This window comes from Zea mays, chromosome 10 (assembly GCF_902167145.1).
Source record: "Zea mays cultivar B73 chromosome 10, Zm-B73-REFERENCE-NAM-5.0, whole genome shotgun sequence".
In the NCBI taxonomy this organism is placed as follows: Eukaryota; Viridiplantae; Streptophyta; class Magnoliopsida; order Poales; family Poaceae; genus Zea; species Zea mays.
The window spans coordinates 131,205,263-131,348,456 of NC_050105.1; the positions used below are offsets into that span (position 1 = coordinate 131,205,263).

General features: G+C 47.9%; 6 protein-coding genes, 1 long non-coding RNA gene and 1 pseudogene across 10 annotated transcripts in view; all 8 read left to right on the plus strand.

The window, feature by feature from the left end:
- Window positions 1-1,085, plus strand: part of LOC100194145 (uncharacterized) — a 2,723-nt gene extending 1,638 nt beyond the window's left edge. The window contains exon 3 of the mRNA NM_001139196.1: window positions 108-1,085. Coding sequence (NP_001132668.1) covers window positions 108-424 — 317 coding nt within the window. The 3' untranslated portion in view covers window positions 425-1,085. The remainder of the gene's footprint in view (window positions 1-107) is intronic.
- Window positions 1,086-2,919: 1,834 nt separating this feature from the next.
- On the plus strand, window positions 2,920-37,325 carry LOC111590306 (trafficking protein particle complex II-specific subunit 120 homolog). Its single transcript, XM_023301233.2, has 9 exons — window positions 2,920-3,450; window positions 19,362-19,562; window positions 19,674-19,856; window positions 33,286-33,395; window positions 33,873-33,932; window positions 34,072-34,363; window positions 34,485-34,781; window positions 34,932-35,804; window positions 36,435-37,325. The coding sequence occupies exons 2-8, from the start codon at window positions 19,392-19,394 to the stop codon at window positions 34,989-34,991; spliced, it is 1,173 nt and encodes a 390-aa protein (XP_023157001.1). The 5' UTR covers window positions 2,920-3,450; window positions 19,362-19,391; the 3' UTR covers window positions 34,992-35,804; window positions 36,435-37,325.
- Window positions 37,326-40,517: 3,192 nt separating this feature from the next.
- On the plus strand, window positions 40,518-56,997 carry LOC103641819 (protein NUCLEAR FUSION DEFECTIVE 4). The gene is made up of 3 exons (XM_020546123.3): window positions 40,518-41,177; window positions 50,948-51,104; window positions 51,469-56,997. Exons 1-3 carry the CDS (start codon window positions 40,830-40,832, stop codon window positions 52,227-52,229), a joined length of 1,266 nt encoding a protein of 421 aa, XP_020401712.1. The 5' UTR covers window positions 40,518-40,829; the 3' UTR covers window positions 52,230-56,997.
- Window positions 56,183-57,436, plus strand: LOC109942928 (zinc finger MYM-type protein 1-like). The gene is made up of 2 exons (XM_035963503.1): window positions 56,183-57,255; window positions 57,348-57,436. Exon 1 carries the CDS (start codon window positions 56,203-56,205, stop codon window positions 57,181-57,183), a length of 981 nt encoding a protein of 326 aa, XP_035819396.1. The 5' UTR covers window positions 56,183-56,202; the 3' UTR covers window positions 57,184-57,255; window positions 57,348-57,436.
- Window positions 57,437-57,465: 29 nt separating this feature from the next.
- Window positions 57,466-58,266, plus strand: LOC118473596 (uncharacterized; annotated as a pseudogene).
- Window positions 58,267-62,450: 4,184 nt separating this feature from the next.
- LOC100274368 (uncharacterized) lies at window positions 62,451-66,856 on the plus strand. Of its 3 annotated transcripts, none has more exons than XR_559691.3 (9): window positions 62,451-62,906; window positions 63,622-63,689; window positions 63,793-64,016; window positions 64,333-64,416; window positions 64,894-65,107; window positions 65,656-65,832; window positions 65,919-66,038; window positions 66,268-66,538; window positions 66,643-66,856. XR_559691.3 is itself a non-coding variant. In NM_001360583.1 (8 exons), exons 1-8 carry the CDS (start codon window positions 62,612-62,614, stop codon window positions 66,478-66,480), a joined length of 1,395 nt encoding a protein of 464 aa, NP_001347512.1. In that variant the 5' UTR covers window positions 62,494-62,611; the 3' UTR covers window positions 66,481-66,842. The 3 variants fall into 3 exon arrangements, 1 of the variants encoding a protein (NP_001347512.1); XR_559690.2 differs by having other exon boundaries at window positions 62,499-62,906; window positions 66,268-66,557; NM_001360583.1 differs by having other exon boundaries at window positions 62,494-62,906; window positions 66,268-66,842.
- Window positions 66,857-68,094: 1,238 nt separating this feature from the next.
- Window positions 68,095-68,790, plus strand: LOC103641820 (uncharacterized). The gene is made up of 2 exons (XR_560512.2): window positions 68,095-68,500; window positions 68,589-68,790. It is a non-coding gene; the product is annotated as an uncharacterized lncRNA (long non-coding RNA).
- Window positions 68,791-126,849: 58,059 nt separating this feature from the next.
- LOC103641821 (calmodulin-binding receptor-like cytoplasmic kinase 3) lies at window positions 126,850-131,811 on the plus strand. 2 transcript variants are annotated; one of them, XM_008665146.3, is made up of 7 exons: window positions 126,850-127,312; window positions 128,263-128,481; window positions 128,657-128,910; window positions 129,357-129,522; window positions 129,601-129,690; window positions 130,213-130,511; window positions 131,218-131,811. In XM_008665146.3, the coding sequence occupies exons 2-7, from the start codon at window positions 128,361-128,363 to the stop codon at window positions 131,437-131,439; spliced, it is 1,152 nt and encodes a 383-aa protein (XP_008663368.1). In that variant the 5' UTR covers window positions 126,850-127,312; window positions 128,263-128,360; the 3' UTR covers window positions 131,440-131,811. The 2 variants fall into 2 exon arrangements, with proteins under 2 accessions (XP_008663368.1, XP_008663370.1); XM_008665148.3 differs by having other exon boundaries at window positions 126,888-127,312; window positions 128,840-128,910.
- The last annotated feature ends 11,383 nt before the right edge of the window (window positions 131,812-143,194 follow it).

Here is a 143,194-nt window from a genome sequence, read left to right on the forward strand (position 1 = left end):
TGTCTACCTTTTTCTTTCAATGCACACTTTCCTGACCTTATTATTGCTATTATCAAAATATTAGGCTAACTGAACTAAAACTTTAAAGTTTGTGTTGAAATATGCAGATTGTGGGAAAAACAACCCTGAGCTTGCCAAAGAGATGGAGAAGCAATTTGTCGATCTTCTTAATGAGGAACTCAAGCTGCAGCAGGTTGTAGCTGAGGAGCATAGTCACCACATGAACGCCACTCTTGTCGAAGCAAAAAGACAAGCTACTCAATACCAGCGAGAAGCCGAAAAGTGTAATGCAGCTACAGAGACCTGCGAGGAAGCTCGGGAGCAGTCTGAAGTAGCAATTTCAAAGGAGAAGAAACTCACAGCAATGTGGGAACAGCGAGCTCGGCAACTGGGTTGGCATGATTCTCGAGCCACGAGCATGTGACAGCTTTAGTTCTGAATTTTCAGGTGAAATTATTTCTGGTAGCTGCATGGGTTATGCCTTGCAGCCAAACCAACCGGCGACGTTTGTCTATGTAATATCAGTTTCCACGACAACATTGTTAATTTTGAGTCTCAACATTATAGTTCCAGCTTCCTTACAAATGTGACTAGCTTGCTGCCGCCTAGATATCTGAATTTTGTCATAGTACTGTTGAAAGCCATTTTATTAAGGACATGTTTGTTTTTCTCCTAGATTATATAACCTGAATTATGACGAAAGAGTAAGAGGGTAAAATATCACTTTGAAAGCACAAATAAGCTGAACTAAACTACTCAATGCCAGCTTATTTATAGTTCTAAAGTGATATTTTTACCCTTCTACCCTTACACCATAATCCAACTTATATAATCTAGAAGGGAAACAACAGATCTAAGTGCTGATTTGGTGACAAAAGAATCACTGGGGATGGAAGAGGGTTAAAGGAGAAATAAACTAATTTTCCTCTCAATCCCATCTAATTCTCCCGTGATCTCTGGTCACTAAAACAGCCCTAAGTGTTGTGGTTGTGGTTTAATGCCGAATTGTTGGAGAAACTTAATTCAAATCTGGATACAGGATGTACAGAGTCTTGATCTATAGCATCAATCTGGCGGTACAGCTTACTTGTTGGGTGACGGAAGTACCTTCGGAATATAATTGTTGTATGTGTTGACATATTGATATATTCTTGTGGGTCGAAGGCCTATTTGTTATTATATAATCCAGCTTAAATAAGTTAAAAGATAAACAAATAACATATATTATTGGATGAAGATACCTAGATTATAATAATCTATGAGCAGATTAATAAGTGCTTATATAATCCATAAGCTAGATTATATAATCTTAAAGAGGAACAAGCCTTATTTGTTTTCCTTTAAAATTATGTAATCTAGATACGTAAATTATGATAATTCATAAATAACAGGGTCTTGTGTCTAGAAAAGAAGGGTCTAGTTAGTCCCAAAATTATTTGAGCATTCTATTTTCATCATTGGTGGTGCCATGGTGGGAGTTGGAACCTGAAGAATTGATCAACACGAAATCTCACAGCAACTTAGGATGGCGTCTTTAGCCAAACTCTAAGACTACGTTCAATGATCCCCGCCAACCTTCCCCTCCCCTTGTTATGGCGGATACAGTTCCACGCGAGCGCGTTCATCGGTCATCCCTACAATTGCTACAGTACTAGCGGTGAGTATAGTACAACGCCAGAAAAAGGGGTAGTGTTGTGCTGCCCCCTTCCTTGATTTCGGTGCACACATGTATTTGATAGTTGAGAAAAAATGGTAATGGATGATGAATAGGTAGGGGAAATAATATTTTATGGATGTGGTGGGGTATAGAGGTTTGATATAGGGGAACCGCTGTAGAGCGTGGAGATATAGGGGGAAAGAGAACGCTGACGTGGCACGTGAGTAGGATATAGGAGGAGAAATTTAGGGGTAACCGCTGAACACAGTCTAAGGCCAACACGGAATTTCGCAGCAACTTAGGATGGCGTCCTTAGTCGAACTCTAACACAATCTTCAATAGATTACACATACTCATATTTAAACTATATTTTACAAACAGTATAATCTGCAGTGCAAAATAATATTTTTGTGACTATGCGGGGGAATGTACAATAGTTCCCCTGAAATGCATGTATGCAAATTCTATACTTAAGTTCCTTTGAATACCGGATAAGCAAATTCTTGATATTAGTGAAGTCACCATAAATGCTTGGTTGTAAATAGAAACACCGCATAACACTAAACTATAACATCATTTAACTCATGAGATATTCGTTTCCACAAAGTTGAGATCAAGAACGAAGGTGCTAGGCTCTGATGGAATTTTAAGTGAAATTGTGGGCTTGATTTGCAGAAATGTGCCGTTTAGGCTCAAGGGGCCCAGTCACGAGTGGGATCGAAGGATCAATTGGTTTGTCGAAAACGATGAAAACAGTTAGATTAGTTTTGTTTTCATATTTTTAATGAAACAAAAATGAAAACAAAAAACCAACGGTCGAAATAAGGGGTCAGAATTGTCGGTTATTCAAAAACAATAAACTCTAGTCGGAAAAACAAATATTTCGTAGTTTCTACAAATACATAATAAAGTGATATGTTGTCTAGTTTTAAGATATTAAAATATATAAACAACTTTTCGTCATCATTTATATTATTTAAAGTAATTATAACTTTTGTTTTTTCTCTTATTCATTTACTTGAACACAACAAAAGTTTATAACTTATATAAATTATATGTTAGATGTATCTTATATTATTTAAAAATCACGACTTGGAAAAAAATACTATTGGAAACAAAAAATACTAAAATGATGGAAAAACTAGCTAAATTCGTACTGTTATCGAATAATTAAAAAACGAACGGGAAAACGGTGTTCGCACTGGACGGTACGAGTCCCTAATTCGAGGTAATAGCAAAAAAACTCTAATTCGAGTTTTTTTGCTGCGCAAAGCGTCTTTCCCGAACTGCGGGGCATCTCCTGTTCCTTCATCAGCGAGCCACTCAGATCTGCCGTTCCTGACCCGGAGCGAACGAGGTGAGCCGAGGCGGGGGGACGCGCCACCGGCCATGGAGCCCGGGCTGAGAATCGAGTCCGGTTCCGCCATCCGCGTCGCGGTGGTCCCCGTGGGCGGCCCGATCCCGCCGCCGCGCCTGCGCGAATACGCGGCGCTGGTGGCGCGCAACGCGCGCGTCGACCTCGCCTCGGTCCGCACCTACTACGCGGAGCACCAGAAGAGCCCATTCCAGCACCAGCCCTGGGAGACCGGATGTCTCCGCCTTAAGTTCGTGCTCGGCGGCTGCGTGCCTTCACCCTGGGAAGACTTCCAGTCCTCGCGCAAGGTGCTTGCCGTGATCGGCATCTGCCACCTGCCGTCCTCGACCGCGTAGCGGCAGACTTCATAGACGCTGCGCGGTCGTACCCGTCAGCGCTCGCCAACCGGTGCTTCGCCTTCTGCCCCACGGACGCTCAGGTACGTTCTTGCTGCTATCGCGGGCATATCTTTCGAAGCGTTAGGAATCGCCGGCTCAGCATCCGTAGGTCTCGCCTCGGCGATCTACGTTGCGTGTGCGAGGATCGTTGCGTTTCGTGAATGCTCATTTTATCTAGTACGTGTTCCAAATGGCGATGCTCATTGACGATAGCTTGGATGCTTGCAAGTATCCTGAATACTTGGATGAGATCTGTGTGAACCCATTTGACCCATGACCTGATAATCTAAACTGCAGTAGTAAAAAATTCTAGCTCGAGGGCTGGATTTTACTATAGGTGACTGGGTGTTGGGCTATCTCAACAGGCCACACAAAAGGCCATGGAAATGCAAAAATTTCTCTCGCACGGCACTGTAGCGCTATGCATGTGTCTCTAACAGGCCACACATTCACAAGAGGCAAAATGCACATGAGGAGAGAGGTTATACAAATTTGCACACCCTGTCTTCTTCAATGCATAAGCATAACTGTGCATGTGAGGGAGGCAATGAGGAATAAGAATCTATACTACTCCTATTAAGTACCTAAAGAAGGCGTCCACATGCCCCCGCCCCCGCCCCCGCGTGCCCTCGCCCGACCCCTCACAGCGCCCCTCGCCTGCGCACGGTCGCACGTTACCCGCTGCTCAACCCTCGCCCCGCGTCCCGAGACCCAAGATCGCGTCGATCCACCATTCCCATGCCCTAAGATCGCGCCGATCCGCCATTCCCGTGCCCTCGCTGCCCCCACACCCCCCACCCCCGCCCCTGCCCCCGTCCTTAGCGCTTCTTCCCCACTGAATCGCAACTGCCGCTTCCCCACTGAATCGCAACTGCCGGCGAGGATCGACGCCACCATGTCGCGGATCCTTCGTCCCCTTCACCAGGGCGAGCCGGCGGCGGTGGCGGAATGGCGTCGAGCGCCCAGCCCACGCACGCCCGCCTCCAAATGCGGATCCGCGACCCCCGACCCTCCACCTTGGTGTGCCGATCACAGCTCCGTGGAGGCAGCTTGCTCGCACCTCCCACGTCGCCGCTGCCGCTGCCTTCAGCACGCCGCCCAGCCCACGCCTGCCCGCCTCCGAATCCGGGTCTGCCGCCCCAGCCCTCCACCTTGGTGTGCTGGTCGCGTCTCCGTGAAGGTGGATTGCTCGATGTGGTGCTAGAATCCAGCTACATCGGGTGAGACGAGGCAAACCCAAGCGAGTCTCTACTGCTCTATATGATCGCAATGAGGGCGTTCACAGCGGCATCACCATGCCCCCGCCACACTCCCCATGCGCGACGCCTCCATCACGCCATCACCGTCCTTCCCCACGCGATTCCCTTCCCCACGCCTGCGCCACCATCCCGCTATCACCGCTCACCCGAGTCATCACGCCATCACCGCCTGTTGGGGACTTGCTCTCAAATGCTATAAGTTAAGAACAAGGCAACACAAAAAATATTAAACGTTAAAGTCCTTCGTCCTTCGGAGCACTATTTCCCTTGGGATATAATGCTTTTCGGACGAAGGTTATGAAAGACAGACCTTCATCAACACACCATATAATAATGAAGAAGGAATTATATAGAATGTAATATACACAATTATGTATAATTAACAATTCATTACTATATTATTATTATGGAGACATAGAAATGATATAGAATTACAAATGTACCTTCGGCTTAAAAGAAGGTAAAAGTACAAGTGTGACGCAAAAGTAAGTGTCAAGTCAGCGTGAACAGTACGGGAGCACTGTTCACCTATTTATAGGCACAGGACACAGCCCATGTAAAATTACATCCATGCCCTTTACATTTGGTAGTAATTCTATAGTAATCCACCGAGGTCTGAATAGCCTTTTCATCTTTAAGTCGGTTTCCTTTTCTGCTATTATGCCGAAGCTTTCCTGCTTACAGCTTCGGTGCTGTGTTGACCTTCGTATTCTTTGGGCTTCTCCCACTGTGGTACCGATTCGAGTCCGAAGATACCTGTTTACACATTATACTCTAGAAACATCGTTAAATCATGTTTTTGAGGACCTTCGGAAGCCGAAGGCCCCCAACAGTAGCCCCTCGCAATATTAATTTGTTAGATTAATAAATTTAAATTGCGACATGGACGAAGGCCTTAAGCCGAAGGTCCGAAAAAACACCTTTCCTTTGCTAGAATAGCAACATTCACTGACAAGCGGGGCTTTCCAATTTTCAATGCACTGGGCGTATAAATAAGAGCATACCACGAGCTCAGTTGGCATGCTTTCTTGCCATCTGCTCTTGCTTACTCAATTTTTAGCTCTTGCGCACCAACACTTGCTTGGCTTTTTAAGTTTTCAAGCTTCGGCTTTGAAAACAGTTTTTTTAGTATTTTCGAAGATGTCTGAAGATAAAAAGGCTGCTATCGAGATGAAGCTGAGTCTCTCTGAAGAGAAAAACCTGGGGTTTCTTGAAGCAATGTCGAAAACCAATACAGAAAAGATCACCAAAGAGATTTTAGAGGTTTTATCTGAAGATACTGATGACAGCGATAGTTATGATGCGGATAGTGGTGGTGAAGACTCCGAAGATCGCCCTTGGCGACCAAGCCATGCGGTTTTCGGCAAATCAAGTATCAAAGAAAATCACCTTGTCAACATGAGAGGAAGATATTTCCGGGACTTGTCCGTTGTGAGGGCCGACGAAGGAGAGAAGACTTGTCCGACCCCTGAGGAAAATGAAGTCGTAGTATTCCGAAGCTTTTTGAAAGCTGGACTACGATTTCCCCTAAGTAGCTTTGTCGTAGAGGTGCTGAAAATATTTGAAATCTATCTTCACCAACTTACCCCCGAAGCAATCATAAGGATGAATATCTTCGTGTGGGCCGTGAGAAGCCAAGGTCTGGAACCTGATGCGAAAAGTTTCTGCAACATACACGAATTGTTATACGAGACAAAACCCTGGGGTAAGGAGCAATATCACAATAATTTCGGCTGCTACAGTTTTGTCTCTCGGTCCGGGTCAAGCTGTCCCGTGCCAACCTTTCGGAAGAGATGGCCCGACGACTGGATGACAGGATGGTTTTATGTGAAGAATGACCTGAAAACACGGGAAGATATTAAAGGTATAATTATGCGCCCTATTTGACAACGCTTCGGCCTGCGGAAGCCGAAGGTTGAAATGAACGAGGCTGCCGAAAAATGCCAAAGAGCCTTCGGGATTATTTGCTCTTTTATTGGAACGAGAGATCTGGTTCAAGAGCATATTGCCTTCAGAGTATGGCCGCTCGCGGAAAAATGGGAAATGCCGCAAGAGACCATAAAGGAGGCTGACGAAGGTGGACTTATCAGGCTGAAGTATACTTTCAAATTTGGAGATAAATTCGTTGAGCCAGATGATGACTGGTTGAAAAGCATTGAAAATTTAAGTGATGAACTACTTGGGGTTTATTCAAAGGCCGAAGATACTGCATTGTCAGCAGCCTTCGGAGGCCGGAAAAAGAAAAGACTGAATCGAGTGTTTGACGCAATTGGGTTCGTGTACCCCGACTACCACTATCCAGCGCGGGGCCAAAAAAGAAAAAACGCAACTTTTGCACAGGAAACTGCTTCAGCCGCTCCCAGCGAGCCAGCGCCGAAGAGACAAAGGGTAAAGGTTTTCACACACCGGCCACGCTACATTGAACCAGCTACAGTGCATGAGTTCGCCGGTGAAACCTCTTCGGCCACTGATATTAAAGAACCAACTTCAGTGCCGAAGATCGAAGAAAAAACTGAAGCACCCTCAGCAAAGAAAGCAGAAAAACCGAGAACTGAAGGAACGAAAATATTGGAAATTTTAAGTCCTTCAGCAAGTGTTGAGACAATAAAAAATCAAAAGGGCCCAGCGGTGACCCCGAAAAGAAAAAGAATGGTCAATGTGCTAGATGTTCTGGAGACAATTAAGTCCTCAAGCACAACTCCGAAGAAGGCTGTTGAAACTTCCGAAGCGGAAACTGAAATTTTTGATACTAAAGCTCCAAAGCAACAAACTGAGGCTGAAGCTGGGCCTTCAGAGCCCACGAAGGTAAAATCCTTGGAAACCGAGGAAGAAGAAAAAATGACGGAGCCAATTCTTGTTGAAGAAATCAGTGCTGTTGCCCCCGAAGCATCCCCCAAAGTCCTTGATTATATTGTTCGACATGCTTCGGGGAAAAAGTTATCAGAAGAAGAAGTTTTTGAAGCTAATCATTATGCCAAAGAATTGAAATATCTGAAGGGGGCACTAGTGTTCAATGGTACAAATGAAGAAGATTTCCTATACTGCCTCCCGGATAACAAGGAATTACTCGTCTGCCGGGAAATGGCCCGAAGCATGGGGTTTCCGAAGCTGGAGGCTGGCCTCTGCGCGATGACAAAGGACGATCTTGTGGACAGCCTTGCATATAATAGCCTGAAGGTGCGAGATCTGCGCATTTGGAAACTTTATGATTTGAAATTTATTCTTTTATTCTTATACTAACTCTTTTACATATAGGGTTTAATTCTAAGCAACGCGCTGAGAGCGCAAAAGAATGCCGAAGACAAGAGCTATGAAATTGCTTTTAACAACCTTCGAACAGAGGTTATCAAACTAAGAAACGAAGCCTTGGAAAAGGACAAAATTCTAGTTACATTGGTGGATAAAATAAAGGAGGACGAAGCTGCCTCTAAAGCACAAGCTGCAGCTCAAAAGCACGAGATTGACGATCTCCGGAAGCAATTAGCTCGAGCTAAAGAAGAACGCATACTTGAAGAAACGAAGCGAGAACTTAGCGACCAATGGGCAAGTCATTTAGAAGGAACTGTTGAAGAGCTTCGTTCGTCCAAGAAAAGATGCTATAACAAATCTATGGAGTGTGTTAAGAAAATGAAAGCTAGCTTCGCCAGCGTTGGCGCATTCTCGAGCGAAGAAAACTTTACAAGAGGCAACCCCGAAGGTCCCATCGAATGGATTAATCACGAAGCTGAGGCCTTTGAAGAAATTTTAAATAGCCGCGGAGACATCTGCGCTTTTTCAGGTGCCAGGGGGATTGCCACCATTTTGGAGAAAAAGGGCTGCGAGCATGTAAAGATTTTAGCGCAATCCGAAGCTACCTTGCCCTTCGAAGATGCAAAAGATCCTTCAGCCGAAGCTAGCATGGTTGGTGGAAAATTTTTTACCGATATCTGGGATAATGGTGGTCGAGAAATGGCCCGAGAAATTATCCAAAAAAGCGAAAAAGGGATCCATGATGCTAGAGAAGTAGCAAAGGCTGCTGAGAAAAGCGCAGAGCCCGAAGGACAAATAGGTATTAACTAATGGTTTTTATTGTGTTGTAATTTTTGATTTTAAACTTCGTTCGCCATTTGTAATAGCAATGTAGCCGTATCCTGTCCTCCCTCAGATCCTACTAAAGCGCCTCCAGGCCCTCAGCCGAAAGATGACGACGAAATTAAAAAGATGGCTGAAGCTATCATGGATCAAGTTGTTAATCAACTCCTGAACGAAGCTGCGGAAGTTGTACTTAGGGAAGACTAAGTGCTATTGTAAAAACTTCTGAAATGTAATATGTGTAATATCTTGTAACCCTGAATGTAATATACTTGTTTTTTATGGTTCAATTCTTTACGATGCATGAAATTTTACATACGTACCGTTTTTGAGTCTTTGACGAAAAAAACACCTTCCCTTCTTTTCATGCTTCGTGAAGAAGAATTTTCATTTATCACAACAATACCCATAGTGCTCTGATGAAGAATATCCAAGCTTCGTGAAAATATTTTCCGAAGCTACATTCCGAAGACTAATATTGTATCTCCTTGTGACTTAGCATGTTTTCCCTTTTTCAAAGCATTCTTCCGAAGATCGATATTGTGTCCCCTTCTTGTGGCATATGCAGCATGATGTATGATGCTTATGCTATGCGAAATGATGTGATGATGTTATGCTATGTAAAATGGTATTTATCCCGAAGATACACGCACATCCCCACAATAAAACACATAATCTTTTAAATCAGCGTTGACTTTTCGCTGTAAGCCTCCCTTAGGAGCTTCTTCGCCTTTTACTTTCGGCGGTATTCGCGTTGACTTTTCGCGCTTCGCCTTTTACTTAGGCGGTATCAGCGTTTATTTTTCGCTGTAAGCTCTGCATTCCCTTTGGAACGACTTTGGAGCAGAAAACTTACACTGCGCTCCCTTTGGAACGGCTTTTTGGTAACTTCAGCAAACTTACTCTGCGTTCCTTAGAACGACTTTTTGTTGCTTCGAAGAATGCACACCGTGCTTTTTAAAATAAATTTTTGATAATTCGAAGGTCCTCCTTGCTATCGCAAATCTTTAAGCTTCAACAACTTAAACCTGTGGAGAAGATATATTTTCCTTGTGGCAAACAGCGAAACTATTACATGAACTTTAAAAAGTGTCCTTTATTACACAGAAATTAAACTGAATGGAAAAGACTGCTATCAAGGTAGGATATTTGTCAATAGATGTGCTTCGACTCTGGCACAGTGCTATTGACTGTGCGAGCTTCGGATTGTTCTCTGAAGTCCCTTTGGTGTTGAGCATATTGGCCCCCTTCTGGCTGCTGGGCTTGTTGCAGCGGTGGTGGAGGCGGAGGCTGTTGCCAGGAGGCTTGAGGTTGACTCGCCGAAGCAACAGAAACTGCAGGGTGGTTGCCTACATATTCTGGGATGTAAGGCGAATGAAACGAAGCAGTGTGCATGATCTGCTTTGGCTGAGCCTGTTGTGCTGCAGCTTTGGCTATCTCCTTTTGCTTCTGGATGGTAACATGGCACATCCTGGTGGTATGGCCCTTGTTTTCACCACAAAACAAGCAAAATATTCTCCTTGGTTGATCTCCAAATCTTCCGCCGAAGCCCCTGGCGCCTCTGCCTCTTGGAGCTGGCGGCCGGAAGGAGCTTTGCTGTTGCCCCGAAGCCTGCGAGGAACACTGTGGCCTTTGCTGCTGACTCCCCTTATCATCATTTTGAGTAGAGTTGTGAATTGACCTGACATGCCTCGGATAAAATCTTCCTCCAAAGCCCCTGGTCATTTCGGAAAACCTGAAAGCCTCCTCCCTTCTTTGACGAAAATCATTGTCGGCCCGAATATACTCGTCCATCTTCTGGAGCAGCTTCTCCAAAGTTTGAGGAGGCTTCCTAGCAAAGTACTGAGCTGAAGGTCCTGGCCGAAGTCCCTTGATCATGGCCTCAATGACAATTTCGTTGGGCACTGTTGGCGCTTGTGCCCTCAAACGCAAGAACCTCCTGATATACGCCTGAAGGTATTCTTCGTGATCCTGGGTGCACTGGAACAAAGCCTGAGCAGTGACCGGCTTCGTCTGAAACCCTTGGAAGCTGGTTAACAACATGTCCTTCAGCTTTTGCCATGAAGTGATCGTTCCTGGTCGAAGGGAGGAATACCAGGTTTGAGCAACACTCCTGACAGCCATAACAAAAGACTTTGCCATGACTACAGTATTGCCACCATACGAAGATACTGTTGCTTCGTAGCTCATCAAAAACTGCTTCGGGTCTGAATGGCCGTCGAATATGGGAAGCTGGGGCGGCTTGTAGGACGGAGGCCAAGGTGTAGCCTGCAGCTCAGCGGACAGAGGAGAAGCATCATCAAAAACAAAATTTCCATGGTGGAAATTCTCATACCAGTCATCTTCGTTGAAGAAATCCTCCTGATGAAGGTCTTTGTGCTGAGGCCTTCGGTTCTGCTCATCCTGAGTAAGATGACGAACTTCTTCAGAAGCTTCGTCTATCTGCCTTTGCAGTTCAGCTAGCCTGGCCATCTTTTCTTTCTTCCTCTGCACCTGTTGATGAAGCATCTCCATGTCTCTGATTTCTTGGTCTAGCTCATCCTCTTGCGGTATCGGGCTGACAGCTTTCCTCTTCTGGCTTCGGGCCTCCCGAAGGGAGAGAGTCTTCTGATTAGGGTCCAGCGGTTGCAGAGCTGCAGCCCCAGTTGCTGAAGCTTTCTTCGGTGCCATAGCGAAGGTTTATGATTGCCGAAGGTGTTCAAAACTCAAAGAGTGGAAGTGAGTTCACCGGAGGTGGGCGCCAATGTTGGGGACTTGCTCTCAAATGCTATAAGTTAAGAACAAGGCAACACAAAAAATATTAAACGTTAAAGTCCTTCGTCCTTCGGAGCACTATTTCCCTTGGGATATAATGCTTTTCGGACGAAGGTTATGAAGGCAGACCTTCATCAACACACCATATAATAATGAAGAAGGAATTATATAGAATGTAATATACACAATTATGTATAATTAACAATTCATTACTATATTATTATTATGGAGACATAGAAATGATATAGAATTACAAATGTACCTTCGGCTTAAAAGAAGGTAAAAGTACAAGTGTGACGCAAAAGTAAGTGCCAAGTCAGCGTGAACAGTACGGGAGCACTGTTCACCTATTTATAGGCACGGGACACAACCCATGTAAAATTACATCCATGCCCTTTACATTTGGTAGTAATTCTATAGTAATCCACCGAGGTCTGAATAGCCTTTTCATCTTTAAGTCGGTTTCCTTTTCTGCTATTACGCCGAAGCTTTCCTGCTTACAGCTTCGGTGCTGTGTTGACCTTCGTATTCTTTGGGCTTCTCCCACTGTGGTACCGATTCGAGTCCGAAGATACCTGTTTACACATTATACTCCAGAAACATCGTTAAATCATGTTTTTGAGGACCTTCGGAAGCCGAAGGCCCCCAACACCGCCCTTCCCCACGCGATCCCCTTCCCACGCACTGTGTCCTGCCATCAACACTGCAATCCCCACCTCTCCCAGCATCGGCGACCCGCCCCCCGGCGCTCCATGGAAGGCTATGGAAGGCGTGATCCAATCTCCAAGAGGGCCACCCCGCCCCAGCTCTCCATGGAAGGAAGGCGTGTCACGCGAGGCTCGTCAAGCGCGTCCCATGATGCTCACCCACGCTACGCATGGAAGGAGCGACGGCGAAGGTCACCCCAGATCTGCCTTGCCCCCGCCTGCACAAATGTAGGCCCCGCTGCCGTGATTGCCGTGCCACTCCTGCCCCCTCCCTCGGCGCGCCCGTCACACAGAGATTTCCTCCTCCCTCGAGACACCCCACCTCGCGTGCCCCCGTCGTCGAGGCACATGCCCAGCCAGCTCCGGCGTCCATGCACATCTCCGTCTCGCCTCAGCGATGTCCTCCCACCGCTCCGCCGCACACGTCCTCAGCGGCGTCCGCCCCAAAGCCGGCCTCGCGCACCGCCTACAGCTCCCTTCCAGGAGTTGCCTCACCGGCATCGGGTGCCGCACGAGGGTGAGAGGCGTCCCACATGCGTACGAGGTACTGGGAGATGGACCAGGCTGGGCAGCGTGGCTCGTGAATCGCGTCGTGGCGTCGTTTGATGAGGTGGGCGTGAGGGCCGAGCTCGCAGCGTGGCCGCGTGGCCCTCGGTTCACGTTCGTGGAGTCGCGTGGGTACGGTGGTGCCGTGACGGGCATCGCTCTCATCGCCCAGATCCGGCAGTCCTGCCACCACCATAGTCTCTTTGTCTGTACAATTGGATTTGTGAATAGAATATTGTTGTTTCTGTTTCTGTGGTTTCTTCACTAATGAAGGAGCAGCTGGAGTATGTGATTCTTCCTCTGTGTTGGGCCCCTGCATTTCCTACCCCACCTACTATTGCTCCTTCAAATTTGGCTCCATCCACTACTGATCTTAATTGCCGCTGTTGGTGGTTGGTTGCGAGCAAGGAGGGGCTGGGAGAGCACGACGCGCAGTGGACCAAAGTCATCTCGTTGGAGCATGCAAAACTGTTAGTGAGCAGTGACTACATGCAAAAAAATTTTGTGTTGTTCTCATCCAATATACAACAGGTAAGTGATTTTGCTTGGTTTTATTGATCTTTGTAGGACCCCAATCTACAAGTAATAGCTCTGCAATATGTGATATTGCTTTCAAAATTGGGTAATTTTTTGCCTCCTAAGTTATACATTCACTGACAGAATTTCCATGAACCACAAGTTATACGCGATGCTGTTGCTCATATAATACTTTGCATGCTCATACCAAGGGAATTCTCACTAGCCTTTTCTCCTTTTTTACATGTTTTACTTGTCAATTCAGGAACACCATATGCAAACGAATCATGGACCTGTATCTATTGCAGTGTATGGTGACCATGACCAGCCTGTCCTTGTTAATTACCCCAATATTGCTTTAAACTGGAAGTACTAAGTTTGTTTAAAGTATATCGGTTCTCCCTGCAATTTTTCCAGGAATTTATAAACACTTATCTCCTTGTTATAACTTGTCAGATTTGTCATGCTTCCAAGGACTATTGTTCTGTCCTGAGGGTACTCGTGGTCATTGTATTGAGTTGTTTTTGTTTGGTGATTCAGGTTACCTAAATATGCTCATTGGTAGTACAAATGTTTTTTTACATATAGATTTGGTTAAATACTTAAATGTAAGGTCTGATTGCAGCTTCACCAAGTTGAAGTAGTAATTTTAGTTGTTTTTTATTATCCGACAATTGAATTATGGAGTGTGTGATTGAATGGTTTTTTTGTGTTGCTTATTTAAATAGGGTGAAAATAGAACAAGAACAGATGCTTATTTAGAACTAATGTTATATGCTTGTACCATATATTTCCTCTCTGGTTGCCATATAATTTATTTGGTTTCTTCCTCTGTTAATACGATGCTTTGTTGTATTTATGGTTGCAGCTATGTTGCTCATAAGAAATACTAAAACATAGTTACTCACATTCGTGAGATATCACTTACCCAATGCTTAAGTCTCCAATGTTTTGTAAAAGAATTATAAGAAGAATTTGCATCTTTTCAGTAACCAAACAAAAGTTTAGTTCAGGTTGTACTAAAAAATAATACTTCCTTCCTTGAAGAAGCCAAGGAATACAAATTTTGGATTGAATATTGCTCAATCTTAAGAAAAGCATGCGATTAGCATTTCAAAGGACTCATTACTTGTGCTCTATCTGAAATCAATGTGGTTAATAGAGCTAGAGAGGCTTCTGACTGAATTTTTTAACCATTAAAAGTCAGAAAGTAGTACTTTTTTGCCATAAACTGCCCTTTGTATAAGTGTCTAGGTTTAGTTGGAAATTGCCGGTTTGGTTCGTATTGTGTAAGAATTTGAGATTTTGAGTTAGATTATAATATGTGGTGGTCATTTTTATATAATTTATTGAAATCGTACATAGCGATATCGACCTTGTACTTCTACCAGAGTGGCTGAAGGCACTCGCGGCCCATGGGCTCCTCGGTTGTTCCTTCGTCGGCGTAGAAGGTGGCCGACGAGTAACCCAGGACACGGTGCGCGAGGAAGATGAGCCATGGCTGTTTCTGCCGATCAACAGATGACAGGAAGTGCTTGATGAACCTGTACTGCTCCGTTGCTGGCCTCCAGTCCAACTTGGTATTGGCTACGCAGAAACGGAACATCCCGTAGTCCGTTGAGTACCTAGAATGATAAGTTGATGTTCGATGAGAGCTTCTTACAGAAAAAAGGTTGGAAAATACTGTAACTTTTTAGATGGACAGATACTGTAACTTTTTAGATGGACAACGATGCACAACTCAGCTCCATCAACAAATAGCTTCAATGTTGTATTTGTTAACTGCCATAAGTATTTGTTTTTGACTTTTTTTGCAGGTGTCATGAGTAGTGAAATTTCAGCCATCTCAGCTTCATCAAACACCATAAAAGGTTGTTAATGCCCTCTTTTGCCTGTCTATTATTTATTTTAGTTGAACCAGAAATATCTTTGTATTTGACCACGTATATAAGCAGTAGCTTCATGTTTTATTTCATACCAGAACTGCTCACAGTTTTCTGCTGGCATATAGAACATATTCTGAGCTGGTACCCCACATTCACCACCTGAGTCAAGATTTCCATAGAAAGATCCTGATCCAGGCCAATCTCTTTTGTGGCTACCACTGCAACCACAAATTAGTAGCATCAGAAACATATAAAAACTGTATCGTTTCATTACTTGATCTGTTGTCGAATTGGAATCCTAGACGAACCTCCCAACCATGTAAGGCACAGTAGAAGCAATGGGCTCAACCTGTGCAGTGAATTGGTCCCATTGTGAAAGATAGCCATTGGCATATGAGCTGGTTTGTTGTGTTAAGTGAACCAGGCTCAAAGTCATTGGACTCATTTGAACCATCAACCTCAGCCTGATAAAAAATGCCAACTTTCGTGTCAAGTAGTTAAAAGAAATACCATCTACTTCTTTGGAGGAAACACTTCCTCCTGTACTAATAAGCAAACAAAATTAAACACAGTAGCAGACCACTGAATCTCCTTTTTTTCTTGCTTGTTAGTTTGACTGTGTTTATTATTGGAGCTACAAACAGGCCTGATATCATTGACCCCGCTCTGCTGAGGCCAGAGCGTCTTGACCAGCTGATCTACATTCCACTTCCTACTGAGCAGTCTAGGCTCCAGATCTTCAAGGCCTGCCTTAGGAAGTCCCCTGTGGCGAAGGATGTGGACTTGAATGCCCTTGCTAAGTACACGCAAGGGTTCAATGGAGCAGATATCACAGAAATTTGCCAGCGTGCGTGCAAATATGCAATCAGAGAGAACATTGAGAAGTTAACTTCCTCCAAACGTCAGTTGGTACTCTACAAATTAATACTCTGAAGTCTTAGCTATCATCATTCCTAATCATGAACTAAACAGACAACTTGTGTAAAAAGGAGCCATAAGTTAATTTTCTCTCCAATCCACCCCATCATGTGGATTTAGGTGGATACTGAGTACATTCTGTAGACTTGAACTCGTTATCAACTTTCAGTAGACCTGCTAAGGAGTGATCTCCGTCCAATTATCAGCAATTATCAGCCAGTGGATTCATGCCCTGGTACTTTTTGATTCCTTTTGTTTTAGTACATTGTTTGTGACTAGCAGCTTTCAGATTGCATGAGATTTTCGATTCAGATATTTTCCACTAAGTTTTTGTACCCACCGATAATGAATTTAGTTGCACTGGTATTCAGGCAATACTGATTTTGAAGGCTGATTTGTTTGCCTGTCTAGAAAAAACATAACATAGTGGATAAGGAAAAACATGGTTAAAATATTAGGATGTTGAATAAGATTATGTTTTCAGGCATTGTAAAGTACGTTCTAATAGGATGCTTATGTTCTATCTTTACCTATGGTTTGTTATTGCAAAAGCATCTAAAAAGCATGCTTGTTCATGATCATCTATTTTTTTTAGTTTTTCATATTTTTCATTTTTAGGGATAATGGCAATGAGGATACTCAAGCTCGTGAACACTCTGATGAGGAAATGGATTCTGACGAGGAACATGAGAGGTAATTTTTTTGAATATCCACACCATTGGAACACAAAATTAAGCATATGGTGATCAATTTAGATTCTACAAGTTATGGCTCACTTCTTGCTAAGCATGGCACGGTCTACTCCTCCGACCTGAGAATGGCTAGGTAGAAATACAAGTCAGACCAAATGTAAAACATAATTATGATGGGATAGATACAAAGCTTTTCATCTTCAAGTTAACTGTTTGCTCTTTTTCTACTATAATTAGTAATATCTGCTTTCAATGTAGTTTTGTCATTCAGAGCAAAAATTATGTGATGAGAACAAAGCAGCTGAAGTTGGAATATATTGAGATGGCTATAATGTGGTGTGGTGTGACCCATGATTGACATAGATTAAGAAGATTTGGTGGGCTTGGCTTGATGACAACATTGTTTTTTTTGTGTCTGTACACGATGGCAGCAGTGCTTTCGCCTTATGTGTGCTGCTCTTCAGGTCTCTATGGATGACACTGCCCCCTCTCTCGCTATTATTAATTTAATTTGTAGCGAGACTGACATGATGATGATAAGATGACAGATCGCCATGTCAACATGGGATGCCCATCATCGAATGATTTTATCTATAATTTGCGATGTGTTTTGTGAGATGAGTCGGGCGATGGAAGTTGGTCAACATGCACCAGAGGTTGAGGTTGCTGAAGCATCAGATGAAGATGTTGAGGCCTACATCGGCAAAGCCACCGGTGGTGTGCTGATTTATCTATTACTTTTCTTAAACAACATATATAGAAATTGTCCCACTCCTGTTTACTACACAAAGATGTTAAGTGTATTGCAACACAATAAATGTTTTTATGACTAAGTTTTTAATCCAAAATATCCCGAGATTAGTTATGTATTGGTTATTATTACTCCAGTCCAATCATGGTTATTACATGTTTATAATATCTGCCAGGATATTTACTCCTTTGGTGAACGCAGAGATGAATTGAGACAATACTGGAATGGTGACCTTCAAGGAATTCCTTTTTGCTTTTACTCAACCGAAGATTAGGCGTTCTGAATCGATCGAGCCAGCCCCTCAGGAGGCCTCCAGCAGCTCCCTCCTGTCGTGCCTCAGAAGTAGTAGCTCATGTTCTATATGTGGCGAGCTGATGGTAGAAATTACCAGGTTTGCATGCCATTGATTTTTTTGCAAGTACAAAGAGTTAGTGTTCTATGTAGTGGTGCACAAACAATTTTATGACCGAGATTCCTTTTTGTTTGTTTGTTGATGTGATTAGGTTCATTCTCTTCTGTGATATGTGAAGCTCGAGTGAAAAGAAAAATTATGTGATGAGAACAAAGCAGTTGAAGTTGGAATATATTGAGATGTCTACAATGTGGTGTGGTGTGACCCATGATTGACAGATTAAGAAGATTTGGTGGGCTTGGCTTGATGACAGGCGACAACATTGTTTTTTTGGGTCTGTATACGATGGATGATATTGCCCCCTCTCCCACTATTATTAATTTAATTTGTAGCGAGACTGACATGATGATGATAAGATGACTGATCGCTATGTCTGCATGGATGCCCAACATCGAATGATTTTATCTATAATTTGCGATGTGTTTTGTCAGATGAGCCGGGCGATGGAAGTTGGTCAGCATGCACCAGAGGTTGAGGCTGCTGAAGCATCAGATGAAGATGTTGAGGCCTACATCGGCAAAGCCACCGGTGTTGTGCTGATTTATCTATTACTTTTCTTAAACAACATATATAGAAATTATCTCACTCCTGTTTACTACACAAAGATGTTTAGTGTATTGCAACACAATCAATGTTTTTATGACTAAGTTTTTAATCCAAAATATCCCGAGTTTAGTTATGCATTGGTTATTAACAAAGAATATATATTGTTCGTTTTTATATAATTATTGTGTACGTGCTTTGTGTGTGGCCACTGCCCGCACGCGCTAGGCTTAACTATGTAATAGAAACTGTGTTAGAATCTTTTTCTCTTTGTTTCTAATGATAAAGAAAGTAGAAGAATGCGCATACACAAGATAAAAGACCATTCTTTATTTTTCTTAATAAATGTCTCGTGTATATCTCAACTAACAAGCACCACCACCCGACCGCTTCCTATAATAAATTTTTGCACAAATGTATATTTGAAACATGGTTGTTGACTTTAATAAATAGGATGCACACATCTTTGTAGTTTACGCTGTATAAATGAAACCGTAGCAAAGCACGGGCACACTACTAGTTGTTTATTGAGATGGTATTGTAGGTGGGAGATGCATTTGCATATGCGTGATCTGGTGAAGAAACAAAATTTTGCATGCCATACACATAAACTGTTCACTATGCAAATAGCTATATGACTCTCCAAAAATGCATTTCCTTGTTGGAGATAGCCTTATGCTATGCTTTGTGCTCACTTCACTTGCGTTGTATTCTGTCAGTATTTTAAGTCATATCTTGTGTTCAATACTTTTTTAGTCATCCCCTTTGCGTGCAATGCGATTGACCTATCTCAAACAGTAACAAATATCGTACCCATGTTGTAGCACATCTAGTTTGTCATGTTTGTTCACCTGATGCTCTAATGCAATCTCTTTTTGTCTGGGTATTTTTTTATAGTTGTCAGGGAAGAAGAGGGACACTATTATTATGTTCCCTCCTTCTGATCAGCAATCACTGGAACTTCATATGCTTACAATGATCCAAGATCTTGCTGCTTCTTTGTTGATGGAGTTTGAGAAGTGGGTCTTGCGTGCAGAATCCACAGGAACTATTTTGAAGACCCCATTGGATTCACAATCCAGTCTTGGCTCAGAGGAGGTTCATACTTTAGGTGTTCCAAGTATTTTTTTAGCAGTGTTATGTTGATGATGCAAATTGCCCAGGATTGTATTACTTATACACGACAACATACTTCTGTATTTTTATTAGGTAATTAAGGCTAAAAAAAGAAGGCTGGGTCGTGCGCAAAAGATAATAGGAGATTATTGCCTCTTGCCTGGATCACCTGTGGACGCCAATGCACATTATACCACTGCTATAGAGCTTGCAAGATTGACTGGTGATGTTTTCTGGCACGCTGGAGCCCTTGAGGGTAGTGTCTGTGCATTAGTGGTAAGCTTTTACATAAAGTCATTCTGGTTGTTAAAGTTCAACTATATTCATCTTGATAAGCCACATTCCACATATCAATACTTCATTTGAAAATGTCTCCATTTATATCTAAATTTCACTTGGCATGATATTCATGGCAACTGTAACACTCAAAATCATTTTTGTGAGGTATAAAAATTTCTCCAAAGGATTTGAGATAAAATGACTTCTATAGATGATTTTCTTCCTTTATAAACATATCTCTTTAATTTAAATAAATAATATTAAGTAGTAAATGTTGGATTGTGGAAGAACCTTTAAATTTTCATTCAAAATGGTATTTCTTGATAATGTGTGTACTTCACATTTGAAATACATTTCTAAATAAGTAGGATAAGTAATTAATATATAAATAAAATATATATGCTGGGATTCCTTGAATGTTGCACTTATATTCGAATTATTCAACTCCAATTTGAAGTCAACGTGAATTCAAAAAAATTGAAATGGAAAATAGAAATCAGAAAATGAGAAAAAAAAATAAAAAAATAAGGAACTGGGAATGGTCACCTCGGGCTGGACCAATTCTTTCCCACCTCAGCCCAATTCCCTCTTCATCACCCGCGCAAAGCGCGGCCCACTCAGCCCACCGCGTGCCTCGGCGCCGACAGGCGGGCCCGCCCCGTCAGTCCCACATATGCACGCTTCTATGCGTCGGATGCCGACTGGGAGACCCCACCCTGTCAGCCAGTCCCGGCATCGCGCGCACACGTTTCGCTGTTCCTGGGACCCCACATGTCACACTCTCTGCCATCGCGCGGACGCGCTACACATTTGGCTGGCCGGTGGGTTTCCACCCTCTCTAATGTTTATCTTCCCCCGTTAACAAATCGCCGCCGCGACATATCCGCCATAGTTCTCGCAACCATCCTGCCAGCTGAGTCGGACTACCCTGTGCGGGGTATATACATGTCACCCCGCCCCTAGACCTTGGTGCATAGCAAACTCATCGACCCACATAGCCGTCGCGGGTGAAAAAGAGCCTGAGATCGCCGCCGCCGTCAATACCCGTGTACGCCATTGCCCAAGCTTTGTCTCGGGTCCGGTGGGGTTCGCGGGCGCTCTAGGATCGTTCGCGCGCCTGCAGGTGAGCACTGGGCGCATTAGAGCCTCCCGAATCGCTCACCGGAGTTGCCGCGCCGCCGCTGTGAATCATCTAGGCCCTTTAGTGATGTTTTGGTAGTTAATGACAACTGTTTGTGGACTAACAGTTCTTGGAGAAATAAGAATGCAGGGTTGGACCACATAAAACAGGAAATCTTGGAGATTGATAAGCAATGGTTGTGGATCAAGTGAAGGCAAAAGTATAACATAAAGTATAACATAGGTTTTGTTTTTTGCCGGTCTTCAGAAGTTTAGAGAAGATACTTGACCGGATTAGTAAGTTAGATAGCCGTACTATTAAGAGGGGTCAATAACTTTAATCTGTGTAAAACTTAGTGCCTCATAGAGCATCTAGGTCAGGACTGCGGACGGTCCGGCCCCAAGGCCCGGACGGTCCACGCATCCCAAGACTTTGCACTTTTCAAACAAGCTTTTGAAAGGATTTTTAACTCATGAAATTTGAAGCGCTGTTAGTCCCGGACGGTCCGCGTATCCCAACACGTTGCACTTTTCAAACAAGCTTTTGAAAGGATTTTTAACTCATGAAATTTGAAGCGTTGTTAGTCCTCATGCAAATGCAACCACTAGATGCTCTATGAGGCACTAAGTTTTACACAGATTAAAGTCATTGACCCCTCTTAATAGTACGGCTATCTAACCTACTAATCCGGTCAAGTATCTTCTCTAAACTCCTGAAGACCGGCAAAAACAAAACCTATGTTATATCTTTGCCTTCACTTGATCCACAACCAATGCTTATGAATCTCCAAGATTTCCTGTTCTATGTGGTCCAACCCTGCATTCTTATTTCTTCAAGAACCGTTAGTCCACAAGCAGTTGTCATTAATTACCAAAACATCACTAAGGGGCCTAGATAATTCACAATCTCCCCCTTTTTGGTAATTGATGACAACACTACATAATATATTCAAGATAAATTTTGTTTTTCCAAATCTCCCTCATACCTTAGGTATAAGAAGGATTTTGGAGATGAGTTTCGTAGGACTTATCTTGATTTGAAGTTTTGTCCGAGAGATAGATAAATCCTAATTAAAACTCAGAATGTAAGAAAAGCTCCCCCTATGTGTGTGCAGGATATTTCAAGCTGAAGATACAACACCCATAATAGATCGGAGTTTTGATGGAGACCTTCCTACAGTCATGGTTATCGAGGCGTACAAGAGATAATATGTAAAGTAAGCGCAACAATTATAATCACTCCTTGATTAACCATTCACAGAGTAATTTGAACTAAACATGGTTCAACCCACAGAATATTACAAATAGTTGTCCACATGCATAAGACATAGAGTTCAAAGTTCAAATAGTAGCCAATACCAAGTGCATAAGACATAAAATAATGCATGCGACATAAAATGGTAAACATGCACATGCACAGTCTCAATGTCCACATAAACAAACTCCCCCTCAATATGACAACTTCTCTTCTCTTTCTTCACTTCTCTCCCCCTTTGGCATCAATTTCCATAAAGGAGAGGCTTCACTGATCACTCGGTGGAGGATGCATGTTATAGTAGTGAGTGCTGAAGGTGTCAAAAAGAGAGGAGAACTGTCCAAAGTCTTGTTGGAGTTGTTGCTGCCTCTGACTGATCTCTTGCATGTTGTCATTGGTAGAGAGGTTGTCAAATTGACTAGACAGAGCTCTCATGTTGTCCTGAAAACTCTGCTGCATGTTGTTGAGTCTGTTCATGATAGGATCAGTGACATTAGTTTGAATGTGACTGCGAAATTCGGAATACTCAGTGTTTAGTGCATCCCAGTTACTATCAAAACTAGATTGCATGTCATCCAGGCGTTGGTCCATATGTGTCATCATTCCCTGGAAGCGGGTATCCATGTGAGTCTGAAGCCCTTGTTGCATGTTTTGAAAATATAGGTCAAAATAGCCTGGACTAGGCTACCAGTATTGCTGAGGTTGAGGAGGAGGTGGAGGAGGAGGCATCTGCTCTGCCTCAACTTCAGGAGCATCTCCTCCATCATAACCAGGATCTTCCTCATCATCTGGGAAGAGAGTGAGTGGCCTGGTGAGGAAGCCAATTTCATTCTTGAATGGTCTAAAGGGTGTATGAACTATCTCACATGGCCCTTTAAATCTTGTCTTTGCTTTGATGAGAACTATAATGTAAGGCGCATAGGCTAAATTCTGGTTTTTGTCCATTTTTAGATCATTTAACTGTCTCATCATGAAAAGCACAATATTCATTACCTCACCATTCATGACATGATGGATAATGTTTTAGAATTTGTCTCGAATTTTGCTCTTGTCCCCACTCTTAGGAAGAATTGTGACTCTTGCAATCTTGTTGATCACAGCAGGATGATGCCTCAGTCCTGCTGTCTCTCCAAACCTCCGAGGTATGCCCAGCCTTGCTGGCTCAAAAAATTGCACAAAATCTTCAAAATTATCTTTAGTGTATAGATCAATTCCAGCTAAAATGGTATCATAATTCAGACTGTTGGCAGCTGCAAATCCAGCAAATGTTGCAGAATACCTCTTGAACCGAGTCATCCAAGTGATGGATTCCTCTTCTATATCAATCTCACCTGTGGCCAGGAATTGCTTGACTGCCATCTCACTGAAATCAGTCCTCTGACCCATAAAATGGTACAGACCACATGTCTCAAACTTTGGAATCAGTTCCTCCATAACTGATTGTCCCAGCATGAAAGTCCAATCAATCACCTGATGTTTGTGAAAGTTGGTATCCATCAATGTGCCCCAAAAAACATCAAATTGGAGCTGAGTGTGGAAGAATTGAACATTTGTGTCTGATGGTAGAGTATATTGATTGACAGTTCTCCTGTAGCAGTATTCTGCCATAGAGAATCTCCTCTTTGGAAATGTCCATCATGTGATGTCAATTGGGTAGTCAGGATGTGTATGAGGAATGTCTTTTGTGTCCATAGATTCACTGCCCCCAGCTGAAGATTGGGCCTCTGAATCAGTGGTTGGAGTGTAGTCAGCATCGTCTGCACGAGGACGCTTTGATTTGAAGCGACCGGCAAGCTTCTTGCGAAGACCACCAGACCACTGCAATAAATGTGAGAAACATCCATACATGAATAGTTGGTAACGCCAAAATCATAGAGAAAGGAAGTGCAATTCTCTGTCAGGGTCCGGACTGTCCGCGCCACAGGTCCGGACGGTCCACGCCCACCAGGCGGACGGTCCGCGACCGTCCAGTGGCGACTCCCTAGAACCCTAGTCGCCTCAATCATTCAAACGTCGATTCCGCAGAAAATATCCATCCAAACTCATTCAAATTTTTGCACAACATTCACAATGAGTAGCACTAATATTCCCACCAATCAGATTTGTAAAAGTATTGTTCAATTCTAGATTAGAGAGAAAATCCGAATAATCCCAAATTTGAAGAAATTTGATGAAATCCATGAGATTATGAAATACCGGGATGAAGATAATCCCATAGAGTACAAAATGAGCACCTTTGGGATACCATAGACATTCACTTCTTAGAGTACAAAATCTCGTTTCATCCAATGACTTTGTAAAAATATCGGCTAATTGATCATCCGTACCAATGGAATATATAGAGATATCTTCCTTTCCAACATGATCTCTTAAGAAGTGATGTCATATATCAATATGCTTAGTTCTTGAGTGTTGGACCGAATTTGTAGCCAATTTTACCGCACTCTCATTATCACACATGAGAGGCACATTCTTGAAAATAATCCCATAATCCAATAGAGTTTGTTTCATCCATAATAGTTGAGCACAACAATTTCTGGCCGATATATATTCTGCCTCGGCGGTAGAGATAGCAACAGAATTTTGCTTTTTAGAAGATCATGAAACGAGAGATCTACCAAGAAATTGACAACAACCGGAGGTGCTTTTTCTATCAATTTTGCACCCCGCATAGCTCGAATCTGAATATCTAATTAATTCTAATTGAGCACCTTTGGGATACCATAGACTAATATTGGGAGTATACTTCAAATATCTTAGAATTCTTTTTGCGGCCTTCAAGTGAATCTCTCTAGGTGAAGCTTAAAATCGAGCACACATGCAAACACTAAACATAACATCGGGCCTAGATGCAGTAATATAAAATAAGCTACCAATTATTGAGCGATAAAGTAAGCTACCAATTATGAATTGGGAAGGTTGACACTACCCTATTCACTAAAATAATTGGCAAAGACTTATTTGTTTGTCAAATTTATGTTGATAATATTATTTTTGGATATACTAATGAATTGTTTTGTGAGAAATTTGGAAAAATAATGTCAAAAGAATTTGAAATGTCTATGATAGGAGAATTGAACTTCTTTCTTGGTCTTCAAATCAAACAATTAAAAGATGAAATTTTTATAAGCAAATCAAAATATTTGAAGGAAATGCTCAAGAAGTTTGGTTTAGAAAATGCAAAGTCTATCAAGACTCTTATGACAACAAATGGTCATCTAGACTTAGATGAGGGAGGTACTATGGTTGATCAAAAACTTTATCGCTCAATAATTGGTAGCTTACTTTATATTACCGCATCTAGGCCCGATGTTATGTTTAGTGTTTGCATGCGTGCTCGATTTTAAAGCTTCACCTAGAGAGATTCACTTGAAGGTCACAAAAAGAATTTTAAGACATTTGAAGTATACTCCCAATATTGGTTTATGATATCCCAAAGGTACTCAATTCGAATTAATTGTATATTCGGATTCGGGCTATGCGGGGTGCAAAGTTGATAAAAAAAGCACCTCCGGTTGTTGTCAATTTTTTGGTAGATCTCTTGTTTCATGGTCTTCTAAAAAGTAAAATTCCATTTCTCTCTCTACCGCCGAGGCGGAATATATATCGGCCGGAAATTGTTGTGCTCAACTATTATGGATGAAACAAACTCTATTGGATTATGAGATTATTTTCAAGAATGTGCCTCTCATGTGTGATAATGAAAGTGCAGTAAAATTGACTACAAATCCGGTCCAACACTTAAGAACTAAGCATATTGATATACGACATCACTTCTTAAGGGGTCATGTTGAAAGGGAGATATCTTTATATATTCCATTGGCACGGATGATCAATTAGCCGATATTTTTACAAAGTCATTGGATGAAACGAGATTTTGTACTCTAAGAAGTGAAATGAATGTGATCGATCTCTCAAATGTAGCTTGAGGTTGAACGCACATGTGTAGTATTGCATTTCGGTTCTAAATATGCTCTCTACGCTATTTATTGGGTATTTTTGATGAATTTTTCATTTTAGATTGATCTAAGTAGTTTGATATGAAAATGTGCATTCCTCAAATACATAATGTGTATATGCATGCATACTAACCCTTGGATTGGTCGAAATGTCCATATATGAGCATCAAATCAGATTTGAAATTCAAAATCAGAAAGTGAACAGAATTTGAAAAATTGAGTATCAGGCCACGGACCGTCCGCCCATGGGCCGCGGACCGTCCGCAGTATCAGGATCTTTACAGTCCGGTCAGAAGTGCAGACAGTCTGAAGTTATCAGGGCGCGGACCGTCCGCCGCCCCTGCGCGGACTGTCCGCGACAGGCAGTAAAAATGGGCAGAGGCAGTCAACTTCTCATTTCTGCTCATTTCCTCTCACGCTCTCCACTCGCCAAAAGGTCACTTTCGTCGATTGTGCGCGGACGGTGAAGAGAAGTTGCGCACGGACAGTCCGAAAGCCTGTGGAAAGTTCAACAAACATGTCTTCATCCCGGTATTTCATAATCTCATGTATTTTATCAATTTTTTTTTTCAAATTTGGGATTATTCGGATTTTCTCTCTGATCTATAATTGAGCAATAGATTCACAAATCTGATTGGTGGGATTATTAGTGCTACTCATTGTGAATGTTGTGCAAAAAATTGAACAAGTTTGGTTAGATATTTTCTGCGGAATCGTCGTTTGAATGATTGAGGCGACTAGGGTTCTAGAGAGTCGCCCCTGAACGGTCGCGGACCGTCTGGACCTGTGGCGCGGACAGTCCGGCCCTCTAGCGCAGACAGTCCGGACCCTGACAGAGAATTGCACTTCCTTGCTCTATGATTGTGGTATTATCAACTATTCACCTATGGATGTTTCTCACATTTATTGCAGTGGTCTGGGTGGTCTTCGAAAGAAGCTTGCCGGTCGCTTCAAATCAAAGCGCCCTCGTGCAGACGATGCTGACTACACTCCAACCACTGACTCAGAGGCCCAATCCTCAGCTGGGGCAGTGAATCTATGGACACAGAAGACATTCCGCATACCCATCCTGACTATCCAATTGACATCACATGATGGACATTTATAAAGAGGAGGTTCTCTATGGCAGAATTTTGCTCCAGGAGAACTCTCAATCAATATACTCTGCCATCAGACACAAATGTTCAATTCTTTCACACTCAGCTCTAATTTGATGTTTTTTGGGGCACATTGATGGATACCAACTTTCACAAACATCAGATGGTTGATTGGACTTTCATGCTGGGACAATCAGTTATGGAGGACCTGATTCCAAAGTTTGAGACATGTGGTCTGTACCATTTTATGGGTCAGAGTACTGATTTCAGTGAGATGACAGTCAAGCAATTCCTGGCCACAACTGAGATTGATATAGAAGAGGAATCCATCACTTGGATGACTGGGTTCAAGAGGTATTCTGCAACATTTGCTGAATTTGCAGCTGCCAACAGTATGAATTATGATACCACTTCAGCTGGAATTGATCTATACAATGAAGATAACTTTGAAGACTTTGTGCAATTTTATGAGCCAGCAAGGCTGGGCATACCTCGGAGGTTTGGAGAGACAGCAGAACTGAGGCATCATCCTGCTGTGATTAACAAAATTGCAAGAGTCACAATCCTTCCCAAGAGTGGGGACAAAAGCAAAATTCGAGATAAATTCTTGAACATTATCCACCATGTCATGAATAGTGAGATAATGAATATTGTGCTTTTCATGATGAGACAGTTAAATGATCTAAAAATGGACAAAAACCAGAATTTAGCCTACGCTTCTTTCATTATGGCTCTCATCAAAGCCAAGACAAGATTTGAAGGGCCCTGTGAGATAGTTCATACACCCTTTAGACCCTTCAAGAATGAAATTGGATTCCTCACCAGACCACTCACTCCCTTCTCAGATGATGAGGAAGATCCTGGTTATGATGCAGGAGATGCTCCTGAAGCTGAGGCAGAGCAGATGCCTCCTCCTCCACCTCCTCCTCAGCCTCAGCAATACTGGCAGCCTGGTCCAGGCTATTTTGACCCATATTTTCAAAACATGCAGCAAGGGCTTCAGACCCACATGGATAGCCGCTTCCAGGGAATAATGACACATATGAACCAGCGCCTAGATGTCATGCAATCTAGTTTTGATAATAACTGGGATGCGCTAAACACTGAGTTTTCTAAATTTCGCAGTTACATTGAAAATGATGTCACTGATCCTATCATGAACAGACTCAACAACATGCAGCAGAGTTTTTAAGACAACATGGAAGCTCTGTCTAGTCAATTTGATAATCTCTCTACCAATGACAGCATGCAAGAGATCAGTCAGAGGCAGCAGCAACTCCAACAAGACTTTGGCCAGTTCTCCTCTCTCTTTGACACATTCAACACTCACTACTATAATATGCATCCTCCGCCAAGTGATCAGTGAAGCCTCTCCTTTGTGGCAATTGATGCCAAAGGGTGAGAGAAAAGAAGAAAAGTTGAAGTTGTCATATTCAGGGGGAGTTTTTTATGTGGACATTGAGACCGTGCATGTGCATGTTTACCATTTTATGTCGCATGCATTATTTTATGTCTTATGCACTTGGTATTGGCTATTGTTTGAACTTTGAACTCTATGTCTTATGCTTGTGGACAACTATTTGTAATATTCTGTGGGTTGAACCATGTTTAGTTCAAATTACTCTGTGAATGGTTAATCGAGGAGTGATTATAATTGCTGCGTTTACTTTACATATTATCTCTTGTACGTCTCGATAACCATGACTGTAGGAAGGTCTCCATCAAAACTCCGATCTATTATGTGTGTTGTATCTTCAGCTTGAAATATCCTGCACACACATAGGGGGAGCTTTTCTTACATTCTGAGTTTTAATTAGGATTTATCTATCTCTCGGACAGAACTTCAAATCAAGATAAGTCCTACGAAACTCATCTCCAAAATCCTTCTTATACCTAAGGTATGAGGGAGATTTGGAAAAACAAAATTTCTCTTGAATATATTATGTAGTGTTGTCATCAATTACCAAAAAGGGGAAGATTGTGAATTATCTAGGCCCCTTAGTGATGTTTTGGTAATTAATGACAATTGCTTGTGGACTAACGGTTCTTGGAGAAATAAGAATGCAGGGTTGGACCACATAGAACAGGAAATCTTGGAGATTCATAAGCATTGGTTGTGGATCAAGTGAAGGCAAAGGTATAACATAGGTTTTGTTTTTGCCAGTCTTCAGGAGTTTAGAGAAGATACTTGACCGGATTAGTAGGTTAGATAGCCGTACTATTAAGAGGGGTCAATGACTTTGATCTGTGTAAAACTTAGTGCCTCATAGAGCATATAGTGGTTGCACTTGCATGAGGACTAACAGCGCTTCAAATTTCATGAGTTAAAAATCTTTTCAAAAGCTTGTTTGAAAAGTGCAAAGTCTTGGGATGCGCGGACCGTCCGGGCCTTGAGGGCGGACCGTCCACGATCCTCCAGTGGGGTCCGAAGTCTGACCACTTCGGACAGGTCCTGTTCATTTGCACTGTGGACCGTCCAGGCCTTGGGGCCGGATCGTCCGCAGTCCTGACCAGTGGAGGCTGCTCTCGGCACAGTCCCTAAATTATAGTGCGGACCGTCCGGGCTTGATGGGCGGACCGTCCGCAGGTGCCAAATTTGGTTTGGGTAGGGACTGTGTGGTTTTTGGAATTTGTACTACGGACTGTCCGGAGGATAAGCCCGGACAGTACTGTCTCCAGGTCTCGGACGGTCCGGCCTTGTAGGCGGACGGTCCGCTTGTGTTAACTGCACTTGGTCAGAGCTCTAGGTGCTCCAAGTTGCCAGGTCGCGGACGGTCCGACCAAGGTGGGCGGACTGTCCGGACCTTACTTTTCTGACAGCTCTGACAGATTTCAAACGGGAAAAATAGTCGTTATGTGTACGGCGGACCGTCCGGCCCTAGGGCGCGGACCGTCCGCGTGTGCGCAGAACTTGTGTCTTTTGCTCATAACGGTTGGATTTGGGTGGGGGACTATAAATAGAAGGGGAGCTCGTGTGTGAGGGTTCTCTTGGCCATTCCTTGCAAAAATTGAGCTCAATTGTGATCATCCAACTCACTCTCTCACACTCTTTGCTTGAGATTGCATTCTAGTGAGAGATTGAGTGTTCCTAGTGCATTTGCATCCATCAGGTGATTCTTGAGGCACTAGGTGGTACACCGAGCAAACGTCATCGGCTTGTTACTCTTGGAGGTTGCCGCCTCCTAGACGGCTCGGGTGATTGTCTCCATCGTGCTCTCCAAGAAGATTGTGGAGAAGCCGCAGTGTTGATTGTGAGGGGTTCGCGCCTACCTCACCGGAGCGGCAAAGGTGACATTAGTGGAATCGAGGTATTGAGTGATTTCTTGTCCACTTGGCTCAAAGATCAAGTCGTGTCTTGATAAAGGAGCAAGTGAGAGCTTGAAGTCCACCTCAACATGGATTAGGGGTGATCGGCAAATCACCGATACCACGGGATAAAATTCGGTGTCTTTACTTTCTTGCATTACTTATTGCCGTGCAAGTGATTAGTATTTTGCACATTGTTCTTCAAGTATTCAATCTCCCTAGTTGATTCTCGTAGATTGTTTACTTGTTATCACTAGAAAATTTATACCTCTTGTTATATTGAATAAATTTTTCCATAGTGTTTTTGATTTTAGTCAAAACTGTCTATTCACCCCCCTCTAGCCGGTGTCCTAGATCCTACAGCCGCGCACTGCGTACCACGCAAACTCCACCTCGGTTCCTGGTAAGGCGCTTTTCCTATCAAATTATCCATTTGTTCCGCACTCCTTTGCGCTGGGTTTTAGGGTTGGGTGGTGCAGATGGGCGCAGCGCCGGTGAGGTCGTCACCGTTGCTGTGGGTGCACCGCCCTGATTGGACACTGGTGGTAGAAGATGATCTCTGGACCGTAGGATCAAAATCCAGCGATCAGGGGCGTACCGAGTCGTGGGGGTATCTGAGTCGTAGATCTAAGTGGCTACGGTTCAGATCAATGAGGGGGAAACATTTCACTATTTTAAATCTAGGCCATCGATTTGAGATCCGATGACGCGAATTAGTGCGTGGTGTGGGTAATATGGGGGCCATAGATCTATGATCCATGGGCCACGGTCGCTCGTTGTCTCATTTAAGCGCTGATGTAATCCAAACCATAGGATCTGATCTGAACGACCCTCATCAGCGGATACCCCTTTGGGTTTGGGTTTTTCACATATGAGCCCCTGGTTCTTGTCGAAATAAACCCTCAGTCCCTTGGAGTTCAATGAACATAGCGCATAGGTCCAGATTTTCACAGAAAAGACCCCGACTTTTTTAATAATAGGAGCCGCAGACCACAATTTATGTTATTTTGCTAAAATAATTTGGAAAATAATTTCCAGTATAAAATCAATTCGATAAACCTTAGAAAATCATAACTTATTCATTCTAACTTCTTTTTGATCCATTCCAGTTGTATTAAATTCATATTAATATTGTTTATCCCCTGGTAACTTTATTTTGTTATGAAACATAAATTAAAATTATGCACTTAATTTGTTCTATATCTAACACCTAAATCTTCAGAAAATCATAACTCTAACCGTAACTCCGAATTTAGTGATTCTTGAACCTACGACCTTGTTGTGGTACGTAGAATATTCTTACGCTGTTTGTTCTCATGTTTGATGTACTGTTATTTTTAAGTACTTCTTGTCTATTTGTATGTATTGCTACGAGTAGCGGCGAGGTTACGAGTCACTTGAAGATCAAGTTGGTACCTGGGAATCACGAGTCTAAGGCAAGTTGTGCCCTTGATCACTCCTTTTTACCTAATAATGTTCGTTGTTAATCACTGTGCCCTAGCATTGTTTATCCCCCACCTTGCAAACAAATGAATTATTGAGTAGATTTGCTATTGTTCTACATGGTTTTGGGAAACTAATGTTTTATTATGATCATGTTCCAATTATGTTGTTTAATTATTGTTTATGATAAGAACATATTGTTAATTGGAACATGAAGAACCACCCGGAAAAACAGTGCTACCACAAGGGTGGAATGGGACGGCCTTGGCCAAGTAATTAGGAAAGCTTGGGAGAGATTACCTTACCCGGAAGGGGAAAGCGGGGAGGCGTTGCTGCTAGAGTATAGGGAGGTCCTTGGGTCGAATTGTCTATAAAGCTTTTCGGACGAGGGATTCCTATGCTTCCTTCTTCCTGAATCCGTAGCGGGTTTTCTCGAACTAGTGAAACTTTGGAAAGGCCTCGTAGTGCTACCCTGCTTCGCTTCCTTGGTAGAGGACTAGAGGTGTATGGGCTCCGTACAACTCGTGGCAAATGGGTAACATGATTTGTGGGTAAAGATGTGCAACCTCTATAGAGTGTAAAACTGGTATATCAGCCGTGCTCAGGGTAATGAGCGGCTCGGACACTCACATGATTAAATTATGGAATTAAATTCAATCTGTCATATGCATTACATCGCGGGTGTTGTTATCAATTTTGATCTATTACTTATTTAGGTTGGTATCTACTTATACCTAGTAACTGCTAATAAAATTTTGACCAACTTTAAAAGCAATGCTCAGCTTTAATCATCCTCTTTGGTAAGCCTTACACTTCACATGGGCTCCCACCTTTTGTGAGTTCATACACATTATTCGCCACAATTTGTTGAGCGATGAACGTATGTGAGCTCACCCTTGCTGTACTCACATCCCCCATGTCAAGAACTGATACCACCGGATGAGGCGTATGATGGATGTTGTGATGAGTTCGTGAGAGGTCTAGCCCGTCGTCTCCTAGTCAACTTTGGTTGCGAGATCGTTGTCTTCGTATGATGTAATTATTTAACTATTTTGTTATTTTGTATAGAACTTCGTTATATATAAATGATATGACATTCGTTTCTGTACTATGAGTCATCATATGTGTGAGACTTGATCCTAACACACTTGGTGAAGTTCGCGCCTGGGTTTTGGACTCCTAAAATCCGGGTGTGACAGCAACCTTTCCAGGACCATTTTAGGTGATTATATTCTGGTTGTGAACAGGTAGATAGGATGGGCGAAAGTGATCCTGTTTTGGAGGATGAAGTCAAATATCGCTATTACACCATTATCCAGCTATATAGAAGAGCCACTTTACAAGATAATGCTCAAAGGTATTGTTTCAGGGGTGTTGTTTTCTTTCTTAATCATCTATGCGTATGTCATTCTGTCCCATATGGCTGTTTCCTTTTTTTAGTTCTGTTACATTCTGCATAAGCTCATTTTGTTTCTTCTGAGGTACACAAAGGATTCAAGTATTTCATCTGTTTCCTTGAGCTGCTGGTATATTGAAGAGATCATACTGATTTCTATAATAGTTCTTTCTTGCATTGTTGCATTCCTGTCTTAAATTTTCTTGGCCATTATTCTCTTTTGTTTTGAAGATAATTTATGAGGGCTTGAATGATGTTACATTCTATCTTGTTCTTTTGTATATTTTGTGTCTTCTTTGCCTGTCCATTTCCCCCTCCCTGCTGTGATAGTTCTTTATTAACAGTGGGAACTGGAATCCTGTATGGCATGCTATAACAGGCTATTTACTTGGAAAATTACTTAACACACTAACATTGTAGCTGTTCTCATTGGTGTAGAGTTTCGCCTGTGAGCTTTGAGCTTGAAGCTGCCTTGAAGCTGGCAAGATACTTGTGCAGGTGAGTCTCCTGCGTGCTTTTCGAGAAAAAAGTCTCCTGTGTGCTTTATTAACAGTTCATCGTGCATTGATATGAGGTTGAGGTCATGTCAAAGTATATTCATTTTATCTTGAAGTCATCCGGTGTCTTCATTTATCAGGCAAGAACTTGCCAAGGAGGTCTCAGATTTGTTAATGGGAGCAGCAGATGGTGCCAAGGCTCTTATTGATGCCAGTGACCGGCTCATACTATATATTGAAATTGCAAGACTTTTTGGTACACTTGGTTATAAGCGCAAGGCGGCCTTTTTTTCAAGACAAGTTGCACAGCTGTACCTTCAGCAAGACAATGCATATGCTGCTATGAGTGCTATGCAGGTTCTAACTATGACTACAAACGCATACCATGTCCAAAGCCGAAAGGCTGTGAAAATGAACCATGATTTGTCCAAGGTGAGATCACAAAGTAGCTGTGCACTTGCAGCATATTGAGAATCAATCATCAATTCATCGTGCATAAATATACTAAGTATTGTTGGATTGATGTTTCATTTGCAATGTTTATGTTCTTAAGGAACCTCGTGCTGTCAATACTGATTCTGTAAAGGTGCACCCTCAGTCTATAGTGTCATTGTTTGAGTCACAGTGGAGTACCCTTCAAATGGTGGTTCTAAGAGACATACTGATGTCATCAATTCGGGCCACGGATCCACTCTCATCCTGGAGTGCTGCAGCTCGTCTTCTTCGATCATTTTACCCACTCATCACACCAGCTGGTCAGAGTGGCCTAGCAAGTTCACTTGCTAACTCTGCCGGCAAGCTTCCAACAGGCACACGCTGTGCTGATCCATGTCTTCCTGGCTTTTATCAGGTATGCTTAAGCTCATCATTATTATCTTATTGTTATATTTGAGATAAAAAGAGAATAAATACGTTGGAACTACTTCTAAAACATAAAGATGCTCATGGTAAATTAGTCCTTACTATCTTCTGTTTTTTTAATCTTATGTTATTTTTCCAGGTTGCATTCTTTCCCGCTTCACCCTTCTCAAAGGGATATAGTAAAGCGGAATCCACATAAAAAGGAGTGGTGGACTGGTGCAGGTCCTTCAGGACCTTTCATTTACACTCCTTTCAGCAAAACAGGAGCTTCTGGGACTTCCAAGCAAGAGGTTAGTTGGATTGTTGGGGAGCCGGTTCAAGTCATGGTTGAGTTAGCAAACCCTTGCAGCTTCGACCTAATTGTGGAGAGCATCTATCTCTGTCCATTCTTGGAATTTTGATGCCTTTCCAGTTAGTGTTAGTCTTCCACCTAACACTTCAAGATTAGTTTTATTATCTGGTATTCCAACAAAAGTCGGACAAATATCAATTCCTGGGTGCATCGTTCATTGCTTTGGTGTTATTACAGAACACCTATTCAAGGAGGTCGATTGTTTGCTCCTTAGAGCTGCACAAGGACTTGTCCTTTCTGATCCTTTCAGATGCTGTGGCTCTAGCAAGTTTAAGTGTGTCAACTTTCCTAGCATTTCTGTTGTTCCTCCTCTGCCATTGTTAGTTGCCAATGTTGTGGGTGGAGATGGTTCTATTCTTCTTTATGAAGGGGAAATTCGTGATGTTCTGATAACACTGACAAATGCCAGAACCGTACCAGTTGAAGAAGCACATGTTGCATTGTCAGGGAAGAATCAGGATTCTGTTATTTCGATTGCCCATAGCACATGGAAATCTGCGCTTCCTATTAAACCGGGTGGAGAAGTGACATTTGCAGTAACTCTAAGAGCCTGGCATCTCAGCTCAGCAGATTTGGAAACAGATGGCAGTAGATCTCCTGCAAATCCAAGGAGAATAGCAAGAGAAGGAATCAATCCATTCTTGGATATTCACTATGCTGGTAGGTCATCTGTTTCACATTCTTTTATACTCTGTCATCCTTCACTATTCAGCTCCTCTCATAATTTATATTTACAGTCAATGCTGAAATCCATAGTTTTGTTAATGTACCTATTACAATTAGACATTTGCAAATTTGTTAGTTCCCCTTGTTGTGAACTAGTGCCTCTATATTTTCACATTTTTATTAGTATATGTGAAGCACAGATAGCAGTAGTTGTTTTGAGTTTAACAGTTGCCTTCTTTCTGTTTGGATATACACATGGTGCTAGTGAGCGGCAATTCTTAATCATCTCTGCTTCATGGGTGTTCCTATCGTTCTCTTGGTCTTGCACTTGACCCCTTTTGTTCTTTCATCCTGGACAAATTAGCTTTCTATTTTTCTAGCCGTAGACACTTTTTGCTTCAGGTGTTCTTTGTTATGATTAGTGCTTTGAAACAGCCATCCTAATTACACCGTAGTTTGTCTTTGGTTACTGCTAGGCAATACTCTTCTGAGTTTTGGACATTATAAATTTGTATATGATCTCTTTTGTACACCTTCCTACACGCACGGATGCACCCCTTATCACATCGGCAAAAATATTGTCATTATGTAGCTTGAAGGCTAAATTTGTATATTGCACTTCAGGTCCTGCTGCGAATCTTGAGAATGGAGATATTTCTCTTCCACCTGGAAGACGCCTGGTTGTTCCCTTGAATATCTGTGTTGTGCAGGGCATGCGTCTTGTAAGAGCACGCCTGTTGTCCATGGAAATACCTGCTCAATTTACTGAAACACACATAAAGCCTGTCAGTGGCAAAGACGTTAACTTATTGAAGGTCGATCCCTATAAAGGAAGCTGGGGGTTCCGCCTTCTGGAACTCGAGCTTTTCAATCCTACTGATGTCGTTTTTTATGTTGATGTTGCTGTACATTTGGATGACGTGGATGTGGGTGAAGAAGTAATTTCAGAGGGCGATGCTGCTTGTCACAAAACTAGAATTGATCGCGACTACTCTGCCAGAGTACTCGTCCCTCTTGAGAACTTCAAATTACCTGTTTTTGATGCTTCCTTCTTTGTAAAGGAAAGTAGTAGTGATGAGCCTCTTGGATCCAGGGCCGCTACCATAGCAGAAAGGAATGCCAAGGCAGAGCTAAATGTGTCTATCGACAACTTGATTTCAAAAATAAAAGTGAAATGGCACTCCGGGAGAAATAGCTCAGGCGAGCTGAATATTAAAGATGCTATCCTGGCAGCAATACAGGCATCTATAATTGACATATTGTTGCCAGATCCCCTGACGTTTAGCTTTAAGCTTGCTAAGAATGGAACTGTTAACAATGTTGATTCTTCAAAGGATTCTGACGATGTCCTGAGGTGCAAAGATCCTATATCTGCTCATGAAATGATCCATATGGAAGTTCAAGTTTGCAACAACACAAAGGAAATTATTCGGATGAACCTTAACATTTCATGTAAAGGAAAGAGAGGGCGCAAAACAAATCGCAAGCAAATGAAGAGTGTGACACGCGGATTTGTTTTACCGAGGTTCGGTTCTCGCAAACCTACTCCCCGTTGAGGAGGCCACAAAGGTCGGGTCTCTTTCAACCCTTACCCTCTCTCAAACGGTCCCTCGGACCGAGTGAGCTTCTCTTCTCAAATCAAAACCGGGAACAAAACTTCCCCGCAAGGGCCACCACACAATTGGTGCTTCTTGCCTTGATTACAATGGAGTTTTGATCACAAGAACAAGTGAGAAAGAAAAAAATCAATCCAAGCGCAAGAGCTCAAAAGAACACGACAAATCTCTCTCGCTAATCACTAAAGCCTTGTGTGGAATTGGAGAAAATTTGATCACTTGAGTGTGTCTAGAATTGAATGCCTAGCTCTTGTAAGTAGTTGAGGAGTGGAAAACTTGGATGACTTGAATGTGGGGTGGTTGGGGGTATTTATAGCCCCAACCACCAAACTAGCCGTTTGGTGGGGCTGTCTGTCGCATGGTGCACCGGACAGTCCGGTGCACACCGGACATGTCCGGTGCGCCAGCCACGTCACCAAAGCCGTTGGGTTCTGACCGTTGGAGCTCTGACTTCTGGTACCGCCTGGATGTCCGGTGGCGCACCGGACATGTACTGTAGCGTGTCCGGTGCGCCACTACGCGCGTGCCTAACTTCTGCGCGCTCTAGTGCGCATTAATTGCTGTTGCAGGTGACCGTTGGCGCGTAGTAGCCGTTGCCCCGTAGTTACACCGGACAGTCCGGTGTACACCGGACATGTCCGGTGATTTATAGCGGAGCAACTATTGCAGTTTCCCGAAGCCGGCGAGTTCCTGAGGCCGCTCTTCCTTGGAGCACCGGACACTGTCCGGTGTACACCGAACAGTCCGGTGAATTATAGTGGAGTTGCCTCTGGATTTTCTCGAAGGTGACGAGTTTGAGTTGGAGTCCTCTGGTGCACCGGACATGTCCGGTGGTGCACCGGACACTGTCCGGTGACATACCGGACAGTCCGGTGCGCCAGACCAGAGGTGCCTTCGGTTGTCCCTTTGCTCTTTTGTTGAACCCAATACTTGGTCTTTTTATTGGCTAAGTGTGAATCTTTGGCACCTGTATAACTTGTACACTAGAGCAAACTAGTTAGTCCAATTATTTGTGTTGGGCAATTCAACCACCAAAATTATTTAGGAACTAGGTGTAAGCCTAATTCCCTTTCACTATTGCACGTCCGCGAGGACGTTTCACAGCATGCGCACACCATCGTTTTTGCTGTCGTCGGACGTCCCGTTCGTCTTCCTGGCCTTTGCCCTGTTCTTCCTCCCCAACCTACTGCCCCCGTCCACGGTCGCAGCCGCGAGCCGACCAACGCTCGTCGACGCAGGTACAGGACGAGTCGGTCTTGATCCTAGCCTTTCTCCATGTGTGTCGCAGAGGAGGACACAGTGGCGCCTGTCACGCTTAGGTTATCTTGGCGATGAGGAGTCTAGGTCTGAGATATTGGATAACCAAGGCCCGTAGCGCGGTAGCAATCAGCATATGCTACGGAGTTGGTGGTGGTGTTGTGTCACCTCGGCGGGTCTAGGGCTTGGAAGGCACTTGCATTCTCTCGCCCTTCTCGGACTGACACCTTGTGCGGGTGCCTCTCGGTTTGGAGTTGCTCCGGCTGGTCTTTTTTCTCTGCTTGCGTGCTCTCTCCCTATATGTATATAGCGGTATACTACCTATGTTGCCTCCAGATGCTCAGGTCTTGTCGTGTCCTTCTGTAACAAACAGGTATGCTCGCCTCTTCCCTTCCCTTCCCGCTCTACGAAACCTTGAAGTGGGGGAGAGGCGAGGGATGGAGATCCCTGATTTGCTGCCTATGATACTCGTTCGATGGTTCGACATCGCCTGTCTACATGGTCTTTCCCTTACCACGGTGTCGACTCGATATGCTTCTACCACTTCTATGTACCTATCACCCATCCTTTTGCCATTGCAAAAATTATTGTGTTATTCTTCTATTGTTTTGGGTGTTAGTTTTTTGTTGTGCTAAGGACTGAACATAATTTGGGTGTGTTAATACTTTATTTATTGTCTGCACATGGTTTGTGTTCTTATGATGATGGCTCATGGATCCTGCAAAATATGTGTTATGATTTAGAGATCCATGCGGGCACTACCACAGGATGCTCGTCCCTTGTGTTCTTGGCTCTTGCATGCATTAGGTCGTTTCTAAGACCACATTGGCGCAATGGACTCCATGGCGTTTGAGGTTGCTGAATTGGATGGAGTAGCAATGATTTATCATGCTAACAGTAAAAAGAAATGTTATTTGTTGGTTTTAAACGTTAGTAATTATATCCAGTTTTTATTGATGCCTAACTTTAGCAACCACTCCATATTTTGATCTATCTTTTTTATAAGTTTGAGTTCATGTGACTTATTTTAGAAACTTGAGCTCACAAACTTCCTCTTATTTGGTCTCTATATGGTGGAATTATACATTCTATAACCTTTGTTTGTTCAGTAAGTCGTTGTGAACTCTTTTCTAATCGCCCTCTTCATTGGACGTGTTGTATCAAGAAATATTGGATGGAGTAAACAACAACATCAATTAGTCAAATAAAAAAAATATTATGCGAAGAGTGGAGACAATCAATAAAAAATCTTGAGATCTTTTTGGTTGATAGTTTACGTGGGTATTGTTGTGAGCCGTCGTAACGCACGAGCAACCAACTAGTTATAATGTATCAGCCTGTTCGGCCCTGTTTGGTGTAGCTGCTGCTTGTTGAAAAAGCAGCTTATCCAAAAAGCCGGTGAAAAGCAGCTTCTTATTGTCTGCTTTTAGTTCATTATGAGAAGCAACTGAACCGATAAGGTGCTGCAGAAGCTTCCTGTTTGGTATAGTTTTTGCTTAAATATGTGAAAAAGCTGAAAATAAGTTGTGCCAAATATGGCCTTAATCCGTACCGGCTTCTACTCCTACAATATTTATTTTGTCTCTGTGGATTGTAGCTGCATTAGTCCGAACAACTGGTTTTAATATAAAGCAAACATGCCATATATTATTTTCTATAAAATTAGCTAAACATGATAACATAATAATAACATATTTAGTGTTAAAATAATTAGAGTGCTAACATGCTATCATTAAATTATATACATTGATTTCACCTTCTACGGCTAAGAGTTACAGGAGCAACCAAAGGTCCTTCACCTTCTCACGGCCAACAGCCCAGCACCGAACGAAAAACACGACCAGAGTTCCTCTCCTTCGACGGCTACGATAACCGAGTTGGCGCTTGGCCGCCCCGCGCCCGCAGCCGCAGGTACTGGGACTAGTCCGCTGACGTACCGAGCCCAGCCACCAGGCAAATGCGGCCAACTGGTGAAGGCACTGAGGAAGCCATACCGCCGTTGTAGCTTGTAGGCTGTACTGCTGTAGCCACGGCCAACGCCTGCGCGCGTACTGCTGTTACCTCGCCAGTCACCAGTCCGCCCCCGCCGCCGCTAGGTGAGTCAGGAGACAGGAGGGCGGAGGGGAATCGGGGGTAATGCGGCGGCATGTCGGGCCGTGGAGGAGGGCCGGGGCCGGGGCGGGTGAAGGCGGGGAGCCGCCCGCCGTGGGTCGGGCTGGCGGCAGCGGTGTGGGTGCAGGTGGCGGCGGGGAGCGCCTACGTGTTCCCGCTCTACTCGCACGCCATCAAGGAGGCGCTCGGGTACAACCAGCAAGCGCTCACCATGCTCGGCGTAGGCAACGACGTCGGCGAGAACGTGGGGCTCGTCCCGGGGGTGCTCGCCAACCGCCTCCCGCCCTGGCTCATCCTCGTCATCGGCTCCGCTTGCGCCTTCTTCGGCTTCGGCACGCTCTGGCTCGTCGTCACCAAGACCGTCGCCATGCCTTACTGGGTGGTACGCTCCCCTACCTCCCTTTCGTCCCTTCCCGTATTGCGCCGACATAGCTCCTGACGTGTGTGCTTGCTTCGCATAATATTTTAGGGTGTTCGTCATTGTTTCGCTTGATTTGAAAAGTCCTTGATGCCATGGGGAAGGACTGAACGAGCTAGTCGGGGCTTAATTCTTAGTTAGCTATTCAACCTTCTATTTTCGAGTTTGATTGGAAACAAAATCTATTTAGTGATTTTTAATTCTTTTTGGCTGTTAATTTCGGCAGCAAATGTAGTTTCTAGTCGTGTTCGTTGAACAATTCCGTGGTGTTAGCCACTTAGCCTGTTGAGATATTTTAAGCCTTTTTGTTTGAAGCAAAGCAAGTGAAATCCACACGTGCATGTTTTTAATTGCATAATTGACAGTAAAAGTGTAAAACCCGCACATATTCCCTGTTTTCAGTTGGCTGAAGCTAAATGATAAGGCTTTCTTTACTGCAGTCATTTACATTTTATTGTAATGATGGTTGTGATCCATAAGTTGCTTATTCATGCATGCTTTAACAAATCATTTCTGCTAGTGGAAGGAATTTGGTTTCGGTGGCCGACCACACAAATAAATCCTGACATGTGTGCTTCCCCTTACATGCTATTTTGGGTAGTTCTAGTTCCTTATGTTTGTCGCATACACAGCCTACCTTGTACCTTTGTACTCTTGTGCTTCTCTCTCAAGTATAGTGATGAGACACAGCTCTCCTGTATGTTAGATATCAATTCTTTCATTCTTTGTGATATATATCCACCCCGAGTAGTTTGATTCACAGAAATCTGATGCGACTATATGAGTGGGATCTTTATTGGTACCTTGTTTTGGTAAGATTGTAAAATCGAACTTCTATTACCATTTACCACAAAGATCTGAAGTTGACTTCAATTATTATGCTTTATAGATTCTTTGCAATGCACTTTTATACTTTAGCCCAACTTGTTTTTTAACTTACAGCTTAATAAAAGATTATTGAGCCTGGTAAAACTATGTGATTATTCATAAAAAACTATGGTTATTGCTGGCCTCTAACTTTAGAACACATTCTAGAGTGCCATGTTTACTGAATTATGCTATGATTAAGGAGTGTTTGTCAAAAAATAATTATTGAATACGGATGGAAGGTGCATTATCAACCAAAACCAATGTTGTTGTATAATTATACATACTTAAATGGAAATTTATTGTTTATTTATCATAAACTATTAAAGGTATTGATGAATTACTTCGACTGAAGATAAAATTGTTTTTGTTTAGAATTTAGATTATAAAACTGTGGTTGTTAGGCTATTGTATATTGTTCTTTCTGGGAAAAAATGTAATCCACTCCATAATCCTATAGAGTCACACTGTGACCACTAGGAGTTGAAGCCATAATCCTACTACTTCTAAATTATAATACGTTTTTGTCGGTACCCTGAATCAGGGGTACCCCTTACTACAGTATGAAGGCGCGGTGCCCGTACGACGTTCCCTAGCCGCACGGTGAACAGCGCTCGACCTCACCACATGGGCAGCTCAAGGGGCACCATGTGGCGAGGAAAGATGATACATCCAGGATGTATCAGTTGGACCGAACCTCCGCGAGGGAGCACCGGACCCCGGTACGCACAACCCGGACCCCCGATTACGGCCCGGGACTCCTAAGTGAGCATGTCGGGTCCCTTGGATGGGGTCCAGATCCCTCCGAGGGAGGTCCGGGCCACATCAAGGTCCCGGGACAGGGGAGACCCTAGCATGAGCAAGGGTCCGGTACTGACACGTGTCCAGGCCTTACTCTGCGCATGCGCTCCCCGCTCAGGCGGAGACCCGATGCGACCGCGTGGCTCGTTGCCCGTGACATAAGCCAGCGGGCGGAGCCTGACGTAAGGCCCCTAGACCACGCAGACTCTGCATTTATTGCGGAAAGGACGCGCCGCCTGTCCACCCTGCTGACAGGCGATGTGCTCCCTCAACATTTATTGCGTCCTGTCCACTCCGCTGGCAGGCGGCGCCAGGGCCACCCTGCAGACGACACACCTGTCCAGTCCATTGTCGAAACAGTGCGCCCGTGCTGCACGGTGCACTGTGCTCATCATCCCTTATACGAGAAGCTTCCCCAGCACGACGAGGCTACGCAGATCTCGGGTGTCAGGGCACAAGAAAATTGCCCCAACAACAAATATTAGTAGCTCCAAGTACTACATCCGCTATGTTCCTGGACCCACATGTCGGGGCTCAGTACCCTTGTACATGCCGCCCCTTTAAACTATAAAAGGGGAGGCATGCAACGTTACAACACAGACCCAACTTAGACTCTCAATTCTCAAGCTTCCACAACAATTCAACACACAGTGGAGTAGGGTGTTACGCTCCGGCGGTCCGAACCACTCTAAATCCTCGCGTGTTCATGTGCTTGATGTTCGCTTAGCAGGACAGGCAAAACGCTTAAGCCCCTTCCTCATCTTAGGATTTAGGCGGGTGCACTCCGCCACCCGGCCAGAGAATTCCCTCTCCGACATTTGGCGCGCCAGGTAGGGGGCTAGGCATTAGGTTTTTGCTTGCATCCTCGCTCAGCATGATGGTGCAAATCGTGGAGCACCGCGCCGAGACTTCAACGGATTTCCTGGTGGAGGAAGAAGTTGTTTCTTCCACGCCACAAGTTCCCAATCGCCCAGTGCCGGGCACTGCTGTTGTGCATGCTGCACGGCAACATACAGCTGCACAGACATCCCGGACTTCGTTGAGGGCGGCTCCGGGAGCGTTGTCAGCAGCCAGGGAGTTGCTGCGACACCCTCCAAGCTTCACGGCCTCACCAGGGGCCATGAAGCAGTGGCGGGACGACGTCGACCGACTGCTCGGCATGGCACATTCTACCTCGACCAGGTCGAGGCCACGGTCATCCCGGCGCCAACATTAGGTGTCGGCGTCTGTGCGCTCACCCTCAGTGAGGGACGCACAGACCAACGACCTACGGGCCGAACTCAACCGCAGGCGCGCGGGAGAGGACGCCCGGGCCTCTTTAGAAAGGGCGCGCGAGCGCCGCCAAAACATCAAGGGCCGCAACCTCGATCAAGACTTCGCTGCGGTGGCACCGCAGACCCCAATGGGCACCCGGTCCCAAGCGGGTGTGTCCCCTTGGCCGGCGTGGGCTGCGCCGCTCTCGTGGATCATCTCCGCGCGACGTCATGGCCACCCAAGTTCCGGCCACACCTGCCGGAAAAGTACGACGAAACGTCAAATCCGTCGGAGTTCCTGCAGGTGTATGTCACCGCTATCACAGCAGCCGGTGGAAACACCGCTGTGATGACAACATATTTTCATGTCGCCTTGTCTGGTCCTGCCCGGACTTGGCTCATGAACCTCGCCCCAGGGTCAATCTACTCCTGGGAAGAGCTCTGCGCGCGGTTCGTTGCGAACTTCGCCAGTGCTTACCAGCAGCACGGTGTGGAGGCCCACCTCCATGCGGTAAGGCAGGAGCCCGGGGAGACTCTCCGGACGTTCATCTCCCGCTTCACCAAGGTGCGAGGTACTATACCTCGCATTTCCGATGCTTCCATCATCACGGCCTTCCGTCAGGGAGTACGTGATGAGAAAATGTTGGAGAAGTTGGCCACGCATGACATGGAAACTGTCTCTACACTCTTCGTTCTGGCCGACAAATGCGCCAGAGCCGCCGAGGGCCGTGCATGGCACTCGGCCCCACAAACCGGGGCTGCCCAGTCGGGTGGCTCGGGTGCCGTCCCCCGGGACGGCAAGAAGAAAAAGAAGAAGGACCGCGACTACCAGAGATCGCGGTCCACCGCTCTAGTCGTTGCAGCCGCGACCGGGGGCCGGGGCGACCGCAACAAACGCCCACGGCCGCAGAGGGGTAACAACGACTCATGCCCTGTGCACCCCAACGGTCGCCACAACGCCGCAGAGTGTCGCGAGATCATTGACCTCGCGAAACGCGTCAGCGAGCGGCGCGAGCAGTCTTCCAAGGACGACTCCCCACCTCGTCGCCGACCTGGCAAAGAAAAGGTCGACGACGACGAGGTGGCCGCAGTTGAATGGGACCTCGGGTATCAGTCACCTGAGGGGGACCTGAAGGATGTCTTCGCTGGAGGCTCCTACTCCGGTGGGGACAACTAGATGGACCCCCAGAGGGACCCCGTGCTCCCCGGTCTATGGGGCCGAAGCTTGCCTTCCCCCGGAAACCCTTCTGGACTCCCCACGGGTCCAGACCTCCGACAGGTCCATGCAGAAATGGCTACAGCACGAGGACGAGGACTCCCTCATCAAACGCAGGTGGGAACCCAGGGTCGGGACCTAGTCCTACGACACGTACCAAACCAAGAAGGGCTCCGCAACACTCCCCCAGCTGGGAAGGACCCTTCAAGGTGGCGGGAATACGCCGACCCGGGGGTGACTATCTTGCTATGACCGAAAGAGTACCTCTCCCTCACCTCTGGAGCATCTTTGTAAGTTCTATCCATAGGAGCAAGTCTGAGGGGTCGAATTTGTTTCCCTTTTGTTACTAGGTAACGCATACGTGTACGCCAACCCGGTGAGGTCCGCCCTCATAAGCCCGGCCTGTTGGTCTGCACCCATGCATGACATGTTATAAAGAAAAGATTTACCCCCTCAGATGTGCCTCTATGATAGTTTTATCCTACTGCTCTATGGTCTTACCTTGCAGTTTTCCGGATGTTATTTTATCTAACCCACCCGAACAGTTCCCTTTCCATCAGACATAATGACATCCGAATTGAACAGCCAGGCTTGCAGTTTAGGACCTCTCTGCGAAAGCAGGAGGGCCCGACAGCCTGGGAGCCGGTTCTAGAGAACGGGAACCTGTTCCATGGGGTGGTCCGGAGCCTGTGTGGCCGCTTAGCCTGGTCCCGTACCCGAAAGCCTGCACACTCCACCACTCCGTGACAGGTACCCTAGTATTTGGAGCTATAAGTCCTGTGGGTCCGGCAACCTGGGGTCCGGAACTAGAGAATGGGCACTTGTCTCCTGGAGTGGTCCGGAGCCCGTGTAGCCGCTCAGCCTGGTCCCGTACCGCGGGCCTGCACGCTCCACCACTCTGCGACGGGTGTCCTAGTACCTAGAACCACCATCCAGGGGGTCCGGACGCACAACTTGGCCTCCCAGACTAAACCTTGCAGGTCCCGAGTATGTATCAAAGGATGGCTAGTGTCAGATGGCGGGTCACGTGGGTGTACTACTAATGCTCCCTAGCCAAAGCTGTGTGCAGGCTCAGATCCCAGTTGAGGCTACCTCCTGGGGGCCATTGCCAACTCTTTCTTAGGTATGCTGGTCTGCAGCCTCGACGAATCGAGCCTACATCCCGAGGGCCAGGTACCAATGAAGAATCAGTTACACCACACACAACAGGGACAAGTGGTACACAGATAAGTGTTAATACTGCTTGATAAATAGTACTCAAAAGTACCTTACAAAAAGCAAAAGTATTACATCCGCCTTCAAGTGGAGTCCTAGCTCCATCTCTACTCTGCAGGTATGAACTACCTCCACACCAGTAGGGCCGCGTGGTAGCCAGCGCCGAGTGGCTCACCAGCGGTGGCGACCACCTCTGCACCGACGGCAGCGACCACCTCTACACCGACGGGTCGCCAGCAGCGACGACTACCTCAGCTCCGAGCGGCTCGCCAACAGAGGCAACCACCTCTGCAACGGGCAGCCTCACCAACGGCGACCACCACCTCTGCGCCGGGCAGCCTCCCCAGTGGTGGCGACCACCTCAGCGTGCGCGCCATGGCGAAGAGGTCCTCGCCTCCGTCCCCCTACGGGGGTGAGGACAAGACCATCCAAGCCATGGAGCTGGGAGCACAGCGGAAGGCGGTGCTTGCGGTCTGGCCGGGACCGCGTAGCCGAAGTTCGCCTCCTTCACAAGGCTGGTGATCATCCTTTTCCTCCGAATGCTGGAGGAAGAGGCGGACACCAGCCCATGTGGGAGGCGAAGCCGCGACTCAGCCCACTCCCCACCACCGCGAGGCTGATGAACATCCTTGAAGCCAAGCACCGGTGGAAGAGCGCCGCTCCCACAAGGCCGCGCACCTCCAGCAGAGGAAAAACAAGTCCGGCAGCACCGGCCCGCTAGGGAGGATAAAAGGCACAAACTCTCTAGCGGCAAGCCCATCGGAGTGGATGACGCCGACGCAAATCCTTCTGCCGAGCGCCGGCACATTCCATCCAAGCAGGCGATATACCATTTCGAGCACTCACTCAGTCTGGGCGCGCTCGGGATGAAGTCACAAGGCCATGGCAAACTACGGCGACACAAAGCAGAAACCTTGAAGGCAAAAGGGTGCAGAGAGCTCGAAGGCGAAAGGGCACCGCGAGTGGGAGAGAAGCAAGACATGGCTACTACTCGAGGGATGACCCCCTTTTTAAAGGCAGATTTCCCCGCTCGCGCCCCGAAGCGTCACGGGCAGGGCCTCCCCCGATGCGCACCAAGGTTCCCATACTATGACACGGGGGCCAGGCCTCACATGTCATACAAGCTGACCCGAAGCGCGAAGAAGGCGAACCGCCGCACAAGGAGCGTGCAACTGCCCCGCGGTTGTGCGCCCCTTCATCTTCGCCGCAACCAACGGTCAAGAAGGCGAACCGCCGGACAAGAAGCGTGCAACCGCCCCGCGGTTGTGCGCCCCCTCGGCTTCGCTGCAAACGGTGGTCCAACCTCTGGCATGGGGGCCCAGGCCCACATGTCAGGCCTCCGGCGCGCCGGTTTCTGGGTGCAGAAAAGTCGCACCGCCGCTCGCGCCAATATCGTGCCTCCTCGAGGCCATCACAGAAGACTGAGATGATAAATTTTCAAAACCAATGCAGCGACTCGAGGCACCCCACGCATGGCCCAACAAAGATATTAAGTGCGGAGGTCACGGGCCAGTCAGCCGCGGGGACAGGCGTGGCAGTCGGCATGACCATGGGCGGGCCGACAGTAATTGCATCAACGGGCGCGCAGGAGCAGCGAGCCAATCGCCAGTCAAACTTTGGCCCCACCTGCAGGTTCACATCCTCCCCTGAGGCGGGCCCGGGGGCCACTGTCGGTACCCTGAATCAGGGGTACCCCTTACTACAGTATGAAGGCGCGGTGCCCGTACGGCGTTCCCTAGCCGCACGGTGAACAACGCTCGACCCCACCACATGGGCAGCTCAAGGGGCACCATGTGGCGAGGAAAGATGATACATCCAGGATGTATCAGTTGGACCGGACCTCTGCGAGGGAGCACCGGACCCCGGTACGCACAACCCGGACCCCCGATTACGGCCCGGGACTCCTAAGTGAGCATGCCGAGTCCCTTGGATGGGGTCCAGATCCCTTCGAGGGAGGTCCGGGCCACATCAAGGTCCCGAGACAGGGGAGACCCTAGCATGAGCAAGGGTTCGGTACTGACACGTGTCCAGGCCTTACTCTGCGCATGCGCTCCCCGCTCAGGCGGAGACCCAATGCTGCCGCGTGGCTCGTTGCCCGTGACATAAGCCAGCGGACGGAGCCTGACGTAAGGCCCCTAGACCGCGCAGACTCTGCATTTATTGTGGAAAGGACGCGCCGCCTGTCCACCCTGCTGACAGGCGATGTGCCCCCTCAGCATTTATTGCGTCCTGTCCACTCCGCTGGCAGGCGGCGCCAGGGCCACCCTGCAGACGGCGCACCTGTCTAGTCCGTTGTCGAAACAGTGCGCCCGTGCTGCACGGTGCACTGTGCTCATCATCCCTTATACGAGAAGCTTCCCCTGCACGACGAGGCTACGCAGATCTCGGGTGTCAGGGCACAAGAAGATTGCCCCAGCAGCAAATATTAGTAGCTCCAAGTACTACATCCGCTATGTTCCTGGGCCCACATGTCGGGGCTCAGTACCCTTGTACATGCCCCCCTTTAAACTATAAAAGGGGAGGCATGCAACGTTACAACACAGACCCAACTTAGACTCTCAATTCTCAAGCTTCCACAACAATCCAACACACAGTGGAGTAGGGTGTTACGCTTTGGCGGCCCGAACCACTCTAAATCCTCGCGTGTTTATGTGCTTGATGTTCGCTTAGCAGGACAGGCAAAACGCTTAAGCCCCTTCCTCATCTTAGGATTTAGGGCGGGTGCACTCCGCCACCCGGCCGGAGAATTCCCTCTCCGACAGTTTTCATTCACTTTGCTCGATATATTTCCTTTACTATGTATGTAGAATAATGTATATTTAAGTGCACAGTAAATACTAAAAAAGCTCGACCTGCGGGTGTAAGATTGTCCCACAGTATTAGATTAAGAAGAAGACATCACGCAGGTCGAGAAAACCTCCAAACCCTTATCCCACCCATACACAACGACATTGTAGCCCATGTGAGAATGACAGTGGCCGGACCTTAGACCCGTGCTTTGGCGTGGGACATACGAGGGGATTGTTTAACCACAACATGAGATTTGCTCCCACGAGGAGTCGAACCCATGACCTGAGGAGTGCTACTCAGACCACTTAACCAACTCAGCTAGAGGCCCTTTCGCCACAGTAAATACTATCCCAAATAACCAAAATGTCTTATAATTTGGAATAGAGTGACTATAGTCAAATACCACTTGCATTTAACGAAAAAAGCTAGAGCCCTGCCAAACACCTTTTTTTTTAAACGGCTTACTGCTAAAAGCACCTAAAAGGCAGAGCCATTTTTGTAATACTGAGAAGAAGCCATAAATAGTAGCCTCACCGGCTCTGGCTCTTTAATACAGAGAAATGACTTTGTTCTAAGATAATCCATTTCTGCCAAACGATTTGTGAAATGGCTTTAGCTCTACCAAAAAAGCTGCTTTTTAGGAAAAGCCAGAGATAGAGTTGTTTTTAGAGCCTGTTTGGCAGGACTTCGGCTTTGGCTTTTCTCTGAAAAAACCAGAGCCTTGCCAAACGCCTTTTTTAAAAACGACTTATTGCGAAAAGCATCTAAAGCCTGAGTCGTTTTTGTACCGCGGAGACAAAGCCACAAATAGTAGCTTCACTGGCTCTTGCTCTTCTCAGTTTTGCAATTCACCCCTCCCACCATTAAAAATATTTGCTCATACCATGCACGTTACCAGTTCGTCCATCCAGTAGCTAGTCGTGCATGCATCCAGTGTTCTTGCACGTTAGCTTCGATTTTATAATTCAAAAGCACGCTGAAGACGCTGTGCTCATGTTCCAGTTCGATTTTACCCGTTCAGGTGAGGACGTTGTGCTCATTTTGTCATTGCAACAATCACTAAAATCAATGACTAAAAACACTTTAATATAGAGTGTGTTTTACAAAACTAGGGTAAGTCGTTTCTGTCAAACGATTTGCGAAATGGCTTCGGCTCTACCAAAAAAGCTGCTTTTTAGGAAAAGCCAGAGCTGTTTTTGGGCGAGCCAGAGCCCTACCAAACGGACCCTTAGGCAAGCCAGAGCCCACCAAACGACCCTTAATTTGTGCTTTCACCCATTTATTTTCACGTTTGCGCCTTTCTCTCTGGCTGCATGTGAGGGTATTGAAGTGTATAATAGTATAAGTGAACTGGTTGGTGTGTTCACTCTAACCATCACCATATGGCCTATCGGACAATATTTGTTTAATTTTGCCAATTAGGTTATCTCTTGACATCCCCCACAAGTACTTATCTCTTAACATTATTTTCTGTGAAACTATGTCATTTATTGCAACATCAGTATGCATTTTTTCAGATTGTTTTCAAGAGTCAGCTTCTTTTATGTCCTTTTTTTTCCGGGTACCTTGACAAGTTTATTGTATGCTTGCAGTGGTGGGTAGCTTTGTGTATTGGCACGAACAGCAGTGCATGGTTGGGCACTGCTGCTCTAGTGACCAACATGAGGAATTTCCCTCTCAGCCGAGGCACTGTTGCTGGTCTCATCAAGGGTTATGTTGCTGTTAGTGCTGCTGTCTACACTGAAACATTTACGCTCCGTTTGGATCATTGGAATTGAATTCCATTCTAATAATAGTAATTTAGACATATATCAATTAAGCTAATTCGGTTTTATGCAACATATATTTGTATACTATTATTAGCAAGATGTCGAAGATATTTATGTGCTATATTTTTACTATATAGGAGTGAGACGAAGAGTGTCATGTAAGTTACAGAGTAGAAACAAATTCTACTTATGCATAAAATCATTTCCCACCCTCCACCCCATGAATTTGAGATAGGCTTATATCTGAACTTTGGAAAGTGGTGGAATGTCAAATTCCAAACTAAATAAGTTACTTTATTGAGTGAATTCCAATTCTTCTAAAATGAAGGGATCCAAACGCCCCGTTAATGGAATGCTAGGGAATTCACCTACAAATCTTTTGTTGTTGCTTGCCTTAGGGATCCCAACAGCATGTATTGTGGTGATGTATTTTGTTAAGCCTTGCACTCCATCACTGGATGAGGACAACTCAACAGAACACAGTCATTTCATGTACACACAAATATCAAGTGTTCTTCTTGGAATATACCTTTTGGTTGCTACAATACTTGGTGATACTTTAAAACTAAGTCAGGCTGTCACCTATCTTTTGTTCAGTATAATGATACTTTTGCTCCTTGCTCCACTTGTAATACCAATAAAGATGACACTTTATCCAAACAAACAAACGAAGGAAAATTCCAGCACCCTTGCTCCATCTTATTCAAGTGATAGCCTGTCTGGTGCAGATCCAGAGAACTCACAACCACTTCTGGGCAGTGCCTCAACAACACTTGCTACAGGTACCAATGAATCTGATGACAGTACTGATTTGGATGTTCTATTGGCTGAGGGTGAGGGAGCAGTGAATTTGAAAAACAAAAGAGGGCCAAGAAGGGGGGGTGATTTCACATTTCGTGAAGCCTTAGTAAAGGCGGACTTCTGGCTACTGTTTGTTGTTTACTTTTGTGGAGTTGGCACAGGAGTCACTGTTCTCAATAACCTGGCTCAGATTGGAATGTCTGTTGGTGCTAATGATACAACTATTTTGTTGTGCCTCTTTGGCTTCTGCAACTTTGCTGGCCGTATCTTTGGTGGATCTGTCTCTGAATATTTCGTAAGGTAAGCTACATTTAACTTGCAACAACTTTACCTGTACAATTTTCCTACAATGCATCGCTTACCATATTCCAGCTTATTTAAGCTGAAAGTTCAAGTAGTAAAGCTGATTGCTTTGTATGGTGCTGTGATATATTGATATTAATAAACATCAAACAAGCATTACTGAACACTGCAGCTAGTTCCCAATGGCATCGATCTTTAACCGTGTCTGTTACTTTGCATATGTTTTGAGGATTTATTCATTTGGAATCATTTAGATTTTTATTTTCTCGAACATGAGAGCTGCATATCTTCTTATATGAAGAAGGAAAAACAGTAGGATTTATTTTTTAATTAGGAAATACTAGTCAATCAACGTTGCTCTAGCATGGCCTAGAATATTATGTTATTTACAACTATTAAAAGTTTTATGAAGTACAACCAATTAAATTTGCTTATCTTTACTCTGTATCTCCTTATTCATTTCCTAAAACAATACACATGGATACTCTATAATCTCTATTAGGTTATGAACTTGTGATAATTTTACTAATTACTACGCCTCTAGCTGAGTTGGTTAGGTGGTCTGAGTATCACTCCTTAGGTTTCGAGTTTGAATTCCAGTGGGAGCGAATTTTAGGCTGAGGTTAAAAAAGGTGACTTGCTGGTTCCCTTGGTTGTGCGCACACGAGATGGACTGACCTATAGGGGGTCGGATCCTCGTGTAGGGGCTTAGGAGGGCTCAAAGCACGAGTAAAGATCTAGCCTATAGGGGGGTGAGACATCCTCGTGTAGGGGCTTAGGAGGGCTCAAAGCACGAGTAAAGATCTAGCCTATAGGGGGCGAGACCCTCATGTTGCACGCTTGGCCAACTTTCGTGACCTTTCTCTATCGGGGCTACAATTGAGCTTCTTCTTAATATAATACCGCGGGGACGGTATTTCCCCTATTGGCCGAACTTTCTTACTAATTACTCTATATTTTTCATATTTTACATTGCACCTCTATGGATCTTTAATATGTATTTGGTTGAAACTTTAGTTAAGTTATATCAGCTCTTGTTGCATTTTTTATTGACATCATGACTATATTTTGGCTTTCAACATTTAATCTTATTAGTTGTTACAAGTTTTTATCCACGTGTTAAGTTGAAACTATCTTCTTCAATTTTTTTTCTTTTTGTATTTTTTTGAAAATAGATTCGAGGTATTAGATTGTACTCTTAGTGCGAAAGAGTCTTTAGCGTAATGGTTAAGGCTTCAGAGTAGCACCTCTAGACAAGGTTTTCAAGTCGGTAAGTCGAGTCGAGTCGACAAGGTACCGACTTGGTGACTAGTCGATAAGTCAGTCGACTTGCCAATATAGTGGCTATTTTGCCTATATAATGGCTTCATATAGACAATATATCAATTATATATGAAGAAAGAGGATGTTTTACCCCTTTTGAAGTCTGAAATTGAACGAAACTGAAATAAACAACACGCCTTACCTCATCTGAAGCCTCAAACTGAACCAAATCAACCACATAAGTGATAAGTCATAAACTCATAAGTCATAACAACCATATAGTTCAAATTGGAAAACAAATAGCAAGAAAATATAGTTCAAACTTGAAAGGAAATAAACTCCATTAGATAGCTAAGCTGCTGCTGCAGCTAGATAGATACTAGATACCCTAAATATCTCCCAAATCAAGATCATCCATTGCATTTTCTTCACCACTAGCACCAACTTGAGTTGGACTGTTATGTGGGGATTCACTAAAGTCATCCACTTCTTCATCATCATTAGGCATGTACTCTTCATCATCTTGTTCATTGCCCTCGTTGCCTTGCTCTTCCTCTTCCATAACTCTCTCCTGTGTAGAAGCAGCTTGACAACGCCTTGAATAAACAGACTCATATCGGGCTCTTCTTGGGAAGTTGCGACCTTGAAGTGAACTAGAAGCACCGATTGCATCATCCACATGAGCCCATGCAAGATCATCCCCTTCTCTAACTGTTTCATTTTGACTGTCCACCCACTCATTGTCCCATTGGAAATCCTCTAAAATTAAAGGGTTACCAATATTTCCCTCCTCACGCAATCTTTGGAACATAGCTGCCATCTTTCTATTGTATTGGATATAAACCAAATTGTTTAACCTTTGGTGCTCCAATTTGTTCCTTTTTTTGGTATGAATCTTTTTGGTATGAATCTATGTGCCAGCTCACTTGAGGCATTGATAGACTCCAAGAAAAATGTGCCAGTTGGACTATTGACAAGGAAATTGATCAAGTACTGACCCCTCCTATCTGTCCAACCATCAGACGTAAGTGTGCAACCAAATTCAGTCCAAGCCAACTCATGAGTCTTTCTTATCTCATCTACACTATTCTTTGTCTTCTCAAGCAATGACACCCTAACATCATGATATGAAGGTTTCACATACCCAGGACCATATTGCCCAACTGCCTCAAGCATGATCTCAAAGGCCCTTGAGTTGATGACTGAGAGCACCTAGAGGGGGGGGGGGTGAATAGGTGATCCTGTAAACTTAAGCCACAAAACTTTGATTAAGTGTTAGCACAGTTAATGCCAAGTGGCTGGAGAGAAGATCTTGCACAATATGATAATCACAAGGAGTTCAACACAGAGAAGACACAGTGATTTATCCCGTGGTTCGGCCAAGTACAAAACTTGCCTACTCCACGTTGTGGCGTCCCAACGGACGAGAGTTGCACTCAACTCCTCTCAAGTGATCCAATGATCAACTTGAATACCACAGTGTTATGCTTTTCCTTTCAATATCCCGTTTGCGAGGAATCTCCACAACTTGGAGTCTCTCACCCTTACACTTGAGATTCACAACGAAATACGGAGTAAGGAAGAGAAGCAACACACACAAATCCACAGCAAAATGCGCACACACACGACCAAGAATCGAGCTCAAAAGACTATCTCAAAGTTCTCACTAGAACGGAGCTCGAATCACTTAGAATGACAAACGAATGCGCAAAGACTGAGTGTGGATGATCAAGAATGCTCTGAGGTTGCTTGTTGTCCTCCTCCATGCGCCTAGGGGTCCCTTTTATAGCCCCAAGGCAGCTAGGAGCCGTTGAGAACAAATCTGGAAGGCCATCCTTGCCTTCTGTCATCGGGCGCACCGGACAGTCCGGTGCACACCGGACACTGTCCGGTGCCCGATTTCCTTCCTTAAACAGCGCAGTCGACCGTTGCAGATCTGGGAGCCGTTGGCGCACCGGACATGTCCGGTGCACACCGGACAGTCCGGTGCCCCCTTCCGACCGTTGGCTTGGCCACGTGTCGCGCGCAGAATCCGTGGCCGACCGTTGACCCTAGCCGACCGTTGTCTCACCGGACAGTCCGGTGCACACCGGACAGTCCGGTGAATTTTAGCCGTACGCCGTCGGCGAATTCCCGAGAGCGGCTACTTCGGCCGAGGCAGCCTGGCGCACCGGACACTGTCCGGTGCACCACCGGACAGTCCGGTGCCCCAGACCGAAACAGCCCCTTGGCTGTACACAGCCACCTCTTTCCTTTTCTTTTTTTCTTCCTGTTTCCAATACTTAGACAAGTATATTAGTACACAAAACCAATGTACTAAGACTTAGAAACGTACCTTTGCTCTTGATTTGCACTTTATTCATCCATTGCATAAATTCACATTTAAGCACTTGAGTTGGCACTCAATCACCAAAATACTTAGAAATGGCCCAAGGGCACATTTCCCTTTCAATGACATTAAGTGGTAAGCCACACTCATAAATAAAATCAGCAACATAAATATCTGTTCTTTCCTTCTCCTCCTTGCTCTTTCGCTGCAATGTAGTTTGAGTGTTGCCCTTGCAATGCCTCTCACGAACCACATCCTCAGGTGCTTTGCGAAGCATGGATGCAATTGACTTAGAAGACTTCGACACGTGTTGATTGTTTTGGCTTGCTTCAGCTGAGAGCCTTCTCTTTTGGGCTGTTCCGGAACTGGGCTGAACAACTGGATGAGATGCTCTACTTTCCCCTTCTCCAAATACTTCAACTTCATCGTCTTTATCACCTTCTTTATCATCATCCAACTCAATAGACTTCTGTCTAGCATTCTTCTTCAAATAATCACTTGGTATGAGCTACGTAGTAGATTGCAAACTAATCAAACTATTGATAAAGCTGCTCAGCGACAACTTGAGAAAGAAAAGGACCATTGGAGGAAAGTTTTATTTAGAATTGTGGGCATAGTAAAATTTCTTGCCAAACATAATCTTGCATTTCGTGGAAGTAATAGCAAACTATATGATGATAGCAATGGAAATTTCTTGGGCTTAGTAGAGATGTTGGCTGAATTTGATCCAATTATTCAAGAGCATGTCCGCCGTATTACAAATGAAGAAACTCAGGTTCATTATCTTGGTCCTAGGATTCAGAATGAGTTGATACATTTGCTTGCTTCTGCTATTAAGTCCAAAATTATTAAGAAAATAAAGAGTGCAAAGTATTTCTCTGTCATACTTGATTGTACCCCGGATGCAAGTCACCAAGAACAAATGTCTTTAATTATAAGATATGTGGACTCGTCGTCAGGTCTTGTTCGCATTGAAGAATCCTTTCTAGGATTTTTAGATGTAAATGACACGACTGGACAAGCACTTTTTGATGTACTAGAGAATGAGCTAAAGGTTCTTGATCTTGACATAGATGATGTGAGAGGACAAGGCTATGATAATGGGTCAAATATGAAAGGAAAACATCAAGGTGTACAAAGGAAACTTTTGGATGTAAATCCCAGAGCTTTCTATTCTGCTTGTGGTTGTCATAGCCTTAATTTAACACTTTGTGATATGGCTACTAAGACTTGTGGCAAAGCTAAAGACTTTTTTGGAATCATCCGACGTATCTACACAACGTTTTCTAACTCTACTAAAAAATGGAAGATTCTAAAAGATAACATAACTGGATTGACTCTCAAGTCAGTTTCAGCTACATGATGGGAGAGTCGCATTGACAGTGTTAAAGCTATCAGATTTCAATGTGCAGACATTTGTGAGGCTCTACTTGAGGTACCCAATATTTTCATATTGGTATTGAATTAATTATATAATTTTGTTGGTTATCTTATATATTAAAAATGTTTTCCTTCTTTTAATTTTAGGTATCTGATACTGATAATGATCAGGCTAAAGGTCTAGCAAATAATGAACTTGGACAATATGAATTTATAGTGGCGGTAGTCATTTGGTATGAGGTATTGTATGCTGTTAATTTGGTAAGCAAACAAATGCAAGCAAAGGATATGCTTATTGATGTTGCTATTGAGAAAGTGCAAGGGCTTCTTTCTTTCTTTGAGGGCTATTGGGAAACTGGTTTCTTAGAAGCTTTGGAGTCAGCCAAAAAAATCGCACTTGAGATGGATATTGATACAACATTTCCTAAAAAAGACAAATTAAAAGAAAGAGACATTACGATGAAAACCCAGAAGACACAAATATTGCCACAATGTCTCGAGAGGACTTATTTCGAGTAGAGTATTTTGTACCTCTAGTTGATCAAGCTATTGCCTCTCTTACGACGAGATTTGAGCAGTACAAAGATTACCAAAAAAATTTGGTTTCTTATTTACTTCAGAAACATTGCAGTCGTTGGATGATCAGGGCTTACAGTCTTCTTGTGATAATCTTGAGGATGTCCTTAAAAAGGATGGAACGTCTGATATTGATGCCAAAGAACTATATATGGAGTTGAAGTTTCTACGAGAATTTATTCCAAAAGAAAGAATGAGGCCTATTGAAATTCTACGGTTTTTAAGGGAGCATGGTTGTTTTCCTAATGCAAATATTGCATATAGAGTTCTATTGACTATTCCTGTGACAGTTGCAACAGCAGAGCGAAGCTTTTCTAAATTGAAACTATTAAAGACTTATTTGCGTTCTACAATGACACAAGAAAGACTTAATGATTTGGCTATAATAGCACTTGAAGGCAAAATGTTGGAGAAAATTGATTATGAGCATATCATTGAAGACTTCATTTCAAAAAATACTAAAAGAATGATGCTATTCAAATAGGTACCGTTCTTGATATATCCTATTGCAATGTACTACATACTACATATTGTATATTTAATCTTAATTTTTTTAGCCTAGTAGGCCTCAAGTTTTAGTTTCGTACGTGATCTCGAATTTTATCGGGACGGCCCTGCCTTCACCTTTAAATTCACCTTCTTTAAGAACAAGGTTGAATTTAAAGATAAAAAGTATGACTCCAATTAATAAGGACAATATAGACAGAACAATAATTTTTAGAATGTAAGTATGAATAATAAACATATCGTGTAATCATATGAACATTGCTTACTCCCTACGACTTTTTTCAATATTAAATCAGATATTACATTTATACCTTCGGTTTTGCGGAGCTTACAAGACAAAGGAAGAATTACAGTTAACCACCCCCTCTTCGATCAGAAGATGTCTAAATACATGACATTATTCCTCTATTTATAGGCACAAAATACAACTTTGGTAAAATTTAGGTATTTACTATAATGCTTTATTAAGTATGGTATTTACTAGGCCTGGATATTCAGGTTACCTGAAATATTCGAGTCGGGTAATTAAAAATTCGGGTATTAAAAACTGCTATCCGATTTTTATCTAAAAAAATAATACCCAAAAATTCGAGTACCCGATAATTTGGATTTGGGTTCGTGTTTTACCCGATATACCTAAAATTAACAAAACCAATCATTTTCAAGGAATTCTAGTAACATTTAAAGCCATAAACAACTGTTTTTTAAATCACATCATGTCTTCATATTAATTAACAACAAATCAATTATTACAATTACTAACAACAAATCAATTATTATAATTATTAGGTTAGCATAAATCTATATTAATTCATTCCAAATAATAGATTTATATTGCATCAAACCATGTTATGTTTTTGTATTTCGGGTAATTCGGGTACCGAGTAGCATTATCCGAACTACCCAAATTAAATTTGGGTTTTTACTATTGCTACCCGAAATTGTGATTGTGTAATTCAGGTTTGGGTATTTCGGATCCGTGTTTGGGTAAATTGGGTTCAGGATTTAGGTATCAGATATTTTGCCCACTCTATTATACCTAAGAGAAATATAGATTTATTGTAATAGACCGACAGTTGCACTTACATGCGCGCGTTTGGATACTACGCACCCAGCCACCCTAATCTCCGTCTTTTTCCACGCGCTTAGAAGAAGAGCCCTCCTCTGGGCGCCCGCCGCCCAACCGCCGAGGAAAAACGTCGGCGGCAAAGGTGTAGTGCGGGCCTCGACTTCGTCCAGCATGGAGAGGAAGTCCTGTCCCGCTGTCCGGGGTACGCCTGATTGGTAGTGCAGGGTTGGGCGGGAATCGTCGGCACCTGATGGCTGATGAGCGATGACATTCGTGGCCAAAACTCGCATCTTTTTTTTCTCCTTCCCACACACAGTGGGTCCAATTCTGTCTCCATGTCTGTGCACATGGTCCCCACTTCATTCATCGACTATATTTTTCTTTGTTTCGGAACCATATCCTGGGTTGATGTACCGTCCACCCATGCCCTTATCTATACCTCTAATCTATCAGTTTAAATTTTATAAAAACTCACTCAACCAAATCACCCCTATAACTATAACTTTCACTAAATCCATCAAATAAATTATATACAGACCTAACACACCATCAAAACCAACGGTTCATATCACTAAATAATTCTCTCTCTTATTCACTCAAATGCAGTAAATAATACTATTTAGATCATGTCTTGTCCCTGCTCCATGACCCACCGCTTCGAGTCTCCCCCGCGCCCCTCTTCACTTGTGTCACCGTCGTCAATCTCTCCTCTTGCACCGTCACAACAACAATTGATTCCTCCCTCCCTCTTCTTGGGATGCTAGTGTTAGCATAAATTATGTGCTAGCCTTACGAAAGAGAGCGAGTGAGCGACTCGGTGATGGTGATGTAATAGAAAACATAACCAACCACACAATCCACAAACGTAGACGAGATTAGATAGACTAAAATCATCATATTTGGTTGTAAAGGAGGGCTTGCAATTTCGAAAGTAGAATATTTTTCGATCACCTCTAAAAACATTGAAATTCATGAGATTTAGCGGAAATGATTTGAGTTTTATGCATGAAATATGGTTATTTCTTTAATTTTTATATCTAAACAAAATATTAATAATTTTTTTATTACTACACATCTATATAGCAGAATAATATACAACATAACAAGTAGAAAATATAGATATAAACCCATGTAATACATGCATTAGTGTAATACATATAATTTGGGGTTTTTTCAGTCACCACCAAAATTAGGAAGATGTATATAAATTTATCCGGTGTTTGGTTTGAGAAATCGCTCTATACAATAAAATGTGGTGCTTTATGAATCCATTCATCAAATTTGGTGGGATGACTTTATTCCTCATATTAGTACTAACTAACTAACTATGAGAAATGAGATGGTGATGAATCAAATCATTCCATTCTACAAACCAAACAAAAAAGTGAGGAGTAAAAAAATGATGGACTAACTTATTCATCAAACCAAATACCATATTAGTGTTTGTTGGGAGTGAGGGGAAAGAATGGAATTGAAAGGAACTAAAATTTTCTTGTTATTTAAAATCAAATAGTAACTTTTTTAGCCTTCTCATTCCCTCTATCCCTTTGCTCCCAAACATATAACACATTTGGTTATACTGGTGTAATATAACACATTTGGTTTCCTCGCACGGCACCGTGTTATGTATCCTTGTTAAGCGAGGCTATACAGTATATATGCTGTTTGAATTTCTTATACTGCAGTCTAAATTTCTGTGGGAGCAAGATTTTCCTTGCCAGGCCTGATAAGCAAGAACGGCGAGACTTGCCTGGCCTGGCGAGGTTGAGGACAATTGAGCAGGCTCATCTTTTCTCCCTTTTGGTTTCGGTGGCCATAACACGTGCACCCGGGTGTCTGTTCACCGTCTCAATCTCAAGTTCTCAACTATCAACGCGGCGACGCGTCCTTCGCGCGGCCCGCACACCAGTGACACCACCTAGGCTTGCCCTGGCCGCGGCGCCCGCGCCTCCTTCTATACATGGCCAAAAAGCACGAGGCCCGTGAGCCCGGCACGAAGCCCGCTTTTTGGGCCCGGTCCGAGCCCGGCACGGTAGAATAAGCGGGCGGGCTTGGACAGGAAACTAGGCACGGCGGGCTAGCCCGGCACGGCCCGTTTACCTCTAAGCCCGTTAAGCCCGTTTTTTTTACACTAAAACGTACTTACCGGCCCGTTTAGCCCGCTGTTCGGCCCGTTTTTTCGTGCTAAACGGGCCGACCCGGCCCGTTTAAGCCCGCTGCGGGCCGGGCTTGGACAGAAAATTAAGCCCGCTGGCTCAGCAGGCCCGGCCCGGTTTTGGCCGGGCTTCAACGGGCCCGGGCCGGGCCGGGCCGGGCGGCCCGGTGAAGCCCGGCCAAAAACCGGGCCGGGCCTGCTGTGCCAGCGGGCTTAATTTTCTGTCCAAGCCCGGCCCGCAGCGGGCCTAAACGGGCCGGGCCGGCCCGTTTAGCACGAAAAAACAGGCCAAAAAGCGGGCTAAACGGGCCGGTAAGCACGTTTTAGTGTAAAAAAACCGGGCTTAACGGGCTTAGAGGTAAACGGGCAGTGCCGGGCTAGCCCGCCGTGCCTAGTTTCCTGTCCAAGCCCGCCCGCTTATTCTACCGTGCCGGGTTCGGACCGGGCCCAAAAAGCGGGCTTCGTGCCGGGCTCACAGGCCTCGTGCTTTTTGGCCATCTATATCTCTACCTCCTTCTCCTTTTCTTCCCTTCGCTGCTCTGCGCCTACGTACGCCGGTACGCATTGCCGCCTCCTCCCCCTCTTTCCAGTGTCCACTAGTCCACGCTAGAGATGGCCAAACGGGCCGGCCCGGCCCGGCCCGGCCCGGGCCCGGTGAAGCCCGGCCAAAACCGGGCCGGGCCTGCTGAGCCAGCGGGCTTAAGTTTCTGTCCAAGCCCGACCCGCAGCGGGCCTAAACGGGCTGGGCCGGCCCGTTTAGCACGAAAAAACGGGCCAAAAAGCGGGCTAAACGGGCCGGTAAGCACGTTTTAGTGTAAAAAAAAAACGGGCTTAACGGGCTTAGAGATAAACGGGCCGTGCCGGGCTAGCCCGCCGTGCCTAGTTTCCTATCCAAGCCCGCCCGCTTATTCTACCGTGCCGGGCTCGGACCGGGTCCAAAAAGCGGGTTTCGTGCCGGGCTCACGGGCCTCGTGCTTTTTGGCCATCTATAGTCCACGCTCCAAAGTCTAGTCCTCGTCTTCCTCCCGTAAACCACCTCGTCCCTATCCGCAGCAACCGTTCGCCGCGCCGCGAGGCCCGCTGATCCCACCGACCTCCACCGCTATGGCTCCTCTGTCCCGCGCGGCTCGCCTCCTTCGATGCGCCGTCGGGCGGCTGAGGTTGCCGCCGCCGGCCCGGGCCTTCTCCAGCGCCGCGGCGGCGACCGAGACGGGGGCGGGGAACGGACGCGAGGCCGTGATCGCCGCTGCTGCCGTGGCGATGGCCGGGTCCGGGCTTGGGCTGTGGCTGAAACCGCCGTCGCTTGCCGACTCCGGCGAGGCGCCCGGCGGTCAGATCTCGGTCACCTGCGCTGCTTCCACGGAGGCGCAGGAGGAGAAGGGGAGGTTCCTGTTCGCAGGTGAGCGTCCTCCTTTTTCCCGTTTGCTGCTCCTGATGCGCTATCACTCTTTCTCCGTGTTTCCTGAGGGATTTGATGGACTCGCGCGTTCGGTTTTTTGCTGCCGCCGTGCCGCGGTCACCGTTGCTGCTGCTGTTGTTTAGTGTGGTGTGGGTATGGCTTAGCTTATTGTTTTGTCTTAAACTCCTGAATTCCCGATGCCCTATCTCCGTGTTTGCTGAGGGGTTTGATGGACTCGCGCGTTCGGGCTTTTGCTGCCGCGGTCACCGCCGCTGCTGTTGTTTAGTGTGGGACTGTGGCCTGTGGGTATGGCTTAGCTTATTGCTTTTACAATAAGATTTTGGGGGTTTTGCTCTGTAAAGCTACAACCAGTGACAGCCTGTGCCAGGTCATCTTGCCGAAGGGTGCCGCTTCTACTGGTTTTGATCGCCTGCTTGCTTGAATTGCGACCGGTACGGTGTTCTACGGGCTGTACCGATCTAGTTGCAGATAGGAGTATGTGATACCAATTGGTTGCTAGATTCCAAATTAGGTGACAGGGGGCACCGGACAGGAAAGTCTGTTACGAATTACGATGTCTGCTTTTGATCAATTCAGCCTGTCTGAGTGCATCGTATTTCGTATTTATCTTCAGCTTCGCAAAATTTAGCGTTGTGTTGATCTGATACAGTCCTATCATTTTGTCGTCCTATTTAATCTACTACTCTTCCTACAGACTCATTCCGCAGAAGAGTATTCTTTAACTATGAGAAGAGGATACGGCTTCTCAGCCCTCCTGAGAAGGTAATGCTTGAAGTGCTGCATTAAGGGCAGTTCTGACAAATTCTATTGAGTTTTGGCATACCGATTTTCTAAAATCTAAATATATGTTTATATTTATGAATAGATATTTGAGTACTTTGCTTCTGTGAGGAACCCAGAAGGGGAAGTTTACATGTTGCCTGGGGACTTGATGAGAGCAGTAGTCCCTGTTTTTCCTCCATCAGAGTCCACCATAGTTCGTGAAGGAAGATTAAGAGGGGAGCGGAGCCCTGGAGAGTTGCATTGTGCTCCATCGGAGTTCTTTATGCTGTTAGACACTAATAGTGACGGTCTCATCTCCTTTGCCGAGTAAGTGAAATGAGCTTTAGAAAAATGTTGGCCCAAATAATTGTATTCTGAATATTGAAGTGGAGATTCGCACTCCTGAATGAATACTGTCATTAAGTTGCTGTAAGAAAGCCTTGAAAATCTGTAGGTGTTTATCTAGCACCTGTTCAGGATAACTGATGTACTGTATATATCAATAAATCATTATGTGACGCCACAGGTATGATGCATATGTTGAAAGTCATGGTGCAATGCATTAGCTATTTGCCATCTGATGATGCATTGTTGCAGACATATTATATTATTGGCCTCTCAGTTACCTGTGTTGTTTTGACAGGTACATCTTTTTTGTGACATTGCTCAGCATTCCTGAGTCACATTTCACTGCGGCCTTCAAAATGTTTGACGTTGACCACAGTGGGTGAGTTCTTATCCTACCATTGCTCTAAGTCTTGGCAATAGGCTCCCTATCCTCCTGTAATGTATCTGCTGACCAGAATTCTCAACTTGTACACTTCTATTTGGTTTTTGACAAATGATCTAAAATAATTTTGATGGTGTGAGAGGAAATTAAATTCTTCAAGTCCTGTTTGCTTCAGTTTGAAATTTCTTTTTCCTGTGTATACATATATTATTTAGTAATGCTGATAAAGGTATGTTCTTCTGTACTCATGCATAAACAAAAATAAAGTTAATATGGTCTTGTTTGTGCTGTATTGTTGTTTACCTGTAATCATTGCATGCAGTTAATTTATCTCGCACAAAAAACCCCCCTGCTCTTTATGAGCATGTTCAATCATCTGACTTGTTTGTTGATGGTAAATGAAGGGTATGAACAAATTTTGGCCACCTCCACTGTAAATTTGTTGTTCTCATCTTGGACAGGCCATTTTTTCAGGGTGATAGACAGAGAAGAGTTTAAGAAAGTAATGTCACTGATGCGGTCCTTTAACAGACAAGGGTCCACTCATAAGGATGGTTTACGTATTGGACTTAAAGTTGGCCAGCCTGTGGAGAATGGTGGGGTGGTTGAGTACTTCTTTGGGAGTGATGGGAACGAGCCTCTACACTGTGTCAGGTTCTCAAATTTTTTGAAGGAGTTGCATGACGAGGTGATTTGCTTCTTTCATACCTTGATCCAACATGATGAAATGTCCACAAAAATTGACCCTGACTTGACATGGAAGGAAAATGCATTTATGCTTTATTCAAACACCTTTTCCGTACCCTAATATGTCTGCCTGCCAAATGATGGACTACTTTTTCTATTTGCCTCAGTAATTGCTATAGATTTATATTGACTTTATCCCTTTTAAATAGACTATTGATTTTTTTTTTCCAAACTTAACTGAAGTTCCTTATATGCACTGTGTTCTAAAAGCCATCTGCAGCTCTTTTCATTCTACACAATTTATTTATCTGATACTACTTAGCTTTATGTGGCACTAATTTACTTCTGACTATTTACTCATGGATGAGTATGCATATGCTTGTGTTTGGCCGCAGTAAGGAGGCCTTTGTACTGGTCCTCCGGGACCCCTTTCTATTCCTTCTTAATTTAAATGACACGCAGTTCTCTTGTGTTTTCGAGAAAAAAAATTTACTTCTGACTATTTCATACTACTTGTATTTAATAGTTCCTTGAAACATTTCTTTGCAGATTATTCGATTGGAGTTTAGTCATTATGATGTCAAGTCGTCTAAAACTATACCAGCAAAGGATTTTGCATTGTCCATGGTTGCTTCTGCTGACATGAACCATATCAACAAGCTGCTTGATAGAGCTGATGGTTTGGTCAAGGAGCCAGATCTGAAGGACATACGCATCACCTTTGAGGTATGACTTGCGTTCTTGATATCAAAATTATTTTTGCACTCAGTTTATCTCTTATTATTTTCATGAATGTGTATTTGCAACTTCAGGAGTTTAAGGCATTTGCTGACTTGCGACAAAGATTGGAGCCACTGTCGATGGCTATCTTTGCTCATGGGAAAGTGAATGGATTATTGACAAAGGAGGATCTAAAACGTGCAACACAACATGTAAGTTTTTTTTACCAAGCTTAGCACACTTATTTATGTTATTTTGCTACCGCAAATTTATATTAACTGCTGAGACAAGGTAGATTAATGGGCTAGCTTACCAATCACTGAGAAGTCAGTTTTGACTTGCTTGACCTAATGGTCAGCATAATCTGTTTCTTCAGAACCAGGTCACTTAGCTTCTAACTGATGTTTAGCTATCTAATTTCTCATTTGGTTTGCCTTGTAGGTTTGTGGTGTCAACTTAACTGATAGAGTGGTAGACATCATTTTCCATGTGTTCGACACAAATCAGGATGGGAACCTGAGCTCGGAAGAGTTCTTAAGAGCATTAGAAAGAAGAGAAACTGCTATTCGTCAACCAACAATACCAGGTCCATGGGGTTTTTTGTCTTGCTGGTTCAGTGGTAGGAAGTGTTCACTTAAACAGGTGGTGCTCTGATTTGGCCCCTACTTGATCCTCACTGAATCTGTCATCCACCTTCAATTGTCATCTCCCGGTACGTATGTCATCTCCTGGTAAGTATGAGATAAGTTTGTTGTAATGATATCCTGTCTTGACACCGTTATCCTGTCTTTGACACCGTTTTCCATCGATGTTCAGTTGCAGGAGGTAATCACGAAGCAGTGCCTAGCTGATCGGTAAAACGACTTTGTTGTACATGTCGTCTCCGAGTCCGAAGCTTGCCTAGCAGTAGCAGCTGTAATTGTAAGTAGTGTCAGCCCTAGGACTGAACCTTGTGTTATTCTCATATGTAAATCAAACCCCATACGATTTAAATATATGATATCTGTTGGCGTTGACTGGACGTCAATCACTGCGATGAGAATCGGCGGCAGTGCTCTCTGCAGAGGCGTAGACGGTCCGTGGCCAGGGGCCGGACGGTCCGCGACCTGGCGTAGAGGCTAGGGTTCTGCCTGACGAGCTGGATGGTCTGCGCGTGTGCAGGGGCGGCAGATTTCGCCGCTGACGCCTATATCTCGCCTCCGGGAGGGACCCCGTCGGGAAAAGAGATTCTAGGCTTTGTCTTGGGATCGGCAGACCACCCAAGACGCCTCTAATCGACCTAGAGCGACCTAGAGTCAGAGAGAGGTGAAGATTTAGGGAGAGGAATCTAAGTACCTGTCTACTCCTAGGGGCAAAATGTGAAGAACGAGATATATATGGATTGATTGATCGATTGTTGGGGTTCCAATCGGCCGTAGCCCTTCATATATATAAAGGGGAGGTCTGGACCCGTTACAAGCTGGTTTTCGAGTTAATCCTGTAGATTTAGCTAACAAATTCCGCAAGAAACTTGGAATCCTAACTGATTCTGCACGCGCGGACCGTCTAGACCGTAGACCGTCTGGCCTCAGGGCCGTACCGTCCGCTTGGTCAATTTGGTGCTCAACATATGCCTCCTGCCTTCTGGTGGAGTTGAGCGAACCAAAAGCACTGGCACAGGCTAAAAACTAACTCGATGTGATCACATCGGTTTTCTTAGGCATCTTGCCACATACTAGGATGATACTGCTTGAGGAAACACCCTTTTAGCGCCTTGGGCAAGTTTTTGCCTTGTAGTGTTTCCAACAAGTAGACGTTACCGGATATCACCTGTGTGACCTTGTAAGGGCCTTCCCAGTTTGATGACCACTTCCCAAACTTTCGGTCTTTGCTTCTTAGGCTGTCTCCGGCAACGTTCTCTAAATTCCATCCCCTAAAGGAATATTCCGTGTCCTTTATAGCACACTCTAAAAGATTCTGTCCAATATATCTTCTCAGTCTCCAGCAGCATCCCCTAAATTCGGTCCCCTAAAGCTACAGTGTTAACAGATTATATTTTTCCATTTATTTTCCTGGTTTCTTTTTTTTTCTTCCCATTTCACGCAATACAAACGATGCACAAAATAGTGTATTTCATTAATTTGCAAATAATCATCTCCGAAAGAATGCTTGATTAATAATTTCGAATTGTAAATATTAATTAACATTCGATGTGATATTGTATGTAATTGTTGTCGATAAAACGTCTCATAGTATTTTATTGGTATAAAAATATGGTTTCAGATTGACATGCTTCCACCGTAAGCCACGACACTTCTTCAACAAGCCATCAACAAGCTTCGTCTGCACGCCAACGCGATGGCTTGTATCCGAAGCCCACTCGTTTTATAAATAAGCACTCATGCTTCAATACTTCACTCACACTTCTCTTTCAAATCTCCACAACAATGAACCCGTACTTAGAATCCAATTTTCTTGTTAGGATGATGGAAGAAATGGAAGAGGAAGAAGAAGAGTTGTAGATGGCGACGTACCTGCATATTAGGAGGAGTCGTGCACGCAACGAGCGTGGTCACGGTGGTTCCATTCCTGGGCGTGTTCGGATTCATCGTGATCACATGAGCGGCGATGCAAGAATCCGAGTGGACTAATTTGGAGCCCAACCCGTGTACACGGATGCTCAATTCCATAGGAGGTATTTCATATATTTCATGCGCACATTCATTTTGACATGTACTTAACTTGATCGACCCTTACAGTGACACACATTTATTATATGGTAGGTTCCGCATGCGTCGCCATGTGTTTGAGCGCCTGGTTGATGTTGTGCAACAAGTCGATCCATACTTTATTTAGCGCCCAAACTGTACCGGTGAGATAGGTCTTTCTGCTCTGCAGAAAGTTGTTGCTGTTGTTCGCATCCTTGCTTATGGTATTCCTGCTGATGCGGTCGACGAATACGTACGCATTGGTGAATCTACCGCTCATGAGGCATTGAAACACTTTTACACGGCCATCCAAACCGCGTTTGGGCCTTACTATCTCCGTGCACCTAATGCGGCAGTTATCGCACGCCTCCTCCAAGTTGGCGAGTCACGAGGGTTCCCTGGTATGCTTGGTAGTGTCGATTGCATGCATTGGGAGTGGCGTAACTATCCAAGTGCATGGAAGGGAATGTTTACAGGTCGCAGTAAACATCCATCCATGATTCTAGAAGCAGTTGCGTCGTATGACCTTTGGATATGGCATGCATATTTTGGAATGCCACGTAGCTGCAACGACATCAACATTCTCCACCGTTCAAACCTTTTCGAAAGGCATCTCAGCGGTGACACTCCACCTGTTTCATTCTTAGTTAATGGTCACACTTACAATATGGGATATTACCTAGCAGATGGTATTTACCTAGATTGGCTAGCATTTGTAAAGACAAACTGTAATCCCTATGACGTTAGAACGCAACACTTTGCCACAATTTAGGAGTCAGCTAGAAAAGATATTGAACGAGCTTTTGGTGTGCTCCAGAAGCGATGGGGTGTGGTCCGTGGCCCTGCTTACGGTTGGAGTCCTAAACACATTGGGAACATAATGAAAACTTGCATCATCTTGCACAACATGATAGTAGAGGACGAAGGACCATTGGCGTTGAACACAAGTTTGACAACATTAGAGTGGTGGCTGACACTACTCAAGGTTCAATGGAAGAGCGCAACGATTTCGTCAATCAAAGGTATAACCAACTCAAAAACCGAAACAAATATACTCAGCTTCAGGTTGATCTTATCCATCATCACTGGGCGCGTCTTGGCTATGGAGTTGCATAGGCGTCGACTGATCACATGGTACTTAAATAAAATGACGGCATTGAACCAAAATGTCATAGTGTCTGTCTTAGTCCTACTTTGTCATGTAAGATGATGGGTGTGAAACTATGCAAGTGTGTGTCATGTGTGTGCTAGTGTGTCATGTGTCCTAGTGTGTCACGTGTCTTAGTGTGTCATGTGTAACTAGTATGTGATGTATGCAGATGTGTGTGAAACTATGGTAGTGTGTTTCATGTGTGGCATTAATGTATCCATGCGAAGTTAGGATTGTCATGACACAGCAATAACAACATCAATTCGACACAACAGATAATAAAAGTGTCGGCGTTCCGAGACCGGGGGGTCCTTGAGCCGACGAGTGAATGTCGCCACGTGCCCCAGCCCAGATGGGTCGAGCGCGAGGCCGAGCGCGAAGGGGGGAGAGCGAGGCGGCCGGAGACCGGCGTGAGAGAGGTGGGAATCCCGCGGCCTTCGTGTTCGTCCCGCGCCTAGGTCGGGTGCGCTTGCGGGAGAGGGAGCGAGCGGCCTCAAGCGAGCACGTACCTCGTCCTCGTCCCCGCGCGGCCAACCCTCTCTAAGAGGGCCCTGGTCCTTCCTTTTATAGGCGTAAGGAGAGGACCCAGGTGTACAATGGGGGGGGGGTGTAGCAGAGTGCTACGTGTCTAGCAGGGGAGAGCCAGCGCCCTAAGTACATGCCGTTGTGGCAGCCGGAGAGATCTTGGCACCCAGCTGGTGTGATGTCGTGGCCGTCGGAGGAGCGATGGAGCCTGGCGGAGGGACAGCTGTCGGAGCTATTGAGTCCTTGCTGACGTCCTCTTGCTTCCGTAAGGGGGCTGAGAGCCGCCGTCGTCACAGAGTATGCAGGGCGCCATCATCGCCTATCTGGCGGAGCGAGCCAGATGGGACGCCAGTCTTGTTCCCCGTGGCCCGAGTCAGCTCGGGGTAGGGTGATGATGGTGCCTCCTGTTGACGTGGCTGGTCTGCGCCCTAGGTTGGGCGACGTGGAAGCTCCTTCGAAGCCGAGGTCGAGTCTGTCTTCTGTGGCTGAGGTTGAGTCCGAGCCCCCGGGTCGGGCGAGGCGGAGGTCGCCGGCTGATGCCGGGGCGGAGTCCGAGCCCTGGGGTCGGGCGAAGCGGAGTTCGTCGTCTTCTAGGGCTGAGCCCAAGTCCGAGCCCTGGGTCGAGCGAGGCGGAGATCGTCATCTTCCAGGACTTAGCCCGAGTCCGAGCCCTGGGTCGGGCGGAGTTCGCCGTCTTCCGGGACTTAGCCCGAGTCCGAGCCCTGGGTCGGGCGAAGCGGAGCTTCCTATGGTGCCTTCGACCGGGCCTGGCCGCCTGTCAGCCTCACTCTGTCGAGTGGCACCGCAGTCGGAGCGGCGCAGGCGGCGCTGTCTTTCTGTCAGGCTGGTCAGTGGAGCGGCGAAGTGACGACGGTCACTTCGGCTCTAGGGGGCGCGCGTCAGGATAAAGGTGTCAGGCCACCTTTGCATTAAATGCTCCTGCGGCTTGGTCGGTCGGTGCGGCGATTTGGTCAGAGTTGCTTCTTAGCGAAGACAGGGCCTTGGGCGAGCCGGGAACACATTCGCCGTTGGAGGGGGGCCTCGGGCGAGACGGAGATCCTCCGGGGTCGGCTGCCCTTGTCCGAGGCTAGGCTCGGGCGAGGCGTGATCGGGTCCCTCGTATGGACCGATCCCTGACTTAATCGCACCCATCAGGCCTTTGCAGCTTTATGCTGATGGGGGTTACCAGCTGAGAATTAGGAGCCTTGAGGGTACCCCTAATTATGGTCCCCGACAGTAGCCCCCGAGCCTCAAAGGGAGTGTTAGCACTCGCTTGGAGGCTTTCGTCGCACTTTTTTGCAAGGGGACCAGCCTTTCTCGGTTGCGTTTTGTTCCGGTGGGTGCGCGCGAGCGCACCCGCCGGGTGTAGCCCCCGAGGCCTCGGAGGAGTGGTTTCACTCCTCCGAGGTCTTAATGCCTCGCGTAATGCTTCGGCTGGTCTGGTCGTTCCCTCATGCGAGCTGGCCGTAGCCCGGGTGTACGGTCGGGTCCCAAGTTCTCGGGCTGGTATGTTGACGCTGTCAACGGTTCGGCCGGAGCCGGGTTTGCGAGAGCAGCCCCCGAGCCTCTGCACAGGGCGAGAGCGCGATCAGGGACAGACCCAGCTTTTTTACATACGCCCCTGCATCGCCTTTCCGCAAGGAGGAGGGGGGGAAGCGCCATGTTGCCCTCGATGGGCGCCGAACATGGTGTCTCCGGTGAGCTGCAAGCGGGTAATCCGAGTGGACGTCCGTGCCCCGTTTGTTAGGGGTCGGCTAGGGGCCTAGAGGCACGCCCAAAAGTACCTGCGGGTGATCTGCCGGACCCGGTCCCCTGACGACAGGGTCCGAGGGCTCGATGCCTCCCTCTGATGGGATTCCGTTACAAGATCGTTCCCGCTGGTCTCGGAAATGTCCTAGGGTACCTCGGGAGCGCAACCCGAGCCTTGGTTATGTATCGAACGTACCCATGGTCATCCCTCGCTCGGCGTCTGAGGCGGCTGTGAACCCTTCGGGGGCTAGCCTTCGAACCCCTGATCAGTAGTGGGCGCGGAGCCCGAGTAGCCTGAGGCGGCCATGGAATCCTTCCGAGGGGCCGGCCTTCGAACCTCTGACCAGTAGTGGGTGTAGGGCCCACGCGATCTGAGGCGGCTGTCGAACCCTTCCGAGGGGCCAGCCTTTGAACCTCTGATCAGTAGGGGGGCTCGGAGCCTGGTTCCTTCTCGGGGAAGGATCCTTTTTGGGGTATCCCCCTTTCTCGGTCCCTGTTGCAAGAGAGAGAAAGAGGAAAAAAGGAAAAGGATACGAAATCGAACGACGCGGCGTACCTTCTTTGACGCGGTCATTATGGCGAAGGCGAAGCGTCGCCCGCTTCTCCTGCCAGAGGCGCCGTCTGTCCCGCCGCGGAGTTAATGCGACGGGGCGAGTGGTTGGCGGGGCGGCCGTTGCGCGTGCGCGAGCTGTTCGAGGAACGGATCACGGGCGCGTTGTCTTCACGCCGTGAGAGAGGGTTCTCTTGCTGCCCCCGGACGGGACGTGAGCTTGGCTGACGACGTGGCTGCTGCTCCCGCCCGCCTGCCACCGCCATTACTGCTGGCCCACTTTTGGTCGCATTGACCGTCGTGCCAGGCTGGCGTTGCTGGGTCGCGCGCTGGGTCGCCTCGAGTCGCGGTGTTGGTTTCGCAGTCGAGGAGACGCGGTAGTGGCGCAAGTGGCGGTGCAGTTGCATGCACGAAGCATTTGGCGCGCCGGTTGCATGACGCGTGGGCCTGGGCCTCCATGCTCGGCGTGTTGGGAGTCGGAGAAGCGCGCCCACTTGGCACGGTTGCATGCCGCCTGCATGGTTGCCCGCCCCTTTCGCCCGTTGGTCTGGGCAAAAGTGGAGAGTCGCTTGTAACCGCTGGGCGGTTGTACGCACCGCGCACGGCGGTTTGGCTTCTTCCGCTCTGAGCCGGCTTGTATGACGTGTGGGACCCAGCCCCCGCGCCGTAGGGGAGGACCTTGGAGTGTGTTGGAGAAGACTCAGCCCGTGACGGCTAGGGACGCAAGCAGGGAGAGCCGCCTTTAAAAGGGGGGTGACTCCCTTGGAAGGCGACCATGTCTTCGCGCTCCCTTATGCATCGTGTCTTTCCACCTTCCAAGCCCCCGGATGGGGGATATCCGCCGTCTTTCCGCCTCGTCGTTGGAGGAACGCAACTCCGTGGGAGTTGGAACCTTTCAGCCATCGTTCGGCTTCAAGGATTTTCATCATGCAGCCCGGCTGTACCCCCCCCCCCCCCCGCCGGCGGTCACCCAAGACGGTGACCACCAGCCCCTGGGTGGGGAGAAGTAAGCCGGGCTGCGATCTTGGTCCCACCCTCAACTTCAAGGATGTTCATCATCCTCGCTGGGGTGGAGGCCGGGCTGAGCCGGAGCTCTACCTCCCGCGCGGGTTCGTGGGTCACCCTCTCCTGCGGCGTTCGGGGGAGAGGGCGCTCGCTGGCCCTGTGGGCGGGTCGGACTTCGACAACGTGGGGCCGATCGACGGCAGGCGTCGTCTGCCCCAGCGCGTCGGGCTCGTCGGCTTGGCCCGCGGTGCCCCCTCCTGCCAGAAGGCGGCTGCCGCGCCGTGTGCACGGGAGGACCGCCCAAGATGTCGCGTGCTGCTAGGGCGGCGTTCGTGTTCTGGGGCGGTCCTGCCTTTGCACCGGTACGGTGCCTCCGTGGGGAGGTCGGTGCCCTGCTCGTCCGGGAGGATCCGAGTGGGGATCTGCCGGCGGGCTGACGGCCCCTGTCATCGGTGCCGAGGCGGAGGCGGCTCGAGAAGTCCCCGTCGCCGACGGGATCACCGCCACCGTCCGCGCTTCGGGCCTCCGGCTCTTTGTACTTGTCCTCGCCCCTCGAGCGTCGGCGTGGGCGAGGGCAAGGTTGCAGCAGCGTTCGCCCTGAGGCTATCGCCGCTGCAGTTTGGCCACCCGTAGAGGGGTCGTTGTCGCTGCTGCTGGGGCGGGCGACGGTGAGCCATCCGTCGGTCTTGCGTTGCTCCGCAGGCCCCCCCCTATCGAGGGGGGTTGTTCGTACCTGCGGAGGTGGAACCGGAGTTCCGTTTGTAATGGCACTTTGAATGCCAGTGTTTTTGTTCATTGTGGCTGTCGAGGCCTGAACATGTATGTATTTTTGGCACGGAGCCGTGTTTTTTCCTCATTTTCGAGCACTAAGACTCGCCTGTTGGTTGTCTATACCGCTTCACCAAGCGTGAGTCGCCCCGTGTAAAGGTGACGAGTGAGGTATCCGTATCCCGGAGGCGTAGGAGTCCCTCGGTTCGGTCGGCCTTGTTGTCCGAGGCTTCTCTAGCTTAGTTAAAGGAACCCCTCGGCCGCTGTTCGATGAGCCGAGGCCAGGGGTAGCGGTATCAGCATGAACAGGGGCAGAGTTGGCTCGAAAAGGAAACCTGGTTAGCCGGAGCCTAGCCGGGTCGTCCGTTAGCGGGACCGACACCGGAGTTGACCAGCCGAGGCCTCGGGTCGGGCTGACGTCCTTGGAGGACGGCTGGCCGAGGCCCCGGGGTGACCGGCCGAGCCGCCTGCTCGGGCCGGATTGCCGGAGAAGACCCTGGCAGCGATTGCCCGGGCGTGGCGATGACGTCGTCCTTTAGAGTGGAGATCCTCGGACCGCGTCACCGTCCGAGGCTAGGTCGGACCTCGCCGAAGGTGTCGTCGATGCCGAGGGTGCCGCTGCTCCCTTCAGCCGTCGAGATCCGAGCCTGCAGGATCGGATTATCTTGTAGCGTGTGTTTTCTGCGGCCGCCGAGGCCTAAACACACCTTCGCCGTGTTGTAAAGTTGCGTCTCTTTTCCTCTTGTTTCGAGTATCTGGACTTTTTTTTGCCGGTAACAGAATTGTTTTGCGCGAGCGAGTAGTTGCTTCTCACGGAAGGCGATGAGTGAGGTATCCGTATCCCGGAGGCGTAGGAGTCCCTCGGCTCGGTCGGCCTTGCCGCTTACGCGCACTCTTGCCCGTCCATGGGGTTCTGTTCCCGACGCAGTTGAGAAGGCTCAAACAATCGCTTCGGCAGAAGAGCTTCCGAACGTGAAGACTTGTTCGGTCCGCGGAATCACTTATCCGAACGTGAGTTACTAATCGCAGAAGGTGATGAGTGAGGTATCCGTATACCGGAGGCGTAGGAGTCCCTCGGCTCGGTCAGCCTTGGCTGCTTACGTGTACTCCGTCGTTTTCAGGATCCACTTTCGAAGTAGTCAAAAAGCACGAAAGACATTCTGGCAGAAAAGATCTTTTTTCGAGGAAACAATTCGACGCAGAGGGGGTTCCCCCCTTTTAGCCCCCGAGGGAGGGTCGGGCTTTGCCGAGGCAAGGCTGACCCTTCCTTGATGACTAAACTTTGCGTGGGAGCGAGGTTTATGAACAACTTGAAAACATCTTAAGGGTAGAAGCGACGTAGCTGTTGGATGTTCCAAGCGTTGCTGTAGACCTCGCCTTGACTGTTGGCCAGCTTGTACGTTCCGGGCTTCAGAACTTTGGCGATGACGAACGGCCCCTCCCAGGGGGGCGTGAGCTTGTGCCGCCCTCGGGCGTCTTGTCGCAGCCGAAGCACCAGGTCGCCCACCTGGAGGTCTCGGGACCGGACCCCTCAGGCGTGGTAGCGTCGCAGGGACTGCTGGTACCGCGTCGAGTGTAGTAAGGCCTTGTCCCGAGCCTCCTCCAGCTGGTCCAGCGAGTCTTCTCGCTAGCTTGGTTGCTTTGGTTGGTGTAGGCCCTCGTCCTCGGGGAGCCGTATTCCAGGTCTGTGGGCAAGACGGCCTCGGCCCCGTAGACTAGGAAGAATGGCGTGAAGCCCGTGGCTCGGCTTGGCGTTGTCCTTAGACTCCAGACCACCGAGGGGAGTTCCTTCATCCATCGCTTGCCGAACTTGCTGAGGTCGTTGTAGATCCGAGGCTTGAGCCCTTGTAGAATCATGCAGTTGGCACGCTCTACTTGCCCATTTGACATGGGATGAGCCACGGCGGCCCAGTCCACCCGGATGTGATGATCCTCGCAGAAGTCCAGGAACTTTCTGCCGGTGAACTGGGTGCCGTTGTCGGTGATGATGGAGTTCGGGACCCCGAAGCGATGGATGATGTTGGTGAAGAACGCCACCGCCTGCTCGGACCGGATGCTGTTCAAAGGTCGGACCTCGATCCACTTGGAGAATTTGTCGATGGCGACCAGCAGGTGCGTGTAGCCCCCGGGTGCCTTCTGCAAGGGGCCGACGAGATCCAGACCCCACACAGCGAAAGGCCAGGTGATGGGTATCGTCTGCAGAGCCTGAGCGGGCAGGTGGGTCTGCCTTGCGTAGAACTGACACCCTTCGCAGGTGCGGACAATTCTAGTGGCGTCGGCCACCGCCGTTAGCCAATAGAAGCCTTGTTGGAAAGCATTCCCGACAAGGGCTCGAGGTGCTGCGTGATGGCCGCAAGCCCCCGAGTGTATCTCTTGCAGGAGTTCCTGACCTTCGGCGATGGAGATGCATCGCTGGAGGATGCCGGAGGGGCTGCGGTGGTAGAGCTCCCTCTCATCACCCAGCAAGACGAACGACTTGGCGCGTCGCGCCAGCCACCGAGCTTCGGCTCGGTCGGAGGGTAGCTCTCCTTGGTGGAGATATTGCAGGTACGGGGTCTGCCAGCTTTGACCAGGCGTGACCCCACTTCGCTCCCCCCAACGTGCAGCGTCTCGCCCTCGGGGGCCGAGGGTACCTCGGGCTGAACCGAGGATGCCTCGGGCCGAGCCGAGGGTGCCTCGGACTGAGCCGAGGGTACCTCAGGCTGGGCCGAGGGTGCCTCGGGTTCGGGCCTGTCGTCGATCTTGACGGAGGGTTGATGCAGATCCCGGGAGAAGACGTCCGGGGGAACCGTCGTTCGCCCCGAGGCTATTTTAGCCAGCTCGTCCGCAGTTTCGTTGTAGCGCCGAGCGATGTGGTTGAGCTCGAGCCCGTAGAACTTGTCTTCCAGGCGCCGAACCTCATCGCAGTAGGCCTCCATCTTCGGGTCGCGGTAGTGGGAGTTCTTCATGACTTGGTCGATGATGAGCTGCGAGTCACCGCGAGCGTCGAGGCGTCGGACCCCTAGCTCGATGGCGATCCGCAACCCGTTGACCAGAGCCTCATACTCGGCCACATTGTTGGACGCCGGGAAATGGAGGCGTAGCACGTAGCGTAGGTGCTTCCCGAGGGGCGAGATGAAGAGTAGGCCTATGCCGGCTCCTGTCTTCATCAGCGACCCGTCGAAGAACATGGTCCAGAGCTCCGGCTGGATCGGAGCTGTTGGGAGCTGAGTGTCGACCCATTCAGCTATGAAGTCTGCCAAGACCTGGGACTTGATGGCCTTCCGAGGAGCGAACGAGATCGTCTCGCCCATGATTTCCACCGCCCACTTTGCAATCCTTCCCGAGGCCTCCCGGCACTAGATGATCTCCCCCAGGGGGAAGGATGACACCACAGTTACCGGGTGAGACTCGAAGTAGTGTCGCAGCTTCCGCCGCGTTAGGATCACCACGTACAGCAGCTTCTGAACTTGTGGGTAGCGGATCTTGGTTTCGGACAGTACCTCGCTGACGAAGTAGACTGGCCTCTGAACGGGCAATGCATGCCCCTCTTCTTGCCTCTCGACCACAATCGCGGCGTTAACCACCTGAGTGGTCGCGGCGACGTAGACCAAGAGGGCTTCTCCGGCAGCTGGGGGTACCAAGATAGGCGCCTTCGTGAGGAGCGCCTTCAAGTTCCCGAGGGCTTCCTCGGCCTCAAGGGTCCAAGTGAAGCACTCGGCCTTCCTTAAGAGACGGTACAGCGGTAGACCTCTCTCGCCGAGGCGTGAGATGAAGCGGCTCAGAGCCGCGAGGCATCCCATGACCCTCTGTACGCCATTCAAGTCCTTGATGGGCCCCATGCTGGTAATAGCTGCGATCTTCTCCGGGTTGGCTTCGATGCCCCGCTCGGAGACGATGAAGCCCAAGAGCATGCCTCGGGGCACCCCGAAGACACACTTCTCAGGATTGAGCTTGACGCCTTTCGCCTTGAGACATCGGAATGTCACTTCAAGGTCGGAAAGGAGGTCAGAGGCTTTCCTCGTCTTGACCACGATGTCATCGACGTAGGCCTCGACCGTGGGGCCGATGTGTTCGCCGAACACATGGTTCATGCACCGCTGGTACGTCGCGCCCGCGTTCCTCAAGCCGAACGGCATGGTGACATAGCAGTACATGCCAAAGGGCGTGATGAAAGAAGTCGCGAGCTGGTCGGACTCTTTCATCCTGATTTGGTGATACCCCGAGTAGGCATCGAGGAAAGACAGGGTTTCGCACCCAGCAGTGGAATCCACGATTTGGTCGATGCGAGGCAGAGGGTAGGGAACCTTCGGACATGCTTTGTTGAGACCAGTGTAGTCTACACACATCCGCCATTTCCCCCTTTCTTTCTCACAAGCACAGGGTTGGCAAGCCATTCGGGATGGAATACTTCCTTGATGAACCCTGCCACCATTAGCATGTGGATCTCCTCGCCTATGGCTCTGCGCTTCTCCTCGTCGAATCAGCGCAGAGGCTGCTTGACGGGTCGGGCTCCGGCTCGGATGTCCAGCGAGTGCTCGGCGACATCCCTCGGTATGCCGGGCATGTCCGAGGGACTCCACGCGAAGACATCGGCGTTTGCGCGGAGAAAGTCGACGAGCACTGCTTCCTATTTGGGACCGAGCTCGGAGCCGATCCGGACTTGCTTGGAGGCGTCACTGCTGGGGTCGAGGGGGACGGACTTAACTGTCTCCGCTGGCTCAAAGTTGCCGGCGTGACGCTTCACGTCTGGCACCTCCTTCGAGAGGCTCTCCAGGTCGGCGATGAGGGCCTCGGATTCGGCGAGGGCCTCGGCGTACTCCACGCACTCCACATCGCATTCGAACACGTGTTTGTACGTGGGGCCGACGGTGATGACCCCATTGGGGCCCGGCATCTTGAGCTTCAGGTAGGTGTAGTTGGGGACGGCCATGAACTTCGCATAGCATGGCCTCCCTAGTACCGCGTGGTAGGTTCCTCGGAACCCGACCACCTCGAACGTCAGGGTCTCCCTTCGGAAGTTGGAGGGTGTTCCGAAGCAGACGGAAAGGTCGAGCTATCCGAGGGGCTGGACGCGCTTCCCGGGAATGATCCCATGGAAGGGCGCAGCGCCTGCCCGGACAGAGGACAGATCGACACGCAGGAGCCTGAGGGTCTCGGCGTAGATGATGTTGAGGCTGCTGCCTCCGTCCATGAGGACCTTGGTGAGCCTGACGTCGCCGATGATGGGGTCGACGACGAGCGGGTATTTCCCCGGGCTCGGCACATGGTCGGGGTGGTTGGCTTGGTCGAAGGTGATGGGCTTGTCGGACCAGTCTAGGTAGACTGACGCCGCCACCTTCACCGAACAGACCTCCCGACGCTCTTGCTTGCGGTGCCGAGCCGAGGCGTTCGCCGCTTGCCCACCATATATCATGAAGCAGTCGCGGACCTTGGGGAACTCTCCTGCCTGGTGATCTTCCTTCTTGTCGTCGTCGCGGGCCTTGCCACCCTCCGCGGGTGGCCCGGCCCTGTAGTGGCGCCGAAGCATGACGCACTCCTCAAGGGTGTGCTTGACGGGCCCCTGGTGATAGGGGCACGACTCCTTGAGCATCTTGTCGAAGAGGTTGGCACCTCCGGGGGGCTTCCGAGGATTCTTGTACTCGGCGGCGGCGACAAGGTCCGCGTCGGCGGCGTCGCGTTTCGCTTACGACTTCTTCTTGCCCTTCTTCTTGGCGCCGCGCTGAGTTGACGCCTCGGGGGCATCTTCCGAAGGGCGGCCCTGGGGCTGCTTGTCCTTCCAGAAGATAGCCTCGACCGCCTCCTGGCCGGAGGCGAACTTGGTGGCGATGTCCATCAGCTCGCTCGCCCTGGTGGGGGTCTTGCGACCCAGCTTGCTCACCAGGTCGCGGCAGGTGGTGCCGGCGAGGAACGCGCCGATGACATCCGAGTCGGTGATGTTGGGCAGCTCGGTGCGCTGCTTCGAGAATCGCCGGATGTAGTCCCGGAGAGACTCTCCCGGCTGCTGTCGGCAGCTTCGAAGGTCCCAGGAATTCCCGGGGCGCATGTACGTGCCCTGGAAATTGCCAACGAAAGCTTGGACTAGGTCGTCCCAGTTGGAGATCTGCCCCGGAGGCAGGTGCTCCAACCAGGCGCGAGCGGTGTCGGAGAGGAACAGGGGGAGGTTGCGGATGATGAGGTTGTCATCGTCCGTTCCACCCAGCTGACAGGCCAGACGGTAGTCCGCGAGCCACAGTTCCGGTCTCGTCTCCCCCGAGTACTTTGTGATAGTAGTCGGGGGTCGGAACCGGGTCGGGAACGGTGCCCGTCGGATGGCCCGGCTGAAGGCCTGCAGACCGGGTGGTTCGGGCGAGGGACTCCGATCCTCCCCGCTGTCGTAGCGTCCCCCACGCCTGGGGTGGTAGCCTCGGCGCACCCTCTCGTCGAGGTGGGCCCGATGGTCGCGGTGATGGTGCTCGTTACCGAGGTGACCCGGGGCCGCAGGCGCGGTGTTGCGCGTGCGCCCGGTGTAGACCGAGGCTTCCCGCATGAATCGGGAAGTCGCGACATGAGGTTCCGAGGGGTACCCCTGCCTTCGGGAGGCAGAGCTCTCGGCCCGTCGGACCGCGGTGCCTTCCAGGAGATTCTTGAGCTCCCCCTGGATTCGCCGCCCCTCGGTGGTTGATGGCTCCGGCATCGCGCGGAGAAGCATCGCTGCTGCAACCAGGTTCTGGCCGACCCCACTAGATGCGGGTGGTGGCCTGACCCTGACGTCGTCGGCGACGCGGTGCTGGAAGCCCTGGGGTAGATGACGTATTTCTCCGGCCGGGGGTTGGCCCGCCCATGCCTGCCCGACGTCCCGGCGGATCGGCTCAAGCGCTCCTGCTCCCTCGTCGAGCCTAGCCTGCACCCCGCGGATTTGCTCAAGCTGTGGGTCATGGCCCCCCGCCTGAACGGGGACCACAGCTAGCTCCCGTGGGATGTCAACGCGAGGCACCGGCCTAGGGAGATCACCGTCCTCCGGCATGCCGAGATGGTTGCCTTCGGAGGGACCCCCTAGATCGATGTGGAAGCATCCGCGACTTGGGCCGCAGTCCTCGTCGCCGAGGCTACGGCTACCGTCGGAACAGTCGGAAAGGCAGTAGTCGCATGCGGTCATGAAGTCCCGCATGGCACTAGGGTTGCCAAATCCAGAGAAATCCCAACAGATGCTGGGCTCGTCGTCTTCCTCGGACCCAGAGGGCCCGTAGGTCGAGACGTCCGTCAGCCGGTCCCAAGGTGACCGTGTACGAAACCCCAGAGGGTTTGGACTTGCCTCTACGAGAGCACCCGCCAAAGCGAAGCCGCTAGGCAGGTCGAGGCTGAATCCGAAAGACGTGGGATGGGAATCGGTCGGTACCTTCTGGTCGACGAGCGGCGATGAGGTCACGTCGGGGACTGACTGCACCGTCGTCTTAGGTACGAGGGTGACGTCCAGCAAACTTTTCGCGAGCGTGCTGGCGTCGTCCGCTTGCCCGGGATTGGCGTGTCGCGGGGAGATGGCGCTCGCCTTCGTCTCAAATGCGGGGTCAATGCCCGACGCGCCCCCCGTTGGGGCGCTGGGGACGTTGACTCGCTCGACAGCCGACGAGGCGCTGCCTCCTACTTGGCCTTGGTTGCCCCGCCTCCTCCTCCGTCGGCGGGGGAGAGGACGGGGTGAGCTCGAATGTTGTTCTTCCACCACGCGGGGAAGACGTCGTCGATTCCGCCGCCGGCGGGCGGGCTGTCGGCCGCCATTGTCGTTGTCGCACGGCGGTGGAAGGAGTATCATGTCGTAGCTGCCGTCGAGGGACACGAACTCAAGACTCCCGAAACGGAGCACCGTCCCGGGTTGGAGAGGTTGCTGGAGACTGCCCATCTGGAGCTTGACGGGAAGCTGTTCGTCAACACGCAGCAGGCCCCTACCTGGCGCGCCAACTGTCGGCGTTCCGAGACCGGGGGGTCCCTGAGCCGACGAGTGAATGTCGTCGCGTGCCCCAGCCCAGATGGGTCGAGCGCGAGGCCGAGCGCGAAGGGGGGAGAGCGAGGCGGCCGGAGACCGGCGTGAGAGAGGTGGGAATCCCGCGACCTTTGTGTTCGTCCCGCGCCCAGGTCGGGTGCGCTTGCAGTAGGGGGTTACAAGCGTCCACGCGGGAGAGGGAGCGAGCGGCCTCAAGCGAGCGCGTACCTCGTCCTCGTCCCCGCGTGGCCAACCCTCTCTAAGAGGGCCCTGGTCCTTCCTTTTATAGGCGTAAGGAGAGGACCCAGGTGTACAATGGGGGGTGTAGCAGAGTGCTACGTGTCTAGCAGGGGAGAGCCAGCGCCCTAAGTACATGCCATTGTGGCAGCCGGAGAGATCTTGGCACCCAGATGGTGTGATGTCGTGGCCGTCGGAGGAGCGATGGAGCCTGGCGGAGGGACAGATGTCGGAGCTGTTGAGTCCTTGCTGACGTCCTCTTGCTTCCGTAAGGGGGCTGAGAGCCGCCGTCGTCACAGAGTATGCAGGGCGCCATCATCGCCTATCTGGTGGAGCGAGCCAGATGGGACGCCGGTCTTGTTCCCCGTGGCCCGAGTCAGCTCGGGGTAGGGTGATGATGGTGCCTCCTGTTGACGTGGCTGGTCTGCGCCCTAGGTTGGGCGACGTGGAAGCTCCTTCAAAGCCGAGGTCGAGTCTGTCTTCCGTGGCCGAGGTTGAGTCCGAGCCCCCGGGTCGGGCGAGGCGGAGGTCGCCGGCTGATGCCGGGGCGGAGTCCGAGCCCTGGGGTCGGGCGAAGCGGAGTTCGTCGTCTTCTGGGGCTGAGCCCAAGTCCGAGCCCTGGGTCGGGTGAGGCGGAGATCGTCGTCTTCCGGGACTTAGCCCGAGTCCGAGCCCTGGGTCGGGCGGAGTTCGCCGTCTTCCGAGACTTATCCCGAGTCCGAGCCCTGGGTCGGGCGAAGCGGAGCTTCCTATGGTGCCTTCGACCGGGCCTGGCCGCCTCTCAGCCTCACTCTGTCGAGTGGCACCGCAGTCGGAGCGGCGCAGGCGGCGCTGTCTTTCTGTCAGGCTGGTCAGTGGAGCGGCGAAGTGACGGCGGTCACTTCGGCTCTGGGGGGCGCGCGTCAGGATAAAGGTGTCAGGCCACCTTTGCATTAAATGCTCCTGCGGCTTGGTCGGTCGGTGCGGCGATTTGGTCAGAGTTGCTTCTTAGCGAAGACAGGGCCTTGGGTGAGCCCGGAACACATTCGCCGTTGGAGGGGGGCCTCGGGCGAGACGGAGATCCTCCGGGGTCGGCTGCCCTTGTCCGAGGCTAGGCTCGGGCGAGGCGTGATCGGGTCCCTCGTATGGACCGATCCCTGACTTAGTCGCACCCATCAGGCCTTTGCAGCTTTATGCTGATGGGGGTTACCAGCTGAGAATTAGGAGCCTTGAGGGTACCCCTAATTATGGTCCCCGACAAAAAGACATTAACAAACTTAACAACATCCTGACTGAAATTAAGTCTGAAAACAAATTCCTCACACAAATAAGAAGTCTCATAACAACATCCTCGCAGAAATAAACTCTGGTACAAACATCGTGACACTAAAACCAACATGAAGTATGATAAGAACATTAAGCAAACTATCACAAATCCTCACACAAACCAGTCTGATACTACGTGAGAGCACCTAGAGGGGGGGTGAATAGGTGATCCTGTAAACTTCAAAACTTAAGCCACGAAACTTTGATTAAGTGTTAGCACAGTTAATGCCAAGTGGCAAGAGAGAAGATCTTGCACAATATGATAATCACAAGGAGCTCAACACAGAGAAGACACAGTGATTTATCCCGTGGTTCGGCCAAGTACAAAACTTGCCTACTCCACGTTGTGGCGTCCCAACGGACGAGAGTTGCACTCAACTCCTCTCAAGTGATCCAATGATCAACTTGAATACCACAGTGTTATGCTTTCCTTTCAATTTCCCGTTTGCGAGGAATCTCCACAACTTGGAGTCTCTCGCCCTTACACTTGAGATTCACAAAGAAATACGGAGTAAGGGAGGGAAGCAACACACACAAATCCACAGCAAAATGCGCACACACACGGTCAAGAATCGAGCTCAAAAGACTATCTCAAAGTTCTCACTAGAACGGAGCTCGAATCACTTAGAATGACAAACGAATGCGCAAAGAATGAGTGTGGATGATCAAGAATGCTCTTAGGTTGCTTGGTTTTCTCCTCCATGCGCCTAGGGGTCCCTTTTATAGCCCCAAGGCAGCTAGGAGCCGTTGAGAGCAAATCTGGAAGGCTGATCTTGCCTTCTGTCGTCGGGCGCACCGGACAGTCCGGTGCACACCGGACACTGTCCGGTGCCCGATTTCCTTCCTTAAACAGCGCAGTCGACCGTTGCAGATCTGGGAGCCGTTGGCGCACCGGACATGTCCGGTGCACACCGGACAGTCCGGTGCCCCCTTCCGACCGTTGGCTTGGCCACGTGTCGCGCGCAGAATCCGCGGCCGACCGTTGGCCCTAGCCGACCGTTGGCTCACCGGACAGTCCGGTGCACACCGGACAGTCCGGTGAATTTTAGCCGTACGCCGTCGGCGAATTCCCGAGAGTGGCCTGTTTGGCCGAGGCAGCCTGGCGCACCGGACACTGTCCGGTGCACCACCGGACAGTCCGGTGCCCCAGACCGAAACAGCCCCTTGGCTGTACACAGCCACCTTTTTCCTTTTCTTTTTCTTCCTGTTTCCAATACTTAGACAAGTATATTAGTACACAAAACCAATGTACTAAGACTTAGAAACATACCTTGCTCTTGATTTGCACTTTATTCATCCATTGCATAAATTCACATTTAAGCACTTGAGTTGGCACTCAATCACCAAAATACTTAGAAATGGCCCAAGGGCACATTTCCCTTTCACTACGCCTCATGCAGAAATGGTAAAAAGCAAATGGTAAAACTGATCCTCACTTACTAGATGAGGATGAGCCAGTAACTCTTGCCAAGATCTCTTGTTGCTTGGCTTCATAGTATTGTCGAAGAAGAGGGTTACATTTATTGAGATCCATGCTTAAGATCATGACCTCCTCTTCCTTGTCCTCCTTAAGTTTCGGCCTTTCCATCCTTCATTTCTCTAGGTTCAACTTCTTTTCAAGGAGCAGTTTTTGCCTCTCGTTTTTGTTCATTGACTCCAACTTCTTTTCCTCTGTTGTAATTGCTGTTTTGTATATAGAAAGGCGCTCCAAAGAAAGATCTCCCATCCGTGTCATGAACTCCAAATCTGAGGAAGATGTGTCGACAGATCGAGTTTGCTTAGCCTTTTCCTTTGAAGAATCCCGACTAAATGGCCTCTTGGATGTGATGCTAGTTGGAACCGACTCCTCTGCATCAACATCGATAGTGTTAGATTGGTTTGGAACTGGGTTGGCATGTTGATTTTGGTGACCCATGTGGTTGTCCATCCATTTCGGTTGATCCTTTAGTATGGCCCAACAATGAAAAAGTGGAACGACTTCTTCTCAATAGCTGCAAATCTAGACGCTGCAAGTGAAGTCTGCAAGTAACATATGATTAGACCCGGAACATATAAAAAATAACCAAAACTACTAAATTGTGTTTGATAGTAATTATGTACCTTGTCTACGGCAGTTAGCCCACTAGGGTTTTGTCGGAGGACTGTCATCATGTAACCAGCAAAAGTAGAACACTGTGTTTTGATAGTATCCCATCTACTCATCAAAGATTTTGTCGACCTTTCCAGCAATGATCCTCGTCTAGAGTTGTAAGCCTCAGTAATTCGACTCCAAAACCCTTGACGCTTCTGGCCTGTGTTAATTATGGGATCACAACTTACAGCAAGCCAAGCACGACAAACCCTCATGTCCTCATCAGTAGTGAAGTTCGCTAGCTTAGTTTGTTGATTAGGCTTCTTAGGTACAACCGGTGGTGTTGATCCCTCGGCATGGCCATCCACTGGAAGATGAAAATGTTGACTCCCAACAGGCTGCTCGTCAATCTGGCTAAGGAAGCTACCATATTGTGACATCACCTGGTTCCAATCAGTTCCCATTCTTTATAACAGAAGCACAACAAACTTGTCATCAATGTACTACTATGTAACAATAATTGCAATCGTTTGAAAATGAAACACAGTGTTCTATTAGTTACCACGGCCTAGTAATTAATGTTAAACTATCTAAAACAAACTTTTGCATATTAAAGGCAAGGTGAATACGCAAGTTAGTTTGGGCTAAATGTAACCAAGTCAAGAACACTAAAAGCATGAAACTACATACCTCATTGCAGTACAATCGCATTGCATTGAAGTGAAAACATGTATTTAGATAAGGCAACAATATTATACACCGAAGATAAGTACTGGACACATCGGATTTCTATGTATTTGTGTGCACCATGAAAAGCTAAACCTGAAGCTGTTTTCAAATACAAGGGAGATGAATTTGAATCAAGAGCGTGTTCATGAATGGAAGGCTACGGATCTGGGAGAACAAAAAAGTTTAGGTTTTCATGGACTGATTGGATCAAGAGCGTGTTCATCAATGGAAGGCTACGGATCTGGGAGAACGGAAAAGTTGTATCACCGTAAACCTAAACCCTAATGGCATGGCCAAAATACGGTATACAAAACTGTCACACCCGGGTTTTAGGGGCACCAAGACCCGGGCGCGAACATAATCACCAGGTGTGCTGGGACCAAGTCTCACACATATGATGAATCATGGCACATGATCGAATGTCACATATTTACTACACAACAAGAGTTCTATACAAAATAAATAAATACATTATAAGGAGACAACGGTCCAGCAACCCAAAGTTGACTGGGAGACGACGACCTAGACCTCTCACGAACTCGTCACAGCATCCTCCAAGCGCCTCATCCCGCGGTACCTGTTCTTGACCTGTGGGGGGGTGTGAGACAGCAAGAGTGAGCTCACATACGTTCATCGCTCAACAAGTTGTGGGGAATAATGTGCATGAACTCGCCAAAGGTGGGAGCTCACGTGAAGTGTAAGGCTTACCAAAGATGATGGTTAATGCTGAGAATTGCTTTTAAAGTTGGTCAAAATTTTATTAGCAATTACTAAGTATAAGTTAATACCAACCCAATTAAGTAGTAGAACAAAAGTAACAACGTCACCTGCGATGCAATGCATATGACAAATTGAGTTTAAGTTCCATAATCTAATCATCAGAGAGTCCTGAGCTGCTCATGACCGTGAGCTCGGCTAGTATACCAGTTTTACACTCTGCGGAGGTTGTACCCTTTACCCACAAGTCGTGTATCCCATGTCGCCAGGGTTAGCTAGACCCTTAGACACTACCGAGGTGAATGGCTAGGGATCCACTACGAGGCCTTTACAAAGTTCCACTAGCTTCCGAAAACCCGCTACAGTTTATGGGAAGAGCACTTGCAAGAATCCCCCGTCTGACCGCCATTGCAGCAAAATCAACCCGAGAACCTCCTTGCATGCAATCCCCTACTGCCCTTGCCCCTTTCGGGTAAGGTAGTCTTCCGCTAGCTTTTCTAATTAATCAGCCAAGGGCGTCCATAAACCCTTGTGGTGGCATGTGTTTCTCAAGTTAAGCTCTATGTTCCAATTAACATTAATGATCTTGACATGAACATAAATAGAATAACAAAATAACTGGAACATAGATATGATAAATAATTATTCCAAATCCATGTAAAAATCCATGTAAAGCAATAGCAACCTACCCAAGTGATTCAGGGGTAAACAAGGTAATGAGATAAACAATCTAGGGTAACCTATTGGGTCCCATCAAAATTAACCTATGCATGAATAAATGATATTAAAGAACATTATTGGGTAAAAAGTGGTCAAGGGCACAACTTGCCTGGCACTTGAGATTCCAGGTAACAACTTGCTTTTCAGATGACACATGTCCCCGTGCTAGTCGTAGCAATACAAACAAACATGGTATAGATAAAATTAACATCACACCAAACATAAGAACAAATTGAATAATAATAATCTACACGTCGCTACGAGATCGCGGGATCGTGAACCAATAAAATCGGAGTTACGGTCACCGAGTTATGATTTTATGTAGTTATTAAGTACCTATAATAGAGTAATTCATGTGAATAATTTTAAATCAAGTTTCACGATTAGATAAAGGTACTAGGTGATAAACAATACTTAAACAAAATTAATTCCACTGTAATGAATCAATTTGGAGTAATGGATTTTAAGTTATGATTTTCTAAAGGTTTTATGTATTTGATACAAGATTGATTAAGAGATACATTTTAATATGGTTTTCATGTCAAAACAGTGGTACTAGATGATGAACAATAATATTACAAAATTATAGGAACTGGAATGGACTAAAAATAATTTAATATGAATTTTCTATGATTTATACAAGTTTCTACCATTATTTTTGTATTAAAAATGAATTTAGAATTAATTTCTATGCTTTTATTTGTTATCTGGACTGCGCGCAATAATACAAAGAACTGCAGGGTGCTATCTAAAAATTCCAGGGCCTCAGTGTAAGGTTCTTTCAACTGCTTGGGACTGCGGGTTAATTCGTGGAGATCCCAGGGGTTATTTTATAACTCGGACGCGGCGAAGGGGTACGGGCGATCTCGAGCCGCTTGATCATGAACCAAGGGCCGAGATTAGATCGAGAACACCACTGAACGGGTACGCGATCGTGACCCCGATAAGCAATCAACGGCCGGTACGAATCGATGCGCATATAAAATCCTGTCCGTCCGCCAGATCGGACGGCACACACGCACCAACGCAAACGGTACAGCCTCAGTTAATCTACACCGTTCATCCCCAAACCGACGATGGAGAGCACATCTTCCTCCGCACAGCTCGCCACAGTGGTGGGAGCAGGGCGCCGCCCTGAGAGCACGACGGCGGATGCAATTCCGACGGCTCCCCGATTTATACTCCAATCGGAAGATTGCTAGGCAAAGCACGGACGGAACCGAATCTAGGGAAGGTAGCCATACCGGGTATCGCTCGGAGAACCATCATGGAGACGATGTCCCACTGCTCCGCGCGGATGCGGCACCGTCAACGAGAAATTGCCGTTCGCCCAAGGTCTCCCGAGCTTTGAACCGACCTCGACTACAATCCACGCATGCTGGTGACACTACTCGATCACCCATTAGCACGTGAGCGGCGGTGCAGACGAAAGTTACCTGCGGCGACGAATATCCCCCCGGGCGAGTTGTCGAGGCGCAGTCTTTCAGCTCCTTCCCAGAACCCAGTCGTCGAGCGCGAAGGACGGGAGCAGGTTGCAGACCTGTGACGATCGGGACGGGGGTCGCGGCCGCCATATAGGCCGCAGGGTCCGGGCGACTGCAACGGCCTGGAGATCCCGGCCAAGCCGTTTGAGCCGCGCGGATTCCGCGCAGGTTCCGTTTGGCATCCGAGCGCAGGTGGAGGAGATGACAGGTGGGTCCACACACGGGTGCGAAGAGGAAATGGGCTGAGCGCGTGCAGGGAGTAAAATTGGGCTGCCAGCGGAGGTGAATCGGTGTTGGGCCAAAAAGGGTTTAGTCAGCCCATGATGGCACAGTTTCGTTTTTCTTTTATTCTGTTCCGAATTTCCCCCTTTTTCTTTTATATATTTCCAAACTCTAATATTTGAATTTCAACTTGAGTTGTGATCCCTTCATAAAGGTTAGGTACACAAAATATATAGTTCATTAGTCTGAAATAGTATTTTGAATGGGGGATAAAAGTAAATGTTACTTCAAACTTGAATATTCATGTAAACAAATGATTATGGTGCATATTCATTTAGTTGAATAGGAACTTTTCCATTACTTCTTTTCCAAAATAGTTCTTGGTTTTCAAAATTCATTCTCACATTCATTGCTCAAGTATAAGTTGAGATGTCAGAATCTACTATTTCATTTCTTCATATATTTATTTTATTATTATTACTTTTTTTTCTTATATGAATTTTGGGCCTTACAAATCCTACCCCCTTAACAGAAATCTCGTCCTCGAGATTTTGTAAGAAAAGGGTATGTAACCATGTTATCTCAAAACATATGCACAAACAAAAATCTCAGCATGATGCATAATTTATTAGCAAAACATATGGTCGATTGGACCTTATTATTATTCCTAAAATAATAAAATACTGGTTAGGAGATGGTTATGAAAATATGGACATAGTATGTCTAGGCATCTATGAGATTCCCTTATGGTCAGTATAGGTCATGGCAAGGAAGAGTATAATAAGGAAATACTTTATCCAAAATGTTTATGTCTTGATTCATCTCGAGATTCGCTTTGGCTGTTATATCCTTCCTTGTCGAGGTTGATCTCCTCGTTTCTTTTGGTCTTGGTGTCTCCATCCGAGCTAGGGAGCTAGCTATAGTTAAGATAGCTAGGGTATATGGATAGGACAAAATCTTGTTTATCGATAGGTTAGCATAGATGGATTATGTAATCTATTGGGAGTGTATGGCTGAGTTGTTCTAAGGCACTAACTTAGGCCCAAAACATGTTTATTGGGTCTAATCTATTTCACTAGTATTAACTAACCTATTTATGTAACTCACTTTAGATTAGATCATATTAGGTTAGATGGGATCTAGATTAGATTGGTATGACTAGTTTAACTAGATAAGATCTAATTAATTTACATTAGGTCATGGGTGTTAAACTAGGATGGATAAGTATGCCTATTAGGATAAGATGGATCCATAAAGATAAGATAGAATCTTTTGAGGTCAGTTAGATCTATTAGGATGAGATAAAATCTTTTCAAGATAAGATGAGTATATTTTTAAGATGAGATGGATCTATTAAGATCAGGGAGAATCTTTTAAGATAAGATGAATTGGTTAGAATGAGATCTTTTAGGATAAGATAAATCTTTTAAGCTAGATATGTTCCAATGGGGATAATCTAGGTTGTCTAGTTATATTATAAATATTTTTTTATACCTATGTGTATATGTAGATGAAATTGTGGACATTACTCCACAACTCATCACACTCAATGAAATATCCAAATCAGACAACTATCATAAGAACAAACACTCAAGCGTATAGATACCTATAAAAATAGTTTTGTTTTTTTTGTTCCTAACAGTAGGCCTCCTATTCCTAAAGGTCACTTTAGGCACATGATTTCAAAGTGTGAAATCCACATTTGTCTTGGAAGTGAAAAAGGTAAGAATAATCAGAGTAAAGCAGAAATAGATGAGAAAAGATTTAAGATAAGTTTGGAAAAGAATCAGAGTAAGGTAAGTAGGTAAGGGTTTGTCCATTTCTATCTAGGTTTCGTTCTACAGTCAACATTCCTCTGATACCACTTCTGTCACACCCGGGTTTTAGGGGCACCAAGACCCAGGCGCGAACATAATCACCAGGTGTGCTAAGACCAAGTCTCACACATATGATGAATCATGGCACATGATCGAATGTCACATCTTTACTACACAACAGGAGTTCTATACAAAATAAATAAATAATTACATTATAAGGAGACAACGGTCCAACAACCCAAAGTTGACTGGGAGACGATGACCTAGACCTCTCACGAACTCGTCACAGCATCCTCCAAGCGCCTCATCCTGCGGTACCTGTTCTTGACCTGTGTGGGGGGGGGGGTGAGACAACAAGAGTGAGCTCACATACGTTCATCGCTCAGCAAGTTGTGGGGAATAATGTGCATGAACTCGCCAAAGGTGGGAGCTCACGTGAAGTGTAAGGCTTACCAAAGAGGATGGTTAAAGCTGAGCATTGCTTTTAAAGTTGGTCAAAATTTTATTAACAATTACTAAGTATAAGTAAATACCAACCCAATTAAGTAGTAGAACAAAAGTAACAACGTCACCTGCGATGCAATGCATATGACAAATTGAGTTTAAGTTCCATAATTTAATCATCAGAGAGTCCTGAGCTGCTCATGACCGTGAGCTCGACTAGTATACCAGTTTTACACTCTGCAGAGGTTGTACCCTTTACCCACAAGTCGTGTATCCCATGTCGCCAGGGTTAGCTAGACCCTTAGACACTACCGAGGTGAATGGCTAGGGATCCACTACGAGGCCTTTACAAAGTTCCACTAGCTTCCGAAAACCCGCTACAGTTTATGGGAAGAGCACTTGCAAGAATCCCCCGTCTGACCGCCATTGCAGCAAAATCAACCCGAGAACCTCCTTGCATGCAATCCCCTACTGCCCTTGCCCCTTTCGGGTAAGGTAGTCTTCCGCTAGCTTTCCTAATTAATCAGTCAAGGGCGTCCATAAACCCTTGTGGTGGCACGTGTTTCTCAAGTTAAGCTCTATGTTCCAATTAACATTAATGATCATGACATGAACATAAATAGAATAACAAAATAACTGGAACATAGATATGATAAATAATTATCCCAAATCCATGTAAAGCAATAGCAACCTACCCAAGTGATTCAGGGGTAAACAAGGTAATGAGATAAACAATCTAGGGTAACCTATTGGGTCCCATCAAAATTAACCTATGCATGAATAAATGATATTAAAGAACATTATTGGGTAAAAAGTGGTCAAGGGCACAACTTGCCTGGCACTTGAGATTCCAGGTAACAACTTGCTTTTCAGATGACATGTGTCCCCGTGCTAGTCGTAGCAATACAAACAAACATGGTATAGATAAAATTAACATCACACCAAACATAAGAACAAACTGAATAATAATAATCTACACGTCGCTACGAGATCGCGGGATCGAGAACCACTAAAATCGGAGTTACGGTCACCGAGTTATGATTTTATGTAGTTATTAAGTACCTAGAATAGAGTAATTCATGTGAATAATTTTAAATCAAGTTTCACGGTTAGATAAAGGTACTAGGTGATAAACAATACTTAAAAAAATTAATTCCACTGTAATGAATCAATTTGGAGTAATGGATTTTAAGTTATGATTTTCTAAAGGTTTTATGTATTTGATACAAGATTGATTAAGAGATACATTTTAATATGGTTTTCATGTCAAAACAGTGGTACTAGATGATGAACAATAATATTACAAAATTATAGGAACTGGAATGGACTAAAAATAATTTAATATGAATTTTCTATGATTTATACAAGTTTCTACCATTATTTTTGTATTAAAAATGAATTTAGAATGAATTTCTATGCTTTTATTTGTTATCTGGACTGCGCGCAATAATACAAAGAACTGCAGGGTGATATCTAAAAATTCCAGGGCCTCAGTGTAAGGTTCTTTCAACTGCTTGGGACTGCGGGTTAATTCGTGGAGATCCCAGGGGTTATTTTATAACTCGGACGCGGCGAAGGGGTACGGGCGATCTCGAGCCGCTTGATCATGAACCAAGGGCCGAGATTAGATCGAGAACACCACTGAACGGGTACGCGATCGTGACCCCGATCAAGCAATCAACGGCCGGTATGAATCGATGCGCATATAAAATCCTGTCCGTCCGCCAGATCGGACGGCACACACGCACCAACGCGAACGGTACAGCCTCAGTTAATCTACACCGTTCATCCCCAAACCGACGATGGAGAGCACATCTTCCTCCGCACAGCTCGCCACGGTGGTGGGAGCAGGGCGCCGCCCTGAGAGCACGACGGCGGATGCAATTCCGATGGCTCCCCGATTTATACTCCAATCGGAAGATTGCTAGGCAAAGCGCGGACGGAACCGAATCTAGGGAAGGTAGCCATACCGGGTATCGCTCGGAGAACCATCATGGAGACGATGTCCGACTGCTCCGCGTGGATGCGGCGCCGTCAACGAGAAATTGTCGTTCGCCCAAGGTCTCCCGAGATTTGAACCGACCCCGACTACAATCCACGCATGCTGGTGACACTACTCGATCACCCATCAGCACGTGAGCGGCGGTGCAGACGAAAGTTACCTGCGGCGACGAATTTCCCCCCGGGCGAGTTGTCGAGGCGCGGTCTTTCAGCTCCTGCCCAGAACCCAGTCGTCGAGCGCGAAGGACGGGAGCGGGTTGCAGACCTGTGACGATCGGGACGGGGGTCGCGGCCGCCATATAGGCCGTAGGGTCCGGGCGACTGCAACGGCCCGGAGATCCCGGCCAAGCCGTTTGAGCCGCACGTATTCCGCGCAGGTTCCGTTTGGCATCCGAGCGCAGGTGGAGGAGATGACAGGTGGGTCCACACGCGGGTGCGAAGAGGAAATGGGTTGAGCGCGTGCAGGGAGTAAAATTGGGCTGCCAGCGGAGGTGAATCGGTGTTGGGCCAAAAAGGGTTTAGTCAGCCCATGATGGCACAATTTCGTTTTTCTTTTATTCTGTTCCGAATTTCCCCCTTTTTCTTTTATATATTTCCAAACTCTAATATTTGAATTTCAACTTGAGTTGTGATCCCTTCATAAAGGTTAGGTACACAAAATATACAGTTCATTAGTCTGAAATAGTATTTTGAATGGGGGGTAAAAGTAAATGTTACTTCAAACTTGAATATTCATGTAAACAAATGATTATGGTGCATATTCATTTAGTTGAATAGGAACTTTTCCATTACTTCTTTTCCAAAATAGTTCTTGGTTTTCAAAATTCATTTCCTCACATTCATTGCTCAAGTATAAGTTGAGATGTCAGAATGTACTATTTCATTTCTTCATATATTTATTTTATTATTATTACTTTTTTTCTTATACTAATGTTGGGCCTTACAAAAACACATCGCATAACAAAATACGGTCATAAATCGAATGTATACGCAATCAAAATATGTAGATCCAACCTGGTTCTGCTCGGATTTGGTGTGGTGCACCAAATTGAAGAGGATGACGACAACGGCGAAGAGCTACGCTTCCTTTTCTCGCCAACCTTCGACGAAAACGGTGGACGATAGAGACGTTTGGCGATGGCGACTATCCTGCGAGGAGCTGGGGGAACCTCGCTTGCAACTGCCCTTGCGGTGGCTCGCTCCTCCTCGCTTGCAAGAGCCGCGACCGGTCCACCGCCAGACCCGTCCGCGCAACCCCTCTTCTCTCCTAGCTTCCTCGATGCCGGTGGCGAAGAACGCCGGATCGAGGGCTCCGCCCCGGGAGACGCAGTCGCTAGTGTGCGGAGGGAGGAGGCGGATGTTTCAGCGCGGCGGGAACTCGATCTGTCGAGCGGATAGCGCACGATGGGGAGCCTCCACATTTACGGTGCCTGCCTGGTGCGCTATAATTTAGGGGACGCTATAGAGGACCTTGCTGGACGCGTAGGGGACCTGACAGACCTCTACGTTTAGGGTACCGGTCCATATAGCAGCTCTTGTTGGAGCCAGTCTTAGAGGCAACACGGTCTTCCATATCAGGTCTCCTACCTGGAATGACTTGGCCTTGACCTGGTTATAAGCTTTGACGACCATGATCTTGTCCTTTTCTATTTCTCCTAGAGCTGTCACTCTCTTGTCGGTCACTTTATCAATATTGTCCATCATTAAATTATAATAATCATCGACAGTTAGATCATTTTGTCTGACGAACCTGACAACATTTAAATTTATCTCTACATGCAACACTGCTTCTTGCCCATAAACAAGCTCAAACAGACATACTTTAGTAGCACGATGTTTAGATATTCTATGAGCTCATAAAGCTTCAGATAAAATCTTATGCCAATGCTTAGGATGATTAGATATCTTCTTTTTATCAAGCTAATTAATGTCCTATTGCTAGACTCGGCCTGCCCATTGGCCTGAGCATAATATGGAGATGAATTGAGCAATTTAATTTTATATGATTCAGCAAACTCACATACCTCCTTTGCCATAAAAGACGCCCCCTGGTCTGTGGTTAAAGTATGGGGAATACCGAATCTATGAATAATATGCTCAGTTATAAACTCAATTACTTCTCTGTACATGTCATGTTCTTCAGAGCAACGACTTCAGTCCATTTGGTAAAATAGTGTCGGGTACCATAATTAGGGGTACCCCCAATACTCCTAAGCATGGCCGGAAAACATCTTTAAAACAAACTGTAAAGACCGGTAAGCGTGGTTCAAAGTTAAGGCCTCATCTACCAAGGGATGTGATCTCGTCTCGCCCGAGCCCAGCCTCGGGCAAGAACAGTAGTCCCCAGCGGATTCAAGCCTCGCCCGAGGGTCCCCTCAGGCAGCGGGCGCACCCCCGGCTCTCCCGAGGCTAAGCTCGGGCAAACTTCATCGTATAGCAACCTTGACCGAATCACCTTACCACCGACCATATCGCATGCGCATTCAATGCGGGAATCACCTGCCACCTTATCCTCTGACACGCGTGCCTCAGTTGGCAAGGTCGAAATGACCGCAGTCACTTCGCCCCTTTACTGATCGTTCTGACAGGATAACAATACTATTCACCCCGTTCCGACTACTGTGCCAACCACCAGGGTAATACTAACAACAGTAAGTCGCGGCCTCTCCCGAGTTCAGCCTTGGGCGCAATAGGGAGCTCCGCCTCGCCCGACCCTAGGCCTCGGCCTCAGCCTCGGCCTCGGGAGAAGGTCTCTTCCTCGCCCGACCCCAGGCCTCGGCCTCAACCTTGGCCTCGGGAGGAGTCACAACCTCGCCCGACCTCAGCCTCGGCCTCAGGAGAAGTCACCGCCTCGCCCGACCTCGGCCTCGGACCGACTACGCTACAGGGGATACATCATTACCCTACCCCTAGCTAGCCACCTCAGGCTACGAAGGAACAAGACCGGTGTCACATCTAAATTACTCCGGTAACAGGTAATGATGGCTCCCTGCATGCGTCCATGACGTCGATTGTTCTCAGCTCTCTACGAAGGCAAAGAAACGTCAGCAGGACCTGGGGCCGCACTGCCAGCTACGCTTCTACAAGGGGTCAAGCACTTCTCCGTCGACCATGTTAGCACGTAGCTACACCCCCATATGTACAGCTAGATCATCTCCTTGTATCTATAAAAGGGGATGCCCAGGGCCTTCCCAGGGGGGAAGGGGGCTAACTCAGACGGCTCACTTCAAGGCCAAACCCTCTCTCGCGAAGCTTGTAACCCCTACTACGAGCACCCCGGTGCAAGATAATATAAGCCTCATCCTCTCTCTTGTGTATCATCTTGCATCAATCCATCTGGGCAGGGACACACAGCGTCAAATTCACTAGTCGGTTGAGGGTCCTCGCGGGTCCAAAACACCGACAGTTGGCGCGCCTGGTAGGGGCCCAGCTGCGTGTTGGCAAAACTTTCCCGTTGAGATCCAGATGGACAATCTTCAGCAGCCTCTTCAGCCCGGGAGAGTGCTCCGCTTTGGGAGTCTCGAGTTCATGTCCCCCGACGGCATCTACGACATGGTACTCCTCCCCCCGCAGTACGACAACAACGATGGTCGTCGGCTCGCCCGGCGGAGGCGAACTCAACGACGACATCTCCCCGTGGCGGAAGAGGAACACCCGGGTTTGCCCCACCACCCTCCTCACCGGAGGAGGAGGAGACAGAGCAACCATGGCCAGGCAAGAGGCAGCACCTCATCGGCTGTCGTCCCAGTGCGAGTCGACGACGCCGGCACCCCTACGGGGGGCACGTCGGGTGTTATCCTCGCACCTGGGACAACGACGGGTGTCGCTTCCCAGCAACATGCCAACCCCAGGCGGACTGATGACACCAGCACCCTTGCGAGGGACTTGTCGGGCATTAGTCTCGCACCTGAGATAACGACATGTTCCATCTCCGATGCAACTTCACCACCATCCATCAACCGGGAGGTACCATCAGTTTTCCATCCTGTTCCCTTTAGATTCAGCTTCGATCCACCAAGCGACCCCACTTCGGCGAGCACTTTCGCAAGGGCATATCCTGACCTTCCGGGGTACCATATGTGGTCAACTTGGGACCTACTGACGACTGTCTCAACCTCCGGACCCACGGGTTCCGAGGAAGAGGACGACCCCGACTTCAGTTAGGATTTCTCCGGACTCCGTGATCCCAGTGCCATGCGAGACTTCATATCCGCATGTAACCACTGCCTCTCCGGCTACTCTGACGATGGCCACAGCCTTGACGACGAGGGTTACGACCCAACTCGCGAGTGTTTCCACATCGATCAGGGGGGTCATGACGAAGACAACCACCTCGGCATGCCAGGAAACGACGACGCCCATGTGCCTGTGTCTCGCGTTGAGATCCCGCGGGAGCTAGCTGTGGCCCGGGTCCCTGTGGGGGGTCAGGGCACACAGCTCGAGCAACTCCGCGAGATGCAGGCCAAGCTCGACGAAGAAACGGGGCGACTTGTGCAGCTCCGACAAAACCTCGAGCAAGAGTGGGCAGGCCGAGCACTCGCCGGAGGAGCGCGTCATCGGGCCCGGGACGTCCAGCGCCGTATTATTGACGATGCCAGGGCAAGGCTGCCCCCGACCTTCAACGGGGCCGGCCAGAACCTATCTGCAGCGGCGATGTTACTTTGAACAATGCCGGAGCAATCCACCTCCGAGGGGCATGTATCCAGGGCGAACTCAAGGACCTCCTGGAAAATGCCGCAGCCCGACGAGCCGAGAGCTCTGCCTCCCGAAGGCGAGGATGCCCCTCGGAGCATCACGCAGCATCCTCCCGACACATGCGCGAGGCCTCAGTCCACACCGAGCACACAGGAGACGGGACACCTGCAGCCTAGGATCGCCTCGGCGACGAGCAACACCGCCGCGACCGTCGAGCCCGCCTCGAGGAAAGGGTGCACCGAGGCTACCACCCCAGACGTGGAGGACGCTACGACAGTGAGGAGGATCGGAGCCCCTCGCCCGAACCACCAGGTCCGCAGGTCTTCAGCCGGGCCATACGACGGGCGCCGTTCCCGGCCCAGTTCCGAGCCTCGACTACCATTACCAAGTACTCAGGGGAGACGAGGCTGGAGTTGTGGCTCGCGGATTACTGGCTGGCGTGCCAGTTGGGAGGGACGGACGACGACAACCTCATCATCCACAACCTCCCCCTTTTCCTCTCCGACGCTGCCCGGGTCTGGCTGGAGCATCTGCCTCCTGCGTAGATCTTCGACTGGGACGACCTAGTCAAGGCCTTCGCTGGAAATTTCCAAGGTACGTACGTGCGCCCTGGGAACTCGTGGGATCTCCGGAGCTGCCGCCAGCAGCCAGGGGAATCCCTGCGAGAGTACATCCGGCGGTTTTCAAAGCAGTGCACCGAGTTGCCTAACATCACCGACTCGGACGTCATCGGAGCATTCCTCGTCGGCACCACTTGCCGGGACCTGGTAAGCAAACTGGGACGCAAGACACCCACCAAGGCGAGCGAATTGATGGACATAGCCACCAAGTTCGCCTCTGGTCAGGAGGCGGTCGAAGCCATCTTCCGGAAGGACAAGCAGCCTCAGGGAAGGCAGAAGGAAGACATCCCCGAGGCGTCCGTCCAGCGTGGCACGAAGAAGAAGACCAGGAAGAAGGCGCAAGCAAAACGCAACGCCGTTGACGTGGATCTTGTCGCTGCTGCCGAGCATAGGAATTCTCGGAAGCCTCCCGAAGGGGCCAACATGTTCAACAAGATGCTCAAGGAGTCGTGCCCCTATCACAGGGGTCCCGTCAAGCACACCCTTGAAGAGTGCGACATGCTCCGGCGTTACTTCAATAAGGCAGGGCCCTCGGCAGAAGGTGGCAAGGACCAAGGCAACAACAAGAAGGGGGGCGACAAGGAAGAAGAATTCCCGGAGGTCCACAACTGCTTCATGATCTACGGTGGGCAAGTGGCGAATGCCTCGGCTCGACACCGCAAGCAAGAACGCCGGGAGGTCTGCTCGGTGAAGGTAGCAACGCAAGTCTACTTAGACTGGTCCAACAAACTCATTACCTTCAACCAAGGCGACCACCTCGACTGCGTACCGAGCCCAGGAAGGTACCCGCTTGTCGTCGACCCTGTCATCGGCAACGCTAGGCTCTCCAAGGTCCTCATGGATGGAGGCAGCAGCCTCAACATCATCTACACCGAGACCCTAGAACTCTTGGGGGTTGATCGATCCACGATCCGGGCCGGTGCAGCACCCTTTCACGGGATTGTCCCCGGCAAGCGTGTCCTGCCCCTTGGGCAACTTGATTTGCCCGTCTGCTTCGGAACTCCCTCCAACTTTCGAAAGGAAACACTCACTTTCGAGGTAGTCGGGTTCCGAGGGACCTATCACGCGGTGTTGGGAAGACCGTGCTATGCCAAGTTCATGGCCATCCCCAACTACACGTACCACAAGCTCAAGATGCCAGGCCCCAAGGGAACCATCACCGTCGAGTCCACATACCGCCACGCTTACGAGTGCGACGTGGAATGCATGGAGTACGCCGAGGCCATCGTCGAGTCCGAATCCCTCATCGCCGACCCGGATTGCCTCTCCAAAGAGGCGCCCGACGCGAAGCGGCACGCCGGCAACTTCGGACTAGCCGAGGCGGTTAAATCTGTCTCTCTCGACCCCAGCAACGACACCAGCAAGAAAGTCAGGATCGGCTCCGAGCTCGACCCCAAATAGGAAGCAGTGCTCATCGACTTTCTCTGCGCAAATGCCGAAATTTTTGCGTGGAGTCCCTCGGACATGCCAGGCATACCGAGGGATGTCGCCGAGCACTCACTGGACATCCGAGCCGGTGCCCGACCCGTGAAACAGCACCTGCGCCGTTTTGATGAAGAAAAGCGCAGAGCCATAGGCGAGGAGGTCCAGAAGCTAATGGCCACAGGGTTCATCAAAGAAGTATTCCACCCCGAATGGTTAGCTAACCCTGTACTTGTAAAGAAAAAAGGTGGGAAATGGAGGATGTGTGTAGACTACACTGGGTTAAATAAAGCATGTCCAAAGGTTCCCTACCCTCTGCCTCGCATCGATCAAATTGTGGACTCTACCGCTGGGTGCGAAATCCTGTCTTTCCTCGATGCCTATTCAGGCTATCACCAAATCAAGATGAAAGAATCCGACCAGCTCGCGACTTCTTTTATCACACCTTTTGGCATGTATTGTTATACTACTATGCCATTTGGCTTGAGGAATGCAGGTGCAACATACCAAAGGTGCATGAACCATGTGTTCGGAGAGCACATCGGCAGAACGATCGAGGCTTACATCGATGACATCGTTGTCAGAACAAGGAAAGCCTCCGACCTTCTCTCTGACCTTGAGATAACATTCAGGTGCCTAAGAGCGAAGGGCGTAAAACTCAATCCCGAGAAGTGTGTCTTCGGAGTTCCCCGAGGCATGCTCCTAGGGTTCATCGTCTCCGAACGAGGCATCGAGGCCAACCCAGAGAAAATCGCAGCCATCACCAACATGGGACCCATCAAAGATTTAAAAGGAGTACAAAGGGTCATGGGATGCCTTGCGGCTCTGAGCCGCTTCATCTCGTGCCTTGGCGAGAAAGGATTGCCCTTGTACCGCCTCTTAAGGAAGGCCGAGCGCTTCACTTGGACTCCCGAGGCCGAAGAAGCCCTTGGAAACTTAAAGGCACTCCTTACTAATGCGCCCATCTAGGTGCACCCCGCTGCGGGAGAAGCCCTCCTGATTTACGCAGCCGCAACCACTCAGGTGGTCAGCGCTGCGGTCGTAGTCGAGAGACGAGAGGAGGGGCATGCACTGCTCATCTAGAGGCTAGTCTACTTCATCAGCGAGGTGCTATCCGAGACCAAAATCCGCTACCCGCAAATCCAGAAGCTACTGTACACAGTGATTCTAACACGACGAAAGCTGTGACACTACTTCGAGTCTCATCCAGTGACTGTGGTGTCATCCTTCCCCCTGGGAGAGAACATCCAATGCCGAGAGGCCTCGGGTAGGAGAGCAAAATGGGCAGTGGAACTCATGGGGGAAACACTTTCATTCGCTCCTCGTAAGGCCATAAAATCCCAAGTCTTGGCAGACTTCCTGGCTGAATGGGTCGACACCCAATTGCCGACAGCTCCAATCCAGGCCAAACTTTGGACCATGTACTTCGATGGGTCGCTTATGAAAACCGGAGCAGGTGCTGGCTTGCTCTTCATCTCACCCCTCGGGAAACATGTGCGCTACGTGATACGCCTCCATTTTCCGGCATCAAACAACGTGGCCGAATACGAGGCCTTGGTTAATGGGTTGCGCATCGCCGTCGAGCTAGGGGTTCGGTGCCTCGACGCTCGTTGCGACTCACAACTCGTTATTGACCAAGTCATGAAGAACTCTCGCTGCCGCGATCGAAAAATGGAGGCCTACTGCGACGAAGTTCGGCGCTTGGAAGATAAGTTCTATGGGCTGGAACTTAACCATGTTGCTCGACGGTACAGCGAGACTGCGGATGAGCTGGCTAAAATAGCCTCAGGACGGACGACGGTTCCCCCGAATGTCTTCTCCAGGGACATATATCAACCATCCGTCAAACTCAACGACGCACTCGAACCCGAGGGGACCTCGGCCCAGCCCGAGGTACCCTCGGCCGACGAGGGTGAGGCCCTGCGCGTCGAGATAGAGCAGAATGGGGTCACGCCAAACCAAAACTGGCAGACCCCGTACCTGGAATATCTCCTCCGAGGAGAGCTGCCCCTCGACAAGGCCGAAGCTTGGCGACTGGCTCGGCGCGCCAAGTCGTTCGTTTTACTGGGTGATGAAAAAGAGTTGCACCACCGCAACCCCTCAGGCATTCTCCAGCGATGCAGATCCGTCGCCCAAGGACAAGAGCTGTTACAGGAAATACACTCGGGGGCTTGCGGTCACCATGCACCACCTCGAGCCCTTGTAGGAAACGCTTTCCGACAAGGTTTCTACTGGCCGATCGCGGTGGCCGACGCCACTAGGATTGTACGCTCTTGCCGAGGGTGTCAATTCTATGCGAGACGGACGCACCTGCTCGCTCAGGCCCTACAGACAATACCTATCACTTGGCCATTTGCCGTATGGGGTCTGGACCTCGTCGGTCCCTTGCAGAAGGCACCCGGGGGCTTCACGCACCTGCTGGTCGCCATCGACAAATTCTCCAAGTGGATCGAAGTCCGACCCTTAACCAGCATCGGGTTCGAACAGGCGGTGGCGTTCTTTACAAATATCATCCACCGTTTTGGGATCCCAAACTCCATCATCACCGACAATGGCACGCAATTCACTAGGAAAAAGTTCCTAGACTTCTGCGAAGGCCACCACATCCGTGTGGACTGGGCCGCCGTAGCTCACCCAATGACAAATGGGTAGGTGGAGCGTGCCAATGACATGATTTTACAGGGGCCAAAACCAAGGATCTACAACGACCTCAACAAGTTTGGCAAGCGGTGGATAAAAGAGCTACCCTCGGTGGTTTGGAGTCTGAGGACGACGCCGAGCCGGGCCACGGGTTTCTCGCCGTTTTTCCTAGTCTATGGGGCCGAGGCCATCCTACCCACGGACTTAGAATACGGTTCCCCGAGGACAAAGGCATACGACGACCAAAACAACCAGACCAGCCGAGAGGATTCATTGGACCAGCTGGAAGAGGCTCGGGACGTAGCCTTACTACACTCAGCGCGGTATCAGCAGTCTCTGTGACGCTACCACGCCCGAAGGATTCGGCCCCGAGGCTTCCAAGTGGGAGATTTGGTGCTTCGGCTATGACAAGACGCCCGAGGGCGCCACAAGCTTACTCCTTCCTCGGAAGGGCCGTTCATCATCGCCAAAATTTTGAAGCCCATGACATACAAGCTGGCCAACGATCAAGGCGAGGTCTACAGCAACGCTTGGAACATCGAACAACTACGTCACTTTTACCCTTAAAGTGTTTCAAGTCGTTCATGTATCTCGGTCCCTTTACATGTATAAATAAAAAGTCTAACTGTCAAGGGAGGATCGACCTTGCCTCAGCAAAAACCGACCCTCCCTCGGGGGCTAGAAGGGGGAACCCCCTCTGCGTCAAAATTTTCCTCAGAAAAGTTTTCTACCAAAACGACTTTCGTGCCTTTCGACTATGTCGATAACGGAATCCTAAAAACGAGCGAGAGAGACCTCGAACGGCAAGGCCGACCGAGCCGAGGGACTCCTACGCCTCCGGGATACGGATACCTCACTCATCACCTTCCGCGAAAAGTAACTCGCGCTCGGATAAGTGATTCTGCTACCGAACAAGTCCTAACGCTCGAAACAAGAGGAAAGAAACGCAACTTTATACTCTAACACTAAAAATGTTTAGGCCTCAGCGGCCGAAAGAAACATACACATACTTAGAATAAATTGTTCCCCACAGGCTCAGGTGTCGGTAGGGGGAGGAGCAGCACCCTCGGCGTCGTTCCTACCCGCGGCGGAATCTGGCCCGGCCTCGGACGGTGACATAGGCGGAAGGATCTCCACCTCAAAAAAGGAAGCCAACGCCGCGCCTGGGCCCTCGGCAGCCGCATCAAGCCTTTGGACCTCGGCTAGGGCGGCCTCCTCTTCGTCGGGTAAGCAGTAGCCCTCGCTGACCCGCTCCAAATCCACGTCGTAGTGGGAAGCGAGGACAGCGAAGGCCCGCCTAACACCGTGGTGCAGCGCCCCGCGAAGTCTGCTGCGCACGTGGCCGCCCAAGGCCCGCAGGCGACTCTGGGGGGAGCTGCCCGAGGGGACGTCGTCGAGGCCAAAGGTCCGGCAGAAGGCCGAGATGGCCTTGGACATGGCCATGCGGTCGGCCTCCTTCTGCTCAGCCGCCTGGGCAAGCGCCTTGCAGTCCTTGACGGACTCGTTAAGAGCCGTCTCGAACCCTGAAGACAGCCGGACGATATTCTTCAGATACGAGGAAAAGAATGAAGCTAAAACAAAATCACAAAGCAGGCAAAACATACCTTCGGCCCGGGCACGCTGCTGCGAGGCCATGGCTTGGGCGGACCAGGCAGACCCGACGGCCACAGCTAGGCCCTCCGCAAGGGTCCCGGCCCGAGCGGTCGCCTCGGCTAGCCGCTCCGTAACCTCAGCCAGCTGTCCCCTAAGGGCCTCAGCCCGGCTCACGGCCTCGGCAGCTTGGCTCCGGAATTGGTCCCGCTCGCTGGTGACCTGGCCAAGCTCCAGCTGCCGCTGCTGCATCTCCTCGGCCTAGGAAGCCACCTGCTCCCGTGCCGACGAAGCCTCCGTTCGTGCCAACGCCGCCTCTGTCCGCGCCGCCACTGCCTCCGACTTCAGCTCATCACAGAGCAGCCGAAGGTCCGCCACCTCGGCGATCCGTTGGGCGAGGCACTCATTGGCCTCGGTAAGTGCGGCCCACCAGGACCGCACCGACTCCCAAACATCGCTCTCGCGACGGATGAACAACGACTTAGTGGTGCTCACGTCCGCGAGCTCCTGAGGGAGGAAAATAGAATATCACAAAGAATGCCCTGATCACGCGAGGTGTACGTCTAAATCCTTACCTGGAAGACCCTGGGAACGTCCCTAGAAAGGATTTCCATGGTCGTCCGAAGCGACCTCATCGCCGCCTCGGTATATTCACGGAAATTATCCCGAAACTGCTCCTCCAACTCATCGTTAAGGGCAAGGAGGGGCTCCGAGGTGTCGCGGCTCCAGAACACGAGCGACTACCCACACCACTCATTGGGATTGAGCTGCGTGGGGATAAGGTCGCTGCTCCCCAAGACGGGCCACGGTTCTACGTGCCTCGCGACCAAGGCGTCGGGTCCCCCTGCAGTCAATGCGTCGGTACCACTGCAGTCGACGCATCGGGCCTCTCCACGGCCAAGGTGACAAGCCTGCGCTCACCGACCTCGGCAACAACGGCCGCCCCTCCTCATGGTAGAAAATGGGGAGATCAGGGATGACCAGGGGCGGAGGCACCTCGACCATCTCAACATCGGTGGTGACGGGCGGCTCCGAGGGCGAATCAGCGACGGCCCCGGCAGGAATCGATGCTGGCGCCGACAACAAGACAGGCGGGCTCGGGGCCGCGGCCGCATCAACAGCCTCCCCCAGCATGATGGCCATTCCAACAGGAGGGTCGACCTGGGAGGCTTGCCCCATGACAGCCCGTGCCGCCTGGGCCCCCCGCTGGAGGGCGCCTTGCGCGGAGGCCAACCAACCAGCGTGGCGCGTCGCAACTCCGGCTGCAGAGGCTGGCCCCGTCTTAAGGGCCTTCGTGGGGGCCAGACCAGCTAAGCCCTGCCTCCGCTTGCTGAAAGGAAGGGGCAAAATCAAGACACACAACAAAATAACTGAAACAGGGGTACCCTCAGATACTTACCCGCTCCGGGGCAAGGCCAATCGTGCCTGCGGGGAGACCCCTCGGGCCCCGGTCTCCGCAGGCGCTGCCGAGGGTTGTCCCGCAGCCGTCTTCGACGCTGCTTCCACCTCAGACGCCCGAGGCACCGAGAGGGCGGCCTACCCAGGCGACGTCACGACAGCCGAGGGACCAACTTCCCGTACGGCCGGCACGAGCACCTGCTCTTGGGGGACATGCGGTTCGGCCTTACCCCCGGGAGTCGCCCCAATTATCTCGGCCAAGGGGTCAAGTACCCCCTCAGCCCGCCTCCGCTCCCCAGACCAGGACCCCGGCGTCCCGGCCCCGAACGCTGGTGGCGCCAGCCCTCCTGGAAGCTGGCTTGATGACCTCTGGCCCAGCCTCGGATCCGGACTGAGGCCAAGCCGAGCCACCATGTCATCGTCTTCATCATCATCACCACCACCATCATCATCATCATCATCATCATCATCATCATCATCATCGTCAGGCGTGTCCGGCGACGGCTCCAACGGGAGCCCATCCCTTGCTTGCCTCCGACGACGCTTCTCCACGGCTTGCCGAGCTCGCATCCTCTCGCGAGCTCGGGCCTTTTCCGCGTCCTTCCTCTTCTTATCCTTCTCCGCGGCGAGCCTACGCGTGGTTCGGCCTGCCGCGTCCTCCGGGACCGATGGCCGGGAGAGTTTAAAATTCCTCAACCCCTGGGGACGAACGAAAATCCCAACAGTAAGAACTAAAGACGTAAGAAACATGGCGCAAAACAGAAGGAGGTTCGGACACTTACCAGGGACACATACCCATGGTCGGGACGCATCGAGGGCTGGCTAAGGACGCCAGTGTCCAGCCTCCCTACCGTGCCCGCTACCCGTCTGAGGAGGTCGTCGGCGGAGAGGGGGTCGAGGACATCCGTGAACCCTCCAAATCAACCCCCAGCTTCATCTCCGAAAGTCGCAACCACCGCTCTGCCAATGGGAGCACCCTCCGGCGGTGGATAGCGGCGACGACCCCCGCAGCAGTAAGGCCCTCGGCTTGTAACTTCTGCAGGGCATGGAGATTGGGCTGGAGCTTCTCCTCGATCTCGCGTGTGGCCCCCCAGCACCAGTTATCACTAGCGGCGGTCACCACTCGTTGAGAAAACGGCGGAAGCATCCCGTCGTCGTTCCAGAGATAAAACCACCGGTTCTACCACCCCTTGTTCGAAGATACAAGGGAGGCGGGGATGTACTGTTGTGCGCGCCTCGACCTCAGCTGGAGGGTGCAGCCGCTAGCCCGCACCGCCATACGGACCTTCTTCACGTCTGTCGACGCGGCGAAGAACTCCGCGGAGAAGAGATGGATCCACAGGTCCCAGTGGGGGTCAATCCCTAGAAACCCCTCGCAAACCGCCACGAAAATAGCCGTCTGCGCGATGGAGTTGGGGTTGAAGTTGTGAAGCTCCACCCCGTAGTAATGCGGGAGCGCCCGCATGAAGCGGTTCAACGGCATCCCAAACCCCCGCTCATGGAAGGGGGTGAAACTGACCACGTACCCCAGCGGCGGAGTCGGGTCGGCCTCGCTCCCGGGGGCCAACCACTCAGGCTGTGGCCCACCGGAGAGAGGATGGAGCAAACCCTCAGTAACAAGGGCCTGCAGATCCTCCACAGTGACGGTGGAGAAAGGCCATGGGTCGCGCGGCGGAATGACGGTCGCGTTGTCAGCCATCGCCGAGCTGAAGCGGTGGAAGCGGAGGGGATGAGGTGCGCGGTTTTATCTTCTCTGTCTACTCTCTTAGGTTGCGAAAACAAAAGCAGAAGACAAGCACAAATGGCGGGGTAAAGAACCACTGCCGGCCCCTCTTCCGGGTATATAAAGGCCCGGGCGAAATCCACCCAAAACTTCGCCCGAACCCTTCATAAATTTCAAACTTGATGGCAAAACGGTTTTCCCGTTCCTCGAACAACTCGCGCACGCGCAACAGATACCCCGTGAGTCGCCGTCCCGTCGCATTAACTCCTTGGCAGGACACACGTCTCCTCTGGTAGGCGGGCGGGCGCCGTTTCGCCTCCGTCATGATGTCTGCCTCAAAAAAGGTGTGCCACACCGTTTCGAAATATCTCCTTTCTTCCTTTCCTCTCTCTTTCCCTCTCTCCGCAGGGATCGGGAAAGGGGACATTTCGAAGGAGCCCTTCACAGCAAAAGAAACGGGCCCCGAGCCCTCCTACTGATTCGGGGTTCGAAGGTTGCGCCCTGAGGGGTTCGGCGACCGCCCTAAAACACTCACGCTCCGAGCCCTTTACTAATCAGGGGTTCGAAGGCTGACCCCTCGAAGGGATTCGACAGCCGCCCCAGAGCATGCAGAGTCAGGGATGACCCTAGGTACGTCCGTTACATGGCCAAGGCTCAGGCTACGCTCCCGAGGTACCCTAAGACATTTCTGAGACCAGTAGGAACGGTTTGTAATGGAATCCCACCGAAGGGAGGCACCGAGCCCTCGGACCCTATCGAATGGGTCCGGGTCTAGCAAATCACCTGCAGGTACTTTTGGAGCGCGCCTCTGGGCCACTAGTCGACCCTTATCGAACAGGGCTCGGGCGTCCACTCGGATTATCCAATAGCAACTCACTAGAAACACCGTGTTCGGCGCCCACCGAGGGTAACATGGCGCGTCCCCCCTCCTCCTTGTGGAAAGGCGACGAAGGGGCGTACAACAAAAGGCCGAGATGGTCCTCGATCGTCCTCTCGCTCCATGCAGAGGCTCGGAGGCTGCTCTCACACCAGGCTACGGCCAAATTGTTGACCACGTCGACAAACCAGCCTAAAAAACTTGGAGCCTGACCATGCACCCGGGCTGCGGCCAGGCCACATGAGGGAACAATAAGGCCGACCGAGCAATCACAAGAAGAATTAAGACCTCAGAGGAGTCAAACCACTCCTCCGAGGCCTCGGGGGCTACACCCGACGGGTGCGCTCGCGCGCACCCATCGAAACAAAATATAACCGAGAAAGGCCAGCCCCCTTGCAAAAATCCGGTAGAACCTCCAAGCGAGTGCCTACACTCCTTTTGAGGCTCGGGGGCTACTGTCGGGTACCATAATTAGGGGTACCTCCAATACTCCTAAGCATGGCCGGAAAATATCTTTAAAACAAACCGTAAAGACCGGTAAGCGTGGTTCAAAGTTAAGGCCTCATCTACCAAGGGACGCGATCTCGTCTCGCCCGAGCCCAGCCTCGGGCAAGAACAGTAGTCCCCAGCGGATTCAAGCCTCGCCCGAGGGTCCCCTCAGGCAGCGGGTGCACCCCCGACTCTCCCGAGGCTAAGCTCGGGCAAACTTCATCGTATAGCAACCTTGACCGAATCACCTTACCACCGACCATATTGCATGCGCATTCAATGCGGGAATCACCTGACACCTTATCCTCTGACACGCGTGCCTCAGTTGGCAAGGTCGAAATGACCGCAGTCACTTCGCCCCTTTACTGATCGTTTTGACAGGATAACAACACTATTCACCCCGTTTCGACTACTGTGCCAACCACCAGGGTAATACTAACAACAGTAAGTCGCGGCCTCTCCCGAGTTCAGCCTCGGGCGCAACAGGGAGCTCCGCCTCGCCCGACCCCAGGCCTCGGCCTCAGCCTCGGCCTCGGGAGAAGGTCTCCGCCTCGCCCGACCCCAGGCCTCGGCCTCAACCTCGGCCTCGGGAGGAGTCACAACCTCGCCCGACCTCAGCCTCGGCCTCAGGAGAAGTCACCGCCTCGCCCGACCTCGGCCTCGGACTGACTACACTACAGGGGATACATCATTACCCTACCCCTAGCTAGCCACCTCAGGCTACGAAGGAACAAGACTGGTGTCACATCTAAATTACTTCGGTAACAGGTAATGATGGCTCCCTACATGCGTCCATGACGTCGATTGTTCTCAGCTCTCTACGAAGGCAAAGAAACGTCAACAGGACCTGGGGCCGCACCGCCAGCTACGCTTCTACAAGGGGTCAAGCACTTCTCCGCCGTCCACGTTAGCACGTAGCTACACCCCCATATGTATAGCTGGATCATCTCCTTGTATCTATAAAAGGGGATGCCTAGGGCCTTCCCAGGGGGGAAGGGGGCTAACTCAGATGGCTCACTTCAAGGCCAAACCCTCTCTCGCGAAGCTTGTAACCCCTACTACGAGCACCTCGGTGCAAGATAATATAAGCCTCATCCTCTCTCTTGTGTCTCATCTTGCATCAATCCATCTGGGCAGGGACACGCAGCGTCAAATTCACTAGTCGGTTGAGGGTCCTCGCGGGTCCAAAACATCGACAAATAGTCTGTGGCAACTAACACGAATTGATGCTCTTTTGATGATGAAGGATGAATCTCTCCTATAAAGTCCAATCCCTATCTTCTAAAAGGACAATGTTTGATGATAAGATGTAATTCGGCTGCAGGGACCAACTGTAAGTCACCGAATTTCTGACATACTTGGCACCCTTTGTAGTATTTGAAACAATCAACTATCATGTTAGGCCAATAGAAGCTAGATCTTCACAATAACTACTTCATCTTTGGAGCCCATTGATGAGTACCACAGATCCCCTCATGTACTTCGGCCATGGCTAATATAGCATCTCTTGGGCCCAAACATTAAGTAGGACGCCATTGACCATTTGACAGTAGAGTTCATCACTTATTAAAACATACTTGAAAGTCGTACGCCGAACGTTCCTATCCGTCCTAACATTGAGATTTCATATGTAATTAACTATAGATATCCTCTAATCAATTGCATCGGCTTTGTTATCCACCGAATCAATCAGGAAGACTTTCCTGGCAACCTCGGATGGTTCGGAGCCCATACTCGGATGATCCGACCCTACTGCGGACGGTCCATGCTCACAGCCCGGATGGTCTGCGACATGGGAAACTGGCGCGACACCGGTTATCAGATTTCCGATGCTGTGAAATTTCTCTCGCTTTATTCGATAACCTGATGCATCTTGTGCCCAATTGCTAGCTCTGCAATTCTCAACCCTAGATATGTGCCAAATGTTGAATTCGTCAAAAGAATGAATTATGCCCTAACATTTTTCAAGGTAACTATTTAGAGTACTATCTAAACATTAATACTCTTCTAATATCTGCTAGACAACCAGCTGTGAATCGCCAAATGCCTTCACATGTTTTACTCCCATACAGTTTAGAAGCTCCAAGCCAAATAAGAGGGTATCATATTCGGCTTGATTTTTTAGTGCAATAAGTTTTTAATCGGCTAGAGAAGTCGAAGGACGCGTTACTTGGTGAAACAAGCACGATGCCAATTCCTTGTCCTCCACTGCAAACCGATCCAAAGTCCAGGGAGTAACATTGAGATATGATATATCTAGTTTATGAGTATCATCAATCCGATGTTCTACAATAAAATCTGCTACGACCTAGCCTTCCATAGATTTTAATGGTTCATAGGCCAAGTCATATTCTATAAGTGCATAAGCCTATTTACTAATTCTACTACTCATGATCGGGTTTTGCAACATGCATTTGATCACATCGGTTTGACCAGAAACGGTGCAATAACTAGATAATAAATAACACCTACACTTGGTGCATGTATAAAAAAGTGTAAGCATAACTTCTCGATGAAAATGTACCTTGTTTCAGCATCCACCAGCCTCCGACTTAGCTAGGTTACCATGTGTTCCTTTTCTTCGGTCTCTTATGTCAGAACAACTTCAATAACTCTATCTTCGGCTGCAATATATAACCTGAATGACACTCTTGCATGTGGTGCTTTTAATACGGGAGATGAAAACAAATATTTTCTAATAAGATCAAATGCTTCCTATTGTTCCACCCCCAGGTGAATTCGACATCATTTTTAAGACGAAGGATAGGAGTGAAGGCATCAATCTTCCCAGCTAGGTTAGAAATAAACCTTTGTAAATAATTTACCTTGCTGAGAAACTTCTGCATCTCAAGCTTATAGGTCGGAGGTCCCACATTCTGAATGGACTTAATTCGGTCGGGATCTATTTCTATACCATGTTCATGAATGATGATCCTAAGAACTTACCAGCCGACACTCCAAAAGCACACTTATGTGGGTTCATCTTTAGACCTTACCGACACATTTTATCAAAAACTTTGCCATATGAGAACTAAACTCAGCCGATTTGACTACAATATCATCAATGTAAATGTCCATAGTGTTTCCCAATAGCTCGTGAAAGATCAAATTCATAGCTCTCTGATAAGTAGAGCCAGCATTTTCAGACCAAACGTCATAACAACCCACTCGAATAAACCAATGAAGCATGGACATATAAAGGCCGTTTTAGACGTATGTTCTTTGGACATAAACATCTAATTATATTCGACATTACCATCAAGAAAGCTAATAATTCTATTTTCTGATGCATTATTAATCAACATGTCGGCTATAGGCATAGGATATTCATCCTCACGAGTTGTTCTATTTAAATTGCGGAAATCAATGCACACTTTAAGCTTAACCGATTCTTTCTTTTCCACCGACACAATATTGGAGACCCACTCTACGTACCTGCAAGGTTTAATAAAATTGGCTTCTAACAGCCGGTGAATTTCGTCCTTTATCCGTGGAAGTAAGTCTGGACAAAATGATCTGGGTTACTGTTTGAAAGGCCTGAAACCAGACTTAATAGGTAATCAATGTTCTACTATCTCTCAGCTTAATCCTTGCATCTCAGTGTAATTTCAAGCAAAGCAATCAGAATATTCTTTTAATAGACCGATCATTTCATCTCTAGGATCGGCCTCGAGAGTCCTGTTTACGAAAGTCGGTCCAAGACTTTTACCATCTCCTATGTCGATCTCCTCCACAGGATCGGCCGATGTAAACCCCTGTTCTAGCTTGTCGAGGTCTCTAAATTCCTTTATTATGCCTCCTTCAGAAGAATTAGGCGCCCTCTGCTCGGCTGCGGACCGTTCGATCTCTAAGGCTGGACCATCCGTGACACAAGACCCGTGCTGTAGCGCTATCTAGCAGTAGCCATACTGTCTGGCGCCCTTAAGGGTCGAGTTGTTCTGGAAGAGACCAGACCGTCTGGCCTCCGGACCGTCCACGACCTGGGTTGAACCCTGAGGATCTTCTTGCCTATCCTCGGACCGTCCGACCTTGGGGCCGAACTGTTCGCGACCTGGATCACATTCCTTATAGGTGTACTCATCATTTAAACTTTATTTGGGATTCAATCGATTCTCCATCGGCTCTAACATTACAGGGATGAAGCCTTTCCTATCTATGCTTATGAACTGATAATCAGAAAAGTCAACTCTCGTGAGACATGTAGCAGTCTCATAGGTCCAAAGTATAGGGGCATTAGCCACATCAATGCAGGCCGATGCATCAGCATGCACTTGTTCTACATCATCGCCTACTGAAAGGGAATTAGGCTTACACCTAGTTCCTAAATAATTTTGGTGGTTGAATTGCCCAACACAAATCTTTGGACTAACTAGTTTGCCCAAGTGTATAGATTATACAGGTGTAAAAGGTTCACACTCAGCCAATAAAAAGACCAAGTGTTGGATTCAATAAAGGAGCAAAGGGGCAACCGAGGGCACCCCTGGTCTGGCGCACCGGACTGTCCGGTGTGCCACCGGACAGTGCACAGTACCTGTCCGGTGCACCAGGGGACTCAGACTCAAACTCTTCACCCTCGGGATTTCTCGGAAGCCGGTGCGCTATAATTCACCGGACTGTCCGGTGTGCACCGGACATGTCCGGTGCTCCAAGAAAGCTCGGCCTCCTGAACTCGCCAGCCTCGGGTTCGCACGGCAGCCGCTCCGCTATAATTCACCGGACTGTCCGGTGTGCACCGGACTGTCCGGTGTGCCAGCGGAGCAACGGCTCCCTGCGGCGCCAACGGCTCCCTGCGGTGCATTAAATGCGCGCGCAGCGCGCGCAGTCGTCAGACTCGCCCATACCGGTGCACCGGACATCAAACAGTGCATGTCCGGTGTGCACCGGACACCCAGGCGGGCCCACAAGTCAGAAGCTCCAACGGCTAGAATCCAACGGCAGTGATGACGTGGCAGGGGCACCGGACTGTCCGGTGTGCACCGGACTGTCCGGTGCGCCATCGAACAGAAGCCTCCCACCAACGGTCAAGTTTGGTGGTTGGGGCTATAAATACCCCAACCATCCCACATTCATTGCCATCCAAGTTTTCCACTTCTCAACCACTTACAAGAGCTAGGCATTCAATTCTAGACACACCCAAAGAGATCAAATCCTCTCCAATCCCACACAAACCCTAAGTGACTAGTGAGAGTGATTTGCCGTGTTCATTTGAGCTCTTGCACTTGGATCGCATTCTTTCTTTCTCTTTTGCTCTTGTGATCAACACTCAATTGTAACCGAGGCAAGAGGCACCGATTGTGTGGTGGCCCTTGCGGGGAAGTTTTGTTCCCGGTTGATTGAGAAGAAGGAAAGCTCACTCGGTCCGAGGGACCGTTTGAGAGAGGGAAGGGTTGAAAGAGACCCGGCCTTTGTGGCCTCCTCAACGGGGAGTAGGTTTGCAAGAACCGAACCTCGGTAAAACAAATCTCCGTGTCTCACTTGCTTATTTGCTTGGGATTTGTTTTGCGCCCTCTCTCTTGGACTCGTTTATTATTACTAACGCTAACCCCGGCTTGTAGTTGTGTTTATATTTGTAAATTTCAGTTTCGCCCTATTCACCCCCCCTCTAGGCGACTATCAATTGGTATCAGAGCCCGGTGCTTCATTAGAGCCTAACCGCTCGAAGTAATGTCGGGAGATCACGCCAAGAAGGAGATGGAGACCGGCGAAAAGCCCGCTACAAGCTACGGGAGCACTTCATCGGAAGAGTCCCGCACCAAACGGAGGGAGAAGAAGAAGAGCTCCTCCAACAAAGGGAAGGAGAAGAAATCTTCTTCTCACCACAAAGAGAAGAAGGAAAAATCTTCTTCCCACAAGCCGCATCGGAAAGGCGACAGGCACAAGAGGATGAGGAAGGTGGTCTACTACGAGACCGACACTTCATCAACATCGACCTCCGACTCCGATGCGCCCTCCGTCACTTCTAAGCGCCAAGAGCGCAAGAAGTATAGTAAGATCCCCCTACGCTACCCTCGCATTTCCAAACATACACCTTTACTTTCCGTCCCACTAGGCAAACCACCAACTTTTGATGGTGAAGATTACGCTAGGTGGAGCGATTTAATGCGATTTCATCTAATCTCGCTCCACAAAAGCATATGGGATGTCGTTGAGTTTGGTGCGCAGGTACCATCCGTAGGGGATGAAAACTATGATGAGGATGAGGTGGCCCAAATCGAGCACTTCAACTCTCAAGCAACAACAATACTCCTCGCCTCTCTAAGTAAAGAGGAGTATAACAAAGTACAAGGGTTGAAGAACGCCAAGGAGATTTGGGATGTACTCAAAACCGCGCACGAGGGAGATGAGCTCACCAAGATCACCAAGCGGGAAACGATCGAGGGGGAGCTCGGTCGGTTCCGGCTCAACAAAGGGGAGGAGCCACAACACATGTACAACCGGCTCAAGACTTTGGTAAACCAAGTGCGCAACCTCGGGAGCAAGAAGTGGGACGACCACGAAGTGGTAAATGTTATTTTAAGATCTCTCATTTTTCTAAATCCCACTCAAGTTCAATTGATTCGTGGTAATCCTAGATATACTAAAATGACCCCCGAGGAAGTTATCGGGCATTTTGTAAGTTTTGAGTGCATGATAGAAGGCTCGAGGAAAATCAACGAGCTTGGCGACCCATCCGAAGCCCAACCCGTTGCATTCAAGGCAACGGAGGAGAAGAAGGAGGAGTCTACACCAAGTAGACAACCAATTGACGCCTCCAAGCTCGACAATGAGGAGATGGCCCTAATCATCAAAAGCTTTAGGCAAATCCTCAAGCAACGGAAGGGGAAGGACTACAAACCTCGTTCCAAGAAGGTTTGCTACAAGTGTGGTAAGCCCGGTCACTTTATTGCAAAATGTCCTATGTCTAGTGACAGTGACAGGGGCGACGACAAGAAGGGAAGAAGAAAGGAGAAGAAGAAGTATTACAAGAAGAAGGGCGGCGATGCCCATGTTTGTCGGGAGTGGGACTCCGACGAAAGCTCAAGCGACTCCTCCGACGACGAGGACGCCGCCCACATCGCCGTCACAAAAGGCCTTCTCTTCCCCAACGTCGGCCACAAGTGTCTCATGGCCAAGGACGGCAAAAAGAAGGTAAAATCAAGGTCCTCCACTAAATATGAAACATCTAGTGATGAGGATGATGATAAAAATGAGGAGGATAACTTGCGCATTCTTTTTGCTAACCTTAACATGGAACAAAAGGAAAAATTAAATGAACTAATTAGTGCCATCCATGAAAAGGATGATCTCTTGGACTCCCAAGAGGATTTCCTAATCAAGGAGAATAAGAAACATGTTAAGGTTAAAAATGCTTACGCTCTACAAGTTGAAAAATGTGAAAAATTGTCTAGTGAACTAAGCACTTGCCGTGAGATGATTGACAACCTTAGAAATGAAAATGCTATTTTAAATGCTAAGGTTGATTCACATGTTTGTAATGTTTCAATTCCCAATCTTAGAAATGATAACGTTGACTTGCTTGCTAAGATTGATGAATTGAATGCATCTCTTGCTAGCCTTAGATTAGAGAATGAAAATTTAATTGCTAAGGCTAAAAATTTTGATGTTTGCAATGCTACTATTTCCGACCTTAGAACTAAGAATGAAATGTTGCATGCTAAGGTTGTAGAACTTAAATCTTGCAAACCCTCTACATCTAATGTTGAGCATGTTTCTATTTGCACTAGATGTAAAGATATTGATGTTAATGCTATTCTTGATCATATGGCTTTAATTAAACAACAAAATGATCATATAGCAAAATTAGATGCTAAAATTGCCGAGCACAACCTAGAAAATGAGAAATTTAAATTTGCTCGTAGCATGCTTTATAATGGGAGACGCCCTGGCATTAAGGATGGCATTGGCTTCCAAAGGGGAGACAATGTCAAACTTAATGCTCCTCCAAAGAACTTATCTAACTTTGTTAAGGGCAAGGCTCCCATGCCTCAGGATAACGAGGGTTACATTTTGTACCCTGCCGGCTATCCTGAGAGCAAAATTAGAAAGATTCATTCTAGGAAGTCTCACTCTGGCCCTAATCATGCTTTTATGTATAAGAGTGAGACATCTAGCTCTAGGCAACCAACCCGTGCCAAGTTGCCTAGAAAGAAAACTCCTATTGCATCAAATGATCATGCCTTTTCATTTAAAACTTTTGATGCATCTTATGTGCTTACTAGCAAATCCGGCAAGGTAGTTGCCAAATTTGTTGGGGGCAAACACAAGGGTTCCAAAACTTGTGTTTGGGTACCCAAAGTTCTTGTATCTAATGCCAAAGGACCCAAAACAGTTTGGGTACCTAAAGTCAAGAACTAAATTTGTTTTGTAGGTTTATGCATCCGGGGGCTCAAGTTGGATACTCGACAGCGGGTGCACAAACCACATGACCGGGGAGAAAAGAATGTTCTCCTCATATGAGAAAAACCAAGATCCCCAACGAGCTATCACATTCGGGGATGGAAATCAAGGTTTGGTCAAAGGTTTGGGTAAAATTGCTATTTCACCTGACCATTCTATTTCCAATGTTTTTCTTGTTGATTCCTTAGACTACAACCTGCTTTCTGTTTCCCAATTATGTCAAATGGGCTACAACTGTCTTTTTACTGATATAGGTGTCACTGTCTTTAGAAGAAGTGATGATTCAATAGCATTTAAGGGTGTGTTAGAGGGTCAGCTGTACTTAGTGGATTTTAATAGAGCTGAACTCAACACATGCTTAATTGCTAAGACTAACATGGGTTGGCTCTGGCATCGCCGACTAGCCCATGTTGGAATGAAGAATCTTCACAAGCTTCTAAAGGGAGAACACATTTTAGGATTAACAAATGTTCATTTTGAGAAAGACAGGATTTGTAGTGCATGTCAGGCGGGGAAGCAAGTTGGAGCCCATCATCCACACAAGAACATCATGACGACCGACAGGCCGCTTGAACTACTCCACATGGATCTATTTGGCCCGATCGCTTACATAAGCATCGGCGGGAGTAAGTATTGTCTTGTAATAGTGGATGATTATTCTCGCTTCACTTGGGTATTCTTTTTACAGGAAAAATCTCAAACCCAAGAGACCTTAAAAGGATTCTTGAGACGGGCTCAAAATGAGTTCGCCTTAAGGATCAAGAAAATAAGAAGCGACAACGGGACGGAGTTCAAGAACTCTCAAATTGAAAGCTTCCTTGAGGAGGAGGGCATCAAGCATGAGTTCTCTTCTCCCTACACGCCACAACAAAATGGTGTAGTGGAGAGGAAGAATCGAACTCTATTGGACATGGCAAGAACCATGCTTGATGAGTACAAGACACCGGACCGGTTTTGGGCCGAAGCGGTCAACACCGCCTGCTACGCCATCAACCGGTTATATCTTCACCGAATCCTCAAGAAGACATCATATGAACTCCTAACCGGTAAAAAGCCAAATATTTCATATTTTAGGGTTTTTGGTAGCAAATGCTTTATTCTTGTCAAGAGAGGTAGAAAATCTAAATTTGCTCCCAAAACTGTAGAAGGTTTTTTACTAGGATATGACTCAAACACAAGGGCATATAGAGTCTTTAACAAGTCCTCAGGACTTGTTGAAGTTTCTTGTGACGTTGTGTTTGATGAAACTAACGGCTCTCAAGTAGAGCAAGTTGATCTTGATGAGATAGGTGAAGAACAGGCTCCATGCATCGCGCTAAGGAACATGTCCATTGGGGATGTGTGTCCTAAGGAATCCGAAGAGCCTCCAAATGCACAAGATCAATCATCCTCCTCCATGCAAGCATCTCCACCAACTCAAAATGAGAATGAGGCTCAAGATGATGAAGAACAAAATCAAGAAGATGAGCCACCTCAAGATGATGGCAATGATCAAGGGGGAGATGAAAATAATCAAGAAAAGGAGGATGAGGAAGAACCAAGGCCGCCACACCCAAGAGTCCACCAAGCAATCCAACGAGATCACCCCGTCGACACCATCCTCGGCGACATTCATAAGGGGGTAACCACTAGATCTCGTGTTGCTCATTTTTGTGAACATTACTCGTTTGTTTCCTCTATTGAGCCACATAGGGTAGAGGAAGCACTTCAAGATTCGGATTGGGTGGTGGCGATGCAAGAGGAGCTCAACAATTTCACAAGGAACGAGGTATGGCATTTAGTTCCACGTCCTAACCAAAATGTTGTAGGAACCAAATGGGTCTTCCGCAACAAGCAAGATGAGCATGGTGTGGTGACAAGGAACAAAGCTCGACTCGTGGCCAAAGGATATTCACAAGTCGAAGGTTTGGATTTCGGTGAAACCTATGCACCCGTAGCTAGGCTTGAGTCAATTCGCATATTATTAGCCTATGCTACTTACCATGGCTTTAAGCTTTATCAAATGGACGTGAAAAGTGCCTTCCTCAACGGACCGATCAAGGAAGAGGTCTATGTTGAGCAACCTCCCGGCTTTGAAGACAGTGAGTATCCTAACCATGTTTATAGGCTCTCTAAGGCGCTTTATGGGCTCAAGCAAGCCCCAAGAGCATGGTATGAATGCCTTAGAGATTTCCTTATTGCTAATGGCTTCAAAGTCGGAAAAGCCGATCCTACACTCTTTACTAAAATTCTTAAAAATGACTTGTTTGTATGCCAAATTTATGTTGATGATATTATATTTGGATCTACTAACGAGTCTACATGTGAAGAGTTTAGTAGGATCATGACACAGAAATTCGAGATGTCAATGATGGGGGAGTTGAAGTATTTTCTGGGATTCCAAGTCAAGCAACTCCAAGAGGGCACCTTCATTAGCCAAACGAAGTACACTCAAGACATTCTAACCAAGTTTGGGATGAAGGATGCCAAACCCATCAAGACACCCATGGGAACTAGTGGGCATCTCGACCTCGACACGGGAGGTAAGTCCGTGGATCAAAAGGTATACCGGTCGATGATTGGTTCATTGCTTTATTTATGTGCATCTCGACCGGACATTATGCTTTCCGTTTGCATGTGTGCAAGATTTCAATCCGACCCTAAGGAATCACACCTTACGGCCGTAAAACGAATCTTGAGATATTTGGCTTACACACCTAAGTTTGGGCTTTGGTACCCTCGGGGATCCACATTTGATTTGATTGGTTATTCGGATGCCGATTGGGCAGGGTGCAAAATTAATAGGAAGAGCACATCGGGGACTTGCCAGTTCTTGGGAAGATCCTTGATGTCTTGGGCTTCAAAGAAGCAAAATTCGGTCGCTCTTTCCACCGCCGAAGCCGAGTACATTGCCGCAGGACATTGTTGCGCGCAATTGCTTTGGATGAGGCAAACCCTGCGGGACTACGGTTACAAATTAACCAAAGTCCCTTTGCTATGTGATAATGAGAGTGCAATCAAAATGGCCGACAATCCCGTCGAGCATAGCCGCACTAAGCACATAGCCATTCGGTATCATTTTCTTAGGGATCACCAACAAAAGGGAGATATCGAGATTTCTTACATTAATACTAAAGATCAATTAGCCGATATCTTTACCAAGCCACTTGATGAACAATCTTTTACCAGACTTAGGCATGAGCTCAATATTCTTGATTCTAGAAATTTCTTTTGCTAGCTTGCACACATAGCTCTTTTAAATACCTTGATTATATCTCTTTTATGTACTATGACTAATATGTTTTCAAGTCTTTTTCAAACCAAGTCATAGGTATATTGAAAGGGAATTGGAGTCTTCGGCGAAGACAAAGGCTTCCACTCCGTATCACATACTTCGCCATCACTCTGAGCAACTCTCTATTCTTTGGGGAGAAATGAGCATCAAAGAAAAGGACTTCATCCTTGGGGAGAGAGTAAAAGCTCAAAAGCAAAAGGACCGGACTTCGTCTTTGGTATAATCTTAACTCATTTACTTATGACCAAAGGGAAGAAATTACTTCGAGGGCTCTAATGGTTCCATTTTTGGCGATTCATGCCAAAAAGGGGGAGAAATAAGCCCAAAGCAAAAGGACCGTACCACCACCACCAAATTCAAAAACTTAGTGCTTTCCAAAAGTATTTATCATTTGGTATCCTATTGTGTTCAAAAGGGGGAGAAAATAGTATTTCAAAAATGATATATCAAAACCCTCTTGAACACTAAGAGGTGGATCTCTTTTAGGGGGAGTTTTGTTTAGTCAAAGGAAAAGCATTTGAAACAGGGGGAGAAAATTTCAAATCTTGAAAATGCTTTACAAACTCTTATTCATTTACCTTTGACTATTTGCAAAAGAACTTTGAAAAGGATTTACAAAAGAATTTGCAAAAACAAAACCTGTGGTGCAAACGTGGTCCAAAATGTTATATAAGAAAGAAACATTCCTTGCATATCTTGCAAGTAGTTATATTGGCTCAATTCCAAGTAACCTTTGCACTTACATTATGTAAACTAGTTCAATTATGCACTTCTATATTTGCTTTGGTTTGTGTTGGCATCAATCACCAAAAAGGGGGAGATTGAAAGGGAATTAGGCTTACACCTAGTTCCTAAATAATTTTGGTGGTTGAATTGCCCAACACAAATCTTTGGACTAACTAGTTTGCCCAAGTGTATAGATTATACAGGTGTAAAAGGTTCACACTCAGCCAATAAAAAGACCAAGTGTTGGATTCAATAAAGGAGCAAAGGGGCAACCGAGGGCACCCCTGGTCTGGCGCACCGGACTGTCCGGTGTGCCACCGGACAGTGCACAGTACCTGTCCGGTGCACCAGGGGACTCAGACTCAAACTCTTCACCCTCGGGATTTCTCGGAAGCCGGTGCGCTATAATTCACCGGACTGTCCGGTGTGCACCGGACATGTCCGGTGCTCCAAGAAAGCTCGGCCTCCTGAACTCGCCAGCCTCGGGTTCGCACGGCAGCCGCTCCGCTATAATTCACCGGACTGTCCGGTGTGCACCGGACTGTCCGGTGTGCCAGCGGAGCAACGGCTCCCTGCGGCGCCAACGGCTCCCTGCGGTGCATTAAATGCGCGCGCAGTCGTCAGACTCGCCCATACCGGTGCACCGGACATCAAACAGTGCATGTCCGGTGTGCACCGGACACCCAGGCGGGCCCACAAGTCAGAAGCTCCAACGGCTAGAATCCAACGGCAGTGATGACGTGGCAGGGGCACCGGACTGTCCGGTGTGCACCGGACTGTCCGGTGCGCCATCGAACAGAAGCCTCCCACCAACGGTCAAGTTTGGTGGTTGGGGCTATAAATACCCCAACCATCCCACATTCATTGCCATCCAAGTTTTCCACTTCTCAACCACTTACAAGAGCTAGGCATTCAATTCTAGACACACCCAAAGAGATCAAATCCTCTCCAATCCCACACAAACCCTAAGTGACTAGTGAGAGTGATTTGCCGTGTTCATTTGAGCTCTTGCACTTGGATCGCATTCTTTCTTTCTCTTTTGCTCTTGTGATCAACACTCAATTGTAACCGAGGCAAGAGGCACCGATTGTGTGGTGGCCCTTGCGGGGAAGTTTTGTTCCCGGTTGATTGAGAAGAAGGAAAGCTCACTCGGTCCGAGGGACCGTTTGAGAGAGGGAAGGGTTGAAAGAGACCCGGCCTTTGTGGCCTCCTCAACGGGGAGTAGGTTTGCAAGAACCGAACCTCGGTAAAACAAATCTCCGTGTCTCACTTGCTTATTTGCTTGGGATTTGTTTTGCGCCCTCTCTCTTGGACTCGTTTATTATTACTAACGCTAACCCCGGCTTGTAGTTGTGTTTATATTTGTAAATTTCAGTTTCGCTCTATTCACCCCCCCTCTAGGCGACTATCACCTACCCATTGTAATAACATTTGATGTAAAGTAGAAGGTACACATTGATTAGCATGAATCCAATCTCTGCCTAAGATTATACTATAATTTCCTTCTACATCAACGACGAAGAATGCGGTAGCAAGGGTTTTGGTCCCAATGGTTAATTCAATGGACTTGACTCCCTTAGCTTCGATCGAACTGTTAGTCCCAACACCGCTGAGCGTCATATTGGTCTTGACTAGTTTGTCATCTTGCTTTCCTATTTTCTGTACAATGAGTAAGGCATTAAATTTACGGCCGCCCCTCCATCTACCAACATCTTAGCAATTGGTATTCCATCAATATGACCGCGCACGAAGAGCGGCTTTAAGTGGTTGACAGATTCTTTTGGCTTAGTGAAGGCGGTCTCTTTATGACCAAAATCGAATTGAGCAACGACAGGTTCATCGTCACCGATAATAGTACAATCGGCTGAGAACATAATAACATTTACGTCCATACCTGAGTGTTTCGGTGTAGCTCCATAGTCGACCAAGTCCTCTCACAACAGGTCCTCCTCCTCCGTAGGTGTTGGCGTGTCATCAGAGGTGTTCTAGTGCACAGCGGACGATCCGGACTCAAGGGTCGGACGGTCCAGACTCGAGGGTAGGACGGTCCGGCTTTTATAGCCGGACGTCTGTCGTACCTACAGAGAGCTGTAAAGCTGTTGTCTTGTTTTCTGTCTTCGTGGTCGTTTGATTTACTTCAATGGCCTTTGGCCTCCACCTCTTTTGCGGTGGTGGGTACTGCGAATGTGTATCATTAAATATTTTTTCTGCCTCTTTTTCCTTGCTCTTCTTTGCTTAATATTTCTTGAAACGACTGAACCAATAACATAAGAAATGTCTAAGAAAACCTAGAAAAATGGCATAAACAATAATAACTTAATGTTTTCTAAAAATGGCTTAATATTTTTTTGAAATGACTTAATATTTTCTGGAATGACTGAACCAATAAGATAAGAAATAGCTGAGAAAACCCACAAAAATGGTTGAAAACAATAAATAACTTAATATTTTCTAAAAAATGATTTAATATTTATTAGAATCACTTAATGTTGATTAGAATGACTTAGGGCGTGTTTGTGACCCTGTCCCTGGCCAGCTCGGCCCGTTCAATTGGTCCAGGCTGAGGCTAGCCTGTCCCGGCTACTGCAACTCACTTTGTTTGCGCACTTGTACCATATGAGCCTGGCTCAGACGAGCTGGTGTTTGTCACCCAATATGCAGCCAGGCTAGAAGACCAAAACTACCTAAACGCGGAATCCTTGCGCCACGAGCAGTCAGGCTCCCAGGAAATGGACCTTGAGCTCGTTTCTGTGGAGCCAGACTGAGAGGCTCAATTTGCACGCGCACAGCCTGGCTCCCGAGCCAGCAGGCGACGCAAACACAGGAGTTGCAGCCCGAGAGCGCAGCCAGGCTGCTGGGCCATGGCGGCAAACACGCCCTTAATGTGCCGTGGGCGTAGGGCGGAGCCGTGCAAGGCGTGAGCCACGCGGGCGCAAGCCGGGACTGGCCAAAGCCGCACGAGGGCAGAGCCGCGCCGGGCGCGCGTCAGGACGGTCCGTGTGATAGACGATCATCATTTCAGGGCGGGCGATGATAACCTTACGAATAGCTTATCAATATTGAGCTACAACAATCACTATATCGATTTATACTAAATTATGAGATTACAATAACTATTTTCTAAGTAATTTAGTATAATAGTATGATAAATGATAGCACGAATTATAGTATAACACGTATCGTCAATATGTATTTATTTTCTCATGAATTAAGATAACTATATAGTACTTTATTTTATGGCCAACCATATATTAGCCTCCACATACGATTGTTTTGAGTTTTTTTTGTAATTTTTAGGAAGGGTGTGCCGTAACGGTTTTAGAGGCCATAGGCTTTGAAATAGTGTTTAGGAAACGATATATCATGGTTCATATCTCACGCAAACCATAGAAGCATTTCTGCCATATTTTTATGTATATTAACACTTAACTTCTATGTATATTTACTTTTAACTGACTAAACTTTAGTCACAATAAACAGTTTGTTTTAATACTATCGGAGCAAAAGGCCAACAAATGTAGCAAAAAGCAGTTGAGCCGATTGCTGCAAATCGTGTTGTTCTCTCCTTGGTTCTATTTGGCCAATCGATTTATTTTGAGGAAGAAGTCAAAACCGTATTTTTTATTAAAAAAAACATAAGTGATGACTCCTTGCTTCAGCTCCGAGTCCTACTACCAGACACACACCATAGCCTCCTCTACTGACTGAGCTCAGAGAAATGTCTCCAGTGTTGACACAATCCAACGTGGAACGTCCTAGTGGCTATATCGAATCTCAGGCTATCTGGCGGATCTAGAATTTTTATATAGGGTGTGCCATAACAAAATTTTTATGTAGAATTCTATCTAATGTACATATAATTTTATACTAAATTTGGTAACAATTTGATATATAGATATAAAGTTTAACACTCAACAAATAAGCATGAAAATTGCATACATTAAACATAAAGATTGCAATAATACTATTTATCTGGTCTGCGCTTCCTCAACGCCAAAATAATGGTAGTGAATCAATAATCAATAAGACAAAAATCAACACACATTGCGTTAGACAAAATTCAAAAAAATGAAAAAGTTCTGCGACACAGATTTCATAGCCAGAAAAAGGCCCTTGGCAAAAAAAATCCGGTTGCACTTGCACACGAACACATCAACAAAACTCTATCCATTAATCCATACAGCCATGCAAGCAACAACTGGAGGACAGGATGGCTACCTCTTCAACATTCGTGACGTCTCCTCAAGGCTCAAGCAGACAAGCTAGCAGTCAAGCTCCTCTTCCGGCCTTCCGCGGTTCCGCCAGACTAGTTCTACGGTAGCAGGTTCAGCACAGCACGCCATCAAGGGTCAAGCAGCCAAGCAGGTTCAGCGCGGCAGCGCGCTCGACTCTAGCGAGGAGCCGAGGACTCGCCGGCTTGCGCGCAGGAAGGTATAAGGCAGCCGCCAGCCCGCCGTCAGGAACAGCCCGCCAGGAAGCCGAACCGATCGGAGAGAAGACGAGAAGTTGGAACGGCTGTCGGGCGTCGCGTCGGCCAAATGGGATGGCTGGGTGGGGTCCCTGGTGGGCCTGGCTTAGGGTGTGTCAGGGCCCACCTGGACCCCCCGTGGGTCCGCCCCTGCTATCCGCACTCATACTACTCTAAATTTCTACTCTAAAAGGAATATTCTATCCCCGTCAGCAGTCATGTTTACTCTATATCACAATCCTCTGCAGTCATGTTTACTCTATATCTCAACTCTATACCAACTATCACATATTATATTATTTCTTTTCAATTTCTCTTTCATTTCCCATCCCAACTGCCACGTTCTTGCACATTTTTTTTGGAAGTGGAACGACGGAGAGGGAAGAGGAGCAGAGAGAGATATGCAGTGCGTAGCGCAGAAGCTCAATACGATGCTAGATATAGCGTTTCTCTTGCATGCTCCAAGTTTACAGTCCTCGATAAAGTACGTGGCTGCGGCGTATTTTTACTGGAAATGAAACCGAATCTGGATAGCGTATCGTTTACCGTTCAGGAGTGCAGATAGCCTCAAGGCAGCCTTCCTCGTCACTTCCGCAGCGACACAATCCAAGGGCCCGTCCGGCAGTGGCACACCAACCCGCCGCCCCGCCACGGGCGCGCGCGCGAACACTGGGCCCCACCTGGCAGCAATTCGCCCCCGGCCCCCATACAAATATCCGGCGCGTCGCGGCGTCGGCGTCGGCGTCGTTTACCAGTCTTCTCACCCGGTCGCCGGTCTTGAGCGACCGCCTCGCTACTTCCTCCTACCGGCGCAGGCACACGGTTTCCGCGCCAGCAAGGGGTGCCCACCGCAAAGATCCGATCGATCAGATCAAAAGGGAATTCCTGAAAAGGAGAGAGGAGCACCCTTCCTCGCCATTTCCGTCCAAGTGTTTTCCCGAGGAGTCGTGCGTGCCTGCTGGCGCTGGGGCGGCTGGACGGGAGCATTGCTGGCCGCGGCGGAGCCCGGCGCTCGAGTCCCTTCTCTCCTCTCCTCTCCTCTCCTCTGCGGTGAGTACTCGCCTAACATTCCTGGAACTCCAAGACCCGGTTCCCAGCTGCGCGTTCCGGCGATTGGTAGCGGTTCGGATATTTGGTGCGTGGTCGGATTGCTGCCTGTCTGGTCTGTTTTTTTCGGGTGATTGCAGAGTAGCATAGATAAGCTTTATGGCATGATCGCTGAGCGGAACTCCAGCGGCAGTCCTGAAAACAGTCCCGCAAAGATTCATTGCTAAGCTGTTTTTTTTAGCAATCTTCTGTGGGATAGGATTGGCACGGTTTTGATGGCGAGCTTGACCTGTGAAGACTAAAACAGTGAAGCTACAGTGTTGCCACTGACCTTTTTGAAATGCCTAAAGTTGTAGTTTTCCTCTAATTGGGAACAGACACCCTGCCTGTTATGCCATTTGAGGCATGTTGGATCCTCATGTGCTTCCTTCAACCTTGTTCTGGTGCTGTGGTGCATGATCAAACTACCTGCTCCTCTCTTCTTTTTCCAGTTTGATCTTTCGCTTTCCGTCCTGTTTGCCTGCCTATGTTTCAAACACTCTGTACTAATCAGTACAGAGTACAGACGTACAAAATCTACAGAAATACTAGTTTTTTGCCCCCATTTTTTAGTCATATATGAATCTGTACAGCACCTCCAGTTGTATTATAATAAATGCATGATCATTTTGTACTTGCCAGGCAAAGTACAAGGGAAAACTGTGTCTGCGTTCACAAGCAAACTCTTCTTCTTTACACTAAAAAAACTCACCTTTTGGTTTACATAGAGAGTACATGAACATCCCTTGTTCTTACCAAATGACTGTATTGTGGATTATTTGATGATAGAACATAGAAGTATGTCAATTGTCAGTTCATGTTGTACTACGAGTATCTAATTTTGTTTCTCTTTCAAAGCTGCTAAACTGAGGCTTTATTGTTTTTTTTTCTGTTTTGACTGAACCTATGAGAAGGGGGGCAGCCTTTTATTTGACAACGGTATAAAGAAATCAAGTACAAATGAAGAGGCACATCTCTGCCCAGTATTTGATGACTGAAGATAGGTAGCAGTATGGTAGCTGCTACAATTGCGGGAATGTTTCTTGTGTGTTTTGAGTCCCTCTGCACCTGTTTTGGCACAAAAAGGAAAGATGAAAGCGAAGACCATGTTCTTGCAGAACATTCCAATTCCTGTAAGTCATAAAGTGACGTTTCACTCATCATGTTGAAACCTGTCACAACAGCAAAGCAATGGCTAACCTGTTTGTGAGGACAAAGTTCATACTAGAAAACAGGAGATGTGCTTGGTATTTCTGGTTGTATAAAACACTCACCGTCAATTGTGGCATTGCTTTTGTTTGTTTTCAGTGAGTTCTTATCAAATGAGGTCGGTTTCTGATAGAATTTCTGCAAGCTCGCTTCGAGCACCTGCAAGTCCATCTAGATTTTCATTGTCTTCGCCACCAAGCAGAAATGAACCTTTAAACATCAGTCTTGAACATGTGGTTAAACTGACACATAACTTCGCTCCGACCTTGATGATTGGTGAAGGTTACTTTGGAAAGGTCTACAGAGCGACACTGCGAGATGGGCGTGTAGTAGCTATTAAAAGGGCAAAGAAGGTAACTTATTTTGGTCCAGGCAACTATTCTAGCAACTGTCCTAGCATGGTGCCAGTTTTTGTGAGTTGTATTCAAACTTATTTGAACTGTGACCTTATCTTCTACTCTTTCCTTTATATATACACACAATTGCTCATCTGCACTCGCGCACATTTGTATGCATTGCATTGTGGGGAAGCAAGATTGAGCTAAGAGTGGCAAATTCAGGTTTAAGTATGTTTTAGATTTAGACCCATTACTTGATCCATATTTATAGAGCGGTAGATGGGAGCTGGATGATGAACTATGAACTCATAATTCCATTATTTGCTCCAGCAGTCCATGATAATGTTTATGTGCTGGTTTTTATTTTTCAATATGCTTCTTCATAAACTTCCTTTTGCATGAACAATTTTCTTGTAGACCATACTTTGCGGTATTGATTCTGATATGGTTTTATTTGGCAGGAAAATTTTGTTTCTTTACGTACTGAATTCAGCAACGAAGTCGCATTACTAAAAAGTATTGAACATAAGAACTTGGTCCGATTGCTTGGTTATATTGACAAACCCAATGAACGAATTCTCATAACAGAGTATGTACCAAATGGCAATCTTAGGGAGCATTTGGATGGTAAGGTGTAAACCAGATTGCTAGTTTTTTGTATTCCTTCCAAAATGATTGGTCTGATATTTTGGAATCATCTTTCAGGTCAACATGGCCTAGTTTTGGGATTTAATCAGCGGCTTGAAATAGCTATAGATGTTGCCCATGGGTTGACTTATCTGCATCTCTATGCAGGTACACTTTGCGTACTTAGTTCAGCATCAGGCAATTTAGTCTTTTTAAATCCAAATCATGTTCATGCACTTGTGCTGCTTCAAAACTGCAGTAAGGAAGTGAACCAGTATGCTTAGGCACTCTTTTTAAGATAAAAAGAATTCCTTTTGCATCTAAAGCTTGTTATAGGATGGGACGATAGAGGTCCAGTTCCTTATGATTCAGTCTGAAATGGAACTAAATCTGAATCTGTAGAGCAAACCACCCAATCAAGTATAAGTAGTTGTGACCAAAACTGTATTTAATCAAACATTTTTTTTCCATGATGCAATTCCACATGTGAACTAGCCCCATGGATATGTAACAATGTAACTCTCGTAGTGAAAAATAAGTTTCCATAACACATTTATGTTCTTCAGCTTTTAAGTGATGAAGTGGTATGCACCCAGATAACAAGAAGACTTTATTTTGTCATTGTTACAAAAAAACTGCATACATTTTTTTCCAATTCATAGTTTGATGCTATTCCTATTTTGCCTTTAGAGAAGCCCATAATACATAGGGATGTGAAGTCATCAAACATTCTACTGACAGAAGGCTTCATGGCCAAAGTGGCTGACTTCGGATTTGCAAGAACTGGTCCTACTGAGCCAGGCCAGTCACAGATTGAGACTGATGTGAGAGGAACAGCAGGGTATTTAGATCCAGAGTATCTGAGATCAAACCATCTTACGATCAAGAGCGATGTGTTCTCTTATGGTGTTTTGCTTCTAGAAATCCTTTCAGGACGTCGTCCTATTGAGGCAAGGAGGGGTCCAACAGAAAGGATTACAGTGAGATGGGTATGTATTCTTTACCCTACTCTTGCCTACCAATTCAACAATTGATGTTTATTTTCCAATGACATTTTGTCAGACTGCCATTAGCATTTTTATGAATTGGGTACATAGTATAAGGTCCCTTTAGTTCATCTATAATTATTTTCCAAGGGAAGTGGATCAGTGTGCCAGTTAGAAGTCGGAGACAGATTGCAAACATATTACTACTGATAGAGTGAAGAAGTATTTTGTAGATTTAAAATAAAAAAAATGGGCTCTTGTTTATTGTTTCTTTGGGTTAAATTTTTACTTACCTCCTCCCCAGACTTGTGTTTTTCATTGGTGAATTCCGGCGTTTGATAGTTTGTCAAAATTCAAACCAAGCACATCGAGTTTTCATCAATTCTTTATGCACGACACATGATTTTTTTTGTCTTCAACTCAGTATAAATATAGGGGTGTTCGACTGCTTGAATAAGTGGCCCATACTCCATAGAGCTAACTGGTGAAAACACTAACAAACACGGCTTGCTAGTGGTTGTTAAGTGGGCCTTTCCTGTTGTTGCCTCTCTAGGTCGCTGATTTTTCAAGATCCATAGTAAAAGCTGCGTAACTAAATATAATGTATGTCTAATGAATGTTTATCTTAAAAAGGCATATAAAGACTTATAATTTGGAACAGAGGGGGTATCTTCTAAGATGTCTGAAGTTCAGTCTATCGTTGATGCAGGCCTTCTATAAGTACAACAGAGGAAATGTTAGGGACATACTGGATCCAATGTTAACAGAAGCAGTGAACGAGAATATACTGAATAGAATCTTTGATCTGGCGTTCCAGTGTGTCGCTCCTACCCGCGAAGACAGACCATCCATGAAAGAAGTTGTGGAGAGGCTGTGGAAGATAAGAAGGGATCATACAAAAATACAAAGGATAGCAGAATTGACTCTCTGAATCCTTGAACCAGCTGATCCCGGTTGCCGTTTTTGCTTGAGGGAACATGGATCAGTTCCTAGTGAAGACCAAAGGTCACCACATAAAAATAATGCAAATTTTGTGGTTGTGAACAACTGGAACTTTGTACAGGGTTGCAAAATTGTTGTTGTATTATGTTGTATTGTACATGGCTCTATGTTCAAGAGATCAAGGTGCCGAACAATGGCCTGTGATCGATGATTTCCCTGTGTAGCCACTAGCCCGTTTATCAACATAAGCTGTTCAGTGATCTGTAAGGCACAATGTAGCTTCTGTGTAACACCTGCATTGTTGGATGAGGCTTTTAAAACAGTTAGATATGAATAAAATCTTTGGCTAGTTTCTTCTGTATATCTATATTACTTATTAAAGCTATAAGAGATAGACTGCCGTTCTGCGATCTCAACCATCTGTTCTACAGTTTTATAATCTCAGCTGTCCGATCCCGCACAGCAGTCCGGCTCCCCGACCCCGTCTCAACGCCCGAAGCCATCATGCCCCCCCCCCCCCCCCCCCCCCCCCCCCAAACTGTTGAGCCCTACCAGACCCAAAATCATCGCGCCCAGGCTCTCCTGTTAGGGACGAGATAGGGTAGAGTAGAGCTATCGTGGAGAAGAAGTAAGAATCAAGGAGCAGAGAGGTAGGCGACAAGAGCTGGCGGCGTCTCGAGTGTTTGCTATTTCATCAAAAAGTTGTCTGATTATTACAATAAGGGAGTATATATATTACTCTCCACCTGGACCGGCTGCTACGCCTATCTGGCCCAAACGATCCTGCTCACTTGGCCCACATTGGCCCGCTCACTTGGACATTTGGCCGGCGCGCGCGTTTGGCACGTTGCTGTTTCCCGCCATCGCTTGCTTCGTCCTCCATGCCTGGCACCGTGCCCGTGTTGCTGACATCCGCCGGGCCTTCAGAGCCTGCTTGTCCCAAAGCAGGGGCTCGAGGGAAGCGGTCGCGGAGAGCAACGACATCCTCCCATGTAGCCAATGCTACATCAAGCCCGGACCAGACGACTTTGACTTGAGGCACCATCGCTCCTCGTTGCACCAGGCGGCGCTGCAGAATGTGAATGGGAACCTGCAAGTAATCAGCGTCATCGGGTAATGATGGTATAGCAATCTGATTAGGACTGAGTGCTGCCTTGAGTTGTGAAACATGGAACACCGGCTGGATTGCAGAATTGGCTGGTAACTGAAGTTTGTAAGCCACAAGACTGATTTGTTCCACTATCTGATAGGGTCCGAAGAACTTGAAGAAGAGTTTGTGATGTGCACGGGTGGCCACTGATGTCTGCATATAAGGTTGTAGTTTCAAGAATACCCAATCATTGACAGCAAAAGTGTCGTACCAGAATTCTGCGACAGATAGCCAGTGGGACCATTTCTTAGGGCAAGCGTGAATGAAACATCTGAGCAATGTTTCTAAGCACTGGTTCACGCGCGCCCATCGGATTGGGGATGGTAAACCGATGACATGTTGAGCTTTGTGTCAATTAACAAAAAAACTGCTCGGTCAGAAATGATGATTGAAGGGAGGTCGTGCAATTTGTAAATATTGTCCAGGAAGATCTTAGCAACCTTGGAATCTGAGAAGGGATGAGCCAAAGACACAAAGTGACTATACTTGGACCATTTGTCAACAACCATTATACAATTATAACACAACAGTAAAACAGTAAAGTCCGACGGCTCTCTTATGTCCGACAACCACCTAGGAGACCGTCGGATATAAGCTTATATCCGACGGCCACGGACAGCCGAGGGTGTCAGAGTGGCCATCGGACATAAGCGTATGTCCGACGGCTGTCAGATAAGCCATCGGACATAAGCTTATGTCCGACGGTCTTCTAGGGGGACGTCGGAAATAAAGGATTTTAATCGACGCCCCATGCTCGCATCGTTTCATTCTCTGTCTCTCCCGCTCGCTCGCATATTTACCAGTCGGCGCCGCCGCCACCGACAAGCCTCCGCAGGGTGTCTCCACCGCCGCCTAAGCGGCTCCCGGCGACCTCCCGCCCCGCCCCGACGCCCAACCACCCGAGCACGAGCCCGTGGCCGCCTCCGTGACCATCCCGACGCCACCGGAGCCGCCCCCGTCCCCGACGCCACCAGCGCCCGCCTCCGTGACCATCCCCACGCCCGAGCCTCTGCCCCCGTCCCCGACGCCACCAGCGCCCGCCCCGACCCGCCGGCGCTCGCTTCACCGGCTCATCGTCCGACTAAGTGAGTAATTTTATAATTTTTAGTATAATTTTGTATATGCATATATATTATTTGCTAGTAGTCATGTTTGGTTTTGTTATGTCCGACGGCTTGAGTTAATTATGTAATTAAATTAGCTTGTTTTAGTTTATTTATTAGTGCCTATATAATTTAAACTTTTAATTTCCGAGGGTAATTATTAAGCCCTCGGAAATAAGGTTATTTTATTTGATTTAGGGTCCTATGAAATGATTTTCTGTTGTGATATTGTATTAGTGTGGTTCATTAGTAATCATAACTAATTAAGTTAACGTCTCGTATCTAGTATGGAGGAGGATCGTCGATGGATGTATGAAGGTTGGAAGAAAAGAGGTGCTCTATCAAGTGAGTGGGTTGCCAAGACTGACGCTTTTCTCGACCGTGCTTTTGCTCGGTCAGAGACTAGAACCGATGTTAGGTGCCCTTGTAGCAAGTGTCGGAACATTTATTTCTTTGACAGGAGGACTACGTCGATAGATCTTTGCAAGAATGGTTATATGACAGGCTATGAGGTGTGGGTGCACCACGGTGAGGACCCACCTCCTCGTATTGTATCGAAAGTTCAGTCACATGAAGAGGGGGACTACGATAGGATAGAAGAGATGCTTGACGATGTACGCCATGAGCTTCTAACCGTCGATTCGGAGAACCCCAGTCAACCCACCGATTATGAGGATCTAGCTACACCTGAGGTTCAGAAGTTCTTCGAGCTCCTTAAAGCTGTCGAAGAGTCGTTGCATGAGCACACGAAAGTGACCGTCCTTGTATTTGTGACTCGACTTATGGCTATTAAGTCTAAGTTTGCATTCTCAAACAACTGCTACAAGGAGCTTTTGAACTTGATCAATGATGTACTTTCGGAGAATCACAAGATGCCAAAAGACATGTATCAGTCCAAAAAGTTGCTCTCTGGGCTCGGTATGGACTACGAAAAAATCGATGTCTGTGACAATAATTGTATGTTTTTCTGGAAGGAGACCGCGAGTGAGAAGAAGTGTATTGTATGTGGTGAGCGTAGATTCGTTGAGGTTGAAAACGACGATGGTTTGACCGTGACGACGAAGATTGCACGTAAGCAACTTCGTTACATGCCTCTTATACCTCGGTTGAAACATTTGTTCATCTCCAAGAATACAGCCAGACACATGAGGTGGCACAAAGAAGGGGTACATGAGAATCCAAATGTCATGGCGCACCCAGCTGATACAGATGCATGGAAGGCACTAGATGCTTTTGATTCCAGCTTTACTGATAAAGTGCGGAATGACCGCTTCGGTTTGGCAACAGATGGTTTCTCGCCTTTCAATCTAACTGCAACGTCCTACTCATGTTGGCCCGTCTTTGTTGTTCCATACAACCTACCACCAACTCTTTGCATGAAATAAGAATTTATTTTCTTGTGTCTTGTAATACCTGGTCCGGGTCATCCTAGAACAAAGATCGATGTGATGATGAGACCTCTAATTGAAGAATTTAAAATTTTGTGGGAAGGAGTCGAGGCGTACGATCAGAGGGTTATCGGGCCTTGTGCAAATGGTGGGCTTCCCCCAAGTTTTGTGCCATTTCCGAAAGGAACAGGAGAAATCGTGGGACTGAGTCGTTCCACAACTACGACGGCGATGGACATGTGCGCTTGGCTAACCGAATGGTATGTCACAGTATGCTGTAACTTCGAATTACATAGAAATGTGTCATTCTAACTTGTATGTACAGGAAGTCAAATCCGGACGTACGCCCACGGATGTGGAGGTGTATATGCAAGGGCATAGGGGTTCTGATCCTCAGAATCCTGATGTTTTATGCACTCAGACGGCCACCGACCATCTAGTGAGTTTTTGGTACTCTATTATGTGTTTGTCCATCAATTTGGTGATGCACTTATATTTGGTATTGTTTGCCTCCAGGATTCGCATGGGCAGGAGATGGTTCAACGCCATGGACAGGAGTATGATTGGAGGAGCCAGCCAATCGACCCTCAGGCAGCATATGCTAGCGTAGGAGGACAAGCCCATGGACGGTGGGATTATTTGATTTGGATTTCAAATTAACCTCAAATGCTTGCGATTCAACTGAGTCCATGATTTACTATACTAAGTGCATGGTTCACTCTTGTAGGTTGGGTATTTTTGATTCTACGATTGATTATAGGGAGCTGAGACGCTGTGGACAACAGTCCACATCCTCGTCTTCACAGTCGTCCTGTTCACGCTCATCCGTCCAAGAGATAGAGCTTGCAGTGTTGCGTCAACAGGCAGAGTATCATTAATCAGTTTTGAGGGAACAATTGGACTACCAGAGACAACAAGCCGAGTACCAGAGACAACAAGCTGAGTACCAGAAGAAGGACGATTATTATGCAAACCTCTAGGCCCATAATCAAGCTCTTCTCTCGGTAAGTTGAAGTAACATTTTGTACCTTATTTTGCAAAACACATTATGTGTATCTTATTTTCTCAACAATGGCTTGTATATAATTTTTAGCAACTGGCACAACAAGCGGGTGTCCCGATGCTGACATATGGGATGCCACCTCCGGACTTTGCACTGCCGATGCCAATGATGTCGCCTCCACCTCCGCCTCCGTCACAATTCCCTATGGTATGTACACATATGTGTGTGTGACATGTTCATAGATGTCTTATGTGTTTAAATGAAAAACTGAGTGATTACTATTTCATGTGCGTGTGTTATAGGGATTTCAGACACCACCCGCTTCAGTTGCCGCACCTGGAGATGGGTCTGGTCAAGACGACGCATCGCATTCTTGGGTGAACAACCTTTTCAACACGCAGAGTCCAGCCGGAGGAAGTGGCTATAACTCGAACCAACTAGGCAATGGATATGAGTGATAGTTCATCAAATGTGTTTAATTTGGAACTATCACTGTTCATGTCAAAGACTATCCGTCGAACAATGTCAGTTTTTATTTTGGAACTATATGTTGATGTAAAATACTTGTTGGAACTATTTGGAACTATATGTTTGTGAATGTGAGGTGATGTTAAATTTGTGAATGTGAATACTTATGTGAATGTATTTGTGATTGTGAATATGTGGTTGTATATGAACTCTGTGTATATGCGTATGCAATCTATGTTTTTTTGTAAATGTCAAAAATTAAAAAATCAGAATTTTTTGCAATTTCTAAAATTTGTTATGTCCGACGGCCTGGCGTCAGCCGTCGGACATAAGAGCCTGTTATGTCCGACGACTTAATATAAACCATCGGAGATAACAAGTACTTATGTCCGACGGCTGACGTCAGGCCGTCGGACATAAGGGATGTGGGCCCCACCTACGACAGTTAAAACGATTGACATGCATTATGTCCGACGGGTGGTTGTGTTCGTCGGAGATAGTGTATGTCCGACGGTGACCGTTGGACATACTGCTATTTCCGACCTCTTATGTCCGACGGCCAGATGTCGTTGGAGATAAACGGATGTCGTCGAACATAGCTTATCTCCGACGGTTTAATGCTTATGTCCGACGGCTTTAGCAGTCGTAAGTTTTGTGATTTACTGTAGTGTAAGATGTTGATATAGGCAAGCCCTCAATAAAATCCATTGATACAGTGTGCCGAGCGTGTGGAGGTATGGGCAGAGGCATTTGCAATCCTGGGTACTTGGTCCTCTTGGGTTTGGCCTGTTGACACATCATGCAAGATTTGACGAAATTATGCATTGCATGTTTCATGCCCAACCAGTAGAAGAGTTATTTCAGCCGACTGTATGTAACCGGTACTCCTGAGTGGCCACCAACAACTGAAGCATGAAGGGCCTCCATGACTTTGTTGTGCATGAGTTGGTTATTTCCTAACCATATTCGGCTTACATGATGAGCCCATCATTCAGAGTATAAGGCAAGTTCTGGTTAGACTGAATAGCCAACTTATAAAATAATTTTTGGGCTGTTGGGTCTGTAGTGTACCCTGAATCACCTATTGAGTCCAAGTAGGACTACATTAGGATAGAGCCCGTCTTTCTGCATAGTGTGAACGCCAGGACAGTGTATCACCAACAGAATTATTTGCACCCTTTTTGTAGCTAATCTTGTATTGTAGGCCAACTAATTTTGAGTAAACTTTCTGTTGCCATGTGCCTTACGATATTTAACAAACATTGGAGAGTGCTTCCGTATATTTTGGGTAAGTTTTCCAAGGACTTCATTTTTTGCAAGGAATGTAGCTTAATGTTGTGCGCTGTTCTACACGACTTGACACAAACATTGTATCTGTATACCTTCAATATAGGGGATTATTTGGAACTTGGGGATTTTATGTGATATCAAGTTCCAAATAATCCCATGTACTGAAGGTAAACATATACAATGTTTGTGTCGCGTCGTGTAGAACAACGCACAACATTGAGCTACATTTCTTGCAAAAAATGAAGTCCTTGGAAAACTAGCCAAAATGTATAAAGCACTCTCCAATGTTTGTTAAATATTCTTTCCATCCGTCAACATCATTCATAATCTTCTTTCCGTCCGTCAGTTCACTAATGACAACTCTTGTTCTATGGAGTTTGACCCGTTTGGTTTGTCTGTGAAGCTTCTTGCCACCAGGACCCTTCTCGCTCGGTGTGACAGCCCTAGGCCCCTCTACACGCTTTGCATGCCTGCTTCCACTACATCGACCTCTTCCCCGCATGTTCCTACAACAGCCGCCACTTCTGTGACTTGGCATCATCGTCTCGGCCACCCCGAGCATGATGTGATGTCCAAGCTCTCCAATAGTACCTCTATTTCTGGTTGTAGGGGATCTTTTGAGCACCTTTGTCATGCTTGTCAGTTAGGTCGCCATGTTAGGCTCCCATTCCCCACCTCCTCTTCTAGAGCAGCAGGCATTTTTTATCTGATACACTATGATGTATGGACATCCCCTGTAATCAGCATTTCTGGTTATAAGTATTATTTAGTCATTCTCTACGAATTCTCACAGTATTTGTGGACTTTTCCTTTACGTCAAAACTTGGACACTTATTCCACCCTTTCTCACTTCTTCGCTTGGGTATCCACTGAGTTCGGTCGCACCATCCGGAATGTCCAATGTGACAACGGGCGCAAGTTCTATAACAATGCATCCCATGACTTCTTCCTCTCTCACGGCGTCCACCTCCGGATGTCATGCCCCTACACGTCTCCCTAGAATGGTAGGGCTGAGCGCATGATTCGCACGGCGAACGATGTCATGTGCTCTCTGCTTTTTTAGGCTTTCCTTCCTACTCACTACTGGGTTGAGACCCTCACCACTGCCACCTACCTCCTCAACCATCTTCCCACCATGGCGGTTGTCCACCCCACTCCTTACTTCGCTATTTTCGGCATCCACCCCTCCTATGATCATCTTCGTGTCTTCGGGTGCGCTTGCTATCCTAATCTCGCCTCCACTGCTCCTCATAAATTAGCACCTTACTCCACTCGTTGTGTCTTCCTTGGATACTCCCCGGCCATAAGGGGTATAGGTGTCTCGACCTCACCTCCCACAGAGTCCTGATCTCTCGCCACATCGTTTTCGATGAGTCGGATTTTCCCCTTTTCCTCTTCTTCTTCTGTTGCCTCTCTCACCGAGCTCGACATGTTCCTCGATCTCGACTCTGTGTCCCCTACTATCGTGCCCCCTTACCTGAATGTCCATCTACCACACCGCCCCCCGCGGCCCCGACAGCGATGCCCTCCCCCGCACAGCCACATGCGGCCTCAGCGTCCCCTGTGTCGCCTTGCGCGGCCCTGCCGGCGCCGCCCTCCCTCGTACAGCCACGTCCACCCTCAGCAACCCCTCTGTCACCACGTGCGGCCTCGACGTCGCCTCGCACAGCCCCGTGAGGCTTCGGTGTCTCCTGCACAGCCCCGTGCGGCTCTAGCGTCTCCCGCACCGACACGTATGGCCCCGTCGTACACTAACCCCATTCAGATGTACCAGCGCCGTAGTCGATGTGGTGCACCGGTTCACCCTCGTGCCAAGCCTCTAGCCTATCACCCCATCGTCGTCCACCAGGATCCTCGACACATCCACCCGATGGTCACCAGGTGCGCGACAGGTGTCCTCCGGGCACCTGATCGCTCGATTCTCTCCGCGACCTCCTCTCCGGCCCTTTTGCCGTTGACCACGACTGTCCGTGGTGCGCTTGCCGACCCGAAGTGGCTGTGTGCCATGGAAGAGGAGTACGAGGCTCTCTATATAGGCTAACCACACCTAGGACCTGGTGCCTCGTCCCCATGGCACCAACGTGGTCACTGAGAAATGGATCTTCAAGATGAAGCTGCACGCCGACGGGTCCTTGGAGCTGTACAAGGCTCGTTATGTGCTCTGAGGCTTCATCCAGCGCCCAGGAGTCGACTACGACGAGACCTTCAGTCTGGTGGTCAAGCCTGCCACCGTCCAGACTGTTTTGACTCTAGATCTATCCAGGGACTGGCGGGTCCACTAGCTCGATGTGAAGAATGCCTTCCTCCACGGCATCCAGACGGAGATGGTCTACTACACACAACTTGTTGGGTTTGTCGATCCCGCTCACCTCGACATGGCCTGCAAGCTCAACAAGTCCCTCTACGGCCTCAAGCAGGCCCCCAGACTTGGTACAGTAACTTCGCCACCTTCTTGTGTTCGCAGGGCTTCGTCGAGGCCAGGTCGGACACGTCCCTGTTCATCCTCCGTCGTGGTCCGAACACTACGTACCTCCTACTCTACATTGATGACATCATGCTCACCGCCTCCTCCCATAGGCTTCTACATCGCATCATCTCCTGCCTCCAGTAGGAGTTTGCGATGAAGGACATGGGGGCGCTCCACCACTTCATAGGGATCACCGTCGAGCATCGTCCCTAGGGCATGTTCCTTCACCAGCGGCAGTACACCGTCGACCTCCTCGAGCAGCTGGCATGGCCGAGAGCAAGCCCTGCGCGACCCCGGTGGATACACAGGGCAAGGTCTACGCCGCCGGCCCCCCGGTCGTCGATCCGACTAGCTACTGGAGCCTTGCCGGGGCACTGCAGTACCTCATCTTCACCAGGCTCAACATCGCCAACAACGTCCAGCATGTGTGCCTCCACATGCACGACCCACGGGAGCTACACCTCACCGCGATGAAGTGGATCCTATTGTACTTGCGTGGCATCCTCGACTTCGGGCTCCTTCTACACCAGTCCTCGACCATGGAGCTTCGTGTCTACACCGATGTCGATTGGGCGAGCTATCCAGACACGTGCCAGTCCACCTCGGGCTTTGTTGTGTTCCTAGGGGACAACCTCGTCTCCTTGTCATAAGAGTGCCAACCGGTCATCTCTCGCTCCAACGCTGAGGACGAGTATCGCGTCGTGGCAAACGGTGTGGCTGAGGCAGCCTGGCTCCATCGGCTGCTCCAAGAGCTCCTTAGTCTACTAGCAAAGAGCACTCTAGTCTTCTACAATAATGACAGTGTCGTCTACCTCTCCACCAACCCCATCCAGCACCAGCGCATGAAGCATGTCGAGATCGATCTTCACTTCGTCCACGAGCGAATCGCCTGTGGAGATGTTTGCATACTTCACGTCCTGACCGCCTCCCAGTTCGCCGACGTCTTCACCAATGGGCTTCCAACGACGGTGTTTGTGGAGTTTCGGTCTAGTCTCAACATCTACAGTGGCTAGAGTTTCGATTGCGGGGGTGTTAGAGTGTTTATGTACTAGTCCTTATCTGGGCCTTATGTTAGCTGGCCCCTTAGGGTTCCCTATATTTTGTACACTTGTCCTCTATGGTTGTAGCTAGGGTTTCCAAGAAATATGCTACTTCAGTTTTGTATGATAAAAAGTTTTGTACACATAAACTTGTAGGCGAAGTATCCTGTGCACATGAAGCCTTGGTGCACATGGTGCACATATAACATCTCAACCTCTAATCTTCGATCCAACGGTTGCCTCTCCCACCTCGACATTTAATCAGAAAACACCCTTCACCTCCCCCTGAAGCTCCCTGGACCGTTGACAAAACCCCCCAAGATCCCTGTACACATGTGAGAGCACCTAGAGGGGGGGGGGGGTGAATAGGTGATCCTGTAAAACTTAAACTTATAGCCACAAAAAGTTGTTAAGTGTTAGCGCAATAATTGCCAAGTGGCTAGAGAGGAGTCACAACAAAACACAATACCACAAGAGATCAAACACAGAGATGACACAGTGGTTTATCCCGTGGTTCGGCCAAGACCAATGCTTGCCTACTCCACGTTGTGGTGTCCCAATGGACGAGGGTTGCAATCAACCCCTCTCAAGTGGTCCAAAGACCAACTTGAATACCACGGTGTTTTGCTTTGCCTTTCAATATCCCGTTTGCGAGGAATCTCCACAACTTGGAGCCTCTCGCCCTTACACTTAAGATTCACAAAGAAATACGGAGTAAGGAAGGGACTAACAACGCACACAAGACTCAAAATCAGAGCAACAACACGCACACAAATCGCAACAAGAGCTCGCAACACAACTCAATGAGTTCACAACTCAACAAGAGCTCTAGATGCTATCACAATGAACCAAATGCGTGGAATCGATGTCTTGGTGCTTAGGGATGTTGCAGGAATGCTTGGTGTGCTCCTCCATGCGCCTAGGGGTCCCTTTTATAGCCCCAAGGCAGCTAGGAGCCGTTGAGAACAAATCCAGAAGGCCATCCTTGCCTTCTGTCGTCGGGCGCACCGGACAGTCCGGTGCACACCGGACACTGTCCGGTGCCCGATTTCCTTCCTTAAACAGCGCAGTCGACCGTTGGAGATCTGGGAGCCGTTGGCGCACCGGACATGTCCGGTGCACACCGGACAGTCCGGTGCCCCCTTCCGACCGTTGGCCCGGCCACGTGTCGCGCGCAGATCCCGCGGCCGACCGTTGGCTCGGCCGACCGTTGGCTCACCGGACAGTCCGGTGCACACCGGACAGTCCGGTGCACACCGGACAGTCCGGTGAATTTTAGCCGTACGTCGCCAGTCAACTCCCGAGAGCGGCCAGTTCGCCCGAGGCAGCCTGGCGCACCGGACACTGTCCGGTGCACCACCGGACAGTCCGGTGCCCCAGACCGAAACAACCTTTTGGCTGTACACAGCCAACTCTCCTCTTTTCTTCTTCTTCATGTTTCTGATACTTAGACAAGTATATTAGTACACAAAACCAATGTACTAAGACTTAGAAACATACCTTTGCTCTAGATTTGCACTTTGTTCATCCATGGGCATTGAATCACATTTAAGCACTTGTGTTGACACTCAATCACCAAAATACTTAGAAATGGCCCAAAGGCACATTTCCCTTTCAATCTCCCCCTTTTTGGTGATTTATGCCAACACAACATAAAGCAACTAGAACAAGTGCAATATCACTTCAATTAAAAACTCAAATTAATTTTGATTCAATTTGGCATATATGGATCATCCTTTGCCACCACTTGGTTTGTTTTTGCAAATCAAACTCAAAATCCTATCTCTAAGTCAAATCCACTTGTAGAGACATAAAGAGAGGTTTTCCAAGGAAAA

Coding starts and splice junctions, on each gene's coding strand:
- LOC111590306 (XM_023301233.2), top strand. CDS start 19,392: ATGTTCCCTCCTTCTGATCAGCAATCACTGGAACTTCATATGCTTACA. Junction 19,563..19,673: donor CCAGTCTTGGCTCAGAGGAG/GTTCATACTTTA, acceptor TATTTTTATTAG/GTAATTAAGGCTAAAAAAAG. Junction 19,857..33,285: donor GTAGTGTCTGTGCATTAGTG/GTAAGCTTTTAC, acceptor GGTTGTGAACAG/GTAGATAGGATGGGCGAAAG.
- LOC103641819 (XM_020546123.3), top strand. CDS start 40,830: ATGTCGGGCCGTGGAGGAGGGCCGGGGCCGGGGCGGGTGAAGGCGGGG. Junction 41,178..50,947: donor TCGCCATGCCTTACTGGGTG/GTACGCTCCCCT, acceptor GTATGCTTGCAG/TGGTGGGTAGCTTTGTGTAT. Junction 51,105..51,468: donor TGCTGTCTACACTGAAACAT/TTACGCTCCGTT, acceptor CCAAACGCCCCG/TTAATGGAATGCTAGGGAAT.
- LOC109942928 (XM_035963503.1), top strand. CDS start 56,203: ATGAGATGCTCTACTTTCCCCTTCTCCAAATACTTCAACTTCATCGTC.
- LOC100274368 (NM_001360583.1), top strand. CDS start 62,612: ATGGCTCCTCTGTCCCGCGCGGCTCGCCTCCTTCGATGCGCCGTCGGG. Junction 64,017..64,332: donor GGTCTCATCTCCTTTGCCGA/GTAAGTGAAATG, acceptor TTGTTTTGACAG/GTACATCTTTTTTGTGACAT. Junction 65,833..65,918: donor ACATACGCATCACCTTTGAG/GTATGACTTGCG, acceptor TTGCAACTTCAG/GAGTTTAAGGCATTTGCTGA.
- LOC103641821 (XM_008665146.3), top strand. CDS start 128,361: ATGGTAGCTGCTACAATTGCGGGAATGTTTCTTGTGTGTTTTGAGTCC. Junction 129,523..129,600: donor TCTTAGGGAGCATTTGGATG/GTAAGGTGTAAA, acceptor ATCATCTTTCAG/GTCAACATGGCCTAGTTTTG. Junction 129,691..130,212: donor TTATCTGCATCTCTATGCAG/GTACACTTTGCG, acceptor TTTTGCCTTTAG/AGAAGCCCATAATACATAGG.